At 35.5% G+C, this 144179-nt stretch overlaps 2 protein-coding genes across 2 annotated transcripts; one reads left to right on the forward strand and one right to left on the reverse strand.

Moving 5' to 3' along the window:
* Positions 1 to 6873: 6873 nt before the first annotated feature.
* ANGPTL5 (angiopoietin like 5) lies at positions 6874 to 31542 on the reverse strand. The gene is made up of 8 exons (XM_020996152.2): positions 31300 to 31542; positions 25894 to 26038; positions 22869 to 22972; positions 22537 to 22630; positions 20369 to 20469; positions 14473 to 14593; positions 10030 to 10215; positions 6874 to 8068 (listed from the first exon to the last, which is right to left on the reverse strand). The coding sequence occupies exons 1-8, from the start codon at positions 31396 to 31398 to the stop codon at positions 7749 to 7751; spliced, it is 1170 nt and encodes a 389-aa protein (XP_020851811.1). The 5' UTR covers positions 31399 to 31542; the 3' UTR covers positions 6874 to 7748.
* Positions 31543 to 43037: 11495 nt separating this feature from the next.
* Positions 43038 to 119939, forward strand: CEP126 (centrosomal protein 126). The gene is given in 12 exon segments (XM_020996100.2): positions 43038 to 43244; positions 52627 to 52746; positions 72388 to 72530; positions 76250 to 76361; positions 83336 to 83537; positions 95101 to 97063; positions 97066 to 97302; positions 103770 to 103891; positions 107349 to 107424; positions 108026 to 108235; positions 109777 to 109841; positions 119481 to 119939. Coding segments are annotated over 12 exon segments (3447 nt in total). The 5' UTR covers positions 43038 to 43131; the 3' UTR covers positions 119565 to 119939.
* The last annotated feature ends 24240 nt before the right edge of the window (positions 119940 to 144179 follow it).

The raw sequence follows: 144179 nt of genomic DNA on the forward strand, positions 1-144179 counted from the left end.
AAGAAGATGGAAATGTCCAGTTTCAGCAAGGATAATAGTACTTTCACATATAGTTTCAAATGGTTACTATTTAGCTCTGATAGTTTTCCTCTCTATATAGTTTGACATCAGAATTATTTCCATAAACATTTGCTGAATTGAATCGACAAGAAGAATTTATGAACTATCAGTTGTGTTTCCAGAACTATCCTGACATTCAAGGATACAAAAAAGGGATAACCAAGAACCATTCCTCAATGGATAAGTTGTCAAAAGATATGAACAGTTTTTGAAAGACCTGCAAATTATCAATTACATTAATTGCCATTTGGAAACTTTCTCCAAATCAATAACAGTAAATGAAATGCAAATTAAAACAACTCTGAGTTTTCAGCTCTCACCCTGAAAATTGACTAAGAAAACAAAAATAAGGACAGTCATTGTTTGGAGGAGTCATGGAAAGAAAGGAATACTCATATACTGTTGGTAGAGCTATGAATTGATCCATCCATTTTGGCTATCCATTTGGAATTATGCAAAAATGTTACATCACTGTTCATACCTTTTGATCTAATAAATCCTTCTGCTAGACATATACTCCAAAAAGTTCAAAGATGAAAACAAAAGAGTCTCAGCAGGACTCTTTGTGGTAACAACAACTACAACAAAAAACTGAAAAGAAAGGAGCAAAAGTAAACTGGTTTATACATATAATAATTTCTGCTACAATAGAAAGGAGAAATGTCGCAAGAAGGAATCTGAGCTCTGAGTGACTGAGAAAGCAAAAAACAAATGGTACCAGAGAACAGATCAGGGAACATACTTGTCTCCCCTTGACCAAAGTGAGGGGGGGGATATCCTTAGGGAGAATGTCAGATAGAGTGACTATCAGGTAGTTTTGTTGACTCGTTTTTCTTTGTTACAAAGAAGGGTTTGATAGGGGAGAGGAAGGAACAGTGGTATAGACCTAACTGTGATGTAAAAATAAAAGGTATCAATAAAACACTTTTTTTAAAAAGTAAAAAAAAAACTAAAATTAAATTAATAAAAAATTAGAATTGGGCAAGTGGAAGCTAATTACTTTATGAAACATTAAGAAACAATAAAAACTAAATCACAAGAATGAAAATAGAATAAAATGTGAAATATCTCGTTGGAAAAACAATTAAACTGGAAAATAGATCCAGGAGAGATAATTTAAGAATTATTGGGGGCATCTTTTTTGTGCCATAGATCACAATCACCCATAAGTGTGCTTATCAGTTGATATCAATTAGTCAGCCAGACTTAATCAACTTTTAGAAAGGAGTATTTATTCAGATGGTATATAGTAAGAACAGTTGGTACAAAACATTGCCTCAAAAGTCTTTGACAAGATTGGCTAACACAACAAAACAGGAAAATGATAAATGTTGGAGAAGATGTGGGAAATTTGGAACACTAACGCATTATTGGTGGAGTTGTAAACTAATCCAACCCTTTTAGAAAGCAATTTGGGACTATGCCTAAAGGGCTATAAAAATGTGTGTACCCTTTGACTCAGCAATACCACTTATAGGGCTGTATCTCAAAGAGATCATAAAAGTGGGAAAAGGACCCATATGTACAGAAATATTTATAGCAGCTCTTTCTGTGGTGGCAAAGAATTGGAAATTGAGGTGATGCCCATCAGTTGGGGAATGGCTGAACATGTTGTGGTATATGAATGTAATGGAATAATATTGTGCTAAAAGAAATGATGAGCAAGTGGACTTCAGAAAAACCTGGAAAGACCTGTACGGACTGATGCTGAGTGAAGTGAACAGAACCAGTAGAACGCTGTACACATTAACAGCCACATTGTGTGATGTGTAACTTTTTGATAGATTTAGCTCTTCTCAGTAATGCAGGGATCTAAAACATCTCCAAAAGTCTCATGATGAAAAATGCTATCCACATCCAGAGAAAGAACTATGGAGTCTGAATGTAGATTGAAGCATATCATTTGCTCTTTTTTTTCTTCTGTTTTGTTTTGTTTCTTCTTTCTTATGGTTCTTCCTATTGGTTCTAATTCTTCTTTACAACATGACTAATGTGAAAATATAGTGAATAAGAATGTATATGTAAAGCCTATATCAGATTGAATGCCATCTTAGGGTGGGTGGTGGGGAGGGAGGGGGAGAAAATTTAAAAGTCAAAAACTTAGGGAAATGAATGTTGAAAACTAAAAATTAATTAATTAATTAATTAATTTAAAAGTCTTTAACACATTCCCCCACAAGTGAGACTTGACAGAAGTGCTTCCACTTAATTAAGTTATTCTCAAGACTAGAGCATCTTGTTCATTATTTTAAATGAACTAGTATGTTTGATTGACTCAATGACACCCACCCTTATAGATTGATTATGCAATGCTCCATGCCTTCATGAGTGCTGAGGGGCAGATCTGGTGACAGCTTGGAAAAACAGGGAACCTGATTTTCTGGTTTTTACCTTCAAGAAAAATGAATGGTTCCAGATTCTCCTCAAGTCCTTGAAGGGAGAAAAAGACTATAGAAATAAGCTTATGTATAAAGGAGTTTAGATCCCAATCATATCCCTATCCCAACTGGCTACATTAGTTTTTGTGTAATTACCTCTTGGATGAGATCTGGGACTCTCCTGATTGAACTAGGATATTTCACTCCCAATGATAGAGCTCATCCACTCTCTATTGTCTGGTATATATCCTCATCTGTATGCTCTCTCTGATTATGTGCTATCAGTTCAAATAAGTGAGTTTATTTGTTATTTGTTACATGTATTCATTGCAAAACTGGTATTTGGTGAGAAGGGAATAAAGCCTTGACTTTACAGCTTGAGTTACTCCTTTCCTATTAAGGGACAGCAATAAAGAACTCAGCTTAAACCTAAAAATTATTGGACTATTAACATGGGCAGCTAGGTAGCTCAGTAGACAAAGTGCTGAGCCTACAGTCAGAAAGATTCATCTTCCTGAGTTCAAATCTAGCCTTAAACAATTACTAGCTATGTGACCCTGGGCAAGACATTTAACCCTGTTTGCCTCGGTATTCACGTCTAAAAAATGAGCTGGAGAATGAAATGGCAAAACACGGTAGTATCTTTCCCAAGAAAATCTTAAATGAGGTTATGAAGAGTCAGATACAACTGAAAAAACCACTGAACCACAAAAGACTATCAACATGTAAGGAAAAGATCGATACGATTCTAGCCCAGTCTCCTTTTTTGAGGAGAAGAGAGTGGCCAGCCTCCGATCCCAAGCCCCTGCCTCCCCTCCTGGCAAGAATCAGTCTCCCTTGGACAAAAGTGGGTAGAAGAGACTCTAAAGATATCTATTCATATCTCTCTTCAAGCCACATCTATGCAGACCCATGCAGACACACATAACCTACATTGGCAACAAAACATATCAAACACTCCATTACACTAACTAGAATGCAAGTACCCCACCACTAGGGGGTTTCTATTGTTTGTTAAATAAAGATATGGGAAGGAGTTTTTTAGATGACATTTATGATTTGGGAAAGGATTGTACTAGATAGTCTCCAAAATCTCTTCCAAATCTAAAAAGTATATGATTGTATAGTTTTATGATAATATAAACAATTAAACATACAGGTGTCTGAGTTTCAACAACCAAAATTTTTTGAAAGGAGAGAATATATATGTATATATGTTATTATCATCACTCCTAGAAAATGAAAAATGTATATTCAATCCCATGCTGTTAACATAGGATCCTGTGTTTTTTGTTTTTGTTTTTTTGCTTTGGGGGGAGTGATATATATATATATATATATATATATATATAAATCAGTAGTGCTTTATACATCATATTAATTCCTAGGAATTAAATACTAGGAATAAAATTTCTAAATCTGAAAAAATTCAGAAGGTATTACATTTGCCATGTAAGGCTCAGTTAAAAAACTATAATAATAATTTATATTAAATGGAGTTTTATATTACAGTGTTTTACATAAATATTCTGATTTGCTTAACATAGACTTAGAAGATAATGACAAAATGTTTTGACTATTTGGAGGTTTCATTCTTTTTATATTTTTACTTATAACATGTCTGGGTTTTATTTTTTTAGAATCTAGTTCCTGTAGGTTTTTTGAGAGACACTCTTTAATGATAGCCCATACAATTCTTTTGCATTTTTTCTGTTCTTATTCAGGTATTTGGAACATTATAAACTTGTTCCAATAGCCTTGGACAAGGAAATATGTCTACAAAATTAAAAGCTATATAATCAATTGGTATTTAAATAAAATATCTTTTAAAGACACAATGTTGACAAATAAGATAAATGTCTTAATTCCCGACAAATAAATCAAAAAGTTAGTAGAATACCATTCAATTCTGAAAGCTGACATTCCTGAAATATTAAATAACTCAGACTTCAGTGGAAAATGAAATGCCATCAAGCTGTTTTTCCAGATGTTTAAGACATTAAATTCTACAGTGCCACGTAAACCAGCTGAATTCTTGAATCCACATTTGTGTATGGAAAAACTATTTTTACTTCATTAGAATTGCTTTGCTGAAAACAAGAAAAGTCAAGCCAGAAATCATCATACTCTTATATTATGAAATTCCCCAGGTAGATCACTTTTCAAAACTTATTTTCTAAAAAAAAAAAACAAAAAAAAACTTATTTTCTAGTTCCTTTTGTTAATGTGAATTGAAAGTACATATTGTATGAATGAGTGACATTATTCTAAGAACAGTCAGTAACTACCAAGATTCTCTGAAGCAGAGGGTCAAAGGGCAACTCCTTAAAGATTTATGTGAATGGATAAAGAATTCTTCCCCTCCCCCTCCAATTTCTGCACAGGGGTACTTAGTGTGTTATGTAGCCCAGGGCCACAACGTAGGGAAATTGACAGAGGACATAAGCAGCAGTGCAAAACTTTGGTATTCCCTTTTGTCCAGAAATAATACTGGACACCAATTCTAACATATATTGCCTCAATTATTTTCCATACTGCATATTTTTTCATTCTTCATTCTCATCTTTTTTATATGCCACTATGATGCTTCCTTCTGACATCACTTTATCTCTTTCTTCTATCTTATCTTTTTTTGCTCTCTGTTCTCTAAGGTTCTCAAGCACTCCACTATATACGTCATTTAATCCAAATCACATACATATTTATCTCTTAACTTCGCTCAAGAAACAGCATGACATAGTGAATAGAAAGATGTACTTGAAGTCAGAAAGACCTGGGTTCAAATCCTGCCTCTGAGATATACATATATGTGTGTATGTATATTTGTATATATGTATGTATATTTTTTCATATATATATATTTATTTATTTATTTGTTTGTTTGTTTATTTACTGGCCATGTGACCCTGGACAAGCCATTTAAGGTGCTAACCTGCATTAAAAGAGTTTTTTTAAGGGGAACTCCCTAATTTGATGACATCATAAGTCCAGTAACCTATACATCTTCATTCTGCTAACCTCAAAGGGCATAGCTCATTTTGCCATTCCACCTCACACCTTCCCCATCCCTACCTCTTTCCCAGTCACATATTGTCCATGAGTTTGTAAACTATCCAAAACTGTTGTATGAGCTCAGACAAATCAAAAAAGGATCATAAAAATCCCACTGATAGAATATGACCTACATCATCTGAGAGGGAAAATGTTCTATTTCTAATACTGGTTTCTGACCTTAAACAGACATGTATGTGCGTTTATATCTTAATGTCTGTGTAATCTGTGTACCTACATTTCTACATTTTCTGTTCTTTCCTTCATTGAACTTTTAATGACTCTTACTATACAAATAAAAGCATCTTTTCATTCCTGCACTGGTTTTTCCCATGGTTGTACATATCTCCACTCATCACCAGTGTCTATGCCTGCCTCTCTGAGCATGAACATCTCAATCTTGCTATCTCCATCCAAACCCTCATGCTTATCCCTCACTTATTTCTTCTCACCCCCTTTCACCAAGGTAAGAATATTTATCTTCTGCTTATTGCTTCCTTTTTTCTATGCTCTGTGGAATTCCCACTCTAGCATAAGCAAACTCTTTATTTTTAAACCCAATCCTTATCTCTTTCTCCCACTTCCCTGAAAAACTCCTAAACAGGGTATGCCCATTTCTGTCCTCTCCCATGAGAGCTGAAGATTTCATATTCACTCACCTTCTTCAATGAGGTCTTGACCTTTTTTACACACCTTGACTCAGTGGGAGAGGTGAGAGGTTGATTTTTGCTAGCTCTAGTACCACTTCTTTATCACCAATCCATGTTTTTATTTTCACTTCCCTTGAAACCCATGCTATCTACTTATACTAGCCTCTTAAAAACTGGTGGAGTGAGTATATTGTTATATGCCTAATTAGGATTAAAATATGGAATGAATTAACTGAAAACAAAAAGAATCATTAGAAAAAATAGTTATAAAAGATGGGAATGACTAAAATAAACTTTTATAACATTTCTTTTATTGACAATGAGAAATCTATTGCTACATCAGTATATGATGTGGACACAAAAATGGGTTAATACTAGATACCAAGTCAAACAGGATTCAAACATATGCTTTAAGGTATTAATTTGCACAGAAGTTACTACTCAAGAGTCCTTCAATGGAAGTTTCCTGTCTATTTAATAATTTGTAGAAGAAGATAGCCCTAAAGATAAGTATAATATTTTTATTGTTATTTCACTTCACTATAGCTGTTTCAGTGCCACTCCCCAAAATTACAATTTTCCATAATCATGATATCTGAAAATGTGTGTGTGTGTGTGTGTGTGTGTGTGTGTGTGTGTGTGTGTGTGTGTGTGTGTGTGTAGCCTCAATAATTTTTATTTATATGGAGGGTAGAGAAATTAGTCTGGATTAATAAAGACAGTGAATTGAAGAATAATTTTTAAAGAAATACAATTTAATTTTTTCCAACTGTTCAAAGTAGGTTAACAAGATTCAAACTATTACCTAGTAGAGGTCCTTTAAAACAGTCCTTCAAAATAAACAACATAGATTTCTAAATAATGTATCATTTTATGTATACGGGCCCCTGAAAGTCCGTAAGGATACTTGAAAAGTTTGCTTTCAAGTATTTTAAACATGTTTATTCATTCAACAGATATTTCTGTGTTATATATATGCACACATGTGCATGTGTGTGTATGTGTGGCTATATATTAGACACTAAGAAAAAGGAAAATGATTCTTGCTTTTCTCCTTCAATGTTATTTTGAAGACATATTCTATTTTGAAAACAGTCTTATTTGTTACACTTTGGTACTTAGGGAGGATAAAAGTGAGAAAACCCAGAAATTAACTAGATCCAATAAGCTGGTTAGAGGATGAACAATTTTTTAAAAAGGAATTAATTATATATTGTTGATGCTTCTACAGTATGTCACACATCATATTAGGCTAAACTTTCGCTTTATAAAAATCAAGGCATAAGATCAGAACTGAAATTGGATTTGGAGTTAGGAGACCTGATTCAAGTCCCCACTATTATACTTAACTGGTTAAGTGACCTTGGATAAGTCACTTAATCTCTCTGAGCTCTGGTTTCCTTTCCCATAAAATGGGTATAATAATACTTGCACAACCTACCTTTCAGGGTTATTTTGAGGAAAAGCACTTTTTAAACCATAAAGTTCTACATAAACATAAGCTCTTATAATTTTTTTGATGAAAGAAATATAGACATTTTAATAGGATGGTACTTATACTTTATCCAGAATAGCTGGAATAACTAATATATTATTGTTTTATGGTTAATTATTTGAAAAGTGGATTGTAAGTTCTTCGTATTTTCATCGAAACAGATTTGATTCTGACCCATGAATTGTTTTTAACCCATGTACCCCAGTGAATTCCAGATGAGAGCAACTTTCCTGGGTACTGATGAACACCATTAAGATTTGCTAAACCACACTGACCAAACCACCAACCAGTCTTATTATTGAAGTGACTACAACTCTTGACTGACTGACCACCAATCATGCATGCTGGACGGCATCCATCATTATCAACATCAGAGGTGCTGAAAGGCATTGCATTTTGATTGTCTTCCTTTCTGAGACCACGGAATGCATCACCTGAATAAAACAGATTGACAATGACTAAACATGAAAGCACTTCTCATTAATATAATTGAATATTTTCAGCCTGCTTTGCTATTGAAATTCCATAAGTACTTTAGAGATAAAAATTATATAAACTATAATTTAATCCTTATTTATCACAAGCAATATTTCATATATCAGTGTCTGCTTAGGTGGCATTATACACAAGAAAATTAATGCCTTCCAGAATTTTGTAGGCCCTTCAAGCATCTTCCCAAACTGTGCATCTAGCCAGTTCTAAAAATCAAAGTCAAGAAGATGGTAGTTGGATTTAGACTATGTAAATTACAAATCAGAAAACGTAAGGCCAAAAGTGTTATATATAAATCTGCCATCATTCTGCAGAAAACTTTTTCATTTGAATACCGAATCATTCACTCAATAGTTATTATTGACTGTACGTAAGGCCCTGAACTAAATTACCACATTTTTCACTTCATTTGGCTATGGTAAGTTGGTTATAGATAAAAGGAAGACTTTTACCTTAAACACTTTCATCCTTAAACCTCCTTACCTGTACCCTTTATTCCTAGCCTCATCAATCTCCTCTGGAACTTGTCTATGTGGATCTTTAACCATGTTCTCATCTTCAGTCTGGGTCTACTAGATCTTTTCTTATGCTTACAGATAGGCTCAGAACTCCACTATCCTAAAAACACATGCATACATAATGAATATGTGTATATAGACTTTCCTTCACACTGCTATTCCACCACTATTATCCTTCTATATTTCTAACATTTCAACACCATTTCTTTTACCTTTACAATCTTACTTCTCTACCTTAGCACTCTATTGATAATGCTGTCTCAAATGTCACTGGTAACTTTTTTCTCTTTTTTATTTCCTATTGCTTTTATTTTTACATTACAATAACTTCCCCTTTAGCCATATACCCACCACTACCACTGAACCCTAACAAAGAAAAGCATTTATGCAAACCAATTAACACAGTTTACGACATTTCATATTTAAAGTACCCCATCTTTCTACTAAGAGGTGGAAGTTGAGTCTCTTCAACAGCTCTCTATGACAAAGATTGGTCATTACAATTAATAATAATTTAATTTCCTTTCATTGTCAGTTTTGTTTACATTATTTTAACTATTACCAATATTATGCGTATTGTCATCCTGATTCTGTTTACTTTGTTCTGCCTCAGTTCACACAAGTCTTACAATATTTCTCTGAATTTTTATTCATTGTTTCTTATCACATAATAATTTTATATCACATTCACATATGACATTATAAAGTCATTCCCCAATTCCAATGATTTTTAATTGCCAAATGGTCTTTTAGCAATCCTCCTTGATCTTTTTCCAGCATTTAGCAATAATGACTAGCCGAAGCTTCTCAATGTTTCTCATGTTTATGCTGTGATACGGCTGTTAAATCCTTCTCAAATAGGTTCCCCATTTTGCTAAGATAAAAACGTCTCAATTCAATTACCCTTAAAATTAGTGTAATAGCATATATTTGAGTTTTCAAAAATCCAACATAAATGTAAACTATCATAAGAGGCTTAGCATAGTAGAAAGAATGCAAAACTAGGAGTTAAAAGACCTGGTTTCTCATCTCATGCCTATACTAGCCAACCTTAATCTCTCTGAATTCCAGTTTCCTCATGTGTAAAATTCGGATAATAGTACCTAATTTGTTTTCCTCAATGTATTTTTGTAAGGATCAAATGAGATAATCCACATAAAAGCACTTTGAAAACTGTAAGACACTATACAAAATTAAATTATCCCAAGAAACTTAGAATATCAAAACTCAAAATATTGTCCCATTTTCTCATTTCTAACACTAGTCACCAAGAAGTCTATTACAATCAATACTACATAACAGCATGCATACACTGCTAAACCTTCATTAAGTGTCATATGTTATATTTTTATTTACTGGCATAATTTTAAAGAGGATAATCTTACCTGCATTTCCTGAATAACGTCCTAAGTGTATCTTAAAAAAGTTTGTTTCATCTTCTATCCAAAAGTTTTCGTACGATGCATAAGCAAATGTTTCATCTTCAGATTCCAGTGTTACAAGTAGCAGAAAGCTGGTGTTTTTTTGATTTACGATGTAAAATATTTTTTTTAATCCAAGCCAAAATTCTCCTGTAGAGAGAAAATGTCTGGTTTTAAATTATAGAAATCAAAAATCAATTATTTTTGACCACTTTATATCTCAACTGCCAGAAGCTAAGAGATTTTATGTGGAAAAATTGGTGGGGAGAAAGGCAATCTAAACAAAATTTTAATTTTTAGTATAAATTATCCATATAATTATTTTAATTTTTCATCTCATTTAGCTATGAATATTTTGCCTCACAGCCAAGTATAAATGAAAATTTTTAAAAAGACTAAAAGTTACTTTAGACCACATCAATATGATAATAATAAATTCATGTACATAGATATGCATAGTATACCTTATCTCTAAGCCGTCTACCTCAAGGCTTCCTGAAAATGTTTAGTTCAAATAAGTGTTCTCTGTCTTTTTGTGTTATGGTTTCCTAATTGAACATTTATTTGGTATGATCAAGATAATCAAAAAGGTCCATGGATAGAAAAATAATAGCTCAAATTGTTGAACCATGGTCATAAACAGAACTACTGGGTTCATAGGTTGGAGATAAACATTTCCAGAACTACAGAATAACAGGTTTTTCAGAGCTCTCCGGTACAATGCCAAATTCCTAGATCAGGCTAGAATGTCTGTTGTCTCAGTTTCCAAAGTAAAAATGCATAGACTCACCAAAAACTTATCTGAGGACAAGATGATATCCAATAGTGAACCTTGAGTGTGAATCCCAAGGATCCTCTGTGTTACTGGCAATGTACCCTCAGGGCTAAAGTTTGCATACCTAATATGTCTATAATCACATTCTGAAACATATCCCTAAGCTATGGATCTGCTGATAAGTACCTGGCAGAACAGATATGTGGCAGGGGAGAGGGGAGGGGGTAAAGAATGCAGAAAGCCTAGGGATGGTACTGTGACAATTCTCAGATTGACATCAGATAGAAATTAACTATATTTAGTATACTGAATATACTTAATGTATATGAACCCTGGGGCAGCTTTGGAGATTCTAGAACCTAATTCAGGGGTGTTAGAACCTGTTACCAATTAGAGGGCACTTAAAGGGCATAACATCAGATTGGAGCCAGGTTTCTGGTAAAACTCTAAAAGAAAGAAAATGGATCAGACAAATGAAATACCAACCCAAGGGAGTATGATAGGTTATAGGATCTCACAATCTTCATCTCTCTTAGTTTATGAAAATAACCTTGCTTAAATAGAAGGGGGGAAATGGAATTGAAAGTCTGAAGAAAATGTTCAGTGAAGAAAAAGATATGTCATGCAGTTAAAAAAAAGACTCCATTCTGATCTCAAGAAAAAGGTATTGATAAAAAATGGAAGAAAGATAGAAAAAGCACATGAGCACCAATTAAAAGAATTGCCATAATAAGGAGACCAAAAGAGAATAAAAAGTGCTTTAGCAAATACATGACTTTCTTGACAAGCCACCAAGGGCAATACTTGTTTAGAATAAAAACTTATTTGTAAAGCATATTTGAGAAAGATGAGAGAAGATTATGAGCAGCACTACCCCAAGAAACAGAAAAGCAGTGGAGGTAAAACTACCACATAGACATAGCTATCTCAAGGACATTTTTTAAAAATAACTGACGCTGACCTTTTTAAATTATATATGCAGATTGGCATAGCATGTATAACAAGATCGATCTTTAGGTGGTTAGACCAAATAGTTGTCCAGGGTCCAGTAGAATGGTAGTCATTGATGGTCAGTGTAATCACTAAAGGGAGATCCATAAATATAACTTAGTCCAACTTGATGAAGCCGATGTCTTTCACGTACAGCCAGAAGCACTAGCAGTACATGTTCAGGCTGTACTTGTGGATCAGGCCATGCCGGTTCGAACAGACGCTGCATGACCAAGACCCCTGACTGAATTTTTGAGAGTGGCTCCAGTAGAGCTACCAGTGACCCATGGAGCCACTAGCAAAGACACAAGACTCCAAGGATATTTTTTAAAAGGGAAGGAGGATAACAAACAGAAGAGAAATGGAAAAGATACTTATAACATTGTTTTCACCATCAAGGGCAAGAGAACTGCCACACCAGGACTCTACAATCCCTACATGTGCTTATAGAGGAGATAGTAATCTCACTTAAGTGTAAGTTCTCTTTAAAGAGAACATACAGGAAAAGCACTTGGATCTGACCAAGTGTTCACAGATTTAATTCACATTAGAGGTGGAACAATAGTGAAGACATTGAAGAATAAAATTTGGAACTCAAAATCTTGTGGAAATAAATATTGAAAACTAAAAATAAATAAAATTATGAAAGTGCTTTACAAAATCTGAAAAAAAAATAATATATTCACAAAGTATCTGAAAGAGGGGAAGTTACTAAAACACTAGAAAAAATCTCCCTTATTAAGACCAAAAGAAGTCAACCAGCTGACTATCAACAAGTAGTAACCTTGCCTCATTTGCGATAAGGAGAAAATTTTTATGACAGTAATTTACACACACATAGAGGATATTCACAATTATGGTGTTAGGAGGGAATAGGCAGACATTTATAAGCAATACTCCTCAGCAAACTATAATATTACCCATACACAGTTAATAAAAAGATTTAAAGAATACAATATTCCACTGTGATTATTGTTGATTTTTTTTTAAAAAAATCTGACTTGGTAGAGCCAACTCCCTTTAAAACTCATTCTAACAAGGTGTCTCCCAAGCATACATAAAATTGTTCAAGATTCCATGAAATATATAAAAGAAGGAACCTCATTTGATGATTCTCTGATCATTAATATCAGACAATTAATTAAACAGGGAGATATATACTCATCAAAGGACTTAACTCTGATGGGGAAGAGATCCAACAAATAATTGAAGTTAAAGAGAAATTCCTTGTTAGGGTGAGGTCCTCTAGATGCTCCTGTTTGCAGATGACCTCATACTATTTTATCAAGTCCTAAAACACTGCAGAACCTTTGGAAGGGATCCATAACCAATCAAAAGTATTGGCCTAGCCATCTACACAGGAAATAAATGAATGAGGAATGCCTACTGCCCAGATTATGACATATTTAAATGGGCAACATACTGAGCTCTTCTATCAATGTATATATTATATGGCATATATAATATGCATATATATATATATATATATATAATATCAACTTTATAAATGGATAACATGATTCCAAAATCATAAGGAAGGAAAAAAGCAGATTGGATTGTTTTAGGGAAATTGAAAAGTTCTTTTAATGATCCCAAACTTCTCCCAGAATCAAAGCCCTGTTTTTTTAATAACAATATTCTATGAGTATTATATGGCTACAAGTCATGGAATAACATAGATATTAAAGAATTAGAAATAAGTATCACTAAAATGGCAATGGAGAAATTCATGGTGGGAGCAAATAGGCTGCAACACATAACGCATAAGAAACTATGAATAAGAACCAAGTAATGACATATCAGTAAAGAAATACATGGTTGAAAAAGAAGATGGTTTAGTCCTGTCATGAGAGCAAGGTATAAGATGCTGTGGCATCAGAGATGTCAAGAGAAATTGAGAAAGGCCTCAGCATACTGGGTAGACTCCTGTGTCAAACTTATGGGAGAACATGTATAGGATATTCAATTGCATGAGATAGCAAGTTGCAATCTGTATAATTGGAGGGAATGTCTACATTGATGAGATTACAGATCCATTCAAATATAGCACCCATAGCAGTGCCTTAGTAATTCCCAATTTTACTTGCCTACAATATTTTAAAATTATATAGAAAGTCATACAATATAAACATTAAAAATAAATCACATTAGAATTCAAATCAAATCTCATTCCAAACAAAAAAAACAGTCCTAAAGAGCCATTTATTTTGTATGAAAAGCATATCAGAAGAATTTCAAATCCTCCTGAAAAGTGGTAAAAGGTAGTAGAATGAGCATTAAATTTAGAGTCAAGAAAGCTCTTGAGTTCTTAATCCCATGTTGAATATTCACCAGCTTTGTAACCACAGATGAGTCACTTAACCTATATGACCTTCTATTTCCTCATCTATAAAATGGATGTGATAATAATAGTGGTAGTATTTATCACACAAGTCTGTTGAAAGCATGAAATGAGATAATAAAAGTACTTGGAAAATTGTAAAGCACTATATAGATTCCTAGCTATTCTCATTATTATTATCATTACCGATACCAAAGTTCACTGGGAATATGACCTACATCAGCAAAATTCTGACCAACAGAGACATTGAGTGGCCTAAAAATGACCAAAATTAAGAAGGATAAGTATGTAAAATTTGAACCTAAAAGATCTCCAAATCCATCCAGATAATCACACCAGAGCCTTTGGAAATCAATTGCTCCATTGATCCTTTTCTGTATCGTGGTCCATCCACCTCCTCTATAATCCATGTCACACATTACCTAAAATAAAGACATTTAAGAAAATTTTAGTAACATATCATTGCATTATACTTTTTTCCATCTTCATATTTTAAAAACTCATTTTAACTGAAATTTTTTCCTCTAAACAATTTAATGTATTTGTATGACAGTAGGGTATTGTGACTTAAAATTATCTTTATAAATATTTTATGGAAAGAAACGTGTATATAAAATGTATATATAACAAGAAACATGTGTATGTAATAAAAACTTTTTAGAAAATCATAATACTAATAGTTATTATACCTGTATTTGTATATCTTTATGATTTTCTCAGTAATGCAAAATTTATTTTATTTTGTATACTTTAGAGATGGTTAGCAGTGACACTGGGCTGTTGAAGAATATGGAAATTCTGACAGGGCCCACCAAAGCTTTGTCAGAACTATAAAGGCTTTGAGTACAGCCTATACTGAGTAATCCTATAAAGGCTTTAAGTAAAAACCCAGGGACTGACTGTGTATCTGTAATACAAGGACCACTCTACCTAAATTCAGGCACTCAGTCAACAAACATTTATCAAGGGCATATTATGTGCCATGCACTGTACCTTTAAGCACTGGAGATACAAAGAAAGGAAAAATACAGTCTTGACTTTAATGACCTCATATTCTAATGGGGGAGATAAGCAAAAAATAGAATAGAAAAGACATATACAGAAGAAAGTTGCAGGGAGCAAGGGGAAAGAAAATGAGGAATGAACTGGAAAGGCTTCCTGTAGAAGGTGGTATCTGAACAAGATCTTGAAGGAAGCTGGGGAAGTCAGGAAGCTCTCTTACTAAGAGGGGGAGAGCATACCAGGCATTGGGGATATCCAATAAAAAGTCAGAAACTTAGGAGATGGGTTGTCATGTGCAAGGAATAGCAAGAAGGCCAGTGCCACTGGATTGCAGAATATAGTGAAGGTGAGTTAAGAGTTAAGAAGACTGGAAAGGGAGGAAGGGGCCATGTTGTAAAGAGCTTCAAAAGCTAAAGAGAGGTTTTATATTTGATCCTGGAGGTAACAGGGAGCCACTGGAGTTTATTGAATAAAGGGAATGATATGGTCAGACTTTTGCCTTACAAACATCACTTTGACAGTTGAGTGGAGAATGGATTAGAATGGAGAGAGAGATGAGGCAGGGAGACTAATAGAGAAACATATTGTAATAGTATAGGCTTGAGGTGATAAAGATTGCTACCAGGGTAGTACATGAGTAGAAAGAAAGTGATATAGAGAAGGGATGAGAGTAGAAATGACAAGTATTGGCAACAAATTGGACATGTGGAGTAAGAACAAGTATGCAGTCAAGGATAACACCCAGGTTGTAAGCCTGGGTGACAGAGACGATGGGGGTGGGGGTGGGGAGGAAGTACTATAAGGCAACAATAAAGAAACTGGGAAGAGGGAGAGGCTTGGAAGGAAAGATAATGAGTCTTTTTTCATATGTTAAATTTTCTACAGGATTTCCAGTTTAAGATGTCCAAAAGGCAGCTGGAGATGTAAATCTGGAGTTCAGGAAAGAAGTTAGGATTGGATAAAAAAAGATGTAATAATCACCAGCATAGAGATGATAATTGTACCCATGAGAGCTAATGAGATTATCAAGTTAGATAGTATAGAGGGAGAAAAGGATAGACCCTTGGGGGATACCAAATGTTAGTGGGCATTCCATGCAGGAAAATCCAGAAAAGGAAACTAAGGAGCAATCAGATAAGTAGGAAAGAAGTAATGTCACAAAAACCCAGAAAGGAGAGAGTATCTAGAGAAAAAAGAATGATATTATCAAAGGCATAAGAAGGTCAAAAAGGATGAGAATTAAGAAGAGGTTGTTATATTTAGCAATTAAAAAATCACTAGTAACTTTGTAGTTGAATGAATGAGGTCAGAAGCAGGATTGCAAAGGTTTAAGGAAAGTATGTGGCTTTCTCAAGGAATTTAGCCATGAAAGGGAGGAGAGTTGTAGCTATAGTTTAACTATCAGGAATTGTTGAATGATGTGGGAGCTTTTTTGTTGAGTTTTTTTGTTTTGTTTTGTTTTTAGGTTAGAGGAGACATAAGCATATTTGTAGGCATCAGGGAAAGAACCAATTGATAAGGAGGCATTAAAGATTAGTGGGAGTGAGAATGAGAGAGGTGGCAATCTTCTGAAAAAGATAGAATAGAATGGTATCACCGGTGCCTTAAGAGATTTGTCTTGGCAAGGATAAGGGCCATCTCTTCATGTGAAACAGATGAAAGAGGAAAGAGTGGGGAAAGATGTGAGGTTAAGAAAAGTAGAATAAGGAGCTCTCAGAGAATAGCCTTTTTTTTTTAATGCAGTATGAAGCAAGGTGGTAGAGAGCAAGTTGTAGGGAGGGATTACCGTAGGAAGTTTGAGGGGGATGAAAAGTTTTGAAATAGTTGCCATGGTAAATGTATATAGAATTGATTAGACAAGTACAAAAGGATTGCCCTATTGCAATAAGGGTCAAATTGAGATTACATATCACATTTGTAGTGGAACCAGTTAGCATGGCTATGTGATTTTCTTCAGTTATGTTTAGGAGCACAGGAATAGCTAGTGTTTACATAGCACTTTAAAGTTTGCGAAGTGCTTTGCAAATATTACTTCATTTTATCCTTAAAACAACCCTGGGAGGTGGGTGTTATTATCTCATATTACAAATAAGGAAACTGAGGCAGGCAGAGATTGTGAATTCCCCGTGGTCCCACAGCTACTGTCTGAGGTTAGATTTGAACTCAGATTCTTCTGATTAGTTGTCCAATGCTCTATCCACATAGTTGCCTTTATAGGAGTGAAGTCAGAGGATGGTGGGAGTAAATCAAGTCTGAGGTTTGGCAGAGCATGGTTTAAAAAAAAATAGGACAAGGGGGAAATTACAGGGTGTAGTATACAGTTGGCCTGGTTCACCAAATGGTCAAGACTGGGAAGGAACAAGAATATAGCCATCACAGGGGTAATGGCCTAGGGAAAAAATAAGGTGTTAAGGGACTGAAGGTCATAGTAAGGACACAGAACATAGTTAGTGGTTGAAAGGCAGAAGGAAAAATTGAGTGACAAAAGATTCTGATAATATGAAGGAATTTCAGAGTTGATGAATAGAGAAGTGGAACATATGGGGCTGATGGCAAGATCAAAGGTATGTCCATTTCTGTGTGTAGCTGAGGTGGAATGGAGTAAATCTTGGGAACTAAATAAGTTGAAAAACTGGGAAGTTAGCATGGTTTAAAAGTATCAACATATATGCTGAAGTCCCCTAGTGTAAAGGCAGGATGTGGAGTAGAAAGACTATAAGCAACGCACTGAATTCATTGAAGAATGAAGGAGAATGCCCTGGATGTCATTTGACAAAAGATACCAGAATTTTAATTGAGTGATAAATATGGAGTGCAGAGGAGCTCATCACCAGAAGGTTGGCCACTAGGTAATGATTTTTTTTAAGCCATAACAATTTGTGAAGACCATCAACCAAGATAGTGCTCTTCAAACTTTTTGGATCACTTTTATTATCAAATTTTAGAGCACATTGCCCAATATATGTATATTCATATATTTGTGAATTATATGTACATATTATTACAATACTAATATTATATATATTATAAAACTTATATAAAAGTAGACATCTAAAAGGATGAGATAAATATTAAAATGATATTTGATTCTCGAGTCAATAAGGGGTCACAGGAGTTTATTGAGTAAGGAGTGACATGATGACATCTATACTTTAAAAAAAATCACTTTGCTACGTGGAGGTTGGACCTGAAAGGCAAGAGACTTGAGTCAGGGAAACAAATTAGTAGGCTATTTAAATAGTCCAAGGAGGAGGCCTGAACTATGGTGGTGTTTGTGTGAATAGAGAGAAGTAAGCAGATGCAAGAGTGTGTGAAAATAGAAACAGGAACATTTGGCAGCTCGTTGGATACATATATATGGGGTGATAGTGATGATGATGATGATGGTGACAAAAATAGTGAAGTTCAAAAGGGGAGGGGTTATTCTTTGGAGCCACCAAAAATTTTGAAAGGTGAAGAGGGGGAGTATGTCTTCATCTCTCCTTTTGACGGGCTCCTGTCAAAGCCACGTGGTGAGCTGAGGGACAGGGGAGTACCCACGCAGTGGGTAGTTTACAATTGCTATTAGGGGGGAATACCTAATAACTGACACAGAAGGGGTGAAGTTGGAAACTTTGGGGTAATATTGGAGAAAATAAACTGGAAAAGTGTTTGGGGATGAGGATATGGAATGGCTGTGTTGGAGACAAGATTGGTTATCACAGGGGGTATTGGATGCGATTCATCTTCCCACTCTCTCCATGACTGATTACACACTCCAGGAGTTAGGCTATGAATACACATTACAGTCCGGTGGACTAAATTAGTGAGCAGGGTTTAAATCTGCATAGAAGGTTGGAGGACACACATTGAAGGAAAGGTGAATCCACGAATACTTCAAATATATTTTGACAAAATAACCACACTGAACTGTTTCTTCCTAATTCTTTTTTTTTGTAGGCAATTGGGGTTAAGTGACTTGCCCAGGGTCACACAGCTGGGAAGTGTTATGTGTCTGAGGTCAGATTTGAACTCAGGTCCTCCTGATTTCAGGGCCAGTGCTCTATCCACTGCATCACCTAGCTGCCCCCATCCTAATTCTTAAAAGAAAAATATGATATTTTCCTACTATGATACATTTAACCATTCTTAAGTTATTGTGTATTTATCTTTAAATAACAAAACTAAGTATCATTTCAAATCCTAACTCTTGACATGGCTATAGGCAAACCACTTGACCTCTTCCTATACATGACAAGTGCTGAATAAAAACTTCCTAATTGATTGATTGATCTAGCCTCAGTTTCCTCACCTATAAAATCAGGAAAAATGCCTGTAGTAAGGATCAAATGAGAGATGTGTGAAGCATTTAGCAAACCTTAATACACTGTATGAATGAATGAATGAAAAAAGGAAACATTTACTGAAGAACTTATTATACATTTAATATTAGATATTTATCAGAGACAGGACTTGAGTAGTTTGCAACCTGAACCAGAAATGAATTGGGAATTTTTTCTACCTTCCCCATTATTGCTAAAATAATTGTACTGGTTGACTTCTCATGTTACCAACTTTTTAACCTTAAAAACATGTGAAATCATATGGAAGGAAAATCAAAATTATTATTCCTTAGTGAATCCTAGACTAATACTTACCATGTTATATTTTCACATCAGTAAAATATTCATTATTGCTGTCATGACAAAATAAGATCCTGAAGCAAATTGCTTCACTCTTAACACAGCAACCATGACTACTGAAACTGAAACTGCAAAATTTCCTAATTAAATAAAAGAATAATTCAGCTTGCTCTTTAAGTACCATTGGACACTGGAATTTGAGAAACGAGTAGAACTAAAAAGCAGAATTCTTATAGATTCACTCAGTAATGTTTAAGGGATACATTACAAAAATATTGAATTAGAACTCTGAATCTGCATGCTTATTTTGAGAAGCAGTGTGGTAGAGCACCATCTTTGGAACCAGTAAGAACTGGGTTCCATCCGCTCCTCTAAGACATACTGTGACCCTATACAAATAACTTAACCTTCCAACGCTCCTGGCAACTGTCTATGACTGTAAGTTTAAGAGAAGGTGCCAATGTGCATTGATGGAAGAAATTCCTTTCTGGAGTTCCTTACACCAGTAAAATCATAAGTTCTGTCTCTATGCTTCTCTGCTATCTTCTGCAACATGTAAAAGAAGACTCTTACCTCAAAAGGGTAACTGGAGCCTTCTGGGTGTATTATGTATAAACCACTTGGAGTTTTTGTTACAGTGCCAATTGTATCTTTAATATCAGTGCAATCCAAACCTAAAGAACAATCAAAAGGTATTCTAAATTGGCATTTTTATAAAGATGTATCTTAGCACAGTAAGATGAACGAATGAGAATTAAAGAATTCACATAGAAATTTATTTGCAGGAAAATGGTAATTTTCAATCACTTTGACAATAAAAATATCTCAGCTCTAAAAATCAGGAAAAAATAAAAACAAGAAGACGCAAATCCTGATTTCCAAATGGTAAAAAAAAAAACAATAGTTATTATGAAATGTTTCTTCTATTCACTGACAGCATGAGATCTGAATTTCTTGCTGCTAAGATAATCATATTGATTTAAATGAATAATCATCTTTACTTCAATACTTATCCTAAAACCATCTCTCTCCTTTCCCCTCCCACAATTTTGAAAAAAAAATTAATAAAAGATTTATCTCCATTTACTTTCCATTTCTTCAAATCTCTCCAGCTATACCCTCCTAGGATTGTTAATGCAAGTAGCAATAGACAAATAGACTTGAAGTGACTCTTCTTCTGATCAGAGCAACAGATTAATCAGCAAGTATTTCTTAAGCACTAATACTATTCTACAAATACAGCACAGTTTAATCATCCTGTTCACTGAATGAATATTTGAAAAAGAGTTTGATCTTATATTTCAGTAGAAATGAAAATAATTATCAGGAAAATTCAAAGTTTGTAAAAGTAGTAAATCCCCTAGGGTTTAAACTGAAAGAGTATGATAGAGCTTGCTCAACAAGAAGAAAAGCTAGCACCCAAGCTAATTGTTCTGGCTGAAGTCAGATACTAGAAGCAAAGAGAAATTTTGGGGATTAGTAGCACAGCCTACATTCCTTGTAGAATCCAACCGAAACAACTGCCACATGAGACTAACAGGGAGGAGACCTGCAGAAATAGCACCATCACCAGAAGACACAAGCAGTGTTTGAAGAGTGTCCCTGCTCCATGAATATGCTCAAGCCACACGTATTCCCTACATACGTGCCCTTCTAATTTGGCCGCCCTAACCATATGTGTTCTCTGTGTGTGCCCTTCTATGTGTATATACACTAGACATACATTCTCTACATGTGTGCCCCTCTAGTGTTCCCCAAGTGTGTCTACACTTCCACTCTTCATATGGTATATGCATTTGTGGAAGGGTGTGCCCAAGACTGATAGAGAAAATGCTTTATTGCTACTTTTATTATTGTGATATTTCATTAAATATTTTTCCTTTTAACTAATTCTCTAGTATTTTAAATGTATCCTCTAGCTGACTAACAAAGGTAGGTATATTGATTGGAGCTTATGGGCTATGGTTTTGAGTGGATATAGACACAAAGAGTACCTTAACCCTGGAGTAGACTTGTATGGGAAACCCTTGTTTGAGTTGATGGGTTAGGGGTGTCCCCAAGTGCTAGATGACTTTCAAAAATATTAGAGGTTCCAGTATGTTTTAGAATGAGTTAAATAGGTTAACTATTCTTCATACCTCTTCAGCTCTTTTTCTCAAACCTTTAGAGTCTATGACTTTTTGACAGATTTGGAACTGCAAGAGACCTTAAAAGTTACTTAATCAAACTTATTCATTTTACAGAAAAGAAAACAGCATCTGAAGACTTGCCTGGAGTCACATAGGTACTAAGTTATAGAGCCAGGATGTGAATACAGGTCCTCAAACTCCAAATTTATCTGTCTTTCCATCTTATCATGCCTATTCTTTCAAATTTGAAATATATTACAGGCATGAAAGATTCTGCTGCAAACTTTCTATTCCTGTATCTGAAGATAGCTCATTAAAAATAGTGGGCATCTAGAATATTTTGGAGGGTATAACTATATTCTATTCAGGTTCAAAGATATAGATATATACTATATATCTATACATATATATACATACATACATACACACACATACATACATACATACATAGTCTACATTGTAATTTACCTCATAGTTAATCCCTCAAACCCTATTATGAAATAATGATCTGGTCATACTCTTCTAAAAATAAAAAAAAATGTCATTGTCTCATCTATGGCACTTCTAAAACATAAAAGGGATATGAAATGGCAGAAAAGGCAAAGTTCTTACCATGTGCCTGAACTGGTCTATGAGGAAAGGGATCCAGATATTTTCTAAAAACTTCTGTATTCAAAAGAAGGATTCTATTCATAAGTTCATTCACCTACATAGCCAAAAGAAGGGAAAAAACACATTTAAATTAATTTATATTTGAATACACTTTTGATACTTCTGAGTTCTTAGGTTAAGATTCCTGTGCCTCTGTTATTCAGGCTATTAGAGCCTTGTTACTTTAAAGAAAAAGTAAAGGTTTAATTTTATTTCAAGCAATGACAATTGTTAACCCCAGCCAAGAGAAAAAAGTAGATATGTTACCACCAACAAAGAAATTAAAAGAGTACCTGATTAGATAGATAATCCAAAGAAGCTTGCTGTTCATCCATCATATTTCTGAGGAGTTTTTTGGTGCTTCTTGTATAGGAAACAATGGAACTCTGCAAATTCCCTTAAAGCATGATAAAATTATTTAGATAATTGTCATTGTTGTAGAAAACTACTAGATTGAAAAAAATCTTGAATTTCATGAATTTTAGCTAAGTATGAGATCAGTGAAACCTTAATTAACACAAATATTTAGAAAACAGAGTTTAGGATAATTTTTTGTTAACGCTTTTTACTTTTATCCCTTATTAAAAACCTTTCTAAAATGTATTAATATTCTAATGCCTTGTATAACATACTTCAACAACTTAAACAAAAGTGAATTAATTTTTATAGACATATTATTTAGAAGTAAATCCAGAAGATGAAAGAAATATCAATTCCCATTATGTATTGCACATATAGAAGTAAGAAATTGGTCTGAATCTATACCAAGACTAGAACATATCTTGGAAGTTGTTTTATTGTAGTTAATACTGTTATCAAATTGTTTTTTTTTAAATTTCCTCTCTTTCTCATGAAAGTGGAGAGAAATTCTTATTATTCAGAGGATTGGGATAGTTGTTGAAGTTTATGTTGTAGTGGAAAGTCAGTCACTCAAGAAGCATTTATTAAGTGCTTACTATGTGCCATGTACTGAGCTAAACACTGGAAATACAAGAAGCATTGTATTTGAAGTTTGACCTGGGTCTGAATATCAATTTTGCCACTCGTTAGCTAAGTGACCTTGAAGAAGTTATAGCATACTTCAGTCTGTTTCATGATATGTACAATAAGGATAGCAATGCTTGCCTGTTTTAAAAGGTTGCTGTGAAGCTTAAATGACATAATACATAAAAAACAGATTTGAAAACTGGAAAGTACTATATAAATACAAGGTATAATTGCTACTTATTTTTAATCATTTCACTTCATAGAATCGAATTGAATCTAAGATCTTGTTAAAGCATGAATCAATTCAACAAAATCTTTGAAAAGTGGCTTCTCAACCTCTACTTGAAAGCAATCTAATGATAGAGAAGAATAACACCTAGCATTTGCATAGATAGCACTTTATACTTCATAAAATGCTCTACATTCTCCCTTTCATTTGAGTCTCAGGATCACCAGTGAGATAAATCCTGCAAGTGTTATTATCTCCCTGTAAAGAAACAGACTCAAAGAGGCCATACAGCTAGCAAGTGTCAGTGGCAAGATTGGAAATGAGTTCTTCCCTCCTTCAAGAGGCAGTCCATTCTACTTTTGGATAGTTCTAATTCTCAGTAAATCTTTTTTCATATCAAACTGAAACTTTTCACTTAAACTCACACCCATTGCTCTGCTCTTTTTGGCCAAACAGAATAAGCCAAACCCTTCTTTCATGATACAACTCCCTTCAGATACTTGAAACAGCTATCCTTCTCCCCAACCTAGTCCTCTCTTCTCCAAATTAAATATAGCATATCAACAAGCATTTCTTAACTACCTGGTATGTGCCAGGCACTATGCTAATCCCTGGAAGTACAAAGAAAAGCAAACAAAACAGAGTCCCTGCTCTAAAGGAGTTCACAGCCTAATGGAAACAAGCTTTATATAGGATAAATTGTAGATAATCAACAGAGGAAAGGCACTAGCATTCAGGAGGATTAGGAAAGGTTTCTTATAGAAGGTGGGATTTTAGGTGGGATCCAGGTTCTGTTGAAGCCAGTTTGAATGAATTCACAGACTCAATTGTTATTTTTTCAGTATAAGCATTTATATCTCAGAAATCATCAAATGCTATAAATCAGGACTTGATTTATTGTTTTCCTAATTTTCTAGACCTAAAAGTTGAGAAAATGTTAATAATACAAGCTAAAAGCCCTCCCCTCCCCCCCAAAAAAAGATAGTTGTTAAACATTTACCAGCACATCCCTGTCTGGGACTTGAAGGAAGCCAGGAAGGCAAAGAGATAGAAATTAGGAAGGACAGCATTTCAGGTAGACAATCAGTGAAAATGCACATAGTACAGAGATGGGGTGTCTTATGTGAAGAACAGCAAAGAGGTCATTGTCACTGGATCTCAAAATAATGTGAGTAAGGTGAAGAAAATACTGGAAAGGTAGGATGGTGGCCCTTATGAAGGGCTTTGAATGAAAAAGAGGATTTTATGTTTGATCTTGGAGGTGATAGGAAGCCACTGGAATTTATTGAATGGGGGAGGTGGTTGTGACATGTTCAGACCTGAACTGTAGAAAAATTAGTTTAAGAATTGAATAGATACACTAATGGAGCGAGACAGAGTAGGGAGACCAACCAGGCTATTGTAGTAGTCTAAGTATGAGGTGATGAGGGCCCACACCAGGGCTGTGGCAGAGCAGAGAAGGGGAGATATGTGAGAGTTGCTTTGAAGGTAGAAACAACAGTACTTGGTAAGAGATTGGATATGGATGGTGAGGAGAGTGAGGAGTTGAGGATAACATGTAGGTTGCAAGCCTGGGTATCTAGGAGGATGATAGAGTCCTCAATAATAGTAAGAAAAATAGGACAGGGGAGTAAAAGAAGCAAATGTAAATTATTCTATAGAGGATCACAATCCCACAAAGCAGACTGAAAAGGGAAAATTCAACTTTTCATATTTCTGTATCCTTTAACACCCAACTAGGAAATTATCTTGCGTGTCACAGGTGCTAAGTGAATATTGGCTTCTATGTTTTGTTTTGTTTTGTTTTGTTTTTTCTATCATGTATTTGTTCACTTTACAACCCAGGAAGAATTTTACTTGGTCAATAGATTGGGAATAAGCAGACTACCTCTTATAAATGTACATAATATCAGGTCAGTACCACCTTCTACAGCCAGTTGTTGCCGTCTGTAGAATTTAATTGATATATGGCCAATGGCCAAGATAGGCAGGCAAGGTATAGGTAAAATTACCCAAAATTTGCCTACAAACAGGACCACTTTTTTCATTTATAACATAAAAAATTCAAAAACTTATAGGTGCTATTTTCAGAGGTTACTTACTACACATAAAATGCTTTTCTTCTCGTGTGATTTTAGTTTGAACCGCACATGAATCACCACAATTTTCCTTATCTGCAGTATCATTAGGGTTACTTTTGCTTCCTGTATTGGATAATTCTTCAAGAAAGTTGATAGCTGAAGAATCCTGTCACATCAGTAGAAAAATAAAAGGGAGGCAGACAAAAAAGTAGCATATTATGCAGTAATTAAATATATATGAGGGGAAGCACGCTGTAATGTACAGAACAAATAAGGTAGCTCTGGATTCAGGAAGATCTGGGTTCAAATCCTGTCTCTAACACATTATATACATGCAAAAACTGAATGACCATAGGCAAGTCACTTAGCTTCCCCATGCCCCTGAAAACACTCTAAGACTATAAGTTAGAGATAGCATCATTACAGGGATGATCTTTATCACTAGAAAAAGTTTCCACAATAAGAGTTCCCCACAGCACTCTCACGAAATCTTGACCAAATCACTGATCTGGACCAAAATAAGCATGTGTTACATATTTAACACAATTTCAATTTCAAATTCATTTTCCTTTAAAAGAAATTGAATTTTAAAAGTATTTAATACATATATCTATATATGCATGCATGTATGTATACACACACATAAATGTTCTCTTGAATATTCTGACCTTCTAGTTTATCAATTTTCTAAAATGCTATCACCTCTATCTTCACTCTACCTCAGCAACATACAAGGATGGTCATCTCCATAATCTTTGTTCTACCTTTGTTCTACCTCCAGGATACAAAATTTTCACATTCCTCTCTTCATTCACAATCTCCTACTTTTAATCCCTCCCTCTACCTCATTTTTCTTAAGCCTATATTCACTCTCCCCCTGATCAGTAGCTACCTTGTCCTCTCTCCAGACCCTCTTTGTCAAACCCCAACCCTGGTTAAACTCCACTATTTGCTGGCTCTGTTCCCACTCAGAGGCTCTGAAAATCATGCAACTGTACAACTGTGTTCACTATTATATCGTCTACACTTAATTAGAGAAGCAGTAGGTAGAAAACTTCCCTCAGAGTCAGAAAGGACTGAGTTCAACTTCTGCCCCTAATAAAAGCCAACTCAACCCAAGGCAAGTCACTCAAGCCTCAGTACCTTAGGCACAAAGAAACAGCTCAAATGGCAAAAGAATAAAGCACTTGGCCTGGAGTCAGGAAGACCTGTTTTTAAATCTGGCCTCAGAAACTTACTAACATGAAACTTACTAGCAGTCACTTAATCTTTGTCTCAGTTTCCTCAACTGTAAAACAAAGAAAGCAATAGCACCTACCTCACAAGGATCAAATTACATAATTATTGTAAAAAAAGATTACATGGCTTAGCATAGTATGTGCTTATGTTCTTCTCTTCAGGCAGGTCTTTATGACTATAAATTGCAGACAAGGTGCTGCTCTTCAATGGTAGAGAGTTTCCTTACTCACAGCTGCTCATAATTGTCGTTTTACAGGTTCTATCCAAAAAAAAAAACACCCCAAAATCTCTTCTAGACCCTTGCTGCTACACAGAACTTTTATTCTTCCCTGATTGTCTTTATGTCATACTCTCCACAGTGACTTTTTGTTGTTCAGTTATTTCAGTCATGTTCAATTCTTTGTGACACCATTTGGGGTTTTTTTGGCAAAGATATTGGAATAATTTGCCATCTCTTTCTCTAGACCATTGTACAGATGAGGAAACTGAGGCAAACAAGGTTAAGTGACTTGCCCAGGGTCACATAGCTAGTAAATGTCTGAGGCCAGATTTGAATTCTGATCTTCCTGACCCTTTGCTCTTTCCATTACACCACCTAGTTAACCCTGTCTAGAGGCCTCCTCTACTCCAAGCTTTTTCATCTCAAGACCACCACCCTATTCACCCCTCAGCAGAGGATTTCATCATCAATTTTTTTCTGAGAAAATAAAAGGCATCCACTGAGAGCTCTCTTTTCTCCCCCCTTTCTCCTCTCCATTTCATATCTTGAAATCCTTCTCTATCTTCTGCCTGTATCTCCTTCCTTCTTCCAGTTTCTAATGAAGTGGAACTTCTTGCTAACCCTCTTAATCCTGTCTCTTCTAAGAGATTTCCCCATTGACAATCCCATTTTTTTCTCTCATCCTCCTTTACTATCTCCTAGAAGGTGCTTAATAAGTGCTTGCTGACTGATTCACTGAGTGACTGACAGAAACATGTCTAGGTCTCCTTCATCCTTAAAAATCTTTCCCTGGACCCTGTCATTCTCTCAAGCTATTGTCCTATATCTCTTCTTTTACAAATAAGCTCCTAGAAATGGTCCTTTAAACTCACCACTCCTTTTTTCTCACTTCCCACTCGTTTCTCAATCTCATGTAATCTGTCTTCCAATCCAACTACTTCACTAAAACTACTCTCTCTCCAAGGTTAACAATGATCTCTTAACTGCTAAATGCAATTGCTTTTATTCTATCTTCATTCTCCTTGATCTGTCTGAAGGTTATGATTCTATCAACCACACCCTGCTCCTGGATACTCTTTCCTCCCTTCTCTTCCATGACACTGCCTCATCTCTCAGTTATCTGTCCCCCTACTTTCTGAACATTCATTTTTCAGTCTCATAGCAACCAGGTGGCACTGTTAGCCACTAATCTGATACCACTCAATAGGAAGTATCTGTTGTTGAAAATTCCATTGTGAGCAGAAGTGCTAAATAAATGTCAAGTTATCTATGGTTCTTAGAGAGTGAATGACATTCCATTCCCCATTATCACCTCTCTTTGGGGGACTAAACCATAAATTAATTAAGATGCATTCATTAAGTGCTTACTATGTGCCAAGCACTGTGCTGACTACAATGAATACAAACAGAAAACAGGGAAGATTCTGCTCTTAAGCTCAAATTCTAACCGGTGATGACAAAACATACAGAAACATTCAGCTGCAGCAAGGATGGAAAGTCACAATGACCTTCAGCGTACAGTGGCAGGATAGCAGGAAAATCCCAAATCCTTAATGTTTAACAGCAGGGCAGATGGAATGCCTGGGGCTCGGGAGCTGCTGCATCAGAGCAAATGGTCAGGCCCTATGGGCAGAAAGCTATAATGGCAGAGTAGGTAAGACCCCGTGATCCTTAGAGCTCAATTGCAGGACAGATGTTAAAGTCCAGTGGTCAGTCCTCCATCTTACAGGAAGGATTATAATTGGTGAATCTCAAGGCTTACTGTAAGGGTATGAGTAGCCCAAAGGATGGAGTGAAGTGGGCACTCTGATCCCTCTGCAGGAGTGGAGATGGAGGTTTAAGATAGAAGGATGGGAAAATGGAAATGAATTAATGAATAAATTGGCATTTACTTATGTACATATAGTGCAGGTTTCTTCTAGTCATTGTAATATGATTGATTCACGTATTACCTTTCTGGCAAAATAACTGTACAAATGTTTTTAAAAATTAATTAGTTAATATACTTTTGTGGAGTTATTTCTGAAAAGTACTACATTAAGAACTAGGCTAAAAAACAAGACAATCTTTGTCAAGACAATATACTATGAGGGACAGAAGACAGGGTTTCTAGTCCTCGACTACTTATTTGCTATTTAACCAGCAGATGGCACTATGAGCCAGAATTTAGCTATGTAAATTCCATCCTTTGGAATTAAGGGGTCGGGGTTATCTTAGGGCAAGAGTTCTGAACTATGGATAGATTTTAGGGATTCTAAAATTTTGAATGGGGAAGAAATTACATGTTTATTTCATTGGTTTCCTATGTATTTCATTTTAGGCATTTTCAAGACATTATTCTAAGAAGAGGGGTCCATACTGACAAAGTTTCATGACACGCAAAAAGATTAAGAACCCCTGCCCTAGAGTGTAGACACACCTCCCAAACTACATCTTTCTCCTTTCACTGGAAGACCTAGGGGATATGGCCTTCCTTTAGTCTAAGCTTCTACTCCATCCCTCACTCTGGAAACTGCAAGTTTCATTGAAAAGCCTGATACTCTAAGCCATCTGAATCTTGGTTATTCCTAGCCAAATGAAAAATGGTCTTAAGCCATATAGTTGGTATATCTTTGCTATTTAGGAGCTTTAATTTATTTCTAAAATCAAAACTATAGGATTTTCTCTCGTTCAGTTCAGCTTCCCTTTAGAGAATGGAAAGAAAAAAAGTTTCTCTCCCTATTGTCTGCAACAGTCAGAGAAAGCTCATCCTTTTTCTCTATTTATCTCTGTCTCACAAGCTATTCACTAACTTCCTCCATTGTAATCAACCCTATAAACAACACGTAGACTGGCATCATGGAGAAGTTATGCTCAATAATAGTTTTATACAAAACAAATCAGAAATCAGATAGCTTTAAGAAACAGAGAACTTGCATAGAAATCCCCTGCTTATGGAATAGAATAAGGAGGGAGAGGAGTCAAGCCTTCTCTGCCCTTCGCTGATCTTTGATGAGCGAAAACAGTCAGCAGCTCATGGTGCCACCTCCTCCACAAAGTCTTTCCTGATGTCCTCAGCCAAAGGTTATTTCTACCCCTTCCCTCAAAAAAAAAAAAATTCACTGTTCTTTGGTTGGGCCTCTCTGTATTTATCACATACACCTTTATATTGTAGTTTATCTTCATATAGGTAAGAGTTGTACATTTACAATTACCCAGACAAAATTTATTTTTCAGAACTAGTTATTCTTTACTTTTTCTTTCCATCACGGAAAGGTAATAACTTACATAATGGATATTTTAGAAAATTTAAAACATGTGGCTATATACAGCTTTATTTAAGCCCATGTGAAAAGAATTTAAAAATTAAGTTTTTAAGAGGACTAAATCAATTATTGCTTCATTTACTTTATATAATTCACTTGCTTTTTCAATGTCTGATATTGGCAGTTAATAAATATAAGTTTCATTTGAATAAAATAGAATTTAAAATATTAAAGAGCTCAAATAGATTTATACAAAATATAAAGTATAAATATGCATATGTATAATAGGTATTTTTTCTCAAGGGTTATATTTCCTAGCTTTCTAGACAAAAATAAACACAACATTTAAAGTACATATTGTTACATAACAGTTAAAAATAGCTCATTAAAATGAAGTATATTTCTACCCAATCAGATATTCCATTAACTTAGTTATTGTCATGAGTCACATTTTAACCTCAGTACTACAACTGTTTTTCAAAAAATAAACCAAAATGGATTAGAAATTGTTTTAACACCATCAAATCTCCATTTAAAGGATGATAGTCTAAATATAATAATAACAATAATGTTACCAAATTTAATCTCAGTATTTTAATAAAAGAAACTCAATTATTCTATAACTAATTGTTAGTAGTAAAAGAAACTTTTGCAAATGTAGAAATTATTCTGCGAAAACTGCCTAATCAGATTCTTCTTATCAAAGGAATATAATTTACTTACCGTGGTAGAAAATTGTATACAATTGCCTTGCACACTTTCTCCCCATATAAAAATATATATGTTTAGGCATATCGATGAAGTTAGACTCAGGGGTACCATATTTTTCTTGAAGAAATGAAAACGCTGCTTCAAATTCCAGCTCTGTGGAAAAAACTGCAGTGCACAGACTCTTCAGTTAAAAGTTTTTGGAAGATGTACAACACAAATAGAAGCCAACACCCCAATTCTTTAGTTCCCATATTTAAAACACCACTCATTTTAAAAACACAGGCACCTGATTTGGTGTTCAGAAATAACTATGTGAAGTATGAAGTAGGTGATATATTATTTAATGGATCTGTTTATGACATGTTACAGGATGTGTCATTTTACCCCTACCTCTCAAATAATTAGAGTGACCAAACTCTATTAAGTGAACAGAAAATAATTCATCAGCATTTGAAATCCACATCTAAAAGAGTATAGTAAATTTAATCCTACTTGACATTCTAAAGAGATAATTTAGAACAACTAGAACTTCATTAGGTCATTTTTAAATACACCATGTAATTATAGTGTAGATAGAAGTTATTTCATTATAAATTCAAAGCTTTCCATAATAACCCAAAAAAATTAAAGTACTTAGGACAGAATTTCCTCCTAGTGTCTATATGTCATAAATATGCCTTTCTTGATTTGGGGAAAAATATTTCTCTGATAAGCTGTATCTGTGGAAATTAGTATGTTCATAATGGAACAGAAAAAATATGGTCTTCTGTAAGTGGAATAAATTTCAATTCAGTGGTGAATTTGTTTAGATGATCTCCAAGGTCCTTTCCTACTCAGATTCTGTGATTTTGTGAAATCATTTAAGTTCTATAGGCCTCGGTTTATTTACAAAATGAGGAGGTAGATCTAGATGACTTCTAGGGTCTCTTTGATATCTAAGTTCCATGATTCTGTGATCACACCAAAACCAAATGAGTTTCATCCACCATATACAGAGTAAAGATAATTAGTTAATTTGATCAACCTTGGCATCTAAAATATATAATTTAGGCTCTTGAATATTTTTAATTTCAATTCATTTATATTGATATTAACCATATAAATTCCATTTTTCTGTGTAGATTAGGTCCATGTCAGAACTAGGCATCATCACTGATTCAACAAATTATAATTGTTTTTTAAGCAATTTACTCTGAAGTCCATTTCATCTACCTATATCTAACAGCTCATATTTATATAGCGTTTTACAGTGTATATGTACTGCACAGTAGACTATATCTATGTACACTTTCTAGATTATCACTAGTTCAATTCTCCAAAGCAGGAACATTATTCAACAGGAAAAATGTGTTAGTAGTCCTAGAAATCATTCTGTTACCATCTACACTGTCAGAAATAATTCCTATAGGTATAGCTGACTAGGCATAAATCTCTTTGAGCATGCCCGAGATGCACTTTTCTAAGAATAGCTGTCCACGTGGACAAAAAAAACTCATCTTAGAGAACTGGGCAGCTGAGCTCAAACTGGCTTCACTTCCAAAATTAGTCATAGACAGAAACAGATGGCCTAGGGAAACAGTACAGAGGCAAATTCCACAGAGTTAATTGTCAAGTGAAGTATTTTAGGTGAAAAAAAATACAAGAACAAGGTTATAAAAAAATTTATGAAATCATATCTGACAAGTTTATATTAAACATTTTATCCTTAGGCATTTTATTGAATGTATATGTGCATATCTATAATTAATACTTTAACATTTTAATCTATGAATGTAAAGAGTACAGATTTCTGTCCATTCATGTTTTCTCATTTCTGAGCAACTCTTATGCCTGTCTTTCCATAAATCCTTTGCAGAAGGTACATGCAATGTTCTGACAGTCTTCCTATATGTCTCTTAATATTACTTGAGTACCAGGGTGGCAAATGGTCTATTATTATTTCAAGAACAACCCAAGAATCTTCACACAGTAAAAATTCAAAACATAGGAAAAATATTTTTCATTGCATATTTCAGTCCCAAGGCAGAAGGATGTGTCATGTGATTAAGGAAATAGATTTAATATTGACCTAATTGTGGAAATGCATCATCATTGCCTCATGATCTGAATCTGTTAGCACTATCACATATATAGATATATAATAGATAGAGAGTTTTAAAAGTATAGATATTTATATAATTGCAGCCTATACCAGTTCCTTTCCTTTCTTTTTTAATGTCTTGTTATGGCAAAGCAAGGAAAATGATTTCTCAGTATGGACACTTTCAAACAAATATTGATCTTAAGAGTAAAAATGCAATCTGAATACCTAGATCAGTAAACATGACATATTTACTCATATAATTTCCCTCATTTCCCCTTGATACTTTAAATCTGAAACAAAGGAAAGGGAGGAAAATATACACAATCAGCCAGGTCTTAATCCACTGCTACTTTCAGAAACCATCATTTATCTTTTCAATTTGTTCTGTCATTTACTTAAGATTTATACGTTATCTACTGTCACACAGCAGTCAATAGTAGAGTTCATTGGAATCTGGAGCCAACATTTTAGTCAGCAATTTCCCAGTCCTTTGAATAAAATAATAAATTCAACAAATTATTAAGTACCTCCAGTAAACAAGGTACTATTCTAGGTATTGAGGATAAAAAGGTTTTTTTTTAAATAAAGTCTCTACCCTCAAGCAGTTTATAATCTAGTAGCAAGGTGATGACATGTACATGGAAAAAAAATGATACCAGGTAGAATTTGAAAGAGAGAGAGTAAAGAATTACAGAATTTCAGAGTTAGAAGGGCCTTCAGGCACTATCTAGTTCAGCCTACACTTGAACAAGAATCGTCTCAATAATACACCTGACAAGTGATACAACACAGTCCTTGTGTCTGGGAAACTGATAACATTCTCTCTAAGAAAACTTGAGGAGGAAAAGAATATTTTGATGTGAAGAACTTAGGGAAGACTTCATGGAAAAGGAGATGCCCATGTTTTAATCAAAGTCTGCTTTTTAGCTTCAAGTGACACAGGACTACTTTTAAATTAATCCTGAGAGTCAGCAATCCTGTCTCCCACCCAGCCGTGGCAGTTGTGAACACCCTGCTCCTTCTGCTGCTTTGTGTTTATTCTTTCTTAATCTTAAGCAAATGAGTATTCTAGGATGGAAGTGTCTAAGCAAACTCAGGAGTTTGGGAAATCTAGAAGTTCCAATGGAGCAGACTATTAGGAGATAGCAGTGGCCACTAGCACAGTAATGGCTAGTGGCAATGGAAGTGCCTGCAATGAGATGATCACCAAACTTTTAAGAGCAGGATCCCTCAGGAAGTACTGGCTATAGATTCAACAGGTGCATAGACCTAGAGAATTCCACTGTCCAGCCAGCAGGGATCTTTACCTAGGGAGAACTTGGTGAGGACTCCAAACTCCCAGTGCCAGGACTTGCAAGTCTCCCTTCTGCCCACCTACATTCTCTACATGTGTGCCTCACTAGGTTTGTACCTTAAGTTTGAGCTCACTCTACCACAAGGACCTTCTGTGTGCAACGGGAAGAATGTGCCAACATTTTGAGGGAGGTGCCTACATTTTGAGGGAAGTGCATACATTTTGAAAGGAACTCTTTTTGCTACACTTTCTTAGCAAATCTATTTTTAAAAAGTTAATCAACTTTTTGTTTGTTGACAAGAAACCCTCAGGGCAAGAGCTCAGGAACAAAAATACTAAAACCACAACCCCTCAGAATTGTCCCCTAGAACCCTGAGAGTAGTAGTCAAATGTCTTCTAGTAACCCCAAACCTGTGAATGCTAGAGTTGGGTTTGGGGAGTGGCCCCAGAAAAAGGTGCTAAACCCTTCTGTACAAAACACGTTTCCTACTTATTCTTTCTACTTTTTCTTATTCATTTTAACATTTCTGTTCCCTCAGCCAGTAACTACCTAAATAGCTTGAGGGCCACAAAGGCTAAATTTTAGTAATCTGTGCTACTAACAAAAGTAGCCTAAAAACAGGAGAGTGACTACCATCATATTCCCAAGGTGCCCTTGACTGTAGGAAATAGGTTTAGTTGTTCTTTGGTAATCTCTTTCTAAAAATTAAAATAGAACAGAGGTAGGAAAGTTTTTTCTGTTTGGTAACCTACTGTATAGGTTTTTCCTATGCACTGAGTATCTACCCATATTTAATCAGTCTTTGTTATGATTGATTTATAGCATAACTACACCCTCCAAGTCCTTACTAACCGTCAATCAATCCATTGATCAATTAACCAGCATTTATTAGGCACCTACTCTACTCCAGGCATTATTTTAGGTGCTGGAAATACTACAGTAAATAAAATAATCCCTACTCCTAAGGACTTTATATTCTAACAGAGGAGACCACATATATGTGTGTGTGTGTGTACATATATACACCCATATATAAGAACAAACACAAAAGGAATAAATATAAGGAAGTCAAACAAGATAATTTGAAAGGAAGAGTATTAGCAGTTTAGGGGATCAGGAAAGTCTTCACATAGGATGAAGGGCTTGAGTTGTGTCTTGAAGAAAGGGAGAAATTCTATGAGGTGGAGGTGAGGGAGAAGTATGTTCCAGACATAGAGGGTGGCATGGAACCAGGAGATGGAATGTCATGTGTAAGGAACAGAGGGAAGGCCAGTTTGGCTGCATCACTAAGTAGAAAGAGTAATGTACAATGAGGCTGGAAAGATAGGTTGAGGCAAGATTTTATTGGTCTTTAAACAACAGAGTTTACATTTTATTCTAGTGGCAATAGAAAGTTACTATATATAAATTAAGCAGAAGAGTGAAACAACTAGATCTAAACTTAATGAAAATCACTTGAGCAGCAATGTGGAGAATTCACTAAGGGTGGGAAATACTTGAAACAGAAAGAGCAATTAAGAAGGCCATTGAAGTAAACTAGTGAAAAAAAAAGTATGCATGGCATACTTTTAAGCTTAATCTGCATTATTTACATTTTCTTCATCATTTTCTTAAGTCCATATAATTAACAGAACAATAAACTAAGCCCCAATTTGTAGCATTTGCTGGTTTCTGAGGCATTAATGCTCATATTGAAAATTTAGCAACTAGTCTTGAAAGCTAGTTTAAGTTGGCTCCAGCATATCCTTGGAAGGGGTACTATGGGACCAAATTAAGTTGGTAGCTATCTGAGGAGAGAGAAGGGGCCAGATGCAAGGAATGTTATGAAGATAGAAATGTCAATTGATTAGATACATGGGTAAGAGAGAATGAAGAGTGGAGGAAAACACCAAAGTTATTAATCTGAGAGAATGGAAGAATTTACCACTAATTATGAATAGGTAAAATGAGTGCATTATTTGGGAAATCTTCAACTCATTAGCATAACAATGGCAATCTTCAATACCCAATGGATTTATAGGGTGACACTAACCCTTGGGCCTAAATCTCAGGAAAATTAGTTTTACAGACAACTGACATCTAAACATTTTAATATCAACCTTGCCTTGCTTTTCAATTTAGACTTGCTCACCTAGTTTGTGCCCTGCCCTTATCCTCAGATGTGAATTGCCCTTTGCTGCCCAGGTACTTGCACATGTGTCAGGCCTGATTCTGGCAGTTTATAAAAGTAAATCTAATATGCATCTAACGTATCCAAAGAACAGATTTCAAATAGCTCAGAGAAAGAATAAGAGCCACTGATCTAAAGTTATACAAGGGAAGTTGGCCAAAGTGATCCTCTCAAGAATAAAATTCTGATGCCATAAAAATTAATTATTCTGATTCAGAAGAAAGGAAGCTTTTGAATACTATTGATGAGACTATATGCAGAAATAACCACCCAACTTAGTTTTTAAAAGATGTATATTGAAGATGCAGGCAAGGTCAGGTGAATGAGGAAGAATATGATACAGTGGGACAGTCTTATACAAAGTGTAAGAAGTGTTAAGACTGATGATGAATACTAAAGATTACAGAAATGGGACAAGAGAAAAATCAAAGCTGTTCAGGGTAAAGATGATGATGTCAATGGATGTCTACTATGGCTAAATACTGTGTTTGAAAGATGAAAGACCTATTTGAATCTTATATTGATTCAAGTTTCTCTGCCAAGAGCAATCTTCAGATTTTGAAGGTTTTTGGTGTTTGGGTTTGGTTTTGTTTTGTTTTGTTTTTTTCTTAGCAGTAAACAGAGAATTGTTCCCATGATTAGTGAAAAGTTGGTAAGGGAGGAGCTATAGGTCTTCATTGTCAACAGACCTCAACATAAACCCCAGAGTAATTTTTTTAAAACCTGCCTAATAGAAGTAATGAGCCACTGTTAATGATCTATTTTTAAAAAATAAAGACTAGAATGATACCAAAAGGCCGGAAATGCTCAAATACTGTTACAGTTTTAAATAAAAAGATGATAAGATTTCTTAAACTTGAGGCTACTGATCTTCAACTCAATTACAGGCACAATTCTGAAATTAATTATTACAGATAAAGTTTATGATCATTTACAAAGAGAGATGTGATCACTAAGATTCAGCAGTATATCATGAAGACAAATTAATCTGATTTCTTTTTTTTGGCTAACTGGACAAATCACAAATATATAGCATTTATACCTCACTTGCAGGAAGGCATTTGACTAAAGTTCTCATCTTATCCTTATGGATAAATATGAAAACAGATTTGAATGATAATATAATTATATGGATTTAGAATGGGTTAAATAACTGGAAACAAACAATATTAATTAATGTATATTTACTGTCATTCAATACATCAGCTATCCTTCCCAATTTTATGTCATGCACAAACTTGATAAACAACCCATCTATGCCTTCATAGATTGAGGCCATGGGGTAATGGAATATGGAGCTGGCCAGAAGACAAGAATTCAAATCCCTTCTTGGACACATACTTGCTTTGTCATTTAATTTTTCAGTTCTCAAGGCCACTCTGTAGGACTATAAATTGAAGAGAAGGTGCCAAGCTACATAAGCAGAAGGAGTTTCTTCATCAGGGAGATCCCTATATCAATAGTTCATTCCAGTCACTGATAAAATTATTGAAAAAATAGGACGAAGAATAGACCTATAGGGCACCCTGATGTAAGTACCTTTTTCCCTATACTAAGAAAATAGGATTATTCTTTAAGTAGGAAAATTGGTCTTTAATTAAGTAGTAATTATTAGTAACTGAAGTTTAAAATGAAAAGGGCTTAATTTGTACTTAGACTAAGTTGTACCATTGTTTGTATTTAATAATTAAAGATTAGTTAACCATTTATGCTATTAATTTAATAGAGCTTTTCCGTAATAGGAAAAGCAAAGGTAACTAGATTTTCTATTGAATACCAATTTTGTCTCAATTATTACATGTGGAGTAAACTTAACTTGTCCATTTATTTAGTCAAGACCACATAGGAATAGTTGACATGATGCCTGAAAGGAAATAATCAGCCTCCATCTGGTTCAATGATTACAAATAGCACACTTTGTGTATCACATATAACGTCACACACACTACATATGTGTATGTGTGTATATAGATATATATACATATACATACACATATATATACATAAACACATAATACACACATACATACACATACACACATATACATATATGTTATTTAGTTTGTCGTACATTTTCTCTCATATTTCATTTCATTTATTTTTTTTAATACTTTATTATAAAGAGTAGCTCCCTGGGAGAGGGTAGGGGAGGAATACTGTGTGAAATTTAGGTGCTATAAAAATAAAGGATATCAATATTAAAAATGTTTTTAATGTCACACCTAGTTCCTGACCTCAGGAAACTATACTTCCCTCCCCCTACCTGAAAAAAAGGCTGTCTCAGAAGGAGATGCACACTGTATAGTGGAAAGAGCACTGGCTGTAGAATCCCCATGATCTGAGAATGACTCCTTATTTTGCCATTTTCTACTGGTATTACTTTGGGCAAGCCACTGAACTCTCCCTATGCCTGTTTTTATACCTGTAAAATGAGAGGCCTGGACTAGAGGGCCTCTGAGATCCCTTGTAGCTCTAGGACCATAGTTCTAAACTCCTTTAGAGACAAAAACTTATCACCTTGAAAAATAATCAAATAGCACATATATTTTGATAACTGTTCACAATCAGTGCTTCACCCAAGATATGAATTCATCCTATAGTTGGCCACTCATTTTTTTTTTACTAGACCTGTGATTTCAATGGTATTCCAGGTGAGGAGGCCCTTAATAAATACATGTTGATTGATTTGATGGCTCTGTTTATAGCCTGAGATAATTGCCTGGAACAATGAGAGATGGAGTAACTTGCCCAGGATTACACCGCCAGTATGTGTCAGAAAAAGAATTTGAAACCAAGTCTTCCTGAATCCAAAGCCAGCTTTCTCCGCACTATTGCATGCTGCCTCCCATATAATCTTCAGTTCCACTCTACTTTGATGTCATTGCTTTCTTATTTGTATTTGGACTAGGTCAGCTTCACAAGAAAATTGCAAGAGGAAGGGGCAAAAGACAGCTATAAAATGTTTTTGGAAGAAAGATGCCATGTGAAAATATCTGTCTCTCTGAAAAGACCACTAGCCTGAACATCAAGGGATTTTGGTTCGAATCCCAGCTCTTAAATACATTCTATAAAGAAATAGAATGTAATTTTAACAGTAACTACCACTGCCTGGCCCGGGGGGCTTGGGAACATTAGGCCTCTCCCTTTTCACCAAAGGGTCTGTTCTCAACACTGGACCCAGTGAGATTCAATTGGGAGGAGCCTCGTCTCTAGGATTTTTGTTTGTTTATTTGCTTTTGGTTTCATTGTCTCTGGCTTTTTATGCCTCAACCTTGGAACCACAGCAAAAAAATTACTTAAGGGGGGGAATGATAGAAGATACTTGATGCAAAATATAAATCAGATATAGAACAAAACATAAGTCAGATATAGAACAACTATTTCCCCCACACAAAAGAAATGTTTAACATGAAAGATTCACAATTGCACATTAACAAAAACAAATAAGTAGCAGAAATAACTTTAACTACTTTTACATTCCCTTGGGAGGTTTAGACTTAAACATCAGAAAATAAAGCAATGTATGGGACTGCTAAATCAGCATTTCACATTTCACCTCAGCTCTATCCAAACAATTCCCTCTACGCCTACCTCTTCTGACAAACTGTGCCAAGAGCTGACTGGATTCATTCTCCTGTTTGTGATCATCCTCTCCACAATGTGTAAACTCATCCTGCTTCCAGTCAGCTTTAACTGAGGGACCCAGAAGCTGGACTCTCACATTCACAATGCTGGACCATTTCAAAAATCACTATTTGGTCACCTATACTCAGAAAGGAAATTCAAAACAGAAAAAGGCAGCCAGTGGCCTAAGACCCAAGTTCAGCTCTGTTATGGGACTTGCAGACACCATGTTTCTGGGTTAAGAAGAAAGGTTCTGTACCTCTCCCAATATTCATAGAAGTCCAGGGGAGAAAACATATGCTACATGAATAAGTATATACAAAATAAATATGAAGTAAGCAAGTACTGTGTCAAATCTTAGAATTTCAAGCTAGCTGGGCAATGCCTAAATATTCGAAACCTATAGTAACAGTATCTTCTTTCATAGAAAGACAAAATTTGAGAGCAGGAAGGGACCTTGGGGTCATCCAGTCCAAATGAAAGGAATCACCACTGCAACATACCTGACAGATACAGTGCACCCCACTTTTCTCCAACTGATCCTCATATGACAATCCTTTTCCATCTTTTATACCTAATTTTGTACTGTACTTTTTCAAACCATTTCATGTGAGGCAGAATAATGACAGCAATTGAAGGAGTAGGGAATGGTGAAAAGAGCCCTGCTATACTGAACACTTCACCTTCTGGACTTCTTTTTTATCTTTAAAAATCAAGGAGTTTGACTAGATGAACCTAAGGTCCTTTCAAGCTCTAAATCTATGATTTCTCTAAGCTCCCTTCAGGTTCTAAATACTAAGATCGGTATGACACTTAGTTTTCCCTAGACAGTGAACCTGTTACGTCTACTTTCTATCCCCTTGATATGCTTACATACAGGAAAGCAGTGTGTTTACTTTTAGTCCCAATGATTTCATCAGTGTAGAAATTGTCTCTACCAATGTAGATCAGAACTTTCTGACTTATAATCTTATAAAGTTACCTGGGAGCACTAAGAGGGTGAGTGCAACTGTTTATGGTATAGGGCTATTACCGTCAAAGGTAAGATTTGAAGCCAGATTGTCACAAATGGAAAACTAGCCCTCTATCCATTATACCATGCTGCCTCTGGGTATTTTATTATTATTTTGTCTTAATCTATACAAGATTAGATGTGATACTTTAAAAATCCCAGCCTCTTGGGAAAATTCCACTTAGACATAGCATTTTTTTTTGGTGGAGGAGGAATAATAATTTCAACTGGAAACATTATTCTTTGCTTCAACTCTAAAACTGCATAGCCTGACAGGGACATTTGAATTGTGGGTGAGTAATCTTTATTTGGTCTATGTATTCTGGTTTCTAATCTCAGAACTTTTCAACAAGAAAACTGGCTGAAAACCAATCAGAACTCGAATATGCCATTATGAGGGATCCAACAAATGCTTTCAGACTCCCCCCCTCCACATGTATATAATGTTGTAGCTATCAAGCAGATTGCACGAAATTCCATTTTTAATTTATCATATTACTGTGAGAATTAACTTTCTACGACTTTCTCCTGAGGATGGGTAATCTCATCTTTAAAAACAAAACACCCCCACTCCAAGACCAACGGTTTTGAGTTTAACTCCCTTTATTAAGGGGATTTGTTCTGTCAAGTCTGGATTCAAAGGGCCACCCCGGCAGAGAATCGCTCTGTGTCAATAGCTGGCAGCCCACCTGCCTCACAGGGCGAAGGCAGAAACCGTCCCAACCCTGTGACACTTTTGATGTGTTAACAGGCTGGGGACATGGATGAGGTGGGTCTACTGACTGAGTAAGGGCAGAGGCAACCGTCAGAATCACAAGTATAGAGCTGTGAGGGAACAGTCCGGTTTTCAGCAACTGTCCGTGCGGAGGGGCATTTTTCTGAATGGCTGAAAACCGAACTCCGGCCCCTAGGATAAAAGCCAACACGTAGGTCACTGTCCAAGAGGAGAGGTTCAAATATTGATCAAACTTGGGGGGGTGGCAAAGGGGGGTGGAGATCGGAAGATTTTAAGACCCCACCACATCTTTCATCAGGAAGAACTGGGCACTCCTGTAAGCCCAGGGTGGTTCAACTCCGTCACAGAGACAGCTCCTCGAGAACGTTCTACGTTCTTCCCCAAAACTCCCTCAACGCCCCGCTCCCCAGCCGCGCGAGCCCCGCGACGCCGAGCCGGCGCCTCGGATTGGCTGCTTCCTCGGCCGCGGCCCCGCCCCCCCACCGGAATTTGGTGTCCTCACTCCCCTCTTTCCCTACCCCACCCTCTACCCCGAACCCGCTCCCCCAGCTCTCGCTCCCTAGTTTCCGTTGCGAGGGTAGCGGCGTCTGTTGGTTGTCAAGATGGCGGCGGCGGCGGAGTTGGCAGGGCTGCTGCTGCTGCTGCTGCTGCCGCTGCCAGGCGGGATCGCCGCCGCCGCTGCTGCTGCAGCCGCCGCCATCGCCACCGCCGCTGACACCACCAGCAGAACCGCTGCGCGGGAGCCGGGGCTGGCGCGGCCCACCCTGCTGCACTCGTAACTCGAGGCCTCTGGGATCAAGGGAGTGAGGGAGAGGAAAAGGGGGGGGGAAGGGCACGGGGGGGGAGGGAGGAGGGTACCGCGCAGCTAACATGAGGGAAGCGTCTGGGGGTCAGCAGAGAGTCGAGGCGGCTCTGGGCTGAGAGATGCTGACGGGCCGGCCTGGGGCCAGGAGCCCAACCCGGGGACCAGGCACTGCTCCTGCCACCCCGGGCCCCCACTGGAGAAGCAGCTTTACCCAAGGGAACAACTTATATCAGTATCCTTCCTCGGCACACCGCGTCAGAAAGGGTGATGGGTGATTGTGAATGAATGATGATGGCCATGCCCAGGACCTAGCCCCACCCCCACCCCATCTCCCCCGACCCCTGCTTGCGGGGCTGTCACTAGTACTTGTTTCGAAAGTGTCTTTGCCGGCCTGTCCTTGAAAAGACGGTCTGTGCTCGAGTTACTTTTTATGACGGATTCTTCTTCTGCCCAGTTACCTTATTCCCAATTATTCCGAGATTTTTTTGTTTGTTTTTGCTAATTCTTGTGCATTTTAAAAACCTTCAGCCTCTGAAGCACACTTCTGGGTGTTTTTTTCTTTGGTTTTTTGTTTGGTTTTTTCCCCCCCTCTGTTTGTCACAGAAGTGACTGAATCTTTTATTTCTTATACCTTTCAGTTCTTCATCAGGCTCCTTAGGAGAGAGATTGTATAGATAATTAAAACCTACAGGTAACCCCATAACCAAATTTTGTTATCAACTTGGCATCTCCCTCCACCTCACTTTTTCAACAGAATGTGAGCAAGGTTTCTCCAAAGCTCATTTTTTCATCCCATGTCCTCTAACTCTTGTAGCGACGTTGACAGAAGGGATGTTCAGGTGACTTGGATAACCCACAAATTGGGTAATTTACTTTACACAAGTTGAGAATTTAGAGAACTTGGGAGGAATGGATGCATTAAAATATATATATATATATATTATATATATGTATATATAATATATATATATATACACATACATACATACATACTAATTTCATAATATGGTGGTTTGGTAGATTGTGGTATGGAAACCTTAGTAAAATATCAACCATGCTTATTCCTTTAAAAGATATTGTTTATGGTAAGCCTTTGGATTTTCAAAGCCATAAGTGATAAAGATGCTCTGTAAAGCATGTTTACATGTACCAATTACCTTTATTTGCCCCAAACCTGTGATTTCATCTGGTATTCCTACTGGGAAACTTCCTCCTAGGATGCATAGTGGCAACTTCCTTGTCACTTATATATTAGAAAATTGTCTGAGTGGGAGGTTAGTATATCGTCATACAGTAGTTTGTCAGGCAGGCCTTGAACCCATGTCTTTCTGACTTTTAAGACCTGCCTGCTATGCATTATTCCATGCTGCTTCTCGCTTGTTACATAGTTATCAAAACTTAAAGTTTTCAAACATATTTTATTCTGAGCTTTAGGCAGTTTTAATTGAAAATTAAAAGTTTAATGCAAGATTCAACCTAATTAATTGTCACTCATTCACTTAAAACACAACTGATTCAGTTAAATTCAAAAATTTAACTGATAAAGATCATAGCCTTTGTTTGTTCTCCTATATTCCTGAACATTGCTATTTCCTTGGACTCAGAACTGTCATGTAACTATCCCTTTGTTATGTTCTTTTGGCTTATCTGTGAACTGGAATATATGGGGGTGTGGAGGCATGATACAGTAGAAAGAGCACCAGATTTTTCATGGAATTTCAAATCCCACATCCAACATTTGCTAACTGTATGACTTTTGGCAAATCAGTTAATTTCCCTGGGCTTCAGTTTCCTTAAATACAAAACTGAGGGAGTTGAACTAGATGAGCTCTTGAGGTCCCTTCCAGCTCAAGATCTATGGTCTTATGGTAGTTGTACTCCCTTCTTTTTTATGATGGCCATAGCCATACTTTTTAAAATGTTAAGGCTTACCACTAAAGCCTGCTAGACTTCCTGGATACAATGAATATTAGAGAATCTCTCAGAATGAGAAGGCACCTCAGAGGTGATCTAGTATAAGAATGCCCTCTACCTGGTGTTCTGGCATCATAGTTGGTCATTACATTGATCAGAGTTCTTAGGTCTTAAAAACTTGTTTATTTTTACAGTGTTGTTATATAAATTGTTCTGGTTCTGCTTATTCTGCATCAGTTGATACAAGACTTCCAAGGTTTCCCTAAAACCACCTCTTTCATCATTTCCTATGGCTCAATAATGTTCTATCACATTAATAAAACAATTTGTTCAGCCATTACCCAAATTATAAGCACCATCAATTTCGATTTCATTACCACTGCAAGAACTATTATAAATATTTTTGTACATATAGGTCATTTTCCTCTTTCCTCAATCTCTTTAGGATATAGGATTGGTAGCAGCATCACTGCTATCAAAGGACGTGCACAATTTAGTAATTTTTTGGCTATATTCTAAATTGATTTCTAGAATGCCTGGGCCAAGTATAGCTCTACATCAGTGCATAACTGTACCAATTCTCCCCTCCCAATATTTGTCATTTTCCTTTTTTTGTCAACTTTGCCATTCTGAGGAATGTGAAGTAGAATCTCAGAGTTGCTTTAGTTTGCATTTCTTTAACAATTAGTCATTTGATGCACTTTTTATGTCTATTGATAGCTTAGATGTCTTCCTTTGGAAACAGCCTGTTAACATCCTTTGAACACTTATCCATTGGAGAATGAGTCTTACTTTTATAAATTTTAATCTGTTTCTTACTTGACTTGGAAATTTATCAGAGAAACTTTCTGCAAAGATTAATTTCCCGGTTAACTGTTTCTCTTCTCTTTTTAGCTGCATGCAATCTCTGCCTTCTTTTTTAAACTTTTTTTTTCAACTGACAAAAACCTTCCCACTTCCCCCTCCCCCAATTGATAAAGAAAAAAACCCAAAACTGCTAACAAATATACATGGGCAGCTAGGTTGCGCAGTGGATAGTGCCTGGCTTAGAGGTAGGAACACCTGAGTTCAAATCTGGCTTCAGACACTTTCTAGTTCTGTGACCTTAGGCAAGTCACTTAACCCTGTTTGCCTCAGTTTTCTTCTTGGCAAAATGAGCTGGAGGAGGAAATGGAAAACCGTTTTAATATCTTTGCCAAGAAAACCCCAAATGGAATCATGAAGAGTTGGACACAACTGAAACAAATGAACAAAAACAAATACATATAGTCAAGCAAAGCAATGGCCCTGTCTAAAAAAATATGTCTTAATTTTCAACCTGAGTCCATCACCACTCTCTCAGGAGGAAGATAGTATGTTTCATCTCAAGTCCTTGGATTCATTGTAGGTCACTGTGTTGAGCAAAGTTTTTTGCCACCTCTTAAAAAGAAAAGAGTGGTAAAAGAGGAATGTTCTCAACATCAGTGTTATAATTTGATACAATCTGTTCTTTTATCCCTACTCTGCTTTCTCCTTTCTCTTCCAAAGCCCAGTCATAGATTCTTATCTTTTATTTCTTTCCGTTTAAACTCCTCTTCAGTATCCATCCTCATGATGAGAGTCTGTTTTGCTTAGGACTGATCTTTCCTATATCTGTCCCCTTATTCTTCCCTGTCTCTTGTCCCCGTTCTCTCCTGTTTCCTATTGAATGAAATGTATATCTGTATTCAGTTGTGTACATTATTATTCTTCCTTGCTTTGACCAGTTCGAGTGAAAGTGAGAGTCAGGCATTAACCCTCTCTCACCCTCATCCCTTCCATATTTGTATAGTCTTCTACTCATACTCTGATTATCAGAGATAATTTCCCCCTGCCTTCCTCATTCTTCTTCACTCCTAGTGTATATCTCTTTCCCCTTGCCTTTCTTTTCTTTTTTTTAAGATAATCAAAACTTTAAAAAAAAAAAACACTCCCAGGCCCTATTTTATTATACTCCTTTCTATGACCCCTGATGATGATAGTTGACTGAAGAGATTCATATATTATCTCCCTACATTAGAATATAAACAGCTCATCCTTTTTTAGTCCCTTATAATAGTTTACTCATGTTTGCCTTTTTATGATTTTGTCGACTCCTGTGTTTGTACTTTAAAATTTCTGCTCAGCTCTGGTCTTCTCATCAGGAATGCTTAGAAGTTCTTGATTTCATTAAAGATCCATTTTCCCCCTTATGATTATGCTGTTTTGCTGGTTGAGTTATTCTTGGTCCTAAGTCTATCATATTCCAATGTTTCCACTTATTTTTACTGGTGGCTACTAAATGGTATGTGATCTTGATTGTAGCTTCTTGGTACTGTGAATTCTCGCTTTCTAGTTGTTTGCACTATTTTTTCCTTGACCTGGAAGCTAAGCATTTTGACTATAATGTTCCTAGGACTTTTCATTGTGTAGTTTATTTCAGGAGACGATCAGTAGATTCTCTTTTCACTTTTTCCAATGGTTTTAAGAAATCTAGGCAGTTTTCTTTTATGACTTGTTAAAATATTGTGCCTAGGGATAAGAACCCACTCTTTGAAAAAAACTGCTGGAAAAACTGGAAAAGAGTATGGCAGAAATGAGGTATTGACCAAAATCTCACACCATATGCCAAAATGAAGTCAAAATGGGTTCATGATTTAGACGTAAAGGCTGATACTATAAGCAAACTGGAAGAACAAGGAATAGTTTACATATCAGATCTGTGGAGAACAGAAGAATTTATGACCAAACAGGAAATAGAGAACATTATGAAAAGCAAAATGGATAATTTTGATTACATTAAATTGAAAAGCTTTTACACAGACAAAGCAAATGCAACTAAGATTAAAAGGAAGGTAGAAAATTGGGAAAGAATTTTTACAACCAGTCTCTCTGATAAGGGCCTCATTTCTAAAACATATAGAATATAACAATACAAGCCATTCCCCAATTGATAAATGGTCAAAGGATAGGAACAGACAGTTCTCAGATGAAGAAATTAAAGCCATCTATAGTCATATGAAAAAATGCTCTAAATCACTGTTGATTAGGGAAATGCAAATCAAAACAACTCTGAGGTACCACATCATGTATATCAGATTGGCCAACATGACAAAACAGGAAAATGATAAATGTTGGAGATGATGTGGGAAAATTGGAACAGTAATGCATTGTTGGTAGAATTGTGAAATGATCCAACCATTTTGGGGAGCAATTTGGAACTATGCCCAAAGAGATCATACAAATGGGAAAAGGACCCACATGTACAAAAATATTCATAGCAGCTCTTTTTGTGGTGGCAAAGAATTGGAAATTGAGAGGATGCCCATCAATTGGGGAATGGCTGAGCAAGTTGTGGTATATGAATGTAATGGAATACTATTGTGCTGTAAGAAATGATGAACAGGCAGACTTCAGAAAAACCTGGAAAGACTTTTATGGTCTGATGCTGAGTGAAGTGAGCAGAACCACGAGAACGTTGTACACAATAACAGCCACGTTGTGCGATGACTAATATTGATAAACTTAACCCTTCCCAGCAATGCAAGGATCTAAGACATCTCCAGAAGCCTCGTGATGGAAAATTCTATCTACACCCAAAGAAAGAACTATGGGAGTTGAATTGCTATTTTTTTCTCCTCTGTTGAGTTTTTTTTTTCCTCTTTGTGATGGTTCCTCCTATTGGTTTTAATTTTTACTTACAACACTGAAAATATGTTTAATAGGAATGTAAATATATAGCCTATATCAGATTGTGTGCCATCTTGGGAAGGGTGGTAGGGAGGAAGGGGGAGAAAAATTTTAAACTCAAAAGCATATGGAAGTGGTTATTGATAAATAAAAATAAATTAATAAACAATTTTTTTAAAAAATAAAATAAAATATTGTGCCTAGGCTCTTTTGTTGGTCTTGGCTTTCAGATAGTCCAATTATTCTAAAAATTTTTCTCCTCAATCCCATTTCTAGGTCAGTTGTTTTTGCTAGGAAATGCCTCTCTTCTGTTGTTGTTGTTGTTGTTATTTCCCAGTCTTTTGACTTTGCTTCAGTATTTTCTCTTGTCTCATGATGGCATTAACTTCTATTTGGCCCATTCTAATTTTCAAGGAGTCTTTTGGTTGGAAAGGTTTATACCTCATTTTCCAAACTTATAATTCTGTTTCCAAATCTTCTTTCCATAGCTCTCATTTCTTTTCATTTTTTTATCCTAGAACTTCCATTTCTTTTCCATTTGTTTTCTCTAGATCCCTCATTTATAAAAATCATTTTTTAAAAAAAACTCTTGTTTTATCACTTCCAGGAATTCTAGTTGGATTAGTACCCAAGCTTTGCTTTTCCTTGAGACTTTGTTTTTAGATATTTTACAGTCATTATCTTCTGTGTTTGTGTTTTGAACCTCCATATTGCCATAATTGCTCTTTATGGTTAGATTCTTTTTTCTTTGCTACTTCTTCCAGCCTTATTTCCTGACTTTGGACTTAGTGTTAAAATTAAGCTGTGTGTACTTTTGGAGGGAATGGCTAGGCCATGCTTGGTCCCATTTATTGTATTCTTGGATCCTTATGTTGTTTTCTCAGGGTATTGAGTATTGTATTACTCTAGGAACATGGAAACAGCTTAGGCTGGGAACCTGCAAGTTTTCAGTGTGCCCAGTGTGGTCCGATCCAAGGCAAAATCCGAACGTAGTATTCCTCCTTTGAGCTCTGCAAGTTTCCGACCTTTATTTGAGTCTGAGCACCACACCTGAGGGCTTGCCCTTCATTAGAGGAACAGTATACAGCTTCTAGATTCAGCCACCTCTAGCCATCTGGAAAGCTATGTAAGTCCAGAGAGACAGAACGGCAGGCTCCTCTTTGATCTTCACTTCCTGCCCTGGTTATTCTTATGTAGGCTTCAGATGGACCTGAATGCTGGATCAAATTCCTGTTCCACACCTAGAAGCAGAGCCACAAAGCTGCTACTTGCTTCTGTATTTGCTGTTCTCTCAGTATGCAGCCTAAGGCTTATGAACTCTCCTTGCCCTAAACCACTCCCCCTGGATGCAGGTCCCATCCTCAGTCTACTCTAAATCTGTGACTCAGTACCAGGTTAGTGAGCAACAGGGCTGCCATTGGGTACCTGTTCCTACTCCCTACACAAGGTCAGGGACTTTCTCTTGCCATGATATACACCTATGCTAAAAGTCTCCACAAGCACTGGGCTAGACCCTTTCCCCATTATCTACAGTCCTCTGTATCTGTCTTCCAATACAAACTTGTGCTGAAAAAGTGACTGATTTTTTCTTAGTTATCCAATCAGGATACCATCTGATATAGTTTCTAGATCTTTGTGAAGTAGTTGTGGGGAAGAGCTCTGCTGTATTATTTTCTTTTGTGATCTTGGCTGTCTTAGGAGCAACAAACACCATTAATTAAGGGTGTACCATGTGCAAGGTGCTGGAGATACAAAGACGAAAAGGAAACAATCCCTGTCCTCAAGGAACTTACATTCTGATGAGGAATATAACATAAGAAATAGATCCAGTGAACACCTAAGTGCAGCTTTAGGTGCTCATAATTATTAAGCAGGGATGCTGCTGCTCATTGGAACAATCTCTAGTACATCAGACTGTAATCAATCAATAGACATTAAGTGCTTTCTATGTGCCAGTCACTGCCCTTGGTGCTGAGAATACCAACATAAAGATGAAATAGTCTCAGCCCTTGCATAGCTTACATTTTATTATGGGTCTACAATATGTTCAGAGAAGTAAATAAAGGATATATAACGAATATATACTTGTGGGTGGCACTAAGCTGAAGGAGTCAGGAAAGGTCTCAAACTGAGCCTTGAAGGGAGTTACACGTATCAAGATGTTTGGAACCTCTAAACTTGGTAGATGATCTTCAAGAATAATTGTGGAAAAAAAAAATTATCACCCTGAAATCAACTTGAATTTTCCTAACTTGGTCTTCAGTTGGTGCACATACAGTCTTTTGGAGCCCATACTCAGAGCCTTTCAACCTTAGAAGAACCTGTCAGCTCTACTACCAAGGCTGGAAATTGCATTGGATGTTATGAAGAGAATAATCAAAGGCATGGTCTAGAATATGCTTCTCTGTATTGTGGTCCTTGCTAGCTCCAGTACCAGTCTTACCTCTCTTCAAGAAGACTCTTATTCAGGAACTCTCATAACTTAACGACATGACTCCCCTCTTCTGGGGCCATGTTGAAAGGATATATAACTGCAGCATGCCACCACCACTGCTTCTACATGGCTGGTGTCTAGGCACTTAGAGTCCAGGATCTTGGAGTTTGGAATTACATTCCACCTTACTAACCCTGCTGCTACCTGTTTTTGGCCTAAGAGGTTCTTCCATTGCCCCTCACTGGCTGCCATTTCAGGGACTGTAGCAGAGTGGTGACCAGCCACTGGGGGATAACATTGAGGGGGAAAGAAATTATGCTATTGTTCAGATCTTACCCGGGAGGGAACAGAGTCCTTTCTCATGTTTCTGGTCTTTGATCTATGTGCTCAGCTCTCTCTAGATCTCCCCCTGCTTTGCATGTAGTAGTCACTTAATAAATACTGTTGAGTGGTAGAGTGCATTTCGGTGAAGATTAGCAGAGAAACAGAAGGGTGTTATTGTCATGGAAATATAATACAATTCACCTCAACAAAAGTAGTAAATAGATGGAAATCCAGGGAATAGATCAAAAACCTCTCTCATGGAGTCATGATATGGTGGTGATGGGAGACATCAGCTATCTAAATATCTAATGGAGCACACTCTTGGTCAAAAGAACTAAGAGCAGTTGAAAAATTCCCGAGTTGCTTTAATGATAATTTAATTCTCTGAAAGGTAGAGGATGCAACAAGGGAAACAACTATTCAGGATCTGAATTTAACCAAGGGGGATCTGATTACCTAAGTAGAAATGATGGGAACCTTGGAGTAAATGGACTATTCATTGGAATTTGTGATTAAAAAAAGAGAGAGAGAGAGAGAAGAAAGTCTGGTGTATACACTGTATTTCAGGAAAGTAAATTTCAAAGTGTTCAAAGAAATAATTAGTAAACTCACATAGTCCAGAGGTGAAATCCACCTCTGAGAGCCTGTAAAGAAGTGACTATATTTCCCTTTGAAGTAATAATTTTGGAAAAGTAATGTATTTTCTATTATCTTTTTCCTATGGTGAAATTATATATATATATATATATAATCCTGAAATCTTCATGAAAGTTTTTTATATAAAAAGTAACATTTTTATAATTAGTCACTTTAATAATAATCTAAAAAATTTTTGTGTTATCTGAGACTAGATGCTTTCTTCAAATCTACAGGTAACAATACTATCTTCTTAGTTTTCCTGGAGCTAGCTCTTCGAGTAGTTATGCCAAAACTTCGCTATAACACTAATTATTATGTATTTCATATATTGGATATATTGGAAATTAGTCTGGCTTGTTGACTTCATCCAAAGTAATTGTTACTGAAGAGATCTTTCAGTAAGGTTTGTATATGATACCTCATTGACATCGTTATAGATTGTAGACTCTACTCTATGAAGGCAGGGACTGTGTCTCATCTGAACTTGACATCTTTTCCTAAGCTTGATTTGGTTGTCTTAAAACTATATATGCTTAAGAAATGTTTGTTGAGTATGCATTTGGCTTTGAATAAAGAGTTAAATAAACTACTTTCCTTAATTTAACACTATGACTAGAAATATGAAGATCTATCTGGAAAAAAATTTAGAAGAAGAACGTCAAAAGTTACTGCAGGAACAAAGAGCGTGTCGAAGTCGAGCACGTAAATATTGTATAGAATCAAACAGAAGAAGAAAGTAAGTAATTATAGTTTATTCCAATAGTTTAAAAATGTTTTGCTGGTTTTACTAGATGATTGAACCTTTTGTTCTTTAAAAAAGGTGGAGGTATTGAATTTTATTGACCTAAATAATAATATTGCATCTTCTAAATAGAGTGCTATCTTTAAATTTTTTGAAGTTTTTAGTTTTACTTTTCTTCACAAACCATAAGTGATGAATTGTCTTTTGAGTTATCTTAATTATACCATGTATAATTTTTACAATAATGCTTTTCTTCCTGTTTTTACAACATTTTATGATTAAATAATAGCTTACCATTTAATCCTTTGTGTCTAGTTACATGGCTTGATCATATTACTTACTCAATGCCTTTGTGTCACTCACATTCAACCATATAGGAAAGCAAATGCATACTGTTAAGGGGTCCCCTGACTTGTCCTTTTGAGTTGCCATGTTTTCCAGAAACACTGGACCCAGAGTGTGCAAAAGGCCCTGAACATGTCAAGGATGAACCTCTCCAGAACCTCCACCCTAAGCTGACATGATTTGTTGTTTGCACCCCAAGCTGGACTCTCTGTATGTCTTTGGGAGTCAAGACAGGTGCTAGTAAGTCTGCACTAGACTGGAAAACTGTGTATGTACCTGGGACCCTTATAAATAAGCAGACCATCATAACTTCATAGTCCAGCAGTTCCCAAGGGAAAAGAAAGTTGCTTTTGCCTTCTTAATTATTCATGGTTTCTCCTCCCCTGCCACTCACATTTAGGTGGAGATTTCTATTTCTCCTCCTATCTTTGTCACAGTGTCATAAATACGCAAGCTTCTGTTTGAATTGTGAACTCTGTGCACTGTCTTAGGGTTCTACATGCATGCTCATTTCTCTTGTAATAAATCTAGTTGCAACACAGTGACCCGTGGACTTGTGATATTATTTTTGGTTAACAACACACACACATATGTGTGTATATTTGTATATATGTATGGAGAGAGGTGTGTGTATATATATTTAAAGTTAAAAATAAAATTTATACATATATATAATTTGAATAGTTATATAAATAGGAAGAGTACGTAACAGTTGTTTGCAAAAACAATTGGAAATCATGTGTAAATGAATGAGAACCTCAAATAGATTAATACGTATCTATAAAAAAAGAAGGTAAAGTGAAGTACAAGTACTCAGCATTTACTCAGCATTTTTTGATTCCCTGACATTTTTCAGTTTTTCTAGCAGCACATTTTTTGGGATTTTTTAGGACTAGGTTGTTATAGTCCCTTTAAAAAAACTGTTCATGTTTTTTGTACCTTCTCCAACTTACATGACTAGCAGAGCATATTAATAATATCAGTGTGAATCTGCTGCAAATCTGTCTTGGGGAAAATAAAATTATTTACCTTTTTTCTCTTTGCTCTATTGTCTTTTTACATTATATCTTCCTTTGTTCTATTAATTATACTTTAATGTCTTTTTATTAGTAGTTTTTCTCTTTGTTTTTGAAGGAAACAGGAAAATAGAGCATAGGTATTCCATGATCTTTGTTCTCTTCATAAATTCAAAAATTCTTTGGATTTTAAAGTCAGAGGACCTAGGTTCAAAGCCCAGCTCTATCACTTCCTTCTGAGCAGGTCATTTCCCGTCTTTGCATGTCGATTTTCTCATTTGTAAAATGAGGGGATTAGACTGGTTAACCTCTAAGGTCCTTTCTTACTCCAAATCTGTGATTCTGTGATTTTCTGTTCACATATTTTCAGCTGATTCTGTAAACATTATATACATTAACATATTCATGGTTATTATCACAGCAATTAATCATTTTTACCTAAAAAAAACTACTGTCTTTCTCATGGTATCTTTCTCATGTTGTCAAAGATATGCATGAGAATCTTTCATGGGGGATATTATTAATCACTGCAGAGAAGAATCTGCTCTTAAGTTTCTAGGAGGTGAAACCTTTTTTCAAAACTTTTTTATAAATATAACATAATAAAATATTACAAGGCAGCACCTCACAAAAAATTTAGAACACCAAGCCAATGACTCACATGATTTGTAGTACCTTTACTATATTTCTCAAATACCTCATTGTGTCATAGTATGACACAGCAGAGTATGAGTTCTGATAGTTCTTAACATGTACCTATGGATATTTTTGTACAACTAAGTCTCCTTTTTTCTTGATACCTATAGGATGAAATCCTCGCATTGGATTCATTGAGTCAGAAAGTATATTCAATTTTGTGGCTTTTTGTCATTATATATTCCAAATTACTCACCCTTATGCTTGTATCAGCCCAGAGTCCTACAAATAATGTAATAAAATACCCCTAAAGTACTGACAGGATTCAGTTTCATCATTTTTGCTATATCTATCAATACAGTGGTTATCAGGTTGTCTTGATTGGCAATTCTCTAGTTGCTAAAGAATTTGAACATCTTTTCATGTGGCTGTTAACAATTTGCATTTTCTCCTTCCAAAATTATTAGTTCATGTCCTTTGAACCAACTGGAAGAACATATTCATATAAAATATAAATATATTTTTCCACTGGGAGAACATATATATTACTCTTGGAATATGTATCACTTTGTGTAAATTCTGGATGTTGGGCTTTAATCTTAATGTATTTTCTGCCAAATATTTTCTGAATTCATTTCTTTTTTTGCTTTAGAGAGTTTTTGTGCAAAATCTTTTTATTTTTGTACAATTGAATCAATAAATTGACTTCAATTATTTCCTTTTGTTTAAAAAGTTTCTTCTCTCCATAATTGAAATTAATATATTATTCTTTTTTGTTCTAATTTTAATGACTATTTAGTATATGATATGAGGTAGTTATTTAAACAATTTTGTGCCATGAAGCAATTGCATTTTTCCAGCGTTTTTATTACAATGATTTCGCTCTGCAGTTTTAAATATGGGGTCATCAAATACTAACCTCTTCTTCACTGGATTCTGTGAAGGATACTCCCTTTTCTTTCATCCATCTGTTTCTCTATGCTTTTTTCCCCTACTACCAACCAGACTTTTAGAAAATAATTACAAATATCTGATTCTATCTAGTAGAGCTTTTGTAATTTTGATTGGCATGGTACCAGGGATGAAGGGAGGAAATCTGGACCTGTGACTTCATTGATGGAAATTTTTCATTATGGAAATTACTTCCACAATTTCAGCTCAGTAACTGAATTGCCTGAGGCACTAAAAGTCTTGCCCATAGTTATATAGTGAGTGTGTGATAGAAACTGGACTTTTTTGGTTTTTTGGCTAAGCAGTGGGGTTAGGTGACTTGCCCAGGGTCACACAGCTAGTAAGTGTTATGTGTCTGAGGCTGGATTTGAATTCAGGTCCTCCTGAATCCAGGGTGGGTGCTGTATCCACTGAGCCACCTAGCTGCCCCCTCTAAGTTTTCTAATAGTAAGGCTAATCCTCTATATGCTGAACTAATTTACGTCTCTATTTTTTTATTTTGTGTTTTATAGAATTGAATTAATCTATAAATTAATTTGAAAAATGTTTATTAGTTCATTATATTCATTTCATCTAACTACAAGCAAGGGATATCCTTCTATTTGTCCAGTTTTTTCTTTGTTTCTATTATAATTGTTTTGAAGTTATTTTTACATAGGTCTTTTCTATATCATGATACAATAATGAGATCATTTGCTATTTGTTTAATTTGGGCACTTTATATTTTTATAAATCATCCATTTCTTTTAGGACCTCACCATATAAGTAATAATAATATTGTACCTAAAACCTATAAAAATAGGAAAATAATGAGATATTAGCTAACCTTGATTTTTGCATAGTATTTTACCTCTATTTATCTCATTTGATTTTCATAAAAATCCTAAAGAACTATGAAGGTATGACAATTAATGTGGGGAAAAGATGTGAAGGGTTTAACAGACAAAAATCAATATTAGTTTTAATAGTATAATATGGCAACATTTCAAGATTTTTAATAATTTTGCTGCTTCTCATCAGTAAAGAGTGGAAAAAATGGGCTGATAATCAGATAACTGCGTTAGAATTATTTATAAGATAAGAATTAGTGGGCTCTGAGTGACATTCTCACGAAAGCTAAATAACTTTGCAAAAAGATCTTTATGCTTAGATGTTTCCTTCTTGGTTCTTGGGGCTATGTTCTAAATATTTAAGATTATTTGATATGTGGCATCCAGACTGGTGAAATATTCATGAATATTTTCTTTTTTTTTGACTGTATTTTTAATTAACAGAAATTACTATTTTTCCTTTCCACCTTTCTCCCACAAAAGAAAAAATACCCTTATAAAAATGTATAGTCAAGCAAAATAAATTCCTATATTGTCCAAAAATTACCATTTCTTCTTCCTACTTTCCCCCACCAAAGAAAAAGAAAAATATACATTGTGTTACCAGCATGTATAGTCAAGCAAAACAAATTCCTGCATTGTCCATCATCACACAAAAAAAGTCTCAATCTTCTGTCTCAAGACTTATAGTATATCTCATCTTTAGACCTCTGGAATTGAGGGTAGTCATTGTGCCAGTTAGAGTTCCCAAGTCTTTCAGAGTGGTTTGTCTTCACGATATTATTGCCTTTGTATATATTTTTCTCTTGATTCCACCTACTTCTCTCTATCCATTTATACAAGTTCTTCTGGGTTTCTCTGAAACCATCTCCATCTTTTCTTAAAGCAAAACACTATTCCATTACATCCATATACCACAACTTGTTCAACCATTCCCCAATTCTTTCTTCCTGGCTATTTGTAGTATTTTTTTTTCTTTAACCAAGAAATTATGAATTTTGGCTGTGATGTTCCTGGGAATTTTCATTTTGGGGTTTCTTTGAGGAGGTGACCAACTGATTCTTTCTGTTTTTACTTTGCCCTCTATTTTTAAGAGATTAGGCAGTTTTCTCTTATTTCTTGAATTGGGATACCTGAGTTCGTTGTTGTTGTTGTTGTTGTTGTTGTTGTTGTTGTTATGGCTTTAAGGTAGAATAATGATTCTTAAATTATCTCTCCTTCATCTGTTATCTAGGTCAGGTTTTTTTTTTGCTATGAGATACCTTACACTTCTATTTATTTGAATCTTTTGACTTTGTTTTAAAACAAAGTTTCTTGATGTCTCATGGAATCATTAACTTCTATTTAGTGAATTCCGATTTCCAGGAATTTGCTGCTTGCGTAACATTTTGTACTCCAGTGCCAAATTGTAATTCCCTTTCTAATTCCTTCTTCTATGCTCTCATTTCTTTTCCAGTTTTTTCCTCTAGAGCTTTCATTTCATTCATAAGAACATTTTTAATTTTCCAAAAAAATTTTACTTCATCTCTTCCAGATCTTCTGTTGAGTTGTACCTATGCTATATTTTACTTTGAAGCTTTCTCTGTAGATATTTTGGAGTTGTCCTTTTCTTCTGGATTTATTTCTTGCGTGTCTCTGTCACCATGATAGATTTTAATGGTGGGCTTCTTTTTTTGTTTGTTTATTCTTCCAGCTTACTTTCTGACTTTGGAGTTTATGTCAGGGTCAGGCTCTGTTCACTTCTGGAGGGAATTCTGGGCTGGTTCTGCTAATGCTTTCTCAGAGTATTGAAACCATCAGTTAATCGACAAGCATTTATCATGTGCCAGGCACTATGCTCAGCACTGGGAGTACAAATACAAGCAAAAAATGACAGTCCCTCCTGTCAAGGAGCTTACATTCTAATGGTGTAGACAATCCATAAAAGGAAGCTGAAAGTGGCAGGGGAGGCAGGAGAGAAAGCCAGCATGGAGGGATGATGGAGAAGTTTAGAGGAATGCAGCTTGGTGGGAAATGAAGAGATGTCTATCCTGGATAAACTCTTTTAAATGAAGGTTCTGGGAGCAGCTCTGTTGCCTCCAATAAATCTGTTCCGGGAGTAGAGAGTACTTCTGAGGTGTGAGTTCCAGGGCTAAAGTAATCTTTTAGGTGAAGATATTTCTAAGGCATGATGGAGATGTTCAGAGGAGGATAGCTAGGTGGGAAATTAGAGTATTATTTTATCTCTCAGGGAAAGCTTGGGCTGGGGAACTGTAAGCTTTCAGTGTGCATAAAGAGGTATTATCCAGGTTAAAGGGTCACCTCTGCTCCTCTGGTCTTAGTTCTACAAGTTCAGTCCTCTGTAAGTTTCAGATTGGGCTAGAAGCTAGAACTGAGACTCTATTCTACTCTTGGGGTCCAGGCCACACAGTAGCTGCTTGCTTCTGAGCTTGCTCCTTGCTGGGTACATGGATAGAGCCCACATCTACTCCCTACCCTGGAACACTATTCCTAGGCACAGGTACCCTCTTTAGTTAGCTTTGGATCTGTTACCTGTCAGTGGATTTAACAGAGCTGAGAGTTTGTGTATATTCCTGCACACATTTCAGCCTCTTTGTGTTGGATTTGGGACTTCTTGTCCTGTTACATATCTTCCTGTACTGCAGTGTTTGACCCAGCCTTTCCTGGCCAGACTCTGTCCCTGTTGTTTACAGATCCTCTGTCTGTCTCCTGCCTGAGCTGGAAAAATGATTGCCCTTGATTTTTTGGAAAAATGACTGCCCTTGATTTTTTTCTTGGATTTCTTAATCAGGACTAGATCTCATACGTTTTCTTAATCTGTTTGGAGTACTTGTAGAGGGAGACTTAAGTTCTATTTCTCTTTGCCATTCCACTTTCTTTGCTCCTCTGATCTATATTTTCTGTCATTTCTGTAAATTACTAATTTCTACTTGGTTAAATCAGTTGAGGGATTTTGGTTGTCATCATTGTTGTTGTTATAAAAATAGCCTTTCTTTGTTGTTTTTGGCTCTTCATTTGTTTATATTTATAGTCAAATGAAAGCTAAGAAGTTGGCTTATCTAATTCATTATTTAGTCTATTGTATTTTGAGGTTTAATGAGCAAGAGATTAGTTAGTGTACACATGTCTCTTTTCTAGCCAGTGAAGACTCAAACTGTTAGCCAAAGTTTTATCAAGTTTTATAAAGATCATTGACAGGTTGTAATGTTCAAATTCTTGCCTTTTTATTTAGGGGAAGATTGAGGGATAGTGAGCACTTATTTGAGGAAATCACCACCTTCATTCTAAAATGAGTTACTTTTATTCCTGGGTAAGACTTTTCAAATTTATTTAAATTTCAGTTTCTCTATTCAGTATGGTCACTTATAATTTAAAATACCTAAAACATCTAGATCCCATCTAGAATTAAAATCGCATCCTGTGGTGATCATACCAATCAGTTCTACCTTATTTAAGATGTGTTCTCAAATAATCTTTTAAAATTAATTTTGTTAGTATCTTTTGTCTTTACATCACCTAAATTTGTCTTATTTCTTCCCCTCCTTACCTCCCTCACAGAGAGCCATCTAATATAACAAAGAATATTTTTAAAAAAAAAAAGAAAAGAAAAAATTCAGCAAAACTGATTAATACATCCAAAAACTCTGACAATATATGCATTGTTCCACACTCATGAACCATACCCCCATCACACCTCTGAAAAACTGTGTGGGGAGGGAAAGGAAGGAATGTTTTATCTATTCTTTGGGCTGTACTTTTCTTCATAATTTTATAATATTCACTTGTGATTATTTTATGCTAGTTGTTCTATTTAAATTTATAGTCATTGAATATTATTTTCTTAGTTCTTACTGCACACTGAATCAATTCACATAAGCTCTTCCATGGTTCTCTGTATTTGTCCTACTCTGCTGCTTATGCCGCAGTAATATTCCATTGATTCCATTTCTCTGCTATAACAAAAAGTACTACTATAGATATTTTGTTGCATGTGGGGGCTATCTTCTTATAAATGATCACTTTTGGATATGTGCCAAGTTGTACAATCTCTGAGTCAAAGGGTAGGGACATTTTAGTCACTTTATCTTAATAATTCAAAATTGCTTTTCAAAATGGTCATACTGAATCACATTTCTACCATATGGTGCCTATGGTGTAAGATAATTTGCCTATCTTTCCACAACCCTTCTCTCATCAACTATTCCTATCTTTTGTCATCTTTGTTTAATTTTCAGGGTGTGAACTAAAACCTCAGGGTTGTTATGATTTTCATTTCTCTTGTTATTAGTGAATTGGAATATTCTTTCATATTCTCTATTAGAAATGGTTTTTTATTTATCTGTCTAAGCATACATGCATGCATATGCACATATATACACACATATACATATGTACATACAGATGTAGCTAGAGTTGGATGTGTCTTAGATACCAAACCCTTATCTGAAAAATTGGATTCAAATATTTTTAATATTCAACTGCTTCCATTATTTTTTCAGACACATAAATACTCTTTATATAGAATGTTTTCAATTGCATGTAGTCAGAATTAGCTTTTTTCTTTTGAAATTGTCTCTGTCCTGTGTTGGTTAAGAATGCATATTTTACATATAACTTTGGAAGGTATATGATTTACTTCTCTTCTGATTTTTCTATGGCATAATATATATAATATTAATGTCATGTATCCATTTTGAATTTATTGTGAAATGTGGCATATAATGTTGCTCTAAGCCTAATTTTTGTTAGACTTCTTTCCAGTTTTCCCAGAAATTTTAATCAAAAAGTGAGTTCTTTCCTATAGAATTGATTTTCTTATCAAACACTGAATTAGTGAGTTCCATTGTTTCAGTCCAGTCTGTTCCATTCATCTCCTTGTCAATTTTTTAACTAATTCCAAATTATTTTGATGACTGCTTTGTAATATAATCGTAATATAACACTCATTCTTGCTAAAAATCCTATAAAGCATAGGCATCAAGAGGCCTTTTTCAAAAAAAAAATTTAAAAAAGAGGCCTTTTTCAATACCATAAAAAGTATTAATCAAAAACCAAAACAAGCATTATATTTAATAAGGATATATTAGAAGCTTTCCCACTAAATAAAGAATTTGAGAACTAATTCCCACTATTCCCGCTATTGTTTTATATAATTCTAGAAATGATAGAAGTAGCAATAGAAAGATAAATTAGGGGCAGCTAGGTAGCACAGTGGATAGAGCTTACAGCCTTGGAGTCAGGAGGACCTAAGTTCAAATCTGGCCTCAGACACTTGCCACTTACTAGCTGTGTGACCCTGGGCAAGTTACTTAACCCCATTGCCTCACCAAAAAAAAAAAAAAAAGAGAGAGATAAATTAAAGATGTAAGATTGGCAAAGAGTAGATAAAAGTGACCCTTTGTTAAGAAATATTTGGCCACATTTAGATGTCTTGGTGGCCATTTTCCCTTCTGTTTTAATATCTTCCCTGTTGATTTATGTGCTTGTGCTCTTGGTTTTACTAAATTTTCTTCTTCCTGACATCTTTGGTAATTTCAGTCTTTTTTTATTACATTTCCTGATTGTTCACTTGCTGACTTCTTTAAATTTAACAATATATCCCCCAACAACTGGCTGTCTAACCTGTCTCAACCTCCTCCCACGCTGGGGAATTTACTTAATCCCTTATCCAGGTGACTTAGGGTGAAGGGGAACAAAACTGACCCTCGGTGAGTGGCATTCTTCTTTCCTTCAGGCCTCCCTACCACCACTACCATCAACACACACACACACACACACACACACACACACACACAGAACACACACACGCACCGTAGCCCCACTGAGGGCTGCTGAAATCTTCTGCAACCTCAAGTTGAACTTTATTCTGTTTTCCTGTACTTCTCCCTCTTCCACAAAGAGGTAGGCAGTGTTATATCTGCTGCTTCTTGCATCAGAATGGTGGTGTGAGAGTAGGAGCAAGGTGTGACAGCAGAGACCACAACAACAGCAAGGAAGTTGCTGAGTGGTTCCCAAAACCCAAGTTGGGTTGTTGCTGCCTAGCCAGAGCATAGAGATTGGTGGGGAAGGAATTGATGAGTCAGCACATTAGGGATCAGCCTCTGCTGTTAATTAATCAGTTTGTCAGCTTGTTAGGTTCTTGGCATTTTGGCCCGTGAAGACAACTGCAATTGCTTTATGGTATAATTCCTGTTTGGGGGAGTTTTGAAAATTCATGAGGACTGGAAAAAGTGTCTAGGCTTCCATATTGTTAGTTACATTTAAATATTCTTTTAATGCCACTGCTTTGGTCCATTTTTAAGCACAGTAATTCATAGTACATTGTAGGCATTTAATTAGATGTTCTTTGAATTGAAATAAAAGTACTTTTCACTATATTTTATAAATAATTATCAGTATGTTTTCGTTTTAAAGTCATGGGCACAAAATAGCTATTGGTTTCTGGGACTCCACTGATGTAGACAAATTATATGGTTAGCAATTAAAGTGGCACACTTCTGAGCCAATTTGCTAGGCAGTGAGATGATTGAATTGATCCTTTGTCATTTATTTATTGATCCTAGTTACAGTTAATTGCCTTTGTCCTGAAACTGCTTAAGTAGTGGTTTTCTGCCTTTGAACTTGGTTCAGAATCCATTTGGTCAATAATGGGTTAAGTTTAGAAATCGGGCTTTCCTGGTAATCATTAATCTATTCTTTCCTCAAGGAATTTAACAGACCTTGGGGGATGTGTGTGAACACAAAGGAAGTCAGGACTGATATCCTTATACCATCAAGCTATCCTTCAAGGATGTCTGATTTGTTATCTTGCACCTAGACTCTCAGGAAGGAAGGAAGCAGTTGTTGCTAGCCCCCATTACCAAACTTTCAACCAATCATGTTGTCCCTAATCCCATGACATCATCTACCCTATTCTGTTTTTAGTTCTGTACTCCGCAAAACCTATAGTAGGAGTGCTGTCCATCTGCTTGAGGTCTTTTGGCATTGATAGAGGAAAGCCAGTAGCCCATTTGTTGACAGGCAGCATGCCCCTGATAATAAATGTGTTTTCTTGCTCAGACTCTTGTTAAATTTCAAATGCAACAGCACCACAAGACAGATTTCATATTAAACATTTTTAACCAATAGCAATAATTGCCAAACAATAGGGGCAATACATGTGCAATAATAACTAAAATCATTATTAGTCCCATGTGGAACTTTTCAGTAATACTAAAGCAAATACCAATAAAATTGGCAGCATATTTCAATATGATAGACAATGGTTGAAATGACTTAGTGAATCATTACTCATCTTCAGACCTATTCCTCTATTTTCACCTCTCTTATTTAAATTCCATTTTCTTGGTAGTTTATTTACATTTCTTGTTTTTGTGTTGCATAGGGTATTTGAAAATCAAATAATCTACTCACAAGTGGGCTTTTTTGTAAGAATACTATTTAAATAATAGTTTTTAAATGTGAATATTATTAGTCTTATTTTTTTTTCCAGTGGTGGTAAATGTCTGCCAATAAATGAGATCTTACTCTTAGTTTATTCATTTCATTCTACCACATTATTAATTTCAACAAGCTGGTAAAAATACTGCATGGGGTGATAGTGTTCTGGCCACAGCATTATAGACCAGAGAATAATTTCCTTCATTGGATTGCTATTGCTATCCCATTCAGAATAGAGCCTTGGAAAAATTGATGATAACTGTTGAATGTCAGCAAAAAAGTAGACTAATTTCAAGTGATAATCAAAGACTAGCAACTAAATTAAGCCACACCTCTAAAGTTCCAAAGTCAGTTTATAAAGCCCTAATCGTGCTTTCAGAGAAGAAGCCTTAGAATTTCATTGATAAATAAACTTTCATATTTAAAAATAAATTCTTGAGTATAAAAATAAATCTGTTTTCACATGCAGTGACAGTGTGCTGGAAAGAACAGACTTAGCTTCTTTAAGCCTCAGTTCAATTTATAAAACATTTTAAAGTACATATTATGTGAATGATATACATCTGGACTAACACAAGTGTATATGAGTAGGCTAATGAATGTGTAATCTTCAGTAACATGCTAGGTCACATACACTGTAATCTGCGGATCTAATGTAGTCCTTGAGAGCAAGGACTGTTTAATTCTTTATCTCTGTATCCGCAGTATCTAGCACAGTGCTAGTACATAGTAGACACTTGATCAAGTGTTTGGTGATTAATTCATTAAATTAATGCAGATTGATCCACCACAAATGGCTTATAGTTACTTAGTGAGTTAGTTTTCTAAATACTATTCTCACAGGTTTGTTCTGAGGTAATCTATAAAGCACTATATAAACATGATCCATTAATGGATAAAGGACAATTCTAAACTTAGGATAAGTGATAGTTTTATCCATCCACTAGTGAACTACATTGTGGGTGACCAGAATGTTTTGTTTCAGTTGGCACTACATTTCAAAAAAGATCAAATCTGGCCTTAACAATAGAAGCATTTCCAAGAAAAGACTACTGGAGGAGTCAGTTTCCTGCTGTTTAGTTCATGCATCTATCTGTTGACACTGTTAGGAATTCTAAGACCTTGTTTTAAGCAGTTTCTTTTCTCTAATACATTAATCAGTTGTCTAGCATTTATTAAGTACTGACTATATTGCAGGCGTTGTTTTAAGTGCTGAGAATATAAAGAAAGAAAAAAACCCAGTCCCTGATCTCAAGGAACTCACATTGTGATGGAGATTACATATAAAAAATTATGTACAAATAAGATTATTCATAGGATGAATTGGAGATAGTCTCTGAGAGAAGGCACTATAATGAAAGAAAACCAGGAAAGACTTCTTGCAGAAGATGGGACTTTATCTGAGAATTAAAGGAAAACAGAGAAGGTAGCAGTCTGAGATGAGGAGAGAGAGCACATTCTAGATGTATGGGATAGCCAATGAAAATGCTCAGAGTTGGGAAATGGATTATCTTATACAAGGAACAATGAGAAGACCAGTGTCACTGGATCAGATAGTGCACAGATGGAAGTAAGGTATAAAAAGACTGGAAAGGTAGGAAGGGGCCAAATTATGAAGGGTTTTAAAAACAAAACAAAGGATTTTATATTTGATCCTGGAGGTAGTAGGGAACTACTATAATTTAATGCATTAAATATAGCCAACAAATATAGGAAATTTTTCATCAAATATGTAATATGTTTCCTGGGGGAAGAAGGGAAAAACAAAAACAGACTAGGAAAGACTAGACAAGATGGCAGAATAGGAGGAAACAGTACAGCCTATCTCTTCCTCACAATATTCCAACAAGACCTGGAAAATGTACTAGTCCAATTCCTGATCAGGAAATCCAAGGGAAAAAAACATGAGGCATTTTTTTTCAATTTAGTTCAATATAAAGAGACATAGAAGTCTGCAGACCAGAAGGATGAGGTCTAACCAGGAGGGCCCTGCATATATAGCCTTCCAGTACAGAGGTTGGGATACACTATGGCAAGAAGAAGTCATTGATACTGTAAAGAAGGGCCTGACTCTGCAGGGAGCTGGAACAGGTGCCAGTGGACAATTCTGTTGCTCATATGCCAAACTGAATTGTAAATCCAGTACATACTGAAAAGGGGACTAGAACTTAGTATTGGTAGAACATGACAAGAAGCACTGTGAGGCCAGAGGCTAGGTAAGGAATAGGAACAAAAATGAACAACAGTCATGTGACTCTGACCTTGGGAATCATTGGGGTGTCAGATTCAGCTCCTAGCCTAGTCTTAAGCCTGCAGCTGAATAACCAGGAATAGGACTTCACACCAAAGAGTAGTCTGCAGTTCTGTTCTTGTGAACTCACAGAGCATTCCAATTAGCCAACAGTGCATCCTGCAGCAATTTTATTCAAGCTCCAGCTGGGATGCAAGCTCATTTGTGTTGCTCAGGTCATAAGCTGTGTAGAGATCACATCAGGAAGACACCAATCAAATTTCTCCCAAGGTCAGACCACCTTGGGCATGTTGGAAGCTGTCCTAGCTTGCGCTGCTCCTGAGATCCTTGAGCAATACCCTACTCAATATCTGGAGAAAGCAGAAGCAGGACTCAAGAGAATACAAAACAGTACGAGCACAGTCCAGGTATTCTCACCAGAAGTGTGCAGATTCTGTCACTAATGCAAAGTAAGAAAATGGGAAGTAAGACTAGAAGAATTTATAAAGAATCAAACAAAAAAAAATCTACCATAAAGAGCTATTATGGTGAAAGGGTCTCCCAAGACACAAACCCAGAAGAAGAGAATGGCTCCAAAGCAGCTACAGACAAAGCCTCAAAGAAAAACACTATCTAGGCACAAATTCAACTAGAATTCCTACAAGAAATGAAGGAAGAAGTTTTTTTGGGAGGGAAGGGGAGCTAAATGTTAAAAAAAACAATTTTATAAATGAAATGAGATTGCTAGAGGAAAAAATAGGAACAGAAATGCCTGACTATGCATATTCATAATGGCAGTTTCGTTTTTATTCTTAACAAGGGAGGGAAGGAGGAGGTGGTGATAGGAGGATAAGGTGGATTTTTGCAGATTGAAAAAATAAATAATTTTTAAATGAAATTTTTAAATAAACAAAATGATGGATGTTTGCAAAAATACAAAATACCCAAATTAATAGAACAAGAAATAGAGAATGTAACAGCCATAAATGAGTTCCAGAAGGATTTGCAAGTGAATTCTAGCAAACATTTAAAGAACAGTTTATTCTAGAATTACTAAAGCTGTTTTGGGGGAAAAAAGCTGGAAAAGAATGGGTTATACTAAATTTCTTCTATGATACAAATATGGTCTTGATACTCAAGCCAGGGAGAGTTCAAATAGAGAAGAAAAACTGTAGATTGATATCCCTAATGAATATCGATGCAAAAATTTTAAATAAAATATTTCCAAGGAGACTAAAGCAACAGATCATGAAAATTGTATACAATTAACAGGTTGGATTTATACCAGGAATACTGCGTTGACTCAATATTATTAGTAAAATATCAGCATAATAGGCTATGTTAATAATGAGAACAATAAAAATCATATGATTATATCAATAATTGCACAAGAAGCTATAAAAAAAATATGCATTCTTGTTTGGAAAACAAACTAGCAAACAGGAGTAAATTGTACTTTCCCTAAAACCAAGAGCTAGCATTAAGTGTAATGGATATAAACTAGAGACCTTTCCAATAAGATAAGGATAAAATAAGGATATCTCTTATCACCATTATTATTTATATAGTAGTCAAAATATCAGTTATATAACCTGAAGACAAAAAAAAAATTGAAGAAATAAGCAAAGAAGAAACAAAACTATCACATCCTGTAGATAAGATGCTTTACTTAGGAAACTGTAGGGAGCCAAAGAAAAAAATTAAAACAGTAACTTCAGCAAAGTTTCAGGTTATAAAATAAACCCATCTAAATTATCAGCATGTCTTGATTAACAAGAAACTTAGCAAAGAGATAGAGAAATTCCATTTAAAATAACCACAGATCAATTGTTGTTTTTATTATATCTGCTTGGCCTACCCATGAACAATTAAAATTTTTCCATTTAGATCTGTATTTAGAGGATAGAGAGATCACAGCAGATAAAAAGGGACTATTTCAGTTATGTAAATTTAAAAGTTTCTGCACAGACAAAACCATTATAGCCATAAATAGAAGGGAACCAGGTAACTAGGAAAAAATATTTTCAGCAAGTTTCTTTAATAAGGAAGGAACTTATTCAAATCTATGAGATTGAGAACCATTTCCCAATTTATAAATGGTCAAAGAATATAAATAGTTTTCAGAGGACAAAATGTAAGCTAGTAATAGCCATGTGATAAAAATGCTCCAGATTGCTAGTAATTACAGAAACATATTAAAATATTCATTGTTGTTGTTCAGTCATTCAGTCATTTCCTACTCTTCATAACCTGTGGACCATAGCACGCCAGTCTCTACTGTCCTCCACTATCCCAAAGACTGCCTGTTCATTGCTTCTGTGACACTATCCATCTCACCCTCTACTTTCCCCTCCTTTTGCCTTCAATCTTACCTAACATCAGGATCTTTTCCTGTTTTCTCATTATTTGGTCAAAGTAGTTAAGATTTAGCTTCAGTATTTGACCTTCCAATAAATAGTCTGGATTAATTTCTTTAAGTATTGACTGATTTAATCTCCTTGCTGTCCAAAGGACTTTTAAAAGTCTGCTCTACAATTTGAAAGTGTTGATTCTGCAGCACTCAGTTTTCCTCATAGTCTAATTCTAACAGCCATATACTGTACTGCAAAAGCCATAACTTTGACTATATGGACTTTTGTTGGCAAGGGAATGTCTGCTTTTTAGTATGCTGTCCAAATTTACCAAAGCTTTACTTTCAAAGAGCAAGCATCTTTTAATTTCATGGCTGCAGTCGCCATTTGCAATGATCTTTGAGCCCAAGAATATAAAATCTGATACTGCTTCTATTTCTTTTCCCTCTATTTGCCAGGAAGTGATGGGACCAGTTCCCAAGATCTTTTTTTTTTTTGATGTTAAGCTTCAAGCCATTTTTACACTCTCCTCTTTCATCCTTATCAAGAGTCTTCTTAATTCTTCTTCACTTTCTGCCATAGAATGGTATTGTTTACATATCTAAGATGGTTGATTTCTCCTGGCAACCTTAGTTCTGGCTTTTGATTTGTCCAGCCTTGCGTTTTACATGATGTACTCTGTATGTAAATAAGTAAAGAAAGTGATAATATACAGCCTTGTCATATTCCTTTTCCAGTCTTAAACCAATCAGTTGTTCCATGTTTGGTTCTGTTGCTTCTTGGCACATAAAAATTCCTCAGGAGATAAGTAAGATGATCTGATACCCCCATATCTTTAAGGACTTGCCACATTTTGTTGTGATCCACACAGTCAGAGGTTTTAGTGTAGTTAATGAAGCAGAAGTAGATTTTTTTGGGAACTCTCTTTCTTCACAATCCAGTGAATGTTAGCAATTTGTTCTCAAGTTCATCTGCCTCTCTGAAAACTAGTCTGCTCTCTTGGTAATTCTTAGTTCATATATTGCTGAATACTGGCTTGCAGAATTTTAAGCTTAACCTTTCTGGCTTGTGAAATGAGTGCAGTTGTTTGAGAATTTAAACATTCTTTGGCATTGCCCTTCTTTAGAATTGGGATGTAAACTTATCTTTTCCAGGCCAGTGGGCACTGTTGAGTTTCCCATATTTGTTGGCATATTAAGTGTAGCACTTTTAACAGCATCAGCATCATCTTTTAGGATTTTAAATAGCTCAGTTGGGATTCCATTACCTCCACTACCATTATTGTTAGCGAAGGGCTACTTGACTTTATTGTCAGGTTGTTTGGTTCTAGATCAGTAATTATGATAATCATGTTATCAGTTACGTTAAGATCTTTCTTGTATAGTTCTTCTGTATATTTTTGCCACATTTTCTTCATCTCTTCTGCTTCTGTTAAGTCCCTACAATTTTTGTTCTTTATCATGCCCATTTTTGCATGAAACATTCTCTTGTTATCTCACATTTTCTTGAAGAGATATTGTCTTTCTCATTCCGTTGTTTTCTTCTATTTCTTTGCATTGTTTCTTTAAGAAAACCTTATCTCTCCTTGCTTTTCTCTGGAATTCTGCATTCAGTTGGTACTATCTTTCCCTTTCTCTTTTACCTTCACTTTCCTTCTTTCCTCAGCTATTTGTAAAATCTTATCAGACAACTATTTTGCTTTCTTGCTTTCCTTTTTCTTTTGTTGCTGCCTATTGTATGGTATTGCAAACCTCATTCTGTCAACCAGGTCTAATCCCTTAAATCTGTTCATCAATTCCACTGCATATTCATAAGGGATATTGTTTAGGTTATAACTATATGATCTGATGGTTTTCCCTATCTTCTTCAATATTTGAAGTCTGTATTTTGCAATAAGAAGCTCATGATCTGAACCATAGTCAGTTCCAGGTCTTGTTTTAAATGACTGTATAGAGCTTCTCCACCTTTGGCTACAAAGTATACCATCAGTCTGTTTCAATATTGACCTGCAGATGTCCATGAGTAGAGTTGCCTTTTGGGTTGTTGAAAAAGGAGCATTTGTTATGACCAGCAAGTTATTTTAACAAGATGCTATTAGTCTCTGCTCTGCTTCATTTTGTACTCCAAGTCCAAACTTGCCTGTTATTCTAGTTATCTTTTAATTTCCTACTTTAGCATTCTAGTCCCCTGTGATTAATATGACATTTTTTGGTCTAATTTCTAAAACATGATGTCGGTATTCATAGAACTGATCAATTTTGGCCTCTTCAGCATCAATGGTTAGAGCATATTATTCTGTCATTTTTGAGATTATACCCTAGTACTGCTTTTCTCACCCTTTTATTAACTATGAAGGCTACTTTATTTCTTCTAAGGGATTCTTACCCATAGTAGTATATGTAATGATCACCTAAATTGAATTCACCCATTCCTATCCATTTAGGTTCACTGATGCCCAAGATGTTGATGTTTAATCTTTGCATCTCTTGTTTGACCACATCTAGCTTACCTTGGTTCCATAGATCTTTCATGCCAGGCTCTATGCCATATTAATTTTTACAGCATCTGATTTTCCTTTCATCACCAGACACAGCCACAGCTGAGCTTCCTAGCAGCTTTGGCCTAGCCGGTTCATTAGTGCTAGAGCTACTTGTATTGTCTTCTGCTCTTCTTCCGTAGCATGTTGGACACCTGACCTGAGAGAGCTCATTCCAGTGTCATCTTTTAAATATTATCCATTGGATTTTCTTGGCAAAGATACTGGAGCGGTTTGCCATTTCCTTCTCTAATGGATCACCTTTTGTCAGAACTCTGTACTATGTATGGCCTGACCATCTTGGTACGCTGCATAGCATAGCTCATAGTTTCATTGAGCTATGCAAGTCCCTCCGACATGACAAAGCAGCGATCCATGAGGGGAAAATATCCAATGCAATTATATATTTAATAATAAATCAAACTTGGAACAACTTATGTATCTAGTGATTGAGAAATGTCTAAATTAAATGTGATATACAAATAGAATATTATTGTACCATAAAAAGTGACAATTATGTGACTAATACAGGGAAATAATGGGATAACTTGATTAAGTGATGCCAAGTGAATAAAGCAGAACCAAAAGACTAATACACACACTGATTACAACCATGTACAGGATTATAACAGCAAGAAAAAGTTAAAAAGGGGATGTAGAAGTAAATAATATATTTCATTATGTTGTTAACATTAATTAATATATTTAAAACCAAACTATTAAAAAGGTATTTATAGCTTAATTTTTTTTAGTCTTTGTGTATTAGTTGGATATTTAAATATGTTTTCATTGATGATTACTAATATTATTGCAGTAATTTTTAAATGGTATAGCTATCTGTGGTTTGCCCCTCCTCTCTGTAAATGTTACTATAGAAATTTGGTGAGCCAGCTACCTGCCATAGGCTAGACCAAATACACAGAAGTTCTGGAGGTTCATATGATCTTGCTTTTGGTATTGAAAAGACTTCTGAGAATAAGGCAGAGAGCAGCCATACCAGAGCTATTCCTAAATCTACTCATATTAGGAGATTAGTGATCTAAATAGAATTCTAGTGTTCTAAAAGGCTTAAATGAATTTCCCCTAACCACCTACTAAACACTATGTGACTCACTTGGTCAAATTTAGAATTACACAAAGTCAATGTAACTTAATAAGCTTTTGATAATTTTGTTATTTCTGAGAAAATTATGAGGTGTGAAATTGACTTAAATAATTTTCTGAATATATTTTGCTTGTGAATTTTAAAATATTGTTGCCTAATAATAATACTTTCATATATTTGCATATTTTAATGTAGAGCTTTTGAAGAGAAACGCAAGAAAGAAGAAGAAAAAGAACACCAGATCAGGGAACAAATTCTTCAGCAAAGAAAACAGAAGCTTGAAGAAGTCACTGAAAAATTCCAACGTGCTCATATCCCTCCTCAGCGCAGGAGAACAGGTTTATAAATTTCTAATTCATTAGCAAAATAATTAAAAGCTATCACCAGATTTTTTTGACATAAAACTAATAATGTACTAGTAAAGCAGAAGACCAAATAAAAGAGATTCATATATCCTTAAAAGTGTGTATGTGTGTGTGTGTGTGTGTGTGTGTGTGTGTGTGTGTGTGTGTGTGTGTGTGTCTAGTATTGGGCCATTGGAAGTTGAGTTTAGAGGACGTTTTGATTTTCTGATAGTAACAATAGCAAACAAGCACTGTGCTAAGCACTTTACAGTTATTCTCATTTGATCATCACAACAGCTCTGAGAAGTAGGTGGTTATTATCTCTATTTTATAGATGAGGAAACTGAGACAGAGAGAGAGTTGTTAAATACCTTGCCCAAGGTTACAAGTTACTAAATGTCTGAGGTCGCATTTGAAATCAGCTCTTTCTGACTCCAGACCCAACACTCTGTACTGTACTACCTACCTGCACCAATAATTCAATAGCTTTAGGAATTATATAGTTTGTATCTGATTCAAAATTATTTCCTAGGTGTTTTTGTTTTGGATACTGGGATAGGAACTTTTTGTGTTTTTGTTTTTGTTTTTGTTTTTAATTTTCAACTTTAAACTTTAAATGGCAAGACAGTCACCAACATGGATATGATAAGGCTTTCAGAAAAAAGTAGAGAAAACATGAGAAGGAACTTTGTAACAATAGGCAGGGTTTAGCTATACAGAACCAGTATATGAGAGCACAGTCTAGGCTAGAGTATGAGCAAAGAGGTTCAGAGGCAGGAATGAGTTTAGTATGTCTAGAAAATAAAGAAGCTAGACAAACTAGAGAGGAAGATTCATATAAATGAGGGGAGAGAGGGAAGAAATAAGCATTTATTATGTGCCAGGCATTGTGCTAGATAAATATTACCTCATTTGATGAGAAACAATGTGGTATACTAAACTGGAAATTAGGAAACCAAGGACCAGTTCCATCTCTGACTTAACTAGTTTTCTGACCTTGTACAAGTCACATAATTTCTCCAGGCCTTAGTTTCTTCGTCTGTTAAATGAGCATGTTGAATTAGATAATAGCTAACATGTAACATGTTAAGGTTTGCACAGTACTTTATATATGTAAACTGTAGTGTAGCCTCTCCCTCTTCCTCTCCCTTGGCTCACAGTGACATTGGAATTTGATCCTTAAGAGTTAGTATCTTACTTTGATTTGTTGTTCGCCCAACTAGAGCTATTCCAAAAAAAATCTGCAAAATAAAATTCAAATATAGCTTATGTCTAGGTGTCTCCAAATATAGATAAAAGAGTTACCCAGTTCCCAAACAAGCAATCAGGGTAACAATTGCAAATTCTGCATAGGACAGCCTTCACTTCATCCTCACAGAAAATGCATAGGGTGCAAAGGATGCACTCTACACTATCTTATATCCTCCATATCCAATCTATTGTCAAGTCCTGTCATTTCTGCTTTTGTTACTTCTGTTTTATACTTTCCCTTCTCTCCTATGACAAAACCACAACTCTGGTGCAGGCCCTCATCAGTCACTTCATGTCTGGACTACTGTAATAGGCTTCTGGTTGGTCTCATGCCTCAAATCTCTAACCACTGCAGTCCATGCTCCACTCAGCTACCAAAGTGATTTTCTTAAAAGTGAAGGTCAGACCTTGTCACCCTCCTACTCAGTAAACTCTGTTGGCTCCCTTTCACCTCCAGGATGAAATATAAAATCCTCAAGCTTTCATATCCTTTTATAACTTTCCCCTCCCCCAGTCTTTTTATACCTCACCCCAATCCATTTTCTGTGATAAAATGATACTAGCCTCCTTGTTTTTCCTCAAACAAGTCACTCCGACTCCCAACTCTGGGCATTTTCACTATCTGTTCTCCATACCTAAAATACTCTCTCTCCTCTTTTTCTTGGCTTCCTTCAACCTCTGGCTGAAATCCTACTTTCTCCAGGAAACTTTCCAAATCCATCTTAATTCTAGTCCCTTCTTTCAGTCGATTATATTCAGTTTATTCTGTATATAGCTTGTTTGCACATAGTTGTTTGCATATTGTCTCCCTCATTAGACTGTCATCTCCATGAGCACAGGAATTGTCTTTTGCCTTTCTTTCTATCTGTAGTGCTTAGCACAGTGTCTGGTACACATTAAGCACTTAATAAATGTTTATTGACTGATTGATTCCCAGGCATTGTACATGCAATAGTCTACCTCTGCCATAGGCTTCTCCCATAAGTCGCCATTCTGTAAAGAAACTGCATATGAGTATAGGTTTCTTCTCTCTCCCCAAACCTAACAGAAGACTGCTCTACTGTAAACTGGACATTCTTAAAGTTCTAAAGAAAAGTAAAGAGCACAAACTGATCTCACAGTTTGCTTCAATAGACCACAGAGCAGATCTACTTCTACAATAAGTCTTTCTTCCAAGTGGCAAATAGCCTATCATCTTGGAGGCTGCCTCAATCACAAGAATTGTCTGTATCTTCTAAGTTAGTTAGTGGGTGTGAGTAGGTATGAACACCTCCTCTTAGGAGGGATACCTCCAAAAACAGCCTACAATCTATAATTTCATCAGGTTGATAGAGAAGCTCCTAAAATTGATCAGAGATTCCACTGACCAGTCACCTTTATAGCATATTATCTAATTTGATCATTATAACAACCCTAGGGAGTATGTAGTGCTATTGCTACCATGAGGAAACCAAGGCACAAAGAGATTAAATGATTCATCTGTGGTTCTAGAGCTAATAAGTATCAGAGGCAAGACTCAAATCCATGTCTCTCCTGACTCCAAGTGTAGTCTACTTTTTCTATGCTAGATTTTCTACTGTAGATTTTTCTACTGTAAACTTAAAATTCTGTGATCCTGAATAGAGAAAATATATGGTTGGAAAGATAATTAATGTAGAATAAGATTAGAGAAGACCTTGAATGATAGAGTGTGAACTTTGAATGCTACTTTAAAATTGAACTGCACAATTCAGTTCAACAATTGAACATATATTCATTAAGTACCTACATTGGGTAAAGAACTGCACTGAGCAGGGGGACATAAAGAAGCAAATCTGATATAAGGGAAATAGATGGATTTAGATTCAGAAGAGACCCAGTTTCAAATCCTGCCTCCTGTGTTTATTACGTATATAATCATGGGCAAGTCACCTCTCTAATTCCTCTTCTACAAAATGGAGATAATAATAGTTCTTGGCTCACAAAGTTGTGAGAATCAGGTAAGATAATGTTTATGAAGTGCTTTGCAAACCTTAAAGTGCTATATAAGTGTCACATTTTTACTATGAAAATTACAGTCCTTGCCCTCAAGTTACATTCTGCTGGGGAGATAAAAGATGTAGACACCTAAATATAATATGAGGTATAGGGACTAAAAGGACCAAGGATATTATAGCCAAAGTGTTCCCAAATTGTTTTCGAATGGAGAGAAGACATTCAAGTGGTGTGATCAAATTCTTTATTATATCTCTTCCTGGAATTTTTCACAAGAAATTTGAGGTAGTAACTTATTTACAAATTTTTTGAATAAAAACATTTTCTGCTAGTTAAAAAAAACTTGAAAAAAATACTTTTTGTTGATGTATAAAACTCACATTTATATTATTTTTAATTACATGATGCCATAAATATAAAAGACCAGAGAGATTATTTTATGATTAATTGATTTTATGCCATTTTCATGTTTTTGTTATCCACACAAGTTTATCAAAAGCCAATTCCTCGATTAGAAGAGGCCCTTGAACAAATTCAGGGATTCAACTTGAAACAAGAATCTAACTTTTCCTCTTCTAATAGACCTACAATAAACTGGAAGTAAGTATTTATAGTATTATTATTATTTATATTATTTAATATTGCTTGGTTAGGTTACATCATATTTATGGTATTTTTGCTGTCACTATTAGTTCTTCAATATATATATGTATTATGGAGCTATGCAATGTTTCTTTTTTATAAATTTAATTTACATAAAATGGAATATGACTTATGTAGTTGATACAGTCAAGTTAGAATTCAAAATTTTAAAGTACTTGGTTTTAAAAAATACTTTCCAAAGGAAGTTATTTCTTCTTAGGGCAATATTCATTATTTTAAAAATCTTATTAGAAAAATTAAAACCGAATTCTACCAATCTCCACTAAGAATAGAAAAAGAAAACTTGAATTAAATTATAGCCTGAGAAATTTAGGCAGGCTATAAGGAAGTTTTCTTGTGGTAAAGGGTTATCAGCCACTGCAGATCTTAACCAAAAGCTCTTAGAAAGGCTATGATGTACTTCTACAGACCTAAACAACTAGGAAAATAGTAGTGCCTTTAAAAAAAGTTAGGAAGGGCTCAATCAGACATCTAATTAATCAATAAACACTTAATAAGCATTTAATATGTGCCAGGCACTGTGCTTGCTGGGGATATAAAAAAGAGGCAAAAGACAGCTTCTCCCCTCAAGGGACTACAATCTAATGGGGGCGACAATAAGCAAACAAATATATACCAAGCAAGCTATATGGAGGATAAATGGGAGATAATTCACAGTTGTTTCCTTGGGAGAGTTTATGAATTTAGCTTTAAATGTATTGAGTTTAAAATGAGTTAAATTTGAGCTAACAGGACAACTAGATGGAATTAAGCTTTTGGAATGGAACTCAGGTCATACGTTAAACCTTATAATTGTTCTGTGAAATTTGGATTCAGTCAAAGGGCTACACTTGAGGGCCATGTGACCTCAAGGTCACGGGTTACCCACCCCTGGGTTAAAGAAATAAATTTGAGAGTCATATAATAGTAAAGGAGTAGGTATTCAGCATTTGTCCCCTGCTCTTCTCTCTCTACACTTTATTCACTAACTATTCCTATCCCATAGCTTCAAACTTAGCTAACCATTTCTGTAAGTAGACAAGCATTGGACTTGGAGTTGAAAGAATCTAGGTTTGAATCCTTGCTTTGCCATCTATATGACCATAGGTAACAATCCTTCTGAGCTTCCATTTCTCCATCAGTTAAAATGGGGTAAACGTACTGACTGCTTCACAGCATTGTTTCGAAAAAGCTTTCTAATCTGTAAAGTATAATGCTAGTTGTATTTATTGATTTGTTTCACAGTTGTGTGTCATTGTTCAAAAGAGAGACTAGGCAAGACTGAAGATCTATCAATACTAGTTTACAACTAGAAAAACGGCTAAAAGTACATTCTCCGGTGATAATAGATCTTTGTATACTAATAGTATCATCTTTGTCCCTGAAGAAGGGTATCAAACTATTAATGTATTCAAATTTTTCATATGTCTTTTAGTTAGCAGAGTAAAATTCTAAAAAATAAAGGGATTATTATCCTTGTCCAAAAAAGGATTCAGACCACTTGATTTAATAAAAATATCTTGGGTTTTTTGTCCTTCACTCTAAACTCCTAACAGTTTGCAACTTCTTAGCATTCAAGTTAGAAGTCATTATCATTAATGAGATTTTTATGTACTATCATTGGAAATACAAAGACCCTTTTCTTGCTTAACATTATGAATTCTCTTTAGGTCTTAGAAGAGAGAAAGTGCCAAAATAATTCTGGTTTTCAAATAGTAAAATAATATATAGTTGAATGTATAATGTAAATGTAGAATATAAATAATACATAATTAAAATAAATGAATGACAAAACCAGAAAAGACCCTAGAGTTCTTGGTCTTAACCATTACACACACACACACACACACACACACACACACACACTCTCATTAAATATATATAGCTTTTTGTATATTCATTTAATTCACATATATGTGTGAATATATATACATGCTCATTAATATATATATACATATTCATTAAATGTATATAGCTTTTTGTATATTAATTTATTAATTCACTCCTTCTACAAGTATTTACTAAGTGCTTAGCATATATCCTTAGAAAGGTATAAATATAAATTAAGGCACAACCTATGCCCTTAAGAAACTCACAATAGGTAAAGGAAAAATAAAATATATTCTATTTGTAGATAGAAACAATATAAAATAGTGAATTCAGGAGGTAAGCTTGTTTTCTTTACAACATTTTTAACCTATTTCACAATTTAGGTGAGAACATCTTACAAAATGTAAAGCTTTATACAAATATAAGATATTAAAGATCATGTGGAATGGTAATTTATTAGAAATCTTTAAATAAATAATTCTGGTTATTTTAGGTATGATTTATGCTATTATAGGTTTTAGCTATTTATTACAGTATTCGGAAAGTATATAGTATTAAATGCCCTAGATACCAAAGCTAGTTTCAAAATTGAGTACCGACTTACATAGGAAGGAAAATATAAATGGTAAGGGATATAAAGTAATATAAAATATTGGTAAAGTCACAGCTGAAGAGCAAAAAAGAAGAAAAGCCAGAGGCTAACCTAAATCCGTAAGAAGAATCAAAGAAAATCTTCTCGTGTTAGAAGATCTGTCATATTAATTTCGAAGAAAGTAACTCAGGAAACTAGGAACAACTTTAAGCTGAGAGAAAATTTGGTAAATTTAAAGTTTAAAAATTAAAAAGATGTTTGAATTTTATTTTGTATAACTTATAAGAATGCCCTTTCATTTTCAATCATATTATCTCCATGCAAAGTATACAGTTCTTGTCTACTCAGAAATCCTAAGCTATATCTTACAAAATTGTCATGTTAAAAATTAGTCAAATTAATTAGTCAATGTTAAATCCAGGAATTATGCTTTTATTTTTCCCCTTTCATAGAAACTTTAAAGAGAAATTATGGTAATAGTTCCAGCTTTCCATTCCCCAGAGGAAATAGAAGGCAGATTATCTGTCTTTCTTTTCAACTAAACCCCTGCAGTATAGATTGCGTTTAGCTCAATTCAACAAACAAATATAATTGGATCGACTCTCCTAATAATACGAAAGATATAAGAAGCTGAAACCCATCTCATTTCGAATCTGTAGATTACAAAATGTTGTCATATACCTATCTCCAATATCTGTGTATTTGCATTTTTTAAAAATATAGTCAGTCAGTCATTACGTACAGCTCATGGAAGGGAGGTCTGTCCACTAGTAAAAAGGGTTTTGAAAACCTCATTAGCTGTTCTACAGTGGAATGTATATTGGTCTCCTTTGATCCAAGTTTTATTGCCTGCTCCACTCTTTACCTTCATGGCCAGCATTCCTTGAATTGCTGAGAGTAAAAGCTGGGAGGAGGGGAAATTTCTATTTTCCTCTCCATACATAGATCTGACCCCTTGTGAAAGGTTATTGTTGTTCATTCATTTCATTTGTGTCAGATTCTTTGTGATCCCATTTGGGATATTCTTGGCAAAGATACCAGAGTGGTTTGCCATTTCCTTCTCCAGCTCATTTTACAGATGAGGAAACTGAGGCAAACAAGGTTAAGTGACTGGCCCAGGGCCACACCGCTAATAAGTGTCTGAGGCCAGACTTGAACTCAGGAAAATGAGTCTTCCTGATTCCAGGCCTGGCACTCTATCTGCTATACCACCTAGCTGCCCCCTTGTGAAAGGAGTCATTGATTAATGAAAAGTCTTAGGCTCTAAGAAAAAAATATAAACCAGAGATCAGACAAAGGTTGATGATCTAAACAACGCAACTTAATAAGGCTGTCTCTACCTGCCTATCCAAAATGCCTTCCTGCCATCCAGATCCCTTCCTGCCTGCCCAGCTGTGTCCACACCTTCCAGCCCTGATCAGCTGTCTCCTCCATTAGCCCCTATGCCTTATCATATCTCCCAAACCCTTCCAACCTGTCCAATTCTTTCTCCCATCCGTCAGCTACAAACCATGACTATCTGTCCATCTGTCTCCCCTAAGCTTCCTGATTCCTTTTTACCTGCCTCAACCCCTTCCTATCAAACCATTTATCTCCCCCATCCTCCAACCACATTAACATCTAGTTTTTCTGGCTGTCTCCCTCATCTTCCAGCCCCAATTCTTTCTGAACCTCCTCTATACCTACCCTGTCCACCCCAAAGACCTACCATCTCTGATCCCATCCCACATAACAAGCTGTTTTATACATCTTCTAGACCCAGTCCTTTCCATCCAACTCAGTTCTCAACTCCATCTGCTCTAAAACCGGCCCTTGTGCCGTTCCCTTCCAACTCGACTAGTTGTTTCTCCTGTTCATTCGGAAGCTGTCCTGCCTATTTTGATGCCTTCCTGTTCATCAAGCCGTCTTCCCTATCTACCAGCTCCAGTTCATTCTTATGCCCCTGGCTATCTCTCTCAATTGCCTCAGCATCCTGTTAACCCAGATCTTGTTCAGTCAGTACAACCATCTCCTTTACAAACCAAAATGCTATCCTGCCCACCTCAATCCCATACCTCATTTGTCCCTCGTCCACCTCCCTGTTGTTCTCCATCTACTTCCACATCTTCTTCTCCTTCTACTTGTATTTCTTCTTCTTCATCTCCTGTACTCTCCTCTTCATCTGTTGTTCGTTCTCCTACACCTCTTATTTCTCCTCCTTCTAGTTCTACTGCTCCATCAATACTTTGTTCTGCTGCTTCTCCTTTTTCCTCTCCTTTACCTTCAAGTCTTTCTCCCTGCTTGCCTTCTTCTTCCTTTATTCCATCCTCTTTATCAGTTCCTTTTTCTTCTTCATACATATCTTCATCTTCTTCCATGCCTTGGCCTTCTATTTCTATACGCCCTTCTACTTCTATTTCTGTCCATCCCTTCATCCCTTCTCACTGGGGGAAGAAAGTAGAGAAGAAAAGAGAAGAAGGTGGAGTAGAGAAGAAAGGAATAGAGAAGAAAATTTTGAGACAACAACTTTAAAGGTAAACAAATTGAGTTTATTAGATATTAAGTAGACTTAGTAATATTTGTTATGGGAGGGTGACCTAAAGTGGGAGGGAAAATGGGGGAGGATAGAAGAGAACAGATTATGAGAAGACAGGGAAAAGTGTTCTAATTTAGCACTTCAGGAGCTGGGGTGATACTTATTGCAAATAGTGTCCCTTGTTTATATTCTTGTTGTCTCTCTGACCTATAGCCACGGAAACAAAGTTAGGAGTTAGTTATCTATTATTTAATGAAACAGATATAGATATGAGAATTGGAGATAGGTATATACTTATGCAGCCCTCAAAGCATTTCCATATCATCTAAGTCCTTATGACTGTTTTTGAGAATCAGATTTCAAGACCTGCTACAAAAGGCACAGTCACCACTATTGTATCTCTTATTTTCCAAAGCTCTGTGCTGAAGTTTGCACCTTATCCTAAAACCTGTGAACATTTCTAAAATTCAACACAATATAGAGCTCTTAAGAGGTACTATATTACGCCTGATGATTTTCCTTCTCGTTATACCTCCATGTTACACTGGAGAAAAGTAGGTATATACACTATATACATCTTTGGAATTTATATCTGTACCCAACAGTTTATGCAGTTGCTAATCATAGGGTATGGGGGAAGAATGTGAGTCATTCATGATGACTTTTTGATTATTTTGTTTACATAAAAATAGCAGTATATACTAAATGTATACCTCTGATGGCAATATTTGGGCTTCTCAGTCATACAAAAGAGAATGGGAATTACTGTTCATTTTTTGGAAATACTTTCCATATCCTGAGCCTGCCTGGACTGCAGTTCCTTGAGAGTCAAAGGGATCCAACATTGCCCATACATTCAGCATAGATCAAGGAGCAGTGGAGTGATTTCTTATCCTTCATGTTAGCGGTTTTTAACCTGGGATTCATGAACTTATCTTTTTTAGTTTTTTTTAGGTTTTTCATAACTGTTTTCAATATAAATGGTTTCCTTCATAGTACTATGTATTTTATTTTATGCACTTTAAATTATTCTGAAAAAAATCATTCTGAGAAGGGGTCCATAGGCTTCACCAGGCTGCCAAAAAGGTCCATGATATAAAGATTAGTTAAGTACCTCTGCTTTATGGGAATGTTTCTAAGGAATTGGCTGCTGACTCACAAGAACAATGAGAATTCCCCAGATTTTAGCAAGTTATACATTGGTGTAGCACCTAAGAACTGACTCTGTTAGGTAATTAGAAATTCCCACATTGGTTGGGGAGAAATGACCCTGTGTTGAAAGTGAGTTCTTCATTGTCACTGTAAGACATTTGCATAATCATTTTTTCATGTGACTACTATCTTGTATCAAAAAGTCACCAACATGTATATTTTTCTTATATCCTTATATGTGAATATTTGAAAATTTGCTATATAATGTGTATAGTTTGAGACAACTTTCAAAGCAAACAAATTGAGCTTATTAGACATTTATATGTTTTTATTAATATTACAAAAAGCCCTCTTCTCTCGTCTTGTCTAGGTTTCCCTAGAGCAGGGGTGGGGAACCTGTGGCCTGGGGCCACATGTGGTATTCTAGGTCTTCAAGTGTGGCCCTTTCACTGAATCCAAACTTCAGAGAACAAATCCCTTTAATAAAAGGATTTGTTCTATAAAACTTGGACACAGTTAAAAGGCCATACGAAAGGACCTAGAAGGCCATATGTGGCCTCAATGCCGCAGGTTCCCCACCACTGTGCCTAGGGTACCAAGACTGCTAGTAAAAGACACATTTTAAAGCAGGTTCTACCAAGCTGAAAAGTATTCAGGTATGGGCTGTAGACTATGTATATGCTATTTGAGTACCAGGTGCCAGATTAGTTAAGTGTAGAGACCCATGACTAGAAGGTTGGCTGCCAGTTGACTTAGGGCAGCAGGGGGCAAGCAACGAAATGAAGGGAACTATTTAACATCCTCCAAAATTAGTAGTACTTAACATTTTTTTCTTATTTCAAGAACTATAGATTCTGCTGTGGCTTCTGCAGTGACAAGAATAGAGCCCATGTATCAGAAACATCTGTCATCCAGGATTAACTGTGACAAAGAAATACAGGAAAACAGCAAAATAAGCTGGGTTATTGGCCAGGAAGACAACTTCCAACATAACCTGGAAGAAACTCAGAACCTCTTAGAAGAACTCCATCTAAGACACATGCAGGTATGAAATCTGAATTTCTGAATAATATCACTTTAATCAATAATAATATTATTATTGTAATGCTTTCATACATGTTTTTATGACTGAAAAGCACAACATCAGTTCCCAAGGGGGAATCATGTAATGGGAAGGTGCATGTTTAAGCATAACCCCATCATTCCTGGAGAAAAACTTTATTTTTAAAATGGATTGTTAGTAGGTTACTACATATACAACCATTAGATACAAAACCTTTTGGGTTCCTTTTTCTTTATGGACATAATTTTCTCCTCTTCTTTCACTTTTCTCTTTTTATAAATTTTATTTTACTTTTTTTTCTGTTAATAAACATTTGTTTTCTCCCCGTCCCATCTTACCCCACCCATTGAAAACAAAAAAGAAAAAGAAAACCGTAAGTAACAAATACAGAGAAGTAAGCAAAACAAATTTCCACATTGGCCATAGCCAAAACTGTATTTTTTGTCCTGCATTTTAAGTCCATCAGATACCTGTGAGGAGGTGGGTAGAATGGTTCAGGATCAGTCCTGACATCATGGTTGGTTATTGCATAATAACCAACAGAGTTCTTAACCAGCAGAGTTCTTAACATCTTTCAAAGTTGTTTGTCTTTATAGTGGTATTGTTATCGTATAAATAGTTTTCATAATCCTATTCTCTATATCACTTCATATAAGTCTTCCCAGGTTTCTCTGAAACCGTCCCTTTAGTCATTTCTCAGAATGCAGTAATATTCTATTACATTCATATGTTCAGCTATTTCCCAATTAAAGGACACTCCATTCACTTCCAATTCTTTGCTATATCAAAGAGTTCTGCTATAAATATTTTTGTACACAAAGGCCATTTTCCTCTTTCTTTGAACTCTTTTGAGGTATAGATTTAGTGGTAGTATTATTAGGTCAAAGACTGCATAGTTTAGTGACTTTGGGGATATAGTTCCCAATTGCTGTTCACAATGGCTGAACCAGTTCATGGGTCTACTGACAGTAGAATAATGTATACTGTTTCCCTGCAGCCCATTCAACATTTGTCGTTTTTTCCTTTTTTTCAGCTTTGCTTTTTGTCAATCTGATGGAACACATTAAGTATACAACAGAAGGAAGTAATCTTTTTAAAACAGATTTTTAGTGCTATCTTTTGTTTTTAAATCACTTATATTTACCCCATATTCCTCTTCCTCCCCTTCCCAGAAAGCTATTCCTTATAAATTTTAAGAAAGGAAAAATAGGAAGAATATTTAATAAGTAAATTAATTTAGATAGTACTATCATTTTTATTTTATAAAATACATTTTATAAGTAGGATACAGGCTACTTATAAGCAATTAATATTTCTCCAATTATTTAGGTCAATCAGCCTCCATAAAAAGTGTTTTGAATTGTATTCATCTAGATCCTCTGTGTGTTTCAGTAGGTAGGTTCCCAAGTATTTCATATATTCTGTCATTATTTTAAATGGTGTTTCTCTTTCTTTCTTTCTTTCTCTTCCTGTTGGGCTTTTTGTACAGAAACACTGATGAATTAATTGGATTTATTTTACATTCTGTAATTTTTCTGGAGTCATCATTTCACTTAATTTTAATTGACTCCCTAGAGTTCTCTAAGTAAACCATGATACTTACAAAAAAGCAATAATTCTGTTTCCTCTTTAGCTTTGTTTATTCCTTAAAATACTTTTTCTTGTCTTATTACTATAGCTAGTGTTTTGAGCACTATAAAGGGTTTTCCTTTTTTTTTTTCTTTTTGGTGAGACAGTTGGGGTTAAGTGACATGCCCAAGGTCACACAGCTAGTGTCAAGTGTCTGAGGCCAGATTTATATAAAGGGTTTTCCAAAAGTCTTAGGGCAGTGCAAGCTGCACTGACTTTGTTTAGCTATTCCACAATTGATCAAAAGGAGCTATAAATATTCTGTATGCTGTTAAAGTTTGTTTTGCTTAGAAACAATCTCTCCCTTAATGTACTCTCTTTTAATTCCCCCTTCTGTCTTCTCCTCTTCCCTTCCTAGTTGTCTATTGAGTGAAATTAAGTTACTAAACTGAAGCTACTAAAGTTTAAAACTGCACTAAGATTTTTGGAGTACCCTGTATAAAATAGTAGTAGTGATTAATGAGCATCATTTTACTCCTGATGTTATTGGAAAGTTTATCCCCATTATATATAATTCTGGATCCTACTTTTAGATAGATACTATCTTTTTTTTAATAGTGATGATTATTTGTATTTTGCCAGAAGCTTTTTTTTTCTATCTGTTGATATAATAGTTTAACTTTTGTTGATCTTGTTATTAACATGGTCTATTATGTTGTTAGTTTTCCTAATATTGAACTAATCCTACATTACTGACATAAATCCAGCTTTGTTCCTTTACTTTCCCCTTATTCTTTCTTTTAAAAAATATGTTTTCTATGAGCAGCTAGATTGCGCAGTGGATAGAGCACTGGCCCTGGATTCAGGAAGAGCTGAGTTCAACTCTGGCCTCAGACACTTGACATTTACAAGCTGTGTGACCCTCAACAAGTCACTTCACCCCATTGCCTCACAAAAAAAAAAGTGTTTTTTTCAATCAGCAAAAATCTGCCTTCACCCTCCCCAATTCCACTTCCCCCTCCAATTAAAAATGAAAGAAAAACAAAACCTCTGTTACAAATGTGTATTGCAAGAAAAACAAATTTGTGTACTGAACAGGTCCCAAAAAATGTGTATAATTCTGTACTTTTGAGTCCTTCACCTCTGTTATCAGGAGTTGGGTGGCATGTTTCTTCATTAGTCCTCTAGAATCATAATTGGACATTTCACTGATCAGAATTCCTAAGTCTTCAAAGTTGTTTGCTTTTACTATATTGTTATTATTCTTTTTTGTAACATTATATATTTAATGTTAAGCTATAACACATTACATCTTAATGTCTACAAACCAGAGGGGCAGTTAAAAGACAGCACTAAGAGTTTTAGGATACAGTTGACTCCTAGTTATTCTTATCTGCATCTCTCATTAGTTATTTTCTCATTGTTTTACAAAATCTGAGCCTGATATTTGCTGGTATTAAGCATTTTGTAATGTCTTCTTTACTTATCTGCAAAGATTTTTTAATTTTTTAAAATTTATTTATGTATTTTTAGTTTTCAACATTCACTTCCATAAGATTTTAAATTTCAAATATTTCCCCCTCCCTTCCCTCCCCCCACCCCAAGATGGCATGCAATCTGATATAGGCTCTGCATATACATTCATATTAAACATATTTTCACATTGGTCATGTTGTAAAGAAGAATTAGAACCAATGGGAAGAGACACAAGAAAGAAGAAACAAAACAAAACAAAAAAAGAGAGCAAATATTATGCTTCAATCTACATTCAGACTCCATAGCTCTTTTTCTGGATGTGGATAGCATTTTCCATCATGAGTCTTTTGGAGTTGTCTTAGATCCTTGCATTGCTAAGAAGAGGTAAGTCTATCAAAGTTAGTCATCACATATTGTTGTTATTCTACAAAATTGGTTTTCTGCTTTTATTCGCTCTGCATCAGTTCATATAAATTTTACTAGATTTCTCTGAAACCACCCCTTCATCATTTCTTAGGGCATAATACTATTCTAAATACTCCATCACAATTATATACCATAACTTGTTCAGACATTCCCCAATTTATGGGTACATCCAAATTCCCATTCTTTGACATCTCCAAAAGAGTTATAAATAATTTTGTGCAATCTTAATTAGAATTTATTTTGCTTAGAAATAATTCCTCTCTTAATCTACTCTCCAGTTCCCTCTTCCCCCTTCTCTTTTCATCTTATTTCCCCTTTCTGTATCCAACTCTGTATGTATCCTTCCTTTCTTTGTCTATTTTAGGTGAGAGTGAGGTTCAAGGGTCAGCTACTCCCCCAAACCTCCTCTCCAAGTATATGTAGATGTCTGCTTGCTCACCCTGATTATGTGAAGTAATTTTCCTTAACCTTTCTTTTCATTCCCCCTTAGTATATTCCTCTTCCCCTTTCTTTCCATTCTTCTCTTAGGATCATCAAAACATAAAAGAACCACTCCCAAGTCTTGTCTAATTAGGTTCCTTCTAAGACCCCAAATAATGATTGGGTTCAGAAGGAATACATGCATGATTTCCCTTTATTCAAATATAAGCAGTTTATCCTTCTTTAGCCCTTTATCATTGTTCATTCTTATTTGCCATTTCATATTTCTCTTAATTCCTGTGTTTGAACTTGAAAGTCCCTGTATAGCTCCAGTATTTCTTCTCATCAGGAATGCTTGGCAGTCTTCTATTTCATTAAAGATCTATTTTTCCCCAGTAGCCAGCAAATAAAAAGGGTACCTAGGATGAAGCTTTGAGAGGATACCCATGCGTTTTAGAAATAACACTGAAAAGCTAGAGAGTATCCAGAGGAGATCATACTGAATTGTTTCAAGATTATGCCATATGAGGATCAGTTGAAGGAACTAGAGATTTTATCCAGGAGAAGAGAATGCTAGAGTCAGGGAAAATAACTTTCCAAGTTTTTGAAGGGCTGTCACATTGAAGAGTATATCCAGTCTATCCTTCTATACTTGGGCAGCAACACGATTTGTTGCAGTTTTCACAAGGGATTATATTTGGTTTGCTTCGAAGAAGTGTTACCCTTATTCTTTTTAGCCCACAAAGTAGAACTAGGAGGAAATGGTACAAATTACGGAGGCAAATTTTGGTTTAATGTAAGGAAAAACTTCCTAACAATTAGAGTTATCCAAAAGTGGAATGAGTTTAATTGGGAAATAACATCTACCGCCTCACTGAAGATCTTTAAGCAAAGTAGTATACTTCTTATTGATTATGAGTTGGACTACATGACCTTTCCTGTCCCTTCCAACTCTTTGGTTCTGTGAGTGGATAGTTTTGCCAATGAAGCAGGTTTAGACAAAGCAAAGATTAAATATAACACATTAGCAAAATGAAGAAGAATTAATTAATGAAGATAAAAATAATAATATTACCTTACCTTTATACAGCAGTTTAAGTTTATAAAGTGCTTTCCTCACAAAGTCCCATAAAGTAGGGAGAGGAATAATGAGGCACTAAGGGTTTAAATGATTTGCCTGTTTTTTCACATAGTTTATTGACTAGAAGCATGTATTTAAAAGCAAATCTTTTCACACCAAACCCAGTGTTCTTTTCATTACAAACATAGTTGGCCATGGTGGAAAACATGTAACAGAATCATTAGTCTACTCATGTTATTCCACTAATAAGTCAACTTCAGTGGTTCCCTGTTACCTCCAGAATCAGATATAAAATATTCTGTTTGATATTCGAAGTTCTTCACCACTGGCTTCTTTCTACCTTAAACTTTAGTCTGGCTATACAGGTATATTTGCTCTTTGTGGAACATGAGACCCCTTCTCCCATCTTCATGCTTTGCACTTCCTGTCCCTCATGCTGTAACATTCTATGTCCTCACCTCCACCTCTGATTTCCTTAGCTTGCTTCAAGACTCAACTCAAATCCTACATTCTTCAGAAGGCCTTTCCCATACACCTCTAGGTTCTAGGGGATTCACTTTCTGAAATTACCATTCATTTGTTCTCTCTCTGTATGTATATCTTTTATTTACCTGGTTATCTTCATGTTATTTCCCTAATTAGAATGTGTACTTTTTGAGACTATTTTTGTCTTCCTTCATATCCCTAGTGCTTAGTGAAGAGCCTGGACCATAGTATATGCACATGGAGTAGGGTTGACTTGTCAAGGAAGAGGGCCACTGTTCCGTTACTTGTAAGCTCCTTGAAACTTGGACTTCTTTGTACATATATAACTAGTGCCTAGCACATAATGGGCACTTAACAAATACTTGTTGATTGATTATCTCCACCAGAGGTTATAGTTATATTCACTTTATTCATTAAGATTCTTATTTTTAACCAAATTGAAACATAACCTTTCAAATTGAATTTTTTAAAACATGTAACCCCAGATGTTATGGTAATCCTTCCATGCTATTCTAATAAATGAAATATATTCCAATACATGTAGTTGTTTGCTTTTTACAGAGGTGTTCAAACTTCTTGGCTAAAAATCAGCTAAATTGGTGTGTTGTATTTTTAGTGTTTATAGCCTGCATTTTAAATAGAAGTAATATAACAAATCACCTGTGAAAATAAATCATCATCAAGATCCATCATAACCTGTTTCCAAGATATTGCCATTACATTTGAAGGCTAATATGGAAGAAAGGAAAGGGAAGGTCATTGAAGCATTTTCTTTTTAATTCACAGAAGACAATGGAAGGAATCACAGACAAGCAAGACTGCTTTGAAAGTTTACATACTGAATTTGTTATATACTTTAAAAGTAAACTCTAAATAGTAGAGATTTATAGTCTTGTATGCAATCCCCTTTTTTTGTTCTACTGTATATATGGAAGTATTCACTTTAAGGTCAGAATTTTTTTAAAAAATAGAGCCATTTTGAAAGGTCTGTATGCATAGTAGTAATACTTAGAAGAGAATCTGCATTTGAAATGAACATCTAGTTATTTTGTACTTACATGTATGTATATTAACACCCAAAAAATATACTGAAGTATGAAATTCATCTAGACTTGGAGACTTCAACTCATTAAAGGCCAGTAGGTACTCTCTTACTATCTCCCTACAAAGTCTTTTAAATTTTTTAAAATTTTTTATTTTTATTTATTTTGAACTGAGATACAAAAAGACAAAAAAAGAGAACATTTCCATGTACACAGCAATCTGCATTATTTCATGCAAGTCTTTCTAACTTTTTCTAAAATCAACTAGCTCACCATTTCTTATAACACAGTAGTATTTCATCACAATCATATACCACAGCTTGTTTATCCATTCTCAGATTGAGGGGCGTCCCCTCAATTTCCAGTTCTTTACCCCACAAAAAGAGCTGCTACAAATATTTTAGAAGATATAAGTTCTTTTCCTTTTTCCCTAACTACCTTCAGAAATATACCTTATGGTGGTATTGCTGGGTCAAAGGGTATACACAGTTTTGTAATCCTTTGGGCATAATTCTAGATTGCTCTTCATAATGGTTGGATCAGTTCACAGTTCCACCAACAGTAAATTATTGTCCCAGTTTTTCACATCCCATCCAACATTTATTGCTTTCCCTTTCTATCGTATTATCCCATCTGATGGGTCAAAGTTATTTTAATGTGCACTTCTCTAATCAATTGTGATTTAGAGCATTTTTTAATGTGATTATTATATAGTTTTGATTTCTTCATTGGAAAACTCTTCATATCCTTTGACCATTTATCAATTGAGGAATGACCCATATTCTTATAATTTTGACAAAGTTCTTTGTATATTTGAGCTTTATATATCTGAGAACCAGTCTATAAAAATTTTCTCCCAACTTTAAAGTTTTTATGCCCTAATATGTGGTCAGTTTTTGTAAAGGTACCATATACTGTTGAGAAAAAATATTTGCTTCTATTCTTATTCAGTTCTCTCCAGATATATATTATATCTAGCTTATCTGAGATTCTGTTCATCTCCTTAACTACTTTCTTATTTACTTTTTGGTTAGATTTATCTAATTCTAAGAGTTTTAAATCCCCCCACTATTGTAGTATTACTGGGCATTTCTACTTGTAATTCATTTTTTTCCTTTAAAAATTTAGATGCCATAGCATTTAGTACATATCTGTTTAGTATTGATATTATTACATTTTCTGTGATACCTTTTATCGTAGTGTAGTTTCCCTGTTTATCTCTTTTAATTAAATCTATTTTAGCCTTAACTTTGAGCTTATGATTGTTACTCCTGCCTTTTTTTAAAATTTGCTAAAGCACAATAAACTTTTCTGCAGCCCTTTATTTTAATTCTGTGTATATCTCTCATTTTTAAATGTGTTTCTTATAAACAACATATTTTTATTGTGATTTTTAATACATTTATTTATCCATTCCTGTTTTATAGGTCATTTCATCCCATTCAGATTGAAAGTTGTAATTACTAGTTGGGCATTTCCTCCATCGTATTTTTCTTCACTGTTATTACCCGTCCCACCCTCTCTTTTTACCCTATCCCACTTCATAAATCTGATTTTCTTCTAACCACTACCTCCCTAATCCACACCCTTTTAAAGAATTAGTCTCTTATCCTCTCCCCTCCCCTCCTATTTCATGATCTATACGCCCTTCTAAGAGTCCCTCCCCTATCCTGTACCCTCACCCTCCTATTTCCTTATAAATTTAGAAGACTTTTAAACCCTTCTAGGTGTATACATTATTCCCTCTTTAACCCAATTCAGATGAGAATTAGGTTCCAGCACTACCAGCCCTCCATCTGCTTCCACTCTTAACAGTTCTTCCATTCATTCCTCATTTGTGTGAGATAATTGCTCCATTTTACCTCTCCCTTCCCAATTTTATTTTTTACCAACATCCCATTATACTCAACTCAAACCTCCAGCCTTCTATCTATGTATGCTCTTTCAAACTACCAAAGTAATGATAACATACTTAAGAGTGCAAGTAACATTTTCCCATATAAGAAGTAAACAGTTTCACCTTATTGAGTCTCTTACAATTGGCTTTTAATGTTTACTTTATATTTCTCCTAGATCTTATATGTCAGATTTTCCATTGAGTTTTGGGCTTATTGTCACAAACACCTGAAAGTCTCTCAATTCATTAAATGTCCATTTTTTTTCATTCAGGATTGTACTCAACTTTGCTGGTAAGTTACTCTTCACTGCAAACCCAGCTCCTTTGCTCTTCGAGATACAGTGTTCCAAGACCTATGGTCTTTTAATGTAGAAGCTGCTAAAGCTTGTGTTATCCTGATTTTAGCTCCAAAGTTTTTAATTTTTTTTTCTTGTTGCTTGTATCATTTTCTCCTTAATCTGGGAGCTTTGAAATTTGGCTATGATGTTCCTATGAATTGTCATCTTGAGATCTCTTTCAGGGGGTGATCAATGGATTTTTTTGTTCCTATTTCTATTTTACTCTCTCATTCTAGAACTTCAGGGCAGTTTTCCTTAATAATTTCTTGTAATATCATGTCTGGACTATTTTTTTAGCATAACTTTCAAGTAGTTCAACAATTTTTTCTATTCCTATTATGAGAGATGAATTCTCAGAGGTGAAGCCTCCTCAAAAAGTCAATAATTTTTTATTATTATTTTCAAAATCCTCCCCCACTCAGACCTTGTTTCTAAGCACTTAACAGAAAGAATAAGCTCTGTCCCACCCCCAACCTGAGCCGTTTGCCCTTGGCTTCCCACCTCTTTCCTTGTCTTTGAATTTCTCTCCTGGAATGTAAGCCCCACCTCCCAGTTAAGGGGACAGGAAGAAACTTTCAAGCTTAGAATGTAAGCCCACCCCCAGTTAAGGGAATAAGGGATAGTGGTGGGTGGAGATTTGTTTGTGTGGTGGGTGGGGGACTTGTTTTTATAAGGGTCCCTTGTGACCAGCCTCTCTCTCCACGTGTATCAGAGGAGCAGACAGCCATCTCAGGAGATTGTAATAAAGGTAACCTTTGCTTTCCACCTTGAGAAGTCTCTGAGTTTAATTTGGGTTAGGGTCACTGTCCCACACACTACTTTGCCCTCTCATTCTAAAATTTCAGGGCAATTTTCCTTAATAATTTCTTATGATATTATATCAAGACTCTTTTTTGTTTGTAACTTTCAGAGAGTCCAACAATTCTTATATTGTCTCTCCTCAATCTGTTCTCTAAATCAGTCATTTTTCTAATGAGATGTTTCACATTCTCATTTTTTCATTCTTTTGATTTTGTTTTATTATTTCTTGGTGTCTTATAAAGTCATTAGCTTCCCCTTGTCCAGTTCTAGTTTTTAAGGTGTTATTTTCTTCCTTAAGTTTTTGTATTTCTTTTTCCAATTGATTGACTTTCCATACTTTTCTTGATTGTCTTAAATTGCTCTTGTTCTATTCTTAATTTTTTCTTGATCTCTCTTATTTGATTTTTCAAGTCCTTTTTAATCTCTTCCAAGAACTCTTTTTGGGCTTGTGACCATTTGACTTTTTTCTTTAAAGTAGCAACATGGTTTAGGGGTGCTGGAAACCCCAGAATGTCAGGGTACAAGTTGTATCTCCTAGAATGAATTCATGGACTTAAACTATTTTAAAGTCAGGTGGCAAAGTTTATTGTAATGCCAGTGAAGTTCCTAGGGAATCTGCAAACTAATGAGGATGATGCTGATGCTTATATACAAAAGGGACAACGAAAGGATCTGGGTGGGATTAAGGAGTGGTAAGTAGTCTGGGTACACCAGGTGTCTTCGGTGGAGGTGCCAGTGGTCTGGGCTGCTAGAATCTATGGGAAAATTCAGGGAGTCAACAGAGATAGCTTTGTTAAAGGGACAAGATAGTTCTGTTTATACAAAGGTTTGCCAGAGGCATGGTCCTTGGGCAGGCATCTTGTCCCTGCACTGATAACTTTTATCTGAGAAATTACAGGGTCAGGCTGTGTGACTGGGTTACTTCCAGAGACAAGGTCTTTTTCCTTAGGGGTCCAGGTCCCATCACTCTATCAGTAGGAGTGGCTTTTTTAACTTCTCTATCTTCTTCTCAGTATGAACCAGATCTTCTCTTTCCCCATAGTAGCTATGTATGGTCAGGTTCTTTCTCCTTTGTTTAGTGATTATTATATTTGTAGTAGCTGCTTATTATGCTCAGATTCTAATCCCAAGATGTGGGGGATGATGCCACAAACTCTGCTGTGATAATGCTCCTCTTTGCACTGGGACTGTCACCCTGATCCAACTATAGGCAATGCAACAAAGTCCTGCTCCTGGTGCCAGCAAAGGGACCCCTGTAAATCTCCTTCTAACCCATTGTCCGATCCCCTTACCATTTCTGGGATGAGAGGTCTAGAAACTGGCAGCGCTGCCACTGATTCAGGCACCCCAGGCCTGCTCCTGGTTTGCTGCGGCCAGTCTGCACTGGACTGTGCTCCTTTCTCACTCTGGTGCAGCAGACCTTCCCTGCCAACTTTCAAGTTGTCTTGGCCTGGAAAATTGTTTCACTCTGTCTTTTTCTGGATTTTGCCATTCTAGAATTTGTTTATAGAGTCATTATTTAAAAGTATTTGGAGGGGTTTAGGGAATTGCTCAGGCAAGTACCTGCCTTTACTCTGCTATCTTGGCTCTGCCCTCCCCTCCTTGCTTTTTAACCTCAAGGATCCTAGGTAAGATTTCATTTAGCTGCTGTTCCCCACTGTATTCTGCTAAGTCAGGAACATCATAGAATCACAAATTTAATTAGAGGTCATCTAATCAAGCTCCAGATTTTAGAGTTGAGAAAACTGAGATCTACAGAGATTAAATGAATTTACCAGTCACATATGGATAGTGACAGAACTGAGATTCAAATACAGATATCACTCTAAATCCATTGCTTTTTCTTTTTATCCCATTATTTCCCTACAAAGCTTGTAACCTGCCCTAATAAACTCCTACATGTCCAGGAAGATGAGCCTCAGTAATAAATGAGATGTTAAGGTGCTTCATTAATTTTAACATTAAAAATTAAGATTTTTTAAAGATAAATTTACATTCTTTTTTTCAGGATATTCAAGAAGAAGTTAATCAGCTAACAAATTCTGAAACTCTGTCAAGTATAGACAGTCTTGAAGCTGGAGACCAGGAAGAAATCTATTCAACACTTAGTAAAGCTCTATCTTCAGAAACCCAGCAGAACTCTGTATCTCACAATTCACAGAGTCCACAGCCAACAAATCAAGTTTATTTTGATGCAGGTGAATTGCATCTCTCTAAAACTCAACATATAAATAATTGGCTAATAAACTTAAGTGATCAAAATACACAGTCAGCCTCTCCTTTTCCAGACTTTATAAATAAACATAATGACTATTTTAATAATCCAAAGCTAAGATCATTTGCTCTTAACAGGATTAGCGAAAGAAGTATGGATGCTTCTGATAATACAGTAGCCATTATACAGAGCCCATGTACTTTTGCACAAGACAAAAAGGCTGAAAAGACCTCAGAAACCTTCAGTACATGGAAAGTTGACTCTCTGCCTTCTAGAACACTTAAAAGAGAGAGACCATTAGTTGCTGAGAGCCCAGCATTTAGATTCAGCAAAACTTGGACTGCTTCATCTCCCACTACAAGAGAAATAGTTCAGCCTTCAGAACATGAGAAATGTCCTGAATTAACTCAACCAAACAGAACCACTTCAGTACCTACTTCAAATGTACCTGTAGCAACACCTGTAGTACTATCTTCTCATCAGTGGACTAACTGTAAAAATACTTACAGTAATATACATTCAGCTAGTTCTTTGCAAAAAAATAATATGCACCTAGAAGAAATTTGCCCAATACAGTGTACTGATGGGCCAGATAGTTTGAAAGATATAAAAGATGAAAAGATGAAAAACTTTGGGATTAATAATCAGGCATTGCCTTTTTTATTTCCAGATGCACTTAGTGCTTCTTTTATGTGTAACAACTCTGATCAAATGTCAGTGAAAGATAAAAATGAGAAAACAGTTGGAACCACACCATCACTGTCTAATAATTCTGACTTAGTTGGACAAACAAAAAAATCCAAACATAATAATCATGAGAGAAATGGGGTGAAATTACTGAAAAGTATATTAAAGAAAGAATCTAAATATGAAAATGATTATTTCAAGACATTAATTGTAAATCGAGGCTTCAACTTAGGAAATCAAACTGCAGCAGCAATCAGAGATAGTGTAGAGTTGACAAAAATAAAGGGAAGGGGCTCAGAAATTCAAAAAAACATTAAAAAACTGAGGTGGTTTGATGAAATTGGCCAAATAGAAGAAGATAGAGAAACTTCATTGAAAACTGGACTTGCTTCATCTCAAGCATCATCACAGCCAACTTCAAACCAAAGTCAGTGCTACCAGCAACATTGCATTCATGCTTGTGCTATAAATTCTGCTAGTTATGAAAACCACAAAAATTTACTGGAAGTAATGAAGTATGAAAACCCCAAGGATAACTCTCTTATCACAAAAAATTCTGCTACACAAATGTCTGAAACATATAATGTGCCTTTACACTCTTTTGTACCTTCAGGTAAAACCTTTACAAAACAAGCATGGATAACCTCCAAAAAAGAGGAAGGTAAATTCCCTGTTCAAAATAATGTTTCTAAAACTCAGAAGACTACTCCACGGAGTGGGATAGTAAAGATAATTCGAAGATCAAGGGCTTCCAAAGTCCAATCAGGTATTGCATCTAAAAACAAAAAAGGCACTGTCAGACCACAGGCCACAAATGAAGCCAATAAGACTATAACAACTCAGGGCAAATTAATTGCACCTCACTCTCCTCATAAACCTATAAGAAATAATAAGATTAGTAAAACTGTAAAAAATCCTCAGTGTCAACAAGTGATGCCTACAAAATCCCAAAGAAGTACTATGAATAGTAGAAACCTAGGCTCAAGGTATGTTTTTCCAACAGAGAACATTTTTAGTCACATCTCTCAAGAAAGTAGCCCTCCACCTTGGAATACTAATAGCTCTGACTTATCACTCCAATGCCATCATTACCTTCCTATCTCACCTCTGAAGGCCAAACATCAGCAAAGCTAAATCATAGTGTGAAAGGTACTCAGATGATTGCCCAGCAAGATGGTTCATTGATTTGTACACAAAGAAGTGCTCTTTGTGAAGAAAATAGTCACTCTTTGAAGCCTATTGAAGAAAAAGTTGGTATTCAATGGAAAGGAGAGCATAGTGCTCAAGGACAAAATGAGAAGGCTGCTGGTAAGACTACTGACTTTAAAAAAAAAATAAGTAGAATGTCTTTGCATTACTTTGTATGTGAAATTTCCCTTCTTGTGGCACTGTAGTGATAGTGCATTAAGCATTACCCTAAAAGAATTAGTTTCTCAGTATGTGATTTAGTTGAAGCGCTAATTATATACTTAGTATTTGTGTGCTAAGTGAACCACAGTGTCTGCTGTCATAGGGCTTACAAACTAAGATGGAAATCATACAAATATAGCTAAATATAACACATTATTACCTGATAAGTGTCATCATAGAGATGAAAAACAATATGCTGTGTGAAGTGAGGTCTAAGGGGGAAATCATTACCTACTGGAAATTGCAAAAAAATCAGTCAATCAACAAGCATTTATTAAGGCCCCATTATGGCCAGACACTTTTGGGATATGAGCACAAAAAGAAGGATCTTATATTATGGAAAGTGGCTAGTAGAGTGAATGCAGCATATATATTGATAAGTGTGTGCAAAATGAATACAAGGTAATTTTGTAAGGAGGACACTAGCAGCTGGGGAATCAGGAAGACTTTGTGAAGAAGATAGTTCTTGAGCTGACTTTAAAAAAAAAAAAAAACAAGGAAGAGGCAGAAATGAGAAGAGAGTGCACTCCAGACAAAAAGAATAGTCAGTAGAGTGTCCTGTGTGCAGAAGAGCATAAGGTCTCTTTGGCTAGACTAGATGGTGTGTAAATGAGAGTAATGTATAATAATAAAAAAAAAAAAGGTTGGAGCCAAGTCATGAAGGACTTTAAAATCCATAGCAATTTATATTTGATCCTACAAGCAGTAGGAAGCCATTGAAGTGTATTGAGTAAGCAGATGGTAGGGACTGAGGGAAAGGAGTAACATGTTCAGACCCAAACTCTAAGAAAATCATTTTAGCAGCTTGTTTTCAGGAGAGATTTGAGGCAAATAAATTAAGTCAGAGGCTATTGTAATAGTCTAGAAAAGAGGTGATGGGTGCCTGAATCAGGGTAGAGGCTATGTGAGTAGAGAAAAGAGGACAGATGTGAGAGAGAACTGTTAAGCTGAAAATGGCAGGATTTGGCAACTGATTAGGATGTATAGACTAAAGGATGATGAAAAGTCAGTAACATCAATAATTTTTTTTAAAAGTCACAAACCTCAGTAATGAAATTAGAAGGAAAATCAAGTTTAAGAAGAAAAATAATGTACTTGGTTTGGGACATGTTGAATTTAATGTTGCAAATGAAGCAACCAATAGAGATGTCAAGTAGGCAGCTGGAAATGTGCAGCTAGTACTCAGAGGAAAGATCAAGACTAGAGATGCCAAGGGAGTAATTTACATTTATCTGTGTTAACACCAGTTAATGGGAGTGACCTGGATGAAGATTCAGCAAAGGAAGCTTCGTAGTAGTCAGAACTAAGAGAGCAGTGTTCACAAAAACCTAGAGGAAAAGAGTATCAAGGAGAAGAGGGTATTCCACTGTCAAAAGCTGCAGAGAAGTCAAGGATGAAGACTGAGCAAAGGCCATTAGATTTGGTAATTAAGAGATCATTGGTAACTTTGGAGAGAGCAGTTTCAGTTGAATGATTGATAAGGAAAGTTAGAAGCTAGATTTCAGTGTTAGAGAGTGAAAGGAATGGAAGTGTAGGCATCAATTATAGACAGCCTTCTCAAGGACTTGAGCCACAAAAGGGAGACCACCACTAATTTGCTGTCATTGCTGACATAGCCACCTCAAATTAAACTTATGGTCCACTGAACACTGCTATGTCTTTTTCAGATGAACTGCTATATAGCCACACACCAACACCTCAATCTTGTACTTAAGAAGTTAATTTTTAAAAAATATTTTATTGAAGCATTTTCTCTTTACATTATAGTCATTTCTGGGAAAGGAAAAAAGACGTCCTCCCTTTTCCAGACTGAAGTGTCCCTTGTGGCAAAGAGTTAACAATTAAGCAAAAAACATCCCATACAGAGACTATATATGCCAGTGTATATAACTTTCTGTCCTAATAGCCCCTTGCTTCTCTACCATTAGGAGGGAGATGGAGATTATCTTGATCTTAACTGGTTTTTCTTTGTCAGCTTCCATTTAGTGACCTTTTCAGCTACACTGATGTAGTCAATGTGCATATTGTCCTTTTGGTGCTGGTTAATTCACAACACCCTTGAAAATATATTAATGTGCCTGTCTTCCCATTACCCTCCAATATCAACTATTCCTATTTTTTTAATCATGTTTTTCTTTTGGCATGGAGCAAGGTGAATCCCCTGAACTGTTTTGTGTTTTTCCTACTATCAGTGATTTGAAAATGTTTTTGCCATCTGCAGTTTGCCTCTGTAAAATTGTTTTATATCCTGTTCATATATATTTTTGTTAATTCTCCATTTATCTTGAATATCTGACACTTATCAGTAATATTTGATGTGAATGTCTTCTCACGCCACAATTTTAATTTTTATTCTGTTTTATTTTAAATATGCAAAATAACTTTTTTTGCCTTTCTTTCATGATTTCCTCTATTCTTTGAATAGTTAAGGATTTGCCTACTAAAAAAATTTTGCTAAATGAGGGATAGAGTTAGATAAAAATAGATAATTTTCATTTCATGAAAATAAAAGATTTGTACAAACAAAATTAGCAGTGCAAGGATATGAAGGGAAAGTTAAATTGGGTTAAAAATTCTGTCATATTTCTCTAACAAGGCTCTAATATTCAAGATATGTAGGGAATCATAAACATAAAAAAGCCATTTCCCCAAAGGATCTTGTGTCCTAACACAAAAGTATAGTAGAGTTGGTAGTTACTGATAACTTTCTGGTTACTGTTTGTCTAGTAATAATACAGACTGTAAGCTTTGACATTCTTATTGACTTTTTTTCTTCTGAGATGGCTTGAAAAATCAATCTGTGAGTATCTTTAAAATTATGACATCTCCAGCCATGATTTCCACGGTGTTTTTGTCAAATCCAGCCACTCTTCATTACTTTATTTTCTGGACTGTTACCTCACATAACACTTTGGGTACTGAAGTGGTGAAGACTAAATGTGGTGAGGTGATACTACTGTCAACAATTATTAAGGTAGATCAGTATAAAAGCACTGGGAAATTTATTCATTTTCACATCTTTTTGTTCTCATATTTCATCTATAAATGCTCTCAGGATGATTTGACTTAGTTTGGTCTCTTGTCAAGCTTTCTTTGTGTAGGCTAATTTTCCTTACACTGCTTCTCACTGTTTTGTGAAGTAATTTTGGCATACCTCCCATAGAATTACAGAATCATTGAGTTAGAAGGGACCTCAAAGGCCCTTTATCTAGTACAAAGCAAATTTGAAAAAGAATGCCCTCCATAATATACCAAAACAAATGATCGTCTAGTCTTTGCTTGATGGAGTGAGGAGCATATAGCTGTCTCCCAAAGCACCCCTTTTCAATTTTTAATAACTCTAGTCATTTAGATGTTGCTGTTTTCTTACACTGAGCTTAAATATGCGTCTCTCTACCTATATCATAATTGTGCCCTATGAGGCCAAGCCGAACAAAACATAATTCTCCTATCTTAGAGACTTTCAGATACTTGAAAAAAGCTCTTATGACCCGCTTGAAAGTTTCTTCCAACAATATTCGTAGGCCATATTTTTCTATTCCCTTCACCAATTTTGTTATTCTTTTCTGGGTATGCTCTGGCTTGTTCATTTCTTTCTTCCTAACAGGTGATGATCAGGACTGAAAACTGTTCTATCTGTGGTCTGTCAAGAGAACAAGACTATTGATTCCTTAGCCTAGTGCAGCCTAAAATTACATAAACATTTGGAGCCAACAATTTTCACTTTTTATTCACATTAAGCTTGTGATACACTAGCCATACCTCCCTTACCTTGTACTTCTGGGATTGATTTTTTTTTAATCATTTTGAAAATGACATTTTGTTGTTCAGTTATTTCAGCCATGTCCAATTCTTCATGACCCACATTTGGGATTTTCTTGGCAAGATACTGGAGTGGTTTGCCATTTCCTTCTCCTGCTCATTTTACAGATGAAGAAACTGACGCAAAATAATTGACTTGCCTAGGGTCACACAGCTAGTAAATGTCTGAAGCCAGATTTGAACACACAGAAATGGTCTTCCTGACTCCAGGCCTCTATCCACTGCACCACCTAGCTGCCCAGATGACATTTATCCATATTAAATTTCATCCTACTCATTTTGGTCCATATTCTATTCTGTTAAGATCTTTTTTGAGCCACATCCAGTGTGTTAGCTGCATGTGACTCATAACTTTAGGTCAATTGCAAATTTGATAAGTATCTATGCATCATCCAAAGCATTGGTTAAAACCCAAACAAAGCATATAGTATAGAATAAATCCCTATTATACTTCACTGGAGACCTCATTTCAAGTTGACATGAAAACATTAATGACTACTCTTTGGGTCTGGCTATTCAACTAGGTTTGAATCCACCCTGTTATATTTTCATCTTGTTCTATAAGAATAATATGAGATTTTGTCAAATATTTTATTAAAATCTAGGTAAACTGTACACACAGCATTCTTCTGTTCAAAGAAAGCAACATGGCATAGTGAAAATGTCACTGACTCTGAAGTCAAAGGACCTGGGTTCAAATTTTACTTCTGTTATTCACTATCTATGTGACTTTAAGCAAAACACTTAATCACCTTGAACCTCACTTTCATTATCAATAAAATTAGGGGGTTGGAATAAATAATCTCTGAGGTTTCTTTCAGCTCTACATCTGTGATCTTATGACCTACTAATCTAGTGACCCTATCAAGAGAGAAATTAAATTAGTCAGGTATGATGAAGCCATGCTGGGTATTTGTGAGCCCATCTTCCTTTTGGTTAAAGGATTAGCAATCATTCTGTTATTAATATGTTGAAAAATTTTTGTAATAATCAAAATTAAGCTTACTTGGTTTGTATACTTAATTCCCTGCCCTTTTTCAAAAAATTGGGACAGCATTTGTCTATCTCTAATAAATGTGTTTATATGTTGTTATTGCTGGATAAACAGAGGGTCATTAACCAGATGCAGAGAAGACATGGTAGCCATTTACAGCTGTTGAAGACCCATCTAGAGTAAACTTGTTCTTATTGCTCAAAAAGACAGAACATGGGACCAGTGGGTACAAGTTACAGGGAGATAGATTATATTTAAACATAATAAAGATTAGTCTGCATTTAAAATTATCCAACAATGGAAAAGGCTTTCTCATGAAGTAATGAGGTCTCTGTCCCAAGAAATGTTAAGCAGATGCTAAATAACTATCTGTCATAGATAAAGAAATAATTCCTGCATGGGAGAAGTTTAACCAAATGACCTCGTAAGACCTCTTCCATTTCTAAGATTCTATAAATGTCACTAGTGGGTTTTTCCCCTTTTAGGTTTAAATAATTTGATTATAAATTATAAGAAACACAACATTTTATAGGAATTCAAGAGTCACGGATCAATAACAATTCATGTGAAACTTTATTCAATTCCTTTTGTTATATGTCAAGTTTTTTTAAACAGTTGACATTATTGAAACCCTCAGATAATAACTAATTGTAAATGTATAAATGACTGCTACACATTTTTTAGATGAGTTAGACGAAACTAGACCTTTTATTCATTAATATATGGAATTACAGATGAGGAAATTTTCTCTACCAGCATAGATTTAACACCTGCTTTGTAATTTATAGTCTTAGAGAGTTGTCTGAGATACTGAAAGAGGAAGTAACTTGCCCAGGGCATAATAGCTAATATGTGTCAAAGGCAGGATTTGAACCCAGATCTTCTTTAACTCTGAGGGCAACTAGCCTTCTGTCCACTATGCCTCACTGCCTCTCTGTAAATAAAGCTGAGTTTAGTAGACACAGATCCTGCCCTACTGAAAGCTTCTATCTAAAACTAATATTGGTTAATGAGCAGAAGCAGAGAAAAAAACAGGTAGATTTTTTTTTTAATCAAAAGCATTCAGAGCATTTTGTCCTGAAGCAAAATGAAAGGCTAAAAAAAAATGCATCACTACTTCATGTTCACTTCATCTAGGAAGTTTTTGGAGAGGATGTGGAATTTTTAACTTTCCCCTAAAGAAAGGAAATATTTTTAAAAGATTAAGAAAAATATCTTCCAACCTATGAAATATCATAGGACTTTAATTGTTGCCTAAAATTTTTGGTACAGGAAATTGCATGACATTTAGAGTATCTTTCCCTAGAAGATAAAGTATTAAATCATTTGTTTTTCCTTATGTTTAAAAAGTACCTGTTTTTATTTGTTTTATAATTTTAAATATCACAATGTTTAAAAATTCCTCTTTGATGTTTTTGCTTTTGTGAAATAAACTATCATGTCATAAAATCTGCTGTCATATTTGAAAGTACTTTGCTGTATAAAATAGTAAAAATAGATTATTCTGCTTTGCATAATTGATGACTTTTTTTCTGGCATTTGTCTTAAGATTCTACCAGTGCAAGAAGAAAAATAAATCTTGAAAGCAATGAAAATAAACCAAGAACTCTCTTAGAGCAAAGAAGACAGCTCTCCAATTCCATAAGGCAGAAGTGCCTTGAACAGCCACAGGTAAATGTAAATATAAATGTCCATTTAATATTGAGATATTATGTTAATGAAATAAAACACTGCCTTTATGGTTCTCTTATTATATATCAGAAGCCATGAAGAAAAATTAGACCTAACCTGTCAAGCCTAATATTGTTATACTGCTTACTTTTCCAAGCCCTGTTCTGTACTAATTGTTCTATTCTCATCATCAGAACCTATTTTTGTTTAACGGCAATTTCAGAACTTCTTTATAAATGGTAACATGATACAGAGGAAAGAGCACTGACTCTCGAGTTAAAGGACTTTGCTTGGTGCAGACCTGCATTTTAGAAAGATCAGTTTGACAGCTGAGTAGAGAATAACAACAACAGTAATAATATTTATATAACATTTTAAGGTAAAACATCTCATTTTATCTTCACAATAACCCAAGGATTTAGGTGCTATTATTATATCCATTTTACAGATAAAAAAATTGAGCCAGACAGAGGTTAAGTGACTTGCCCAGGGTCACACAGTTCATGTCTGAGGCCACATTTAAACTTAGGTCTGTCTGACTCCAGTTCCAGTGCTCTATCCAGAGTTTGAAGCAGGGAGACCAATCAGAATGCTATTGCAATAATCTAGGCACCAGCGTTGTACCAGTGTCAGAGGAAAGAAGCTGGCATGCACAACAGGTATAACAAAACAGTTCTGATATGGGGGATGAGAAAAGGAGTAGTCAAGGATAACATCTCAGTTATTGTATTAGCCTATGTAACTCCTGGTGTTACTCTCCACAGTAATAGGAAAGTTAGGATGAGGGAAGGGTTTAGTGGGAAAGATGAGTTCAGTTTTGGTCATGTTGAGTTTAAGATGTTTATGTCTCATTTGAGATGACCAGTCAACAGTTGTTGATGCAAGCTGGAGGTCGGGGCATAGAGTAAAGCTGGATAAGTAGATTTGAGAGTTATTAGCACAGAAATGGTAGTGCAGGACAGTGGTGTTGGGGGTACATGAGCATGTTTTCCCGGAAGCAAGGAAACGACTAGCAGACTAAAGCTTGAAGATTAGTGAGAGAGTAGGAATGATAAAAGGACAGTCTGCTGAAGAAGATAGGCTGGAATAGGATCAAGGGTACAGGTAGAGGGTTTAGCTTTGGCAAACCTTGGTGCTTCCTCTTTATGTAAAAACAGGGCTAAAGAGGAGCTAGTGGCAAAAAGACATCTGAGTGATGTTCAGTGAAGAGGAGAATAAGAGGGAGATTCTCAGTAAATGGCCTCAACTTTTCACTAAAATACAAGGCAAAGTTCTTAGCTAAGAGATTAGGGAGATTGAGAGTGATGAGAGGTTTGAGAAAGAATGAAAAAACACTGTAATAAGTCTGATAATGAGATGATTAGGGATATGTAAAGGAATTGTCTTACCACAGTGAAGGCCTAGTTGATATTATTTAATGTAAATTTGTAATGGACCTAGTTAGCACAGCTCCATAATTCATTTACAAAGTTATAAATGGATTGTTAGTCAATTAATAGAGAGGGTTCCAACAAAAGGAATTCCCCAGGATAAAACCACGTTTTTCTCATATTAACATTATTCTTACTTGACTCTTCTAAAGTTTTCATTGCTAGAGTATCATTAAGAATATTAATTATGATAGAATTCTAGTTAAAAGATTGACAGCTGACAGGTTTTATGTCTAATTCATGAAATGATACTAAATCTGTGTGTTTTAGTCTTGTCAACTGGAAGAGGGGAAAAAAACCATCATGTAACTTGCCTAGAGTCACAGCAGCAAATAAATTCCTGAAGCTGGATTTAATCCAGGTCTTTTTGACTCCAATTTATGTGCCCCATCCTCTATGCCCTCTATTCATATTCCTTTCAAAGTCTCTTGTTTTGACTAGATTAGAATTGAATTGACACCTGAATTTCTCCCTCATTCAAGCCATTTTTATAATCATTAATCCTGTTCCTCTACTTAATTTGTATGCCAGGTATTTGACCCTTACAGTGGTTGGCTGTCAGCAGAGTTGCATAGAAGATATAGTTTCATTATTCTGAAATAATGCCCCTGGGGCACGTACAGAAAGTAACCTCTTTCCTCATAGATAAATGAGCGAAGAAGGAAAAGAAGGATCACAGTCATCAATAGACCCTGTTCCCCACAGGCACTACTGACTTGCCAAAAAATATACACGGCTCTCTTGTCTCTAGAGTGTTTGGAGGGGAAGGGGAAAAGCGGACAAAGAGGGAACCCAAATTATAATTCACTGACAGTCAGTGAAATGGGAGTGTACATGGCGGTAGTAGCAGTCAGAATGGTGTTGCATAAGAAGCCAAATAACAGTAGGTGCCTTAGAAGCTTGTCTTCAGTTCTCCTGACTATTAAGAGTGAAGATAAGGGTCTGCAGATCACATTCGTGATTGCTTAGTATATAATAAGGATGATGTCTGAACCAGTCAGTAGTTCTCACTGTGGCTTAGCCAGTTTTCTCCATTTTTTTCTAGATTCATCCTGTTTTCCCCATTGGAGGGTCCAGCCCACTCTTGCAAGCTTGGTTGCTTGAAACTTTCTCCAGTTCCAAATATTATAAAATGCGTAGTACATATTTCCATTTCTCTCTACAGAAGGAGACCAAAATGACAGACTCATTGAGACATCATTCTTCAGATAAACCCAAATCCATTTAAGCATTGGCTGTAGTAAGGACAACTACATGTAACTCTCTGAGTCACAGTGTCAACTGTAACTGCTTGATCCCTTGACACAGTCCTCCTATTTCACATAACATTGTCCTAATTGTTATTTTCTATCTTTGGTATGAGCCTAACTCCTCATATACCTTAAAGGTATCACCACAAAATTCTTAATTTTAATAGGAACACTAACCTGTTCTAGTAGAAATAAGAGAGCTTGGCAAATATATAAATTAAAAGAGTTAAAATATGACTGAAACAAAAAAATGAAGAGAAATCACAAATATCTTCCTACAGAGAAATCACAGGTCATAAGATCCTAGATATAGAGCTGAAAAGATCCTTTGCATTCATCTAGTATTCTCCTCCTTTTATAGGGGAGAAAATAAACCTCAGGAAGTTTAAATGTCTTGCCCAGGACACAGTTAGCAAGTGACAGAGCCAGAATTTGAAGCCAAGACCTCTGACTCCAAATCCAACACTCTTTCCACTATAAATGTCCTAAAAATATCACTGAACTATTAAAAATCACTTCAAAATTTTTGTATAAAATACTTTAAACATATGGTGTCATATACAATTCAGTTAGTTCTTTTTTTTCAATTAATTCTTAACACTGAAAAATACTGATCTTAAAAATACTTGCTGAAGACTAAAATACTCATTTCAATTAAATAGTTAAAAGATTTATTAATGTATAACATGTAACTTTAAATACATAAGTATATTTTATACATAAATATATTTTAAAAATTCAGAATAAATGTTCTGATTTTTTTTTAAATTTTTACAGAATATAATGCAGCCTATACAACTAAGTTCAAGTGAGCCAGTACAAAGTCTGAGTGATATTTCTCATCCTGAAGACGGTATGCTTGAGTTTTCATATTTTCCTCCTTGGTCTATTCACAGACCTTTCATTTGTTCCTTTACATTTTTTAATTGTTAACTCTCATGTACTAATCATGCTGCTACAGGTTATTTTTAAATCTGTCTTACTACCTGATTTTTTTTATTCAAGTTATTCTTACAGATTTAATTATATCTCTGACATGTATTCCTGAACATATTTGCTGCTACCTCAAACTAACTGTAGTAAAATCAATCAACAGAATATATACCTTTTATTTCTGATTCTTTTTCTGTCCATATCCTTCCACATGTTAATCATTGTGAGAAAGATTATCTTATCTTCTTTATGTGCAATCTCAAGATCAATGGATAAAATAAAATGTATTTTAACCTTACTACACTGAACATAATTTTTATTTTATTCAGGAAGCACTTCAAAAGCTTAAATTGCCTTAGTATCATTATTATGACTATCAATTATGGTAGAATTCTACTTAAAAGATTGCCAGCTGACAAGGGTTTCATGTCTAATTCATGAAATAACACAATCTATATGTTTTAGTCTTTTCAACTGGAAGAAAAGTATCATCCTGTTAATGCTTTGCATAACTTTTCTAGTTTCAGAAAGTACTACCCAATTTTTGATGGCTGAAAGCTTTATGAAATCATCAATTTCAGAGGATAAAATTCTAACTGCCATGAAACCCATGCAGCCATACAAACCAACTCTTCCTTTACATAAGACACAACGATTAAACATTGGTACACTGTCTTTTGAAGAACAGAAGATTATAGAGTCACTTAATCACCTCAATCAAAGATTGCATTGTAAGCATTTGAATGGTTTCACTATACTGAACACAATACTGAATATTTTGATAATTTCAATAACTTTTACTAAAATCCTAATTTGATGCCATATTGTGGCAGGTTGATAACCCTGTGCTCTCAAAAGGCTATGTCTTTAGTGTTAAATGCTGACAGTTCCTACCAGCCTCTAAAGGCTTCAAGGACTGGCCTGAAAGCATACTATGCATTTGTTGCCCCAGGACTAACCTAGCTAAATTCAGTGAGAGAGGGACTTTTCACCAGAAGGTTGGCCATCAGCCAATGCATTTTTTGGCCAGAGAACATCAAGAAGTTGAGGAAGGGTTGGGATCTGCATCAGTGGAAGGAGGACCTATTACAATGAAATCACAGAGTTTTTGAAGTAATTTATTTTATTAGCCTAAAAATATAAATTATGTTCGAATTATCATGTCCTCAAATGAAATGTATTTTGGGACTGACCACTTAATTGACTTTAAGAGACTATTACAAGTTTACCAGACTGTTCCTTTTATTTCAAGAATATAGTTAATGGAATTTTAATTTTTCAATGCATGAAACAGTAGATGACAAAGAGAACTTGTTTCTCTTGTTTTAAGAAAAAGCACGTAGTACTAAATGTTGTTCCTGAAAAATCCAGATGAAAAATGCAATCAGTCATCTGGAAGGTTTTTTTTGTTTGTTGACACTGACCATTTGACTATTTGACAATATCTGGATGACTAACTGAATTTTTCACTTTTTGTCCAGATATTTGGTATTGTATAGATACAACCTAAAAATCAGAAGGCCTGTTTTTTCCTGGCTCTACCATTAATCCATTCCATCACCTTGAGAATATTACTTCAGCTTTCTGTGCCTGAGCATCAAAACAGGAATAACAGAACCTGCTCTTATCTTCTTGATAGTGATTCTCCTAGGGTAAAAGGCACTTTATAAAAATTTTAGTGTATGTAAATAGCTTGTTATTATCAGAACTCTCAAGTAATCATACATTCTACTAATGTAATTTGTTTTGTTTTTGTTTTTTGTTTTTTTGTTTTTGGCTACGCATTGGGGTTAAATGACTTGCCCAGGGTCACATAGCTAGTAAGTGTTACGTGTCTGAGGCCGGATTTGAACTCAGATCCTCCTGAATCCAGGGCATGTGCTCTATCCATGGCGCCACCTAGCTGCCCCTACTAATGTAATTTGTATGTATTTTAATCAGATTGTTGATATTGTCTAACATTAATGCCCATACTGATAAAATAATAGTTTACACATATATGATGCTTTACAATTAAAAATAGCTTTCACATACATTATCTTATTTTGTCCCTTAGCTACCTCATAACCAATTGACCTTGCAATTACAGGAATCCACATTTGTATGTTTCTATTAACATAAAAGCATATTAAGTATATAGAGAACATTTCCCACTTAATGTTAAGTATTATTGACATACATATGAAATTTTTAATGTGTTCTTTACTGTGATTCATGCATACATTTTAATATACATTACCACAGTAATTTTTTTATTGTGGAATTTTTTTAGATGTCCAAGAAGCCATTTGCAAAAACCCATCAATCAAAAGTATTTTACAAATAGCATCACCTCTGGTAAGTATTGAAATTAATTATTTTTAGTTGTTTTCGTGTAAGGGAAAAAAACTGTTGTTCTTATCTAAGCCTCTCACATGTTGATACTGACTTTTAAGTTAGTTTTTAGAAATGATAGCCTTATCCTTACCCATATGTAGCAATGCTTCTCATGGGAACTCATAATTTGAAGAGTAGGACTTGACCTTAGAGATCATCTAGTCTGACTCACTGATGTTATAAATGAGGAAATGAGGACCAGAAAGGGTAAATGACTTGCATAAGGTCACACAGGTAGTAATGAGCAAAACCAGGATGGAAATCTAGTTTCTTTTGACTCTAAAACCAGTGTTCTGTCCTCTACACCATACTTATATATCCTGCTTTCAAAATATAAGGGCATGCCATTAGAACAAATGGATGCCCTGAGGTAATGAGGAAGCTGACTTACTTTTACATCTAGACCACTTCAACAATAAAGCTTTACAGGAGGATATGCAAGACCAGAATGTCATTCTTCATGTATTCATGTAAGTGCTTAGCTATGTCAGAAATAACCTATGGAGTTTTCAATGACAGTTGTCTCTGTCATTGTCTCTGTTCCTGTCATGTTATTTCTAGAACTCAACATCCCACAGTTCTTCTTCGGGAATTCCTCAATGAAATACAGTTATTACCAAATTCATGCTTAATCCTGTAGAGATTTCCTCATGTATTAGAATGAGTTCCAGCATTGAGTTGATTGACAAAGTTGTATTGCTTGACTTCTAGCAGGAAAAATATGTGGGGTATCGGCCATCAGTTGTACTAAGTTATTTCTCAAGAGCCACCAATTTACAAATTCGTATAATCCTTTCGGAAATTTTTAGTTCATTCAGCAACATGTATTAAAGGTCTGCTATGTGCAGGGGACTCTTCTAGGAACAGAAATGAATAAAACATAGTCTCTGTGCTCAAGAAGTTTTATCTAGTAGGAGAGAAATGTGTATACACAGAACACAAATAACTGGAAAATAATAATAGTATTGATAAACTTAACAAGAGTGGTACAAACAGTCTGCTATGTAGAGATACAAAATAGTATTATGTCTGAGGTCAATCAGCAAGCATTTATTAAGCACATAATAGATACTTAATAAATGCTAGTTGACAATGTAATAGGCACTGTGCTAAGAACTTGGGATACAAAAGAAAAAGCAAATATAATCTCTGCCCTCAAGGATCTTAACTTCTAATGGAGAAGACAACACATAAACCAGAACACACAAAGATAAATTCAAAGTAGATAAAAGATAACCTTAGAAGGAGTGGCAGTAGCAACTGGGAAGACTAAAAAAGGTCTCCTGAAGGAGGCAGAACTATACCTTCTTAAAGGAAGCTAAAGATTCTAAATTGGGAGGAAGAGCATTCCATCCATGGAGAAAGCTGAATACAGTTTCCTTGAAGGCTATCTGATCTGGAGAAGACAAGACTTAAAGAGAATAGAAGGACAGCTGGTCATCAAAACTCCACTTAAAACACCTACAATTATTAAAAAGTGGTGTTTCTTTTTTTAACCCCCTATCTTAAATCAAAATTTGTCTTTCTATATCTTCCACCCAGGAGTAAGGTCCAGGTGTTTTCCAGGGCTAAGCAAAACAAGCATAATCCTCTTGCACATGGCAATCCTTCATATATATGAAGACTGCTATCATATCTCCTCTTTTCCAGACTTAGTCTTCCCAATTCCAACCACTGTTTTTTTTTGTCTCTCCAAGGAAAACTCATGAACAATCCTTCTATTCCATTGCTGCTTTCTTCTGTCTTATTGGTTTCATTTGTCGCAGAATGATTGACATAATTCAGTTCCTTCAGTAATGTGTTCAGTGACTGATCACTGAGCAAAAATCACACATTTAGAATACTGACAGGAAAGGTAATTTATGTATACTGTCTAAAACCTGTGTGATTCTTAACACCATTGTGCCAGATAACCAAAGAAGTAAAGTGGAAGGGAGTTGCGCGGGACTAAGCACCATTTTCTGTTTTCCTTTGTTACTCAGGTTGCTTTGGACAAAGTATAGACAGATTTCTGATATTGAGCCATTTCATACTTAGCTAGACTGGTTGTCAGAAGGCAGATTCAGTCTATTGCTGGGACAGTACTCAAAGGTTTTCAAACATGGTAGAATGTAGTAGAATTTGTACTCTTCTAGTATAGCCTTCGAGGACCTAAGGTATCAGAGTAGGATCTGTTTTAGAGAAAACAGAAGTGACATGAGAGTTGAGTGGTTCTAGTATCTTTCTGTTTTCTTTATTCTCATCTGCACTAAGAAGGAATCTTATTAATATTCCATTTACCACTAACATAGCTTTAAAAATCCTTTTTTAATTGTCTTCAGAATTTATCATAAAGCTGAGATTATACTGACTTTATCCTCTTGACATTATTTGATTGGTTCTTGCTGCTACTTATATTTGTCTTTTGTTACTAGTCCCAATTCTATATCTTAACATGGATTCTTTTAAAATCTGAGTTCAACAGTTGAGGCCCCAATAAGTCACATCCTTATCTGTAATGTGTACTGCTGTTTTCCCCCTATCAGTCTCACCAGAATTCTGTTCTTCAGAAACACTCATCTCTAAATTCTACTCTTAAAGTCTGAGGCATATTTCTATGTCCAATATTACCTTCTTTATCTTTTGCAAATGCTAAAATGATAGAACCACCACTAAGGTTCTTGTCAACTTCACACTACCCATCAGTTCATACTTACTATTCAGATTTCTTCCCATCAGGAAAGAACTGGAAATGCTAAACTAATTAACAATAAAATATTAAGAATTTACTGGATTATTCCTCAGTGATGTGCACCTCTTTAAAGAGAACAGCTGGGAGAGGTAATTTCAAATCAAGGATAGAATTTCAGGTACTGAAGCTGCTGTTGAAGATGATATTTTTGTCATGGCAACTAGGTGGTTCAGTGAATAGAGCACCTGAGTTCAAATCCAGCCTCACAAACCTGCTAGCAATATGACCCTGGGCATATCATTTAATCTCAGCCTCAACTTCCTCAATGATAATATGGTTGTTGTAAGGATCAAATGAGATAATATTTGTAAAATGCTTAGCACAGTGCCTGGCACATAGTGGGTGCTTAATAAATGTTTATTCCCTTTCCTTTCCCTGCTCTAAGATTTCCTAGTACCTCCTTATTACAGTATAAGAAAATATACATTCCACCTACATTTTTGCTATCTCTGCCCAAAAATTTAAAGGGAAAAAACTGTATCATACTTTACTATTTTCCTTTATAAAGAATTAATATTAATTAATATTAATCCTGGCAGCTAAAACTAATGAAGAAAAATTGTACAATCTCCTGAGAATTTTAAAGTGTATTGAAATTGTATAAAAAGTACTTAGCATTTATTGCCCCCCCAAGTAATTGTTGTTTTGACAGTATCACCAAATATCTGATGTTTTTCATCCTTTGCTCCCTTTACTCCCATAAATGAATCACAACTCTATTCAAACAAGTCTGATTTCTATCCCCTTAAAAAACCTTTGTACTTTTCCTGTATCTTAGTTTTCTCATACAGTTCCCCCTAGCCTATGATGATATTTGAGCTCATAATATAATAATAATAGCTCACATCTATATAGCATGTAAAAATTTACAAAGCATTTTCCCCACAACAATCTTGTGATATAGGTCATCTAAATGTTGAGTCCTCAATTTGCAAGCAAGGAAAAAGAGACTCAGAGATTAAATTACGTTTCCAGAGTCATACAGTTAGGAATCGTAGCATACATTTATGTATCACTTTAAAGTTTACAAATTTCTTCACATATACTACCCCTTTGATCCTCATGACAACCTTCTAATGTAGGTAGATCAATTTATCTCCCTTTCATAGATTAGTCATGATATTAATCTCATTTCCTTATTAACAAGAAGACTAGTTTGAAAGATCAGAGGAATGCCAAAAACATAGCACAACTAGCTTTCAACAAAGCATTTTAAAGTCTCATGTCATCCATATAGACAAGATGGAAATAGATGTGGACTGAATGGAACAGAACTATTCAGATAACCAAAATGAATGATATTCATTATTAGAGGTCACCTGGGATGAAATCTAGTAGAGAGCCCCAGGGGCTTGGCCTTAATCTTGTGCTGTTTTACATTACTTAACAATGACATGGATAAAGACAGCCTACATAGTGGATGAGAGGGCTGGAGTTGGAGTCAGGAAGACCTGGTTTGAATCCTGCCTTTCATGATAGTTATATGACCATGGGCAAGTAACCTAACCTTTCATTCCCCCATACAACCATTATGGATTTAGCTACTAAGATACAGACGTTCTGATTATTAGTAGAGGGAGACTGTAGATGAAATGCTTAGGCAGATTACAGCTGACACAAAGTTAAGGGGGATAGCTAATAGTCATTATCAGTTAAGATTAAAAAAAAGATCTTGACAAACTATAATTAGTGGGTGAAATCTATTAAGATTCTTAAGCCTAAGTATAAAAAACAGAAAACAAAACTAAGCCACACAAGTCCCAGACAGAAGAGTCATGGATAGATAGAAGTTCCACAATTCATCTGAATAATAACTGGAGATTTTACTGAAGTATTCAAATATGAGTATACAGTATTATATAGGAAACAGAAACCTTAATACAACCTTAAGCCTATATTATGAAAGACATAATATTCAGTAATAAAGTGTTGATTATCCTACTGTGTCCCAATCAAACTTCATGGGGAGGTTTCTTCATGCCACAATGTAGGAAGGATATCGATAAGCTATAGAGTATCCAGTGGAGGGCAAATTAGATGGTAAAATATGGGGATCAGTTTAAGAAACCAAAAATATTTAGCCTGGAGAAGATAAGACTTAAGAGGAACTTGATCACTTCAGGAATTTGACAAGCTGTCATGAGAGTTTAGATTTGTTGTTCGTAGCCCTGGAAAGAAAAACTGGAAGTTGCAGAGATGCAAATGTAGGCTTCATATAAGAAAAAATTTCCTAATACTGAGAGCTAACCAAAAGTAGAATGAGCTCCCTGGGGTTATTTTTGATTCTTCTTACTTTAGACATCTTTAAACAAAACTGCAGAATTGCCCACTTTTTGTAGAAGATTGATTTTCACCTGTGTGTTGGAAAGATGATCTCCTGATTTTCCTTCCAGTTCAGTGGTTTTGTGACATGAAAGTACTTAAGTTTAATGTGGTTAAGTGGCTTGTCCAAAATTGTTTGACTATTAAGTAGCACAGCTAAATTGAACTGAATTAATGAAATCTCTTGAACCAAGATTCCCAAGCTCTGTCTTAATCCATGTAATACTTGACTCAAACTTTCACTACAGCAAAATAACTTTGACCATTCCTTTTTAATATTTCATGTCATATCCATACGCTTCATTGTAGTATGAATGTAAACATAAGTTTAGACTGTGCCAGTGCAATACAAACTCTTAAGACTTCATTAGCAGGAAAAATGCCAAAATCGGCCCTTGTGATAGACTGTAGTTCAGGCATTTAAAGACTAGTCTAAGTTGAGAAGAATTCATCAAAAGTTAGTTATGAGATGGTGCTTTTTCTTTTAGCTGCAGCAACTCATGAAGCCTCAAATGAGATAATGTATAGAAAGTCCTTTTTGTATTTTAAAGTGCAATATAAATGTCTGTCATTATTTTGAAAGCATTGGGGAATACAATCTGTGTTACAATCTGTAGATATCCATTGAGAGATGAAATCACAGATCTTTTTAAGTAGTAAGTACTCACAAACAGTAGCTTTGTTTTCGTTGGTTAATAAAACTTTTTAGAGAATATCACAATCTGATTACATAGTACAATTTAGATTAAATATTAAGAGAAACATTCCAGTTTTAAGGATAATAAGATATTAGTAGTCTGGTTTACTTAAGCAAGGCAGTAGCATCCCCTTCCCTGTAAAGATGTTAAAGAATAGCTCAGGAGGGGGGAACCTGCGGCCTCAAGGCCACATGTGGCCTTCTAGGTCCTTGGGTGCAGCTTTTTCACTGAGTCCAAGTTTTACAGAGCAAATCCTGGGGATTTGTTCTATGAAGTTTGGATTCAGTCAAAGGCCACACTTAAGGAGCTATATAGAGGGCCATCTATGGCCTCAAGGACACAGATTCCCCACTTCCGGGGTAGCTATTTCTCTTTCTGATATGATCTGCATGAAAGTTAAATATATATATATATATATATATAGTACACACACACACACGCACACATATATGCATATATATATCTTTAAAATTACATATATACACACATATATACATATATATACACACACATATATATACATATACACATATATATCTCCTTAAAATTATACATATACACACACACACACACACACACACACACACACACATATATATATATATATATATATATATATATATATATATATATCTTTAAAATTTATAAACCAAAATGAACGTTTCTAGTCTTAACTCCATTTCCCAACATTTCAAAGTTGGAAGGGACCTCAAAAGCTAGCCAGTACAAGCCACAACAGAACAGAAATACTAGCTTTTCCAAAATACCTTATCTCCCAGGGCAGTTCATCTTTCTTTTGATCACCTCGGAATTGTCTTTTTTTCTTTTTATTATGGCAAGCCTAAATACATCTCATAACCACTTCCACTCTTTGCTCCTACATCTGCCTTCAAGGACCAAGCAAAACAAGTAAATCAATTTTACGCATGACAGCCCTTCAAATACTTGAAGACATGTAGCATGGCTTCTCTAATTTCTTCAATGGATGCTCATGTGGCTTGATCTCAAGGATTGTCACCATCTTGGTCACTCACCCTCCTCCAAATATTCTGATGTCCTTACTAAAATGTGCTGAACTAAACTCAAAATGTGGCCTGACCAAGACATAGTACATTGAGACTGTAAGCCTAGTCTTAAACATTAGCTTTTTTCTGTCATATCTCACTGTTCATTATCCATATCTTTTTTCAAATTAACAGCTACCTAGCCATATAATACCTATCTTGTATTTGTAACATAGATTTTTTTTAAGCCCAACATAAGACTTTATAGTTATCTCCATTAAATTTCATCTTATTAGATTCTTCCCAATGCTCTGACCTGTTAAGATCTCCTTGGATATTGATTCTGTTATGTAATGTTAGCCATCCCTCCTGGCTTTATGTCATCTGCACATTTGACAAGCATTACATAATATTCCTTTATCTGAGTGACTGACAGAATTTCAACAGGAGAAGCCAAAGACAGGTCCCTGGGATACTCCACTAAAATTAATAACAATAGCCTGCATTTGTATAGCACTCTAAAGTTCATAGTTCTCTATACATACAGATTATCCTCTGGGGAGTAGTAGGTGCTATTATTATCCTCATATGATGAATCTGAGGTAAACAGAGTTAAATGGTTTGCTTATAGGCATAGAGATTAAGTATTTAAGACAGGATTTGAACTTGAATTTTCCTGACTCCAAATCAAACAATGTATCCACTACACCATCTAGCTGCCTATAAAGATATCCTTCTAAGTTGACATTGAGTCATTATTTAATTTCAAGGATCAGGCAACTGAGGAGAAATTCTAGGAATCATAAGTTCCCAAAATGGGTGATACCACCTCTTGGGGGAGGCACTTAAAGGATCAGAGTGGGGTACCATAGTAGCCTCAGGTGCAATTAGGGAGTGTTGAATAAAAATAAGGGGGCAATGGAAGCATAAGGAAAGAAGAGAAGAAAATTTTATAAAACCATTCGTACATTGTATAACAGAGTTAAAGTCATAGTGATTACATTATTTTCCAAATAAACACATAAAATACAAGTTATAACTGATCAGTATTCAAGTTTACTGACAGATCTTAACAAGCAAGTTGTTGGCAGGCGAGCATGTTGCGCATTGTCAGGAAGTCCAGCATGCATTGGAAGGAATAATGTATGTGTAATGACTGGTTTGTATTACAATACTATACAGTTTCATGATGCAATATTGCAACATCAAAATTTCAATGCAGGAAAAAACACAAATTTATAATAAATTGCTGAATTTAAGATGTGTCATTTTTTAAAGAATATTTCCATATTTTTAAATGATGCAGATTTCAAAAAAAACATTAAAGTGTTAAAGAAAGTAGATTTCCAGGGGGGTGCTGAGTAATTTTTTTAAAAAAGGGATCAGTGGGCCAAATAAGTTGGGGAACCTCTGTTAAAGGCTGCCATTTTAATACACTGACTGTCACCTAAACAAAAATGGAAATCTGTGAGCCAATTCTCTCTAGGAACATGAGGAATTCTGTAAATAAAAGATCTTAAAATTTTTCTTTTCAGCACCAGAGAAATAGAATATAGTATCTGTATCCTTCATTTAGCATTTATCACATTCTTTCCTTCTGCATTATTAGTTATATTTTCATGTTTATACTTTTTAGTTGCTCAGAGACATTAAATATATTATAAACATCTTGAGGGCAGAAATTGTTTTATATGGCTTTGTATCCCTCACTGTACATAACAGACTCATATATATGATAGGCATTTTGTAAATTATTGATCATTTGGAAGTCTTTGATAAGTGATCAGTAGATTTATGATCATCACTTACTGTGTCAGTAGTTGAACTTACATTCTACAGCCTAAAGTGTTTTCTTTCCTATAAAATACTACTCTATAAAAGCCCTCATATTTGCATAGAAGTGACTCAAGCTTCTCAGAAGCTGTCAGTCCCCAAAAATCTCAGGTTTCAAGTACAGACTGTCTTCTGTCTGATGACCAGCCCAACTAAGTTCTAAAAGGGTAGAGGAGGAGAGGGACCTCATCACAAGAGGTTTTGGCACACCAGGTAATGATCTTTTTTTGGCAATAGTGACTCATAAAGACATGGACAGCTTAAAATCTGTCCTGGTGGAGAAAATACCTGCACTAATGAGATCACAGATACATCTGAGTATCTAAAGATAAACAGGATGGTCTTTCCAGAGCCCCTTTAAATGTTCTACAATTGAACTATAGAACTGATTCTCTTAGTAAACAGTTAAACAGAACTGAGCTATAAGCTTAGCAAAACTCCTTCAAAGCTTTAAAAAAAACTCATCACGGTTCTGTTAGGAGAAGGAAAAGGGGTAATCCAACTTCTTCTCTGGACCCTTCTCTCCTCCCATTTTAAGAACTATATCTTTCTTGAGGTAGATTCAGCAACTATTCTATAATCATCCTTAGAACCTCTGCCACCCCCAGGTTGTGATTTCCAATGTTGACTTTGAATCCCAGGAGCCAGATTTCAATTCAAAGAATTTTGCTTAATTTTATAGGTGTTGTAAGGCATTTTAAACAACTATCACACTAAGCCATTTGCTGTAGCGTGCTTTCATATCCTTGATCATATGTTGCTTCCACATGCAAGTTTAAAGTGAATTGCCCTTACAAAAAGCAAAATTAGCAATTCAGCCTTTTATAAGCAGTTCATGGATAGAGTGAACATTATTATGACATTTCAGAATTTTGAGCTAAATCTTTAATGAATAAATTGATAACTCTTTATGTTAACATATGAAAAGGAGACAACTGATTAACAATATGTTAAAGCCAATTTATTCAGAATATTATATCATTGTGTTTTTCATAAACTAATTATGTTACAGAAAAATCAGCCATGGACAACTTCCCTGTCTGTAGGCCGCAGTATATCCACTGAAGTTCAATCCCAAATACAGAGAAAATATTAATGGAATTTAACAACTACTAGGTGCAACCTTTATTTTGAAATTATCTTGCAAATATATAATATATTCCTGAATTCCATAACTATTGTAAGCACTATACAGTAAATTGTAAAATGAAGGCAAATTGATAACACAAGTAATGAATATTAACAGATTAGTTTACACTTATGATATCAATTCTGCTTTATTATGCACTTTATTGTTAAATGCATTTTAAAAGAATGGAAATACCTCATTGTTTTTTTAATGAGCATGGTACTGGATGTAAATTTACTTTAAAAAGAAAAATATTTTGCTATTCAGATTATGTATGAGCTATACTCTTAAAACTTTGTTTTTTCTGAAATTCCTAATAAATTCAATTAAATTTGTAAAAGATATTGTACAGTTTCTGATCTTCAGTTTTATTTTATTATACAAAAAGGGGTCATAGAAAAGGAAGACAACTTTCTCTCCCTCTCTCTCCCCTCTCCTCTTTTCTCTTCTCTCCTTTCCTTTCCTCTCTACAGTTTGGTAGGGTCACCACAAGTTCAAAGTGTGGTTCTCATCTTTGCAAGTTCAGAAACTTGAATATGTTCATTCAGGGATGATCAGGTCTCAAGATACTAGTTCACACTAACCAAACTGATAGGAGACTGATTGATGATCCACAATACCAGTTATTAATTTACTCTGAAAATTCTGTCAAACAGGCCAAAATACTTGTGCCCACAGGTTAACATCTTCACTTTGTAGTAGGAAGTTATACTTTGGAAAATGATTTAGTGTCCGAAAGTTACTTGATGAATAAACTGTCAAGGCAAAGAGACCTGAAAGACTCTAGGGAATATTACCATCAAGCCATGATACCCTGATTTATTTCTATAATGGAGATAAGGATACAGGCCAAGAAAAACTTGATTAGTCATCTCAGCCAATCAGGGCACCCTCTCCCCAGACAGTATTAGAGACACTGACAGATTTGACTCCTCTTTTTTTTAGATTCCATTCAGACAGCCATATTTCTGTTGCAACAGTATTTACTTCAAACGGGTTATATTTCATTAGGTTATAGCTTATTTTGCATTTGGTTATTATTTAATCTTCTCGATGAGTCTCAACATTAACACTTTATCCCAGTTCCTTAGTACTTAATTAAGCAGTCTATACCATTCCTCTCCTCCAAAGATTTCTTTAGGAAGTATGCTAACTCTTGACTGCTCAGGCTTTCTCATCTCTGTGTTTTCCTAATGGTCATTGAGTTTTCTACTCTCTTGACCTCTAATCTTCTCTGCAGACTTCCTCTTTAAGTTATTTAAAGAGCTATTTTGCATTCAAAAGGAACTCATTGACTCATTACAGTGTCCAGGACTGAAAAAATGAGAGTGTGTATGAATTCTGCCCTGGCTATACCACATTTCTGGAGTACTGTGTTCAGTTCTGGGCATCACATTTTAGAATGAACATAGATAAACTAAAGAGTGTATAGAGTAGACTGACTTCAGTGAAGGACCTCGAGATCAAGTGGAACATTTAGCCTGGAGTAGAGAAAACTTGAGGGGAATAGGACATGTGTGTTGTCTTCAAGTATTTTAAAGAATTTCACAAGAAAGAAAGGAAATAAACACTTGTTAAGTATCTATTATGCTCCAGAAACTGAGCTAATTGCTTTTAAAATATCTCATTGGATCCTTATAGTATAACCTTGGGAGGGAGGTATTATTATTATTCCCATTTTACAGTTAAGGAAATTGAGGCAGACAGAACTGATTTGCTCAAAGTCTAATAGCTAGTAACTGTCTAGGGTCAAATTTGAACTCAGGTCTTCTTGACTCTAGGCCCAGTACTGTATCCACTGTGTCACTTAGCTGCCTCTCTGAAGAGGTATAAAACTTGTTCTGCTTAATCTAAAAGGACAGAACTAGAAACAGTGGAGGAAAGTTGAAGGGCAACTGCAATAAGCTTAATGAAAGGAAAACCTTCCTAACAAGTAGAGCTATGAAAAAATAGAATCAGCTTCCCGGGGAGGTGGCAGGTTGGTCACACCCAAGTAGAGGTTTTTAGGAAAAGGCTGGATACCTCCTTGTCAAGTGTGTTGTAGAGAATGTTCTTAATCATATATGGCCCGGAGTAGATTGTCTTTTCTAATAGAGATTCTATAATTATGATGCTTAGAATTTTCAAAAGACATATAGAAATGGAAGCCAGAATAAGTAATTGAAGAAAAATAAAAAGCATTTCACAGCTCTTCAACAGTGTTAAGGATTAAATAAACTAAGACTGAGGAGAAATACTAAGTAATAAAAATGGGATTTTTAAAAGTCACATGGAGGTAGCTGATAAGAGACGGCAGAAAGAAGGGAAAGTCATTCAACTTTATTTTCTTCTATTTTCTCTTGCAAGCAGAATAATCTTTGAGCTAGAAAGGCATGAACAAAAATTACCAATATAAGAGTGTTTAACTGCCCTTGGTTAGTTCAGGTCACTAGGCCTAAACAAACAATATCCCAGTGTGGTAAAGAAATGATAGATGTGATTTCTGAAACACTGTCAGTGATTTCTGAAAGACTATAGAGAAAATAAGAGCTGCCACAGGATTAGAGAAGGGCAGCTATCTTTATTTTCAAAAAGAGAAGAGAATGTTCTCTGAAAACTACATACCAGTGTGTTTGATTTAAATTGCTGGCAAAATTCTAAAACTTCATTTTAAAGAGGGTGAAAAATCTACAGAAGCTTTAAAAACAGGTCATACTGGACTAACCACGTCCCTTTTTTTACAGAGTTTCTAAAATGGTAGATTAGAGGAATACTAGTATGGTTTGCCTAGATTTCAGCAGTGTTTTGCAAAGTGTAATGTTATACTTGTGGACAAGATGGAGAGCTGTGGGTTAGACAACAGTGTTTTCAGATGCAGACTTTAATGTCTGGTCATTAATGTTTCTCTTCCCTTTGAAGGAATCATCTAGTGAAGTACCCTAAGAATCTGTCTCTGTGCTGTTTAACAGTGACTTGTATAAAGGCATGGATATCATGCCTGTCAGATTGCACATAACAAAAAATTAAGAGTGATCTAACATGGATGATAGAATTCATGTCCAAAAAATGACAATTTAGGCAAAAAAATCAAATAAGATAAAATATAATTTGTTATTTAATTGCATTAATTTTTAAAAATTAAACACTTGCATTTGTGTTTTTTAAAAATCCACTTTTCAAGTATAGATGGCTGGATAACAGTTTATCTAAAAATTAATTAATTTTCATTTCTCTACAAATGAATGCCAGATGATATCCACTTTAATCTTTTGAACTTCAGTCCTAAATCATCAACTGATTATTGGACACTTCAAATTGGATTTACTTTAGGGATCTCAAACTCAACCCAAAACAGAACCCATTATCTTTCCTCACCCATCTCCTAAACTTGCCTATTTCTATCAAGGGCAGCAGACCAAGGTTCAAAATATTAATGTCATCCTCTACTCTTCATTCACCTGACATAGTCACCCACTCTTGTAATTTCAACTTCTACAACATCTGTCACATATGCCCCATTTTTTCCACAGCCACCACTGTAGTTTCGGCCTTCATCACCTCTCATCTGCGCTACTGCAGTATCCTTTGAATAGTCTCCCCTCCCCAAGTCTGTCTCTACTCCAAATCATTCTTCACACAGCTGCCAGAGTTGTTTCTATTACATGTAATTTTTATTGCATCATGATCTAAAAAGGACGCATTTAATATTTCTGCCTTTCTGCACTGGATTGTGAGGTTTTTATGCCCTACTACAGGGTCAATTTTTGTGTAGGTGCCATGTACCACTAAGAAAAAGGTATATTCCTTTCTATCCCCATTCAGTTTTCTTTTTTTTTTAATATAAATTTATTTATTTTTAGTTTTCAACATTCACTTCCACAAGTTTTTGAGTTCCAAATTTTCACCCCGTCTCCCCTCTCCCCCCACCCCAAGATGGCATGCATTCTGAATATCCCTTCCCCTAGTCTGTCCTCTCTTCTATCTCTCCCCTTCTCTTATCCCTTCCCCTTCTATTTTCCTGTAGGGCAGGATAGACTTCTGTACCCCATTTCCTGTATTTCTTATTTCCCAGTAGCATGTGAAAACATTTTTTAAACATATGTTTTTAAAACTTTAGGTTTCAAATTTTCTCTCTTCCTCCCTCCCCACCCACCCTCATTGAAAAGGCAAGCAACTCAATATAGGTTGTACATGTGCAGTTATGCAAAACACTTCCATAGTAGACATGTTGTGAAAAACTAACTCTATTTCCCTTAATCCTATCCTGCCCTCCCATTTATTCTATTCTTTCTTTTGACCCTGTCTCTCCTCAGAAGTATTTACTTCTGATTACCCCCTTTCCCAATCTGCCCTCCTCTCTATCATCCCCCTGCTCTCTTGTCCCCTTCTCCCCCTATTTTCCTGTAGGGTAAGACAGATTTCCATACCCAATTGAATGTGTATGTTATTCCCTCCTTAAGCCAAATCCTATGAGAATAAGATTCACTCATTCCCTCTCACCTTCCCCTTTCCCTCCACTGTAAGAGACTTTTCTTTTCTGTTTTTTTTTTGTGAGATAATTTACCCCATTCTACCTCTCCCTTTCTTCTTCTCCGAGTATCATCCTCTCTCATCCCTTAATTTTATTCTCCAGATATGACCCCTTAATCTTCAACTCACCCTGTGCCATCTATCTATCTATCTATCTATCTATCTATCTATCTATATATATATATATATATACATATAATTTTTTTTTCCTTCAACTACCCTAATACTGACAAAAGTCTCATGAGTTATGTCATCTTTCCATGCAGGAATGTAAACAGTTCAATCTTAATAAGTCTCTTATGATTTCTCTTTCCTGTTTACCTCTTCATGTTCCACTTGAGTCCTGTATTTGAAAGTCAAATTTTCTATTCAGCTCTGGTCTTTTCATCAGGAATGCTTGAAAGTCCTCTATTTCACTGAATGACCATTTTTTCCCCTGAAGGATTATACTCAGTTTTGCTGGGTAGGTGATTCTTGGTTGTAATCCTATCTCCTTTGCCCTCCTGAATATTATATTCCATGCCCTGCGTCCTTTAATGTAGAAGCTGCTAAATCTTGTGTTATCCTGATTGTGTTTCCACAGTACTTGAATTGTTTCCTTCTGGCAGCTTGTAATATTTTCTCCTTGACCTGGGAACTCTGGAATTTGGCTATAATATTCCTAGGAGTTTTCCTTTGGGGATCTCTTTCAGGAGGAGATCTGTGGATTCTTTCAATTTCTATTTTGCCCTCTGGTTCTAAATATCAGGGCAGTTTTCCTTGATAATTTCTTGAAAGATGATGTCTAGGCTCTTTTTTGATCATGGCTTTCAGATAGTCCAATAATTTTTAAATTCTCTCTCTGGATCTATTTTCCAGGTCAGTTGTTTTTCCAATGAGATATTTCACATTGTTTTCTAATTTTTCATTCTTTTGGATTTGTTTTACAGTGTCTTGATTTCTCATAAAGTCACTAGCTTCCAATTGCTCTATTCTAATTTTTAAGGAAGTATTTTCTTCAGTAATCTTTTGGACTTCCTTTTCCATTTGGCCAATTTTCTTTTTAGGGCATTTTCTCCTCATTGGCTTTTTGGACCTCTTTTGCCATTTGGGTTAGGCTATTTTTTAAGGTGTTATTTTCTTCAGTATTTTTTTGGGTCTCCTTTAGCAAGCTGTTGACTTCTTTTTCATGATTTTCTTGCATCACTCTCAGTTTTTCCTCTACTTCCCTTACTTGCTTCTCAAAATCCCTTTTGAGCTCTTCCAAGGCCTGGGACTGATTCATATTTTTCTTGGAGGCTTTGGATGTAGGAGCTTTGACTTTGTTGTCTTCTGGTTGTATATTTTGATCTTCTTTTTCACCAAAGTAAGATTCTATGGTCTGACTCTTTTTGTGCTGCTTGCTCATGATCCCGGCCAATTACTTGAGTTTTAAACTCTTTCTTAAGGTACGAATCTGCTTCCAATGTGGAGAATGTACTGTCCCAAGCTTCGGGGCGGGTTTGTACAGCTGTTTTCAGAGATACTTGTAGGGACCTGTAAATTTTCAGTTCTTCCAAGGTGGTATGATAAGGGGTGAGGTGTTTACTCCTTTCCTGTCCTGTAACTGTGAGGAGGATTTCCTCTCCACAGCCACTACAAGCTCTACCTAGCCAGCACTCCTTCTCACCCCAGCACCGTTGCCCAGAACTGTGGCCCAGATCCAAACATGGGCAAAGCAAGAGATTCCTGCCTCATCACTGGCAAAGAGATCCCTGTAATCCCTCTCTAATCCGCCACTGGATTCCCCTCTGTCTGTGGGCCAGAAGCTCAGGAAGCAGCTGCCCCACCCCAGGCCACGCAGTTGGCGAATGGAACTGAAACCCCGCCTTCCTTTCTCAGCACCGACAGAAACAGACTTTTCCCACTGACCTTCTAAATTGTCTTTGGTATTGGTGGATTGAGGAGTCTGGAAACCGCCACAGCTGCCCGCGATTCAGTCTTCTGAGGCCTGCTTCAGGTTCGCTGCGGCCTGCACACCCTCACCGCTCTGCGCTGCGCTCCCAGACTGGCACGATACACCTTTCTGATGAATCATCCAGGTTGTCTTGGGCTGGAAATTTGTTTCACTCTGTCTTTTTGTGGGTTCTGCTGCTTCAGAATTTGTTTAGAGCCATTTTTTATGAGTATTTGGAGGGGTTTGGAGGAGAGCTCAAGCAAGTCACAGCTTTCACTCCACCATCTTGGCTCCACCCCCCCCAATTCAGTTTTCTACAGAGGTCTACCATATCTAACTTTTCTAAAATTCTATTGATCTCCTTAACTTTTTTCTTGTTTATTTTGTGGTTAGATTTATCTAGTTCTGAGAGGGGGAGGTTGAGGTCTCCCACTAGTATAGTTTTGTTATCTATTTCTTCCTGTAAATCCCTTAACTTCTCTTCTAGGAATTCGGATGCTATACTACTTGGTGCATATATGTTTAGTAATAGTATTACTTCGTTGTCTGTGATGCCTTTTAGCAGGATGTAGTTTCCTTACTTATCTCTTTTAATTAGATCTATTTTTGCTTTTGTTTTGTCTGAGATCAGGACTGCTACCCCTGCTTTTTTTTTTTTACTTCAGCTGAAGCATAATATGTTCTGTTCCAGCCTTTTACCTTTACTATGTGTGTATCCCTCTTCTTCAAATGTGTTTCCTGTAAACAACATATTGTAGGATTATGGTTTTTAATCCACTCTGCTATCCACTTCTGTTCTATGAGAGAGTTCATTCCATTCACATTCACAGTTATGATTACTATCTGTGTCTTTCTCTCCATCCTATTTCCCCCCCCCTTTTATGCTTTTCTTTCTCCTTTCTCCCTTTCCGTCCTCACTAGAGTTTTACTTTTGACCACCACCTCCTTCCTCAGCTCACCCTCCCTTTTCTTCCCCTTTACCCTTACTACTTCTTCCCTCCCTTCTATTCATCTCCTCTCTTTTTCTTTTCCCTTTCCCCTCCTACTTCCTGTAGGGTAAGTTAGATTTCTGTACCTAACTGAATATGTTATTCCTTCCTTGAACCAAATCTGATGAGAGTAAGGTTCAAACAATGCTCATCTCCCTCCCTTCTTTCCCTCTACTATATTAGGTTTTTGTGCCTTTTCATGTAATATAATTTACCCTTATCTGCCTCCTCCTTTCCTTTTCTCCCAGTACAATCCTTTAATTAGATCCACTTAATCCACTTAATTAGATCCACTTAACCCACTTAATTAGATTTTTTATCTTTACATCAACGTCAGCTTATATTCACCCCCTCTGTCTATGTATACCCTTTAAAATGGCATAATAACAATATAGTTCTCAAGAGTTACAAGTGTCATCTTCCCTTGTAAGGATGTAAACAGTTTGCCCTTATTAATAACATGTTGTTTTTTTCTGTCCTGTTTACCTTTTTATGCTTCTCTTGAGTCTTGTATTTGAAGATCAGATTTTCTGTTGAGCTCTGGTCTTTTCATCAGGAAGGTTTAGAATTCCCCTATTTTGTTGAATATCTATCTCCTCCCCTAAAAGATTACACTTAGTTTCACTGGGTAGTTGATCCTTGATTGTAATCCAAGCTCCTTTGCCTTATGGAATATGGCATTTCACACCCTGTGATCTTTGAATGTAGAAGCTGCAATGTCCTGTATAATCCTGACTGTGGTTCCATGATATTTAAATTTTTTTCTTTCTGGCTGCTTGCATTATTTTCTCATTGATCTGGTAATTTTGGAATTTGGCTACAATATTCCTTGGCATTTTCAATTTGGGATCTCTTTCAGGAGGTGATCAATGGATTCTTTCAATGACTATTTTACCCTCTGGTTCTAGGACCTTAGGGCAGTTTTTCTTGATGATTTCCTGAAAGATGCTGTCCAGGCTCTTTTTTTCATCATGGTCTTCAGGTAGACCAATAATTTTTTAATTGTCTCTCCTGGACATTTTCTGGGTCATTTGTTTTGCCAGTGAGATATTTTGTGTTTTCTTCTATTTTTTTCCATTCTTCTGTTTCTGTTTGACTGATTCTCATTCTCTCACAGAGTCATTAGCTTCTACTTGCCCCATTCTAATTTTTAAGGAGTTGTTTTCTTCTATTAGATTTTGTACCTCCTTTTCCATTTGGCCCATTTTACTTTTTAAGGAGTTCTTTTCTTCAGTATACTTTTTTTCCAGTTGGCCAATTGTATTTTTTAGGGACTTGTTTTCTGTAGTTAATTTTTATCCTTCCTTTTCCAAGCTATTGATTCTCTCTTGCACACCAGTCATTTATTTTACCAATTTTTCTTCTGCCTTTCTTATTTGACTTTTAAAAACCTTCTTGAGCTCTTCCAAGAAGACTTTTTGGGCTTGAGACCAGTTCATATTCCCTTTTGAGGTTTCAGATATGAGTATATTGACAATGTTGCTCTCTTCTGAATTTCTGCCTTGATCTTCCCTGTCCCCATAATAAGAATCTATGGTGATTGTTTCTTTTTGCTCATGGTGTTTGCTTATTTCCTAACTTTTAAAAAAGATTAGCTCTCCTGCTGAAGAGCAGGGGGCACTGACCCAAGCTTTTTGTGCTGGGAGCCTGGGGCCTGGTCACTGACTTTGTGTGCTGGGGCCTCAGGGGCTAGCAGTTGGAGGCTGTAGGGTCCTGGCAGCTTACCTGGTGTTGGGCTGGAATCAGCAACACTGGAGCTCTAGGGGTAGAGGTGGGGAGTCTGTTCCCTGAGGGACATCTGCTCACCTGGGCCTTTCATTCCTTTCTTTGGCTTCTGCTCACCCAGGTGTTGCACAGGGATGTTTGCTGCTGGAGGATATCTGTCAACCTGGAGCTTTACTGTTAAGGTTGTTCCTAGAGTTTTGCTGAGGCATTGGGAGATTTGACTGCTGGAGAACACTGTTGTATGTGATGATTTTTCTGAACTCAAAACAGGTTCCCCTGCCTGTTTTGAGGCCCTTGGAGGTCCTGGTGTTGGTGCTTGCCTTCTCCACCACCCTGGGGTTCAGGATTTCTCCCTGGTATGCTGAGGTGGGGCTTTCTGCTGGCTTGCTGGGACTCCTCTGCTGTCCCTCCTCCAGAGTGAGAGGAGCCTTTCCTGTTAATCCCCTGAGCTTCCTGGGCTGCAAGACTGCTGCGCCCCATCTTTCTGCTGGTTCAGCTGTTCCAGGGTTTTTCCTGGGGCAATATTTTCTGGGCTTTCAGAGGTCAATAAGGGAGGGTGAGAGCAACTTCTTCTACTGTCTTGGCTCCCAGAAGCCCAAAGTTATTTTTGTTTTCTAAAGTCCAACCCTGGCCATAAACCACCTTCCCTACTCAATGAACATTAAGTGGCTCCCTATAACTTTTAGGGTCAAATCTAAAAATCTCTGGCATTTAAAGTTTGTCACAACTTAGTCCTATTCTGCCTTTCCAGTATTATTACAGTTTACTCTTTTCCACACATTGTCTTTTCCAGCTAAGTTGACCTACTTCTGATACTCCCATCATCCATCTCTGTGCCTTTGCTGTGGCTATTCCTAGTGTTTGGAATACATTCTTTCCTAACTTCTGCTCTTCAGAATTTCTGGTTTCCTTAAAGCCTCAGACCAAGTGTCATCTTTTCTATGAGAAGTTTCCTGGTCCCTTCCCCCCCCCAGCTGCTAGTGCCTCCTCCCTGTGCACGTGTGTGTGTGTGTGTGTGTGTGTGTGTGTGTGTGTGTGTGTGTGTGCTCTGTTTTTCCCATTACAGTGTTAGCACTTTGAAATCAGGGACTATTTTGCTTTTGTCTTTATGCCCCCAGTGCCTAGAATAGTACTTGGCACATAGTACTTAATAAATGCTTAGTTACTAATGAAAAGATGTGGATGTTTTAGTCTAATATATTCTACATATGTGTACAATAGTGTGATTTGGAAGTCCAAAATACTGATGCAATTATAGATAGCCAGGATAGTGAGTTTCAAGTTAAAACTACTAATTGTAGTAAGTCTGGAGGAAGGAAACTTAGGAAGGACTCAATAGCTTTCTTCAAGTATTTGAAAAGCTGTCACATGACAGAGAATTTAGACTTGTTCTTCTTGGCCCCAGAGAGCATTTGTGTTGAGGTCTGGGAATCCTAGATTGGCCTCTGAGGTCATTTGATCATAGAGCTAGAGCCAGAAAGGGCTTCAGGGGCTGTCTAGTCCAATCCCCTTATTTTATAGATTAGGAATCTAAGTATCATTGAAGTTACACGGCCAGTTTAACAAATCCCAAAAGCTATAGGAGGCAATAGAATCAAGAACATCAGTGGCAGAATGAGTTTTGGCAACAAAGAGAACTACTTAATCTTCTGAGACTGCAATGAAGGAAGAGATGGAAAAACTAGATTTGAGGTACAAATGAGAAAGCTCACCATTGACAGCCTTTATCTTCTCCAAACCTCATCTCCTATTTCTTTGCTAGAACAGAGAGGGCTAGGAATGGAATTGATACCTTAAAAGAAAAAAAAAGTTTTAAAAAGCCTTTATATGGGGTGACAATTAGCCAGAAATTAATAAAAAGTACTGTCATGGATCTGTGGGACCCTGGTTTGTAATAGTATGTATTGGTAGTGAATCCATTCAGTACGATTTCGTGACTAAAATGCTACCTCCTTCATGAAGACTTCCATGATCACCCTCTCACCATCCCCATTCCCCATTAGTAACAATTTTACTGCACTTATATCTTATCCACTATTACACTATATACTTCGCAAGAACATAGACTATGACCTATCTAAGCTGTATACCTCCTGTAGCCTCTAGGACAATGCTTTGTACAAATGCTTAATAAATGTTTAATGAATGAATGAAGGTAAAATGTATGATTTCCTCCAGCAGTGTTATGTAATTAGAAAATCAAAGCAGGAATGGTGATCATGAGAGTGACACAAGACTAATACAGGGAAGAAATATAGGGAGGACAAGGAAACCTCAAGACTGAAGGAAAAATATCTTGTTGAAATGACTGACCATGGACAGTATTGTATATCGAGGAAGTAAAGACCACACAGAGGTAACAGACCAAAAGAACAGGGAGGAAGTCAAGGGCAAATGAATAGGTACTGGAGGAATATGGTGGTAGTATAGTTGGATAACTTATGATCAGTGGAGTTTCAGAGTTTAAAATCTTACAGCTAGAACAGTTTTAGGTGATGTTGAGATCTGAGATATGACCATATCTATGTATGGCTAAAGCAAAGTGAATATGGAAATCATAGGAACTGAGATTCTGGAAAGATAACAGTTAACGTAATGTTATCAAAAACATGAATAGCAGGGTATGGAGAACATGAGACACAGTCACTAAAACTCTGTTAGGTAAAAGGTATATTTATTGAAACTTGCCCATACCAAGTTGGGTGTAAATAAAAGTAAATATGGCTTTACATATCAGGCAGTAAATTTATGAAATTTATTCCCCAAAAGGTAATACTGACAACATTTGGACCAATGTAGAGTAAGAATCATAAATAGCTACTAAGAGAAGAGATAATAATGGTATTTTGTATCTTATATTGGTTTTTTTTAATGTAGATTATTAGAAAGGCCTTGAATTAAATTTATCAAATGTCAATACAAACTGATGTTTCCATAGCACTAGAAAATTTGCAAAGAACTTTACCTACATTTTTCTCATTTGAACCCAACAACAACTCTGTGAGGTAGGTACTAAAGTTATTATTATCCCCATTTTATGGATAAGGAAACTGAGGCTCAGACAGTTTAAAAATTTGACTATGTAAAGTATCAGAGGTGCAGTAAACCAGATCATCTTGTCCAGTACTCCGTCTGGTGTGCCAGATGACTCTGCCACCTTCCTATGTGCTAGGTATACAAAGACAAAAAAAGATTCCATTCCATAAAGGAACTTAATGGTGTATACAACATGTAAAATTCAGTCCTTGAATCAGACTCAATATGTTAATTTTTGTCTATAGGTTTTCATGTTTTGCAAAGAACATGGGTCACCTATGTTATACATAATTAAAAATATTAAAATGTGCCCTTAATCTAATTCAATCAAAATATTATATATTAGCAGCCCTGTATTGTTAAGCATCTGCTTATTTATGGCATTATAATAGACACTGTTTGAATTCTGCTAAAATAGTAAAGATTATTACATGAAAAAATTATAATTTAATTAGATGTTCTAGCTATAGTGAACAGACAGAAGGTATAAGAGGAGAAAACTAGAAAAAAACAGACATCATTCAGTAGCCCTTAGGAAGCCTTATCTCCACAAAAAGCTTGGAGGCCTTGAGTACAGAAAAATGGAGGCCCCACTCCTTCATTTAAGGAGCTCTAGAATCTGGAAAACACCTTTTGGAGTCTAACATGCCAGAATACTGAAGTTCCAAATTATATTTCAAACATTCAAGAAAATTAACTTTTAACTGTCCTGTTGATTTAATTCTGCTAAGGGAACATGCCATAAGCAGTCTTTGCAGGTCCACTTATCTCCTCCCAAACCCTTCTATCCTAACATCCTAGCTCTTCCTATCCCTACTGAACTATCCCCTAGCTCATTCCAGTGTACTCTTTGAAATCTCCATCAACCACAGAGTCCCCTGTGTTTTCAGACTTATCAATCAACATTCCTTCCACCACCTTTATTTGACAAAAAACTGCCTCTGCAGGTAACTGGATAGCAGGTAACTGAAAACTCTTACCCAAGGGCAACTCTTCTCACTCTTGGACTCACAGGGTTAGGGTCACGGTTAGAGTTAGTTAGGGGTTAGGGTTAGGATTGATATTTTACAAAGAAAATGGGTCACCTATATTATACACAATTTAAAATATTAAAATGTATACTTAATCTAATTCAATTAAAATATTATATATTAGCAGTGCTATATTATAAAGTATCTATTTCTAATACTGCTAAAATATTTCTTTCTTGAATTGTTTACATTTCTACATGGAAAGATGATATTTGTAACTCATGAGATGTTTCTATTAGGGTAGCTGGAGGGCAAAAATATATGTATATACATATACATATACATATACATATACATATACATATACATATACATATACATATACATATACATATACATATACATATACATATACATATACATATACATAGAGGGCACAGGGTGAGTTGAAGATGAAGGGATGCTATCTAAAAAATAAAATTAAGGGGTGAGAGAGGATTATACTGGGAAAAGGAGAAAGGGAGAGGTAGAATGGGGTAAATTATCTCACATAAAACAGACAAGAAAAAGCTTTTCTTTTACAGCGGAAGGGAAGAGGGGTGAGGTGAGAGGGAATGAGTGAATCTTACTCTCATCAGATTTGGCTTAAGGAGGGAATAACATACACACCCAATTGGGTATGGAAATCTATCTTACCCTACAGGAAAATGTGGGGAAGAGGATAAGAGAGGGGTGGATGGTAGAAGGGAGGGCAGATTGGGGGAAGGGGTAATTAGAAGCAAACACTTTTGAGGAGGGACAGGGTCAAAGGAGAGAATAGAATAAATGGGGGGGTGGGATAGGATAAAGGGAAATATAGTTAGTTTTTCACAACATGACTATTATGGAAGTGTTTTGCATGACTACACATGTATAACCTATATCTAGTTGCTTTACTTCTCAGTGAGGGAGGGAGGAAGGGAGATAATTTGGAACCCAAAGTTTTAAAAACAAATGTTAAAAATTGTTTTTAAGTGCAACTAGGAAATAAGATATGCAGGCAATAGGGTATAGAAATCTATCCTGCTGTACAGGAAAATAGAAGGGGAAGTGGATGGGGGGGGTGATAGAAGGGAGGGCAGATTAAGGGAAGGGGTGTTCAGAATGCACACTGTCTTGGGGTAGGGGGAGGGGAGAGATGGGGAGAAATTTTGGAATTCAAAATCTTGTGGAAGTGAATGTTGAAAACTAAAAATAAATACTTTAGAATATCTTTCTTATGCTTAGGCTCCTTATGCTTAAATAACTCTTTTGTTCAAAAATCTTCATTGCTCCCTACTGTCTTCTGAATAAAGTTCTAGTATCTTTTACCTGGACCTGAAAGCTTCCCCACAAGCTAGAGCTACCCTACTTTTCCAGTCTTATTTCATATTAATTGCCCTCATATTGAATATGTTCTAATCAAATTGAACTTTTCTCTGCCCACTGAGCATGTACCTACATGCCTTTATTCAAGCTATACTTTATGCCTGGGATGATAATAATGAGAAGGAGGATGAGGATAATGATAGCTTACATCTTTATAGTTCTTTAAGATTTATATCTCTTCATCTATTAAATTGCTATTCTTTAAACTTAACTCACAGGATAATAGATTCATTGACCTTTATGCTAGAAGGAGATATACAGCCTTTCTAGTTCAAACCCCTCATTTTTTACAGATGAGGAAACTGAGGCTTAGGAAGGTTAAGTGGCTTTTCCATGGTTATACAAGTAATAAATACCAGAGGCCCACAAATCCAAGTTGAGGACCCCAATGCCAAATCCAACATTCTTTATACTTCACCACACTGCCTCTTATTGGCAGCTTTTTTATCAAGACTTCCCCTATTCTCCTAGTGTGTAACAATATTCCCCCCTCAGATTTCACAACACACTTCTTTACCCCTCTAATGAACTTAATTAAACAAACATTAAATACATCCTAAGTGCAAGGTAGCAGCTAGGTGGCTGTGGCACAGTGCCAGACCTGGAGTAAGGAAGACTCATCTTCGTGAGTTCAAATCTGGCCTCAGACACTTACTAGCTGTGTGATCCTGGGCAAGTCATTTAACCCTGTTTACCTCAGTTTCCTCATCTTTAAAATGAGCTGAAGAAGGAAATGGCAAACCACTCCAGTATCTGCCAAGAAGACCCCAGATGTGGTTCAAAGAATTGGACACAAATGAACAACAAGAACAAGAAGTACAAAGTACCAGATTAGGCATAAGCAAAGGAAAGAAAGAGAGAGAGAGAGAGAGAGAGAGAGAGAGAGAGAGAGAGAGAGAGAGTCTCAGAACAGAAAAATTTAACAATCTGCTATATACAAAAAAAAATATTAAAATGTACAATGAAAATGAGAGGCTGAAACAAAAGAAAAAAATCATTCATCACATGATTCCAAAAAACAGGAACTGCAGTCATGCTATCAGAAAAGGCAAAAATAAAAATTCATGTTATGAAGAGAGATGAACTAGGAAACTATTATACTTAAGAGAACAACAGACATGAACCAGTATCAGTGCTAAACTTTATGCAGCAAACAACCTTAGTATCTAAATTCATATAGGAAAAGTTAAGTGAATTGTGAAGATATAGATAATAGCACAATAATTGTGGATGTTAATGTGCCTCTCTCACAACATTACTAATGTGAAAAAGATTAGAAAAGTATAAAACAAGCCTCTTCTCTAGATGTTCAAGAATTAAGACTTTTAAGATTTAGAATCTTCTGAATGGAAATGTTAATGGATATATACATATATCTCAGGATCACATGGTACCTTTACAAAAAATAGATCATGCACCAAAGCACAAAGAAATTATCAATTTAAAAGGGAAAAAATGGAAATACTAACCACATACTTTATAAAACATAAAGATACAAATGAAAATTTAATAATTATGTCCCAAATGAGTGGGTCAAAGATCAAATCATAAAAACAAAAACTGTGAATAAGAATTATGAAAACAAGAAGCGATATCAAAATGTCTTGGATGCAGCTAAAGCAGCCCTTGAAGACCAGCCAAGATGGTAAGTAGAAGTCAGTATATATAAGCTCCCTCAAAAGAAGAGAATTACTCTAATATTTAATCTACAGGCACAACCTCAAAAGAAAAATATAGTTTACACACAAGTTCAACTAAAATTCCTGGAAGAAACAAAAGTTCTTTTTAAATATTTCATAAATAGTTTATAATTTAAATGAGAGCTCTGGAGGAAAGAATGGGTAAAGAAATAAGAGTCTTGGATGATTATGGATTATGTTTGTGGATTTCTTTCAAAAGGCAAAAAATACAAGCTTATTACCAAGAATAACACTCAGTAAAATTTAATATAATCCTACAGAGGGAAAAAAAAGTGTCTTTAATGAAATAGAAGACTTCTAAGCATTCTTGATGACAAGTCCAAATCTGAGTAGAAATTTGAAATACAAACACAAGAGTCAAGAGAAACATAAAAAGGTAAATACAAAAATGCAATCATAAGGGACTAAACAAGGTTCAACTGTTTACATTCTTATATGGGAAGATGATACATGTCTTCTCAGAATTCTAGCATTGGGGCAATAGATGGAATTAACACAGACGTCCTGTTTTGTTATATTTTTATGATCCTTTCGAAGAGGGAGAGAGGGGGTGGAGGAATATTTTGGGAGGGATAAATGGGAGGGGGGAAATGGGGAAATTATTTCACAATCAGGATGTACAAACACAGAGGAAGGGGTAGAAGAGTGGGCAACACTTAAACCTCGATTTCACTTGTCAAAGGGTGGAAAAATATACACAAAGTTGGGTACAGAATTACATTTCACTCAAATGAGGAAAGGGAGAGGGAAGAATAAGAGATAGATTCAGGGAGGGGGAGGGGGGTAGCATATAAGCTGTCCTATTAGCCAATCTAATAGGTATGAGGTAGTCCCTCAGCATTGTTTCAATTTGCATTTCTCCAATCAATAACTATTTAGAGCACCTTCTCATATGGCTATAGATAGTTTTGATTACTTCATCTGAAAATGGTTCATATCCCTTGATCATTTATCAGTTGGGGAATGGCTCCTATTTTTATAAATTTGACTCAGTTTTCTATATATTTGAGAAATGAGGCCTCTATCAGAGAAACTTGTACCAATTTTTTTTCACAGTTATGATTGCTAAATATATTTCCCTCTATCCTATTCCCCACCCTATTCTCTCTCTTCTTTCACCCTGTCCCTCCTCAAAACTGGTTTGTTTCTGACTACTGCCTGCCCCAACTTGTCCTCCCCTTTTCTTGTCCCCTTCCCCTCCTACTTTACTGTAGGGTGAGATAGATTTCTATACCCAATTGAGTGGGTATATTATTCTCTCTTTGAGCCAATTGTGATGAGAGTAATGTTCACTCCAACCTCCCCCATCTTCCCCTCCACTGTAAAAGCTTTTTTCTCTTTTATGTGATAATTTACCCCATTCTACCCTCTCCCTTTCCCTTTCTCTCAGTGCATTCCTCTTTCTCACCCCTTACTTTTATTTTTCAGATAATCCTTCATATTCAACTCATACCTGTGCCCTCTATCTATATATACTCCTAACTGACTTAATAATGAGAAAGTTTTTATGAGTTACAGGTGTCAACTTCTCATGTAGAAATGTAGACAGTTTAACCTTGTTAAGTCCCTTATGATTTCCCTTTGCTGTTTACCTTTTTATGGTTCTCTTGAGTCTTGTATTTGAAAGTCAGATTTTCTATTCAGCTCTGGTCTTTTCATCAAGAATGCTTGAAAGTCCTCTATTTCATTGAATGTCCATTTCCCCCCAAAGTAGAAGTAAAAGCTACTAAATCTTGTGTTATCCTTACTTGGTTCCACAACACTTAAATTGTTTCTGGCTGGTTGCAATATTCTCTCCTTGACCTGGGAACTCTGAAGTTTAGCTATGATATTCTTGGGAGTTTTTGTTTTGGCATCTCTTTTAGGAGGTGATCAGTGGATTCTTTCCATTTCTATTTTACCCTCTGGTTCTAGAATATCAGGGCAGTTTTCCTTGATAATTTCTCGAAAAGATGATGTCTAGGCTCCTTTTTTGATCATGGCTTTCAGGGAGTCCGATAATTTTTGAATTATCTCTTCTGGATCTATTTTCCAGGTCAGTTGTTTTTCCAATGAAATATTTCACAGTCTTCTATTTTTTCATTCTTTTAACTTTGTTTTACTGTTTCTTGATTTCTCATAGAGTCATTAACTTCTATTTGTTCAATTCTAGTTTTTAAGGAGTTATTTTCTTCATTGAGCTTTTGTACCTCTTTTTCTATTTGGCCCATTCTACTCTTTAAGGAGTTCTTCTCTAGCCAAATTTTGTGCCTCTTTTTCCATTTGGCCAGTTCTGCTTTTCAAGGCATTCTTCTTCCCAGTGGCTCTTTGTACCTCTTTTGCCATTTGGCCTGTTCTGTTTTTAAGGTGTTATTTTCTTCAGTTTTGTGTGTGTGTGTGTGTGTGTGTGTGTGTGTGTATGTTTCTTTTACCAAGTTGTTGACTCATTTTTCATGATTTTCTTGCATCACATTCATTTCTCTTCCCAAGTTTTCTTCTACCTTTCTTACTTGATTTTCAAAATCCTTTTTGAGCTCTTCCATGGCCTGAGACCAATTCATATTTTTCTTGGAGGTTTTGGATGTTGGAGCTTTGACTTTGTTATCCTCTACTTTGTGTGAGTGTGTTCTTTGATCTTCCTTGTCATCATAGTAACTTTCTATGGTCAGAATTTTTTCTGGTGTTTGCTCATTTTTCCAGTCTATTTCTTGACTTTTATCTCTTTGTTAAAGTGGGACTCTGCTTCCTGGGTGGAGGGCACATTGTCCCCAGCTTCAGGGCTTTTGTGCAGCTGTTTTCAGAGATACTTCTAGGAACATGTAAGTTTTCAGTTCTTCCAAGGTGGTATAACCTAAGGGGAGGTGCATTTACTACTCTCCTGGCCTGTGCTCTGGTCTGTGAGTGATCACAAACACTCTTTTCTTCCTTGGAACTGTGATGAGGGTCCCCACTCCACTACAACTGCAAGCTCTGGTATGCTAGTACTCCTCCTCACCCTGGGTGTGCAGTACTCTTTCTGCAGGATGGTGCTTTGTGTGGAAAGAGTCACTAATTTGATTTTCTTCTGCCCTAATGTTTATGAGAAACTGTGAATAACTCAATAGCTTAGTATGGGGAAGAAGAAGCCCCTTAATTCAGGGTTAATTTTTGTTTACTCAAAATTATTGTTAATTGTTAATTTTTGACAAGAAATTCTTGGCCTCTTACTCTCAGACCTGACACACTCTGTCCAAAAAAGTTTTCAGGTACCAACTTCAGTTTCTACCTACAATTTATTATATTTTTTAAAATGCACTAATGAAATGGACATATAGTAAACCTACCTTAAAAGAGCACTCCAGGAAAATACCCTATTGTATAGGATTTTCCTAAATAAGATGACACAGCAAGCATAAAGTAGATATTTGGCTGGTCTAAAGCCAGTTTCCCTAGAGAGCAAAACTGGCAAAGACTTTAAATTCTGTGGAAAATGTATACTTTGTTTCCAGACTTCTGTGGTTACCTTCTATTATAAAACCCAGAAATATCTTGCCAATAAATACTGGTGGAATTTTACATGAGCAGGGCACTTTGGAGCTATTCCATTTGGTTGTTCTTTGGAAATGAATATAGGCAATGTTCCCTTCCTCTTGAAGGCTGATTCAGTCTGTGGAAAGAAATACCCGGACAGACCCAAAGAGGTAGATGTATTTTATTAGTTAATTGTAAAAATATTTATCAATAAGTATCTGTACATATGTGTGTAGTGTATTTTGATGAAGTGAGTCCATAAGTCTTCTGCTTGGATACTTGAAAAATAATCTTCATATTTAGATATAACTTTTTTTGCTTAAACTGTACAATGATAAATCCAGGAAAATGTCCCCTTTTTTGCAGCTGATTTTTTTTGTTGTAAAGTATTTGTAATAATGTAAAAGTGAGTCTTAGAAATGTTAAATAAAAATCATGTCTTTAAAAAAAGAGAATGATTCAAAACAATCCACACGCAAAGCCTCAAAGTAAAATCAGCTTGGATACAAGTCCAACCAGGATTCCTAGAAGAGTTAAAGCAAAAGTTAAAAAAAAAAAAGAAAGAATTTTTAAAACCAAATAAGAGGTATAGAAGAAACATGTGAAAAGAGAACAGTCTAGAATAAGTAGAAAGCCTTAGCCAAGAAAATTAGAATTGACTAAATAAAAGCTAATAACTCCATGAGACACCAAGAGACTAAAAGTTAAAGTCAAAAGGCTTAAAAAAAATGAAAATGTGAGATATTTCACAGCAAAAACAATTATCTTACCTGGAAAATAAATTGAGGAGAGATGGTTTAAGAATAATCAGACTACCTGAGGCCATGACCAAAAAAATATCCTAGACATCATATTTCACAAAATTAAAACACTGCACAGACATTTGAGAATCATGGGGCAAAGTGAAAATAAAATCCACCAATCACTTCCTACAAGAAACCCCCAAATTAAAATGCTTAGGAATATTAGTGCCAAAATCCACAGCTTCAAGATCAAAATAAAAATAATTAAAGCAGCCAAAAAGAATGTAAGTATGAGGAGCCAGTTAGAATTACACAAGAGTTAGCAGTCACCATTCTAAAGGAACAAAGAGCTTAGAACATAGCATACCAGAAGGCAAAAGACTGAGTTTTACCATCAAGAATAACTTACTTAGCAAAACTGAGTATAATATTATTGAGGGGAGCGGGATGGACCCTTAATGAAAGATAGGACTTCTATGCATTTCTGATAAAAAGTTCAGAGCTGAGAGGAAAATCTAACATACAAACACAAGAGTCAAGAGGAACGTGAAAAAAAATAAACATGAGTGAGAAATCATAAAGGACTAAATAAAGTTACACTGTTTTCATTCTTGTATGGAGAGATGATACATGTAGCTCCTCAAAACTCTTATCATCAGGGGTCTAATTTGACAGAGTGCCTAGGAATGATTCTGTTTTGTTTTGATGACAAAAAAAAAAAGAATGTAAAGGTGAGGAAGAAGAAAACACTGGGAAGTAGAAGGAGATAAAGAATGAGGAAAAGTGTCTAATATAAATGGGATGTGCAAGAAAGAGTATACACAAGAACAGGGAAACAGGGTAAGGAAGGGAGTGGTAACACTAGAACCCCACTCTCAGTTGCACTGATTAAAGGAAGGAAGAATACACCTACACACAACTAGGTTGAGAAATACATCTTATTCAACAGGGAAATAGGAAAACAGGTTAGGGGAAATGAGGGGAAATAAGAGGAAGGCTAGATTAAGGATGGCATTAGCCAGAAGCAAAACAGACTCTTAAGAGAGGGCAGGAAAAAATGAGGACAAATGTAAAAAAATAGAATGTGGGGAACTATACAGCAATTATAACTATGAGTGTGAATGAGATAAACTCACCCATAAAATGAAAGAGAATAACAGAATGGATTAGAAATCAGAATTCACTAATATGCTTTTTATAAGAAATAGAATTAAAAAGATATTCAGAGTGTTTTACAAAAGGGACTGCAGTAGAACCTAATATGCTTCAGATGAAGAAAGATGAGTAGCAATCAGAATCTCAGATAAAACAAAAGCGAAAATGGACCTAATTAAAATAAATAAACAGGAGATAGTATATATAAACAGGATATATATTATAAAATAAATATTTCTTAAAGGTACCAAAGACAGTAAATTAACATCAGTATTAAATATGTATGCTCCACATGACATTGCATCTAAATTCTCAAAGAAATTAAATGAGTTACAGGAAAAGATGAACAATAAATCTACAGTAGTGAGGGACTTCAATTTACCCCTCTCAAACACAGATTAATTAAACAAAAAAAAAGTTAAGGAGATGGAAAGAATTTTAGAAAAGTTAGATATGGTAGATCTCTGGAGAACACTGGGAATAGAAAGGAACATAGCTATTTCTCAGCTGTTCATAACACCTTCACAAAAATTAACCTTATATCAGGGTATAAAAAACTCACAAATTTAAATATTTTAAATGCAATTTTTACTAAAAATAATGGGGAAAATATATACAATATAAAACCTTTGAAGCACAAATACCAAATTAATTGGAAACTAACTTAATCCCGAAGAACAGGTGAGTCAAAGTACAAATTATAGAAATATTCATTTCATGAAAGATAAATAACTGTTTTAGAAAAAGAAATTGAACAACCCATAAATGAACTCCCAAAGGGAGAAAAAACCTTCGAGGAGCAGATGAATTTATAAGCAAATTCTACTAAACATTTAAAGAACAATGTAAACCCAAAGACCCCAGCCTCTGGGATAAGAACTCACTATTTGACAAAACCCTGCTGGGAAAACTGGAAAACAATAGGGCACAGTCTAGGGAAAGACCAACATCTCACACAATATGCCAAGATAAAGTCCAAATCAGTATGTGATTTAGACATAACAGGTGATACCATAAGCAAATTGGAAGAGCAAGGAATAATCTACCTGCCAGATCCATGGAGAAGGGAAGAACTCATGACCAAAAAAGAGATAAACGGCATTTTAAAACAAAATGGATAATTAGGGTTATATTAAATTTAAAAGGTTATGCACAATGCAACCAAGATTAGAAGGAAAGTGGGGAAACAATCTTTATAGAAAGTGTCTCTGATAAAGGCCTCATTTCTTAAATACATAGAGAACAGAGTCAAATTTATAAGAATACAAGCCATTCCCCAGCTGATAAATGATCAAAGGATATGAACAGGCAGTTTTCAGATGAAAAATCAAAGTTATCTATAGGTATATGAAGAAGTGCTCTAAATCACTTTTGAATACAGAAATACAAATTAAAACAACTCACTTCACACCAATCAGATTGGATAATATGACAAAAAGGGAAAATGATAAATGTTGGAGAGGGTGTGGGAAAATTGGGACACTAAGTCACTGCTGGTGGAGTTTTGAACTGATCCAACCATTCTGGAGAGCAATTTTGAACTATGCCCAAAGGGCAACCAAACTCTTTGATCCAGCAATACCACTATTAGGTCTGTATCCTGAAAAGATCATAAAAAAGGGGAAATTTGGACCTACACGTACAAAAATATTTATAGCAGCTCTTTTTGTGGTGACAAAATATTGGAAATTAAGGAGATGCCCATCAACAGGGGAATGGCTTAACAAGTTGTGGTATATGAATGTTATGGAATACTATTGTACAATATGAAATGATGAGCAGGCAGATTTCAGAAAAACCTGGAAAGACTTGTACAAACTGATGCAAAGTGAAATAAGCAGAACCAGGAAAATATTGTACACATTAACAGCAACATTGTGTGATGATCAACTATGAATGACTTAGCTCTTAGCAATACAGTGATTCAAGACAATTACAAAAGACTCATGATAGAAAATGCTTTTCACATGCAGAGAAAGAACTATGGAATCTGAATGCTGATCGAAGCATACTTTCTTCACTTTATTTTTTTCATGTGTTTTTTTTTCTTTTGGTCTGCTTCTTTCACAACTGTGACTAATATGAAAATGTTTTACATGATTACACATATGTAACCTATATCAAATTGCTTACCATTTTAGGAAGGGGGCAGGGAGGAAGAAAATTTTGGAGCTCAAAATCTTGTAAAAATGAATGTTAAAAATTGTCTTTACATATAATTGGGGGGAAAACAAACTATTATTAAAAAATAAAAACTTTAAAAAAACAATGCCAATATGTTATAAACTGGAAAGACGAAGAAAGAAGAGGTTTTACCAAATTCTATGACATAAATAGACTCTTAATACCAAAACCAGGGAGAGTCAAAACAGAGAAAACTATAGGCTAATATCAGCAAGGAGACCACAGCACCATATCATAAAGCTTATACACTATGACCAGGATAAATTTATACCATGAATGCAGTGCTAGTTCCATATTATGAAAACTACAAACATAACTGACCGTGTTAATAAGGAAAACAACAAAAATTTATTATATTAATAGACAAAGAAAAATACTTTGAGAAGATACAATACGTATTCTTGTTTAAATTTAAAAAAAAAAACACTGGAAAGCATAGGAATAAATGGAGTTTTCCTTAAAATGATTACACACACAATCAAGTAATGGGGATAAATTAGAGGCCTTTCCAATAACATCCTAGCACTAAGAGGGAGCCAATAGATTATTTTCATAATGTCTAGCATAGTGCCTTGTAAATAATAAACACTCAATTTTATGTTGAATTTATTCATTGAATCCTTGAAACCAGGGACTTATATCCCTCATAGAAACTAACATATGGAAGACGCTCAGTTAATATTTACTGAATTAATGAATTTTTCAAGAATGCCTGTAAGCGCATTGGTATTGATGTTTGATTGTCAGAGGTTGTCAGTT

The sequence above is a fragment of the Phascolarctos cinereus genome, unplaced genomic scaffold (assembly GCF_003287225.1).
Source record: "Phascolarctos cinereus isolate Bilbo 61053 unplaced genomic scaffold, phaCin_HiC Scaffold_726;HRSCAF=1367, whole genome shotgun sequence".
Classification (NCBI taxonomy): Eukaryota; Metazoa; Chordata; class Mammalia; order Diprotodontia; family Phascolarctidae; genus Phascolarctos; species Phascolarctos cinereus.

Excerpts from the sequence above, each read along its gene's own strand:
- ANGPTL5 (XM_020996152.2), bottom strand. The coding sequence starts at position 31,398 with ATGGTACCCCTGAGTCTAACTTCATCGATATGCCTAAACATATATATT. Across the intron at positions 22,631-22,868 it reads TGGATTATCTATCTAATCAG|GTGAATGAACTTATGAATAG; the intron begins GTACTCTTTTAA and ends TTGGCTATGTAG. Across the intron at positions 8,069-10,029 it reads ACGTTATTCAGGAAATGCAG|GTGATGCATTCCGTGGTCTC; the intron begins GTAAGATTATCC and ends TGTTTTATTCAG.